This window comes from Suricata suricatta, chromosome 1 (assembly GCF_006229205.1).
Source record: "Suricata suricatta isolate VVHF042 chromosome 1, meerkat_22Aug2017_6uvM2_HiC, whole genome shotgun sequence".
Taxonomy (NCBI): domain Eukaryota; kingdom Metazoa; phylum Chordata; class Mammalia; order Carnivora; family Herpestidae; genus Suricata; species Suricata suricatta.
Window position 1 is genome coordinate 23,564,263 of NC_043700.1, and position 130,536 is coordinate 23,694,798.

At 41.6% G+C, this 130,536-nt stretch overlaps 1 protein-coding gene and 1 long non-coding RNA gene across 3 annotated transcripts; one reads left to right on the forward strand and one right to left on the reverse strand.

The window, feature by feature from the left end:
• The first annotated feature begins 68,976 nt into the window (after positions 1–68,976).
• DLC1 (DLC1 Rho GTPase activating protein) lies at positions 68,977–115,012 on the forward strand. Of its 2 annotated transcripts, none has more exons than XM_029935256.1 (14): positions 68,977–69,507; positions 84,735–84,806; positions 90,445–90,526; positions 97,996–98,059; positions 100,125–101,548; positions 102,068–102,244; positions 104,968–105,127; positions 105,249–105,447; positions 106,997–107,210; positions 108,750–108,864; positions 109,376–109,594; positions 110,385–110,602; positions 111,307–111,480; positions 112,430–115,012. In XM_029935256.1, the coding sequence occupies exons 1-14, from the start codon at positions 69,294–69,296 to the stop codon at positions 112,548–112,550; spliced, it is 3,453 nt and encodes a 1,150-aa protein (XP_029791116.1). In that variant the 5' UTR covers positions 68,977–69,293; the 3' UTR covers positions 112,551–115,012. The 2 variants fall into 2 exon arrangements, with proteins under 2 accessions (XP_029791116.1, XP_029791117.1); XM_029935257.1 differs by having other exon boundaries at positions 68,977–69,330.
• On the reverse strand, positions 112,127–121,543 carry LOC115288214. The gene is made up of 2 exons (XR_003906882.1): positions 121,508–121,543; positions 112,127–112,639 (listed from the first exon to the last, which is right to left on the reverse strand). It is a non-coding gene; the product is annotated as an uncharacterized LOC115288214 (long non-coding RNA).
• Between the last annotated feature and the right edge of the window lie 8,993 nt (positions 121,544–130,536).

Genomic DNA, 130,536 nt, shown 5'->3' on the forward strand with positions numbered 1-130,536 from the left:
ACGGCAGGGAGTACTTCCCGGTGTAGGGCTGCAAGGCCATCAGACAAAAAAATGGAACCGCTATCCTGCAAGGTCACCAACATAGTTCCGCAAATGTAAAAACTGGCTTTCCCAAGGAACTGTTAAAGCAACACAGGAACACTAAATAGGTCAGTTACAGGTGCCTCCATAGTTAGGGGGTTCCTTATTTGCATATTTTCCATTCTGAGGATTTCAAATATTTCCTAGTCACGAAAAACATTTTCCCACTTTCCGTATCAGCATGAAAAGTGGTCGTAATGATGCCGGAAATCTTCATTTGTTAGGAGCGAAGCCCAAGGCTATTTTATTCAGATAGATCTTCTTATAAGGGAAAGCAAGCAAACAAACAAAATATTCTTATTCTGAAATGCATTGAATTATCAAATTCTCACTAAACGTTTGTCTGAGATTCTGTTGCACAGTTGGAATCTTACCGCAGGCGTAGTAAGGATCCTAAAAAATGAGATTTTCTTGAAGAAGAGTTCAGAAGGGGAAGGAATCTGCCATGGGGTTTCTCCTCACTGGAACAGAATCCTCTCTAGTTTCAGAATTGATTCGTGGGGAAAGCCAGCTTTATTAGATTTCTTTTTCAATGCCATGTCCTTTAAAATAGTGTATTCTTGGGGCACCTGGGTGGCTCAGTCGGTTAAGCATCCAGCTTCGGCTCAGGTCATGATCTCACGGTTCGTGGGTTCAAGCCCCACACCGGGCTCTGTGCTGACAGCTAGTTCAAAGCCTGGAGCCTGTTTTAGATTCTGTATCTCCCTCTCTCTCTGACACTCCCCTGCTCACACTGTTTCTCTCTGTCTCTCAAAAATAAATAAAAAACATTAAAAAATAAAATAATGTATTCTTGGGTTTAAAATCCAGTAGTTTTCCAACAAAACTTAAACTTCCCGAGTTGAAACTTAAACTCACTGAAAATCTGAAGAGTCCTGATAAATTCAGTGACTCCTTCTTTTTCTATCTTTATATAGATGGGCGCCTGAGTGGCTCAATCAGTAAGCATCCAACTTCAGCTCAGGTCATGATCTCGCAGGTCCTGAGTGCAGGCTCCATCCACATTGGTCTCTGTGGTGACAGTTTAGAGCCTGGAACCTGCTTCGGGTTCTGTGTTGTCTGTCTCTCTCTCTGCCCCTTTCCCATTCTCATTCTGTTCTCTCAAAAAACTAAACATTAAGAAGAATTTTTAATTCAGTCATTATATAGAAATATAGAAGTATATGTTAGGTGTATAAAGTATATCAGAGGTTGGAGTAGTGTTCTGGAAGCCGTGTAGTGCACCGCTGTGAGGCTGTGTGTGGTGGACATGGGTGTACATATGTATAGTCACTTGGCGTTCCTAAGCTACCTACAGCCAATAATAATTCCTGAGGAAAATTGTGTTTTTAAGTCCATTATTAGGGGCATTTGTAATGTTGACACTATCATGCAGAGTTTTTTTATTAAATGCCTTTTACCTGGGCACCTGAGTGGCTTAGTCTGTTGAGTGTCTGGCTTCAGCTTGGGTCATGATTTCGTGGTTCTTGGGTTCAAGCCCCACATCAGGCTCTGTGCTGACAGCTGGGAGCCTAGAGTCTGCTTCGGATTCTGTGTCTCCCTCTCTTTCTCTGCCCCTCCCCTGCTCATGCTCTGTCTTTTTCTGTCTCAAAAAAATAAATAAATAATTTTTTTAAAGTTTTAAACCAAAAACAAACCAAAGAAATGCCTTTTACCTTGTCTTGGAGACTAACAAGAAGGGCAATAAATTAATGAAATTAATGTAAATAAATAAATTTCATTTGTAACTATGAAGTTACAAATAAACCATAGCTATTAAGCTTCCACTATGTTAAACATCTCTTCTTGAAACTCTAAGATTTAAAAGGAAAGTAGAAGCTTTTTTTTTTAATCTCTACTATAGCAAATAGAAAGCTACACAAATAAAAATTAAAACAGTGCCCTAGAGTAAAGTGAATGTTGATCAGGTTAAATGAAAATGAGCCAAGTTCAGAACTAGGAAAAAAAACATTTGGTCAAATGGAAAACATTTCTGGACTTCTGTCTTTCAGACCTGCCTGCCTCCCAAGCTGTTATATGGTGATATTGAAAATATTTCACGTACCACACAGATAACAAGAGGATGAAAGGCATGTTTGAAGTTCTTGAAACTATTCTGAGAAAGCTACTTGAGAAAACACAAGCACTGTCGATAATGCCATGTAGTCCATTATTAAAACCAGGCCATCGCTTTTCATCCATTTCCTCTTTCTCTCATAATATTTTTTCAAATTTTTTAATGTTTATTTGTTTTTGAGAGAGAGACAGAATGCTAGTGGGGAGGGACAGACAGAGAGGGAGACACAATCTGAAGCAGGCTCTGGGCTCCGAGCTGTCAGCACAGAGCCTGATACGGGGCTGGAACTCCGGAATGGTGAGACCATGGCCTGAGCCTAAGTCAGACGCTTAACCAACTGAGCCACCCAGGCGCCCCTCTCATAATATTTTTTGACATTAAAATACCATGTTATAATGAATGGTTTCTAAATCAGTCTTCTTTTGTAAAATGAGAGCCAAAAGCAATACCAATACCCAATCCAGTACAAGCAGGAACTATGGTCTTAGGAAGACAACAGACATGGATTCATTCATTCGTTCATTCATTCATTCACTCACATCAAGCAATGGTGGGCACTGGAGACATAACAATAACCAGTGTAGGTCTAGGGCAGGATCAGGAATACAGACGGGAATAAAGGCAACTCTGAAAGCTTGGAAGGTCCACATGGCTGCTCATCGTGTATGAATAAAATAAAAAGAATGCTGTTTATTCAGTTATTCAGCAGAGATTCAGGTCTTTATAATATTAATTTAAATTCTCCATAGAGAGTTTACATATTTATATTGCGGTTTGTTTAAACTGGAGTCACTGGTTATTTCTTGTGCATTAGTCATGGTACCAGCTATTTGTAGGAGTTACTTTTCTGTAATGTATTAAGACAGTCATGGTGATGATTTATGTAACCTCACTGTCCATTAGTTTTAATTTGCCAACATACAGTGTATCTGTGTTTTTTTAAGTTTCCATTCTAGAATGTTGACACACCCAATATATACTATCATTTTACCTGCCAAGACTTCCTGTAGATTTAGGGGTGAAAAACTCCTCGGTTTAGGGGTTTCTTTTGTTTTCTTTTCCTTTCTTTTCTTTCTAACACCAGCCTATTTTGTATTTCTATTTTATAGCAATCATGCAAATAATTTCAATTGCAAGGAATGAGAAAACAGAAATTGACATTTCCTATACCAGTCATGATGTAGTATTACTACATTACTTCTCTAACAGGCAGAAGAAACATGACTAGTATTTATTGATAATTAATATAGTAGCTTACAATGAGTTTTAGAAAAAAGATAATTAAATATCTCAAAAGTGCCCTGAAGAAGATATAGCAATCCTCTTACATTTTATCCCCTTCACGATTATTTGCTTGGTAGTTAGAAATCTGTAAGAATGAGAAAACTAAGACTCCCTTTATTTCAAATCACTGTTCTATTCCTATGGATGAAATGACCTAGAGCAAATAGAGTACTTAAGGCTTACATGCAGAACTTCAGGAGAGAGATTTAAAAGCAGTAAGAATGACAAATGTTTGATGTAGTTATCACTCTAAAGGTAATGATGGCATGAAGCATTTATTCAAGAGATACCAAAATACATGTTTAACTACCAACCCACTATAAGACAGAAAACTTGATGTGGCTCTCCTGAACCACCAGGTACCAAATAACAAATGAGGACCATCTGCCCTGCAATGCCAAAATATCGATTTCCTTCTTTCTGAAAGTCAGAGAAAGAGCATTTCCAAAACTGATTTAATGTGGCAAATGAATTTGCAGAAATGGTTTTGAAGTATGGATCTCTATTAGAGATCAAATCCTGTTGTTTCTGCTCACTTTATGTCCCAATTTGATAACTTTTTAGCAGGTGTAGTGTATTTTGATTTATTTATTCTTCTGAAGTTACGCCTCGATTAAATGTTATTATAATCCTTGTTGATAGATTTCAGTGCTGTAAACTTTGATCTTCTCCTTCAGTGAATATTTTTGTATTACTAAAAGAGTATGTAAAAACATCCAGAATTGGAGAAAGAAACCACATTGGCTTGGCACAAAGGAGCAGGAGGAACTGTGGGAATACGCTGTGTTTTGTTAACTGTTTTTAAAAAGAAAATCAAGAAGTTAGCAAGCAATCAGTAGCGACAGATGGGCAACAAGTTCGCTGTTCCTTCCTTACTCAAGCTGTAGCATTTAACTATAGAAACTTGAAGAAAACAAAATATTTCCTCCCTACCCTCAGCCCCCAAAACACACTAAAATTTATCAACTATAATCTTTGCATTTGAAACCCCCAAATTGGTTTTAGTTCATTGCCTTAGACTTTCCATTCCCATATTTAATATTTATAGGATTTTGTAATTTTTTTCTGTCTTCTATAGTATTACTGTGAGCAGTACCATACTCTATAATCTCAAACAACCTTTAATTTTGTTTTCAGAGAGACTACCAGGCAGAAGCCGTCTAGGTCTCAAGCAAGTTTAGCCAAATCCTCACATCTGCATTTCACCATGACTTTATTGTGCTCTACTTACAGTTGCAAATTCAGTAAGTCTCCAGAAGGACTATGCTTTTTAGGGGGAAAATTATATACAATTGCAGACATTAAGACTGCATGCACTCATAAAAAGCTCTAGATTCTCTTTATAGATATATTTACATATATACCTAGAAGGAAAAATTGACCATTCACAGATGTACACACATCCATGTGTACAGGTAGTTTACCCCACCAAGATCTCCTAAAATATTTCTTTCAAGGGAGTATTTTTTTTAACTTACAGGCCTTAAAAAAAATAATTAGAAAAACAGAAGTCCTCAGTGACCCTTAATATTCTTTTTATTTTTCATTTCTTTAACATTCTTCATATTCTTTAATAATAAAATAAAATATTATGTGAAATAAAATTAATACAGACAATATAAGTGACATTTTCACAACTTAAGCTCCAAATAATACTGGCCAATTAATTATTCTCTTTTATAGCTTTTTATGATCTTTCTCCCATCATCAACTCCTCCAGGTTTGAAGGAAATACTTGTAAAACTGTCTTACTTCTTTGCATTTATTAGGCATACTAAAACAAATGTGTGTGTGTGTGTGTGTGTGTGTGTGTGTGTGTGTGTGTGTGTGGTCTATATTCAAATGTCCATTACTGTTTTAATTTTGTAACTCAGTCCTTAAATCTCTCTTCCAAAGTCATGACTCATGATTGATCTGAATCTCTGGACACTGCAGAAAGGAAACAAAAGCTTGATAGAATATCAGATAAGAAGAATTTAAAGTTGGAGAGTGATCATTGTACCTCTGGGCAATTTTTAACTCCAAAACTGTGCACCAAAACCATGCACCAAAATGGAAACTGTTAATCTGATATTTTTTTGTAAGATTCAGTACTCTTTTACTGAAAAAAAGTGGTTGATACATACTAAAATTTGTATTGATCTTCACAATGTTCTTTTGAAGACAGACCAAAAGAGAGACTAGGAAGAGCCTGATAGCAAAAACCATTAGCTGTGTTTCTAAATTCAGTCCTTCTCTGCCTAGAAACTCATAGGTGATAAGATATTAATAAGTTTTATGAAATTCATTTTAGTGTCCATACTTGGAGATTACATATCTTGAAGTCTGCATACAAATGTGTATATAACTGGGGCGCCTGGGTGGCTCAGTCAGTTGAGCATTCGGCTTCGGCTCAGGTCATGATCTCACGGTTTGTGGGTTTGAGCCCCGTGTTGGGCTCTGTGCTGACAACTAGCTCAGAGCCTGGAACCTGCTTCACATTCTGTGTCTCCCTCTCTCTCTGCCATCCCTCACTCATGCTCTGTCTCTGTCTTGAAAATAAATAAACTATATTTTAAAAAATTTGTTAATGTGTATATAACCTTATGAAAATCTAACTCTGTTTTAAACATGTTGGTACTTTAGAAAAACAACAACAAAATGGCGCAAAAGATCTAGTATAAATGTGGCCTTGTTTCCTGAGTACTTCTCTTGTTAACACATGATTTATAATTCACGTGGATAAAAATGAGGTGAATGTTAAATAAAAATACTGTAGTGAATTAGAAAAAAATACCAGATATTTGGCACTTTGACCCAAATAGCATAGCAAGTGGTAATTTAACTTCTCAGAAGTCATAAGGTACAATGGTCTCCAAACTTCTTAAACTGATACACACAAATCAGGTATTTTCAGACACACACTCTATATTACATGTGTTAGCATTTGTGTATCTCTGATATAGGGTTTCTCAGCCTCCTCACTACTGTCATTTGGGGCCAGATCATTTGTCATGAGGCCTGTCCTGTGCATTGTAGGAGGTTGAAGAGCATCCTTGGCCTCTGTCGGCTACAGTCAGCCATGTCTTTCCCAGTTGCCAGCAGCCTGTAAACATCTCCAGACCCTGCCAAATGTCCCCCAGAGACAAAACTGTCCCGGTTAAGAGCCACTTCTCTAAATCATTTCATATACTGAAAAAAGTCTGTTTTTAAGGTAAAGTTAACTATACTTTTTTAGTAGTGCCCCCCTAAAAACATTTTGCTTTCCTATAAATGTTTTTAATAATTCTCAGAGAAAGAACAGTGACAGAATATGCTTTAAATTGTCTTTTACATCTTTGTGTAACAAGAGGTGGCATCCGGATTCAAACTTCAGTTTGTCTCAACACTTAATTTTAAAGGCCATCAGGGTAGAAAATGATGTGTAACTCAATATGGACAAAATACAAGTTTTTTAATTAGTCATGATAAAAAATTTCCCATCCAATCTAACAAATATCCAAAGGCTTTTGGAATTTTGAAAATCTGTAATTTCATAATTTGAAAATTATGAAATTTTACTCATAAATCTCTCCTTTGCTGTCTTGGAAACAAATAAGAAACCATATTTTTATATTTTTAACATGCATGTTTGAAATGACTGCAGCTCTTCATTTAGAGAAAAATTGGGGCTCCTGGGTGGCTCAGTTGGTTAAGCGGCCTACTTCATTCAGCTCAGCTCATGATCACGCAGTTCATGAGTTCAAGCCCTGTCTTGGGCTCTATGCTGACAGCTCAGAGCCTGGAACCTGCTTCCGATTCTGTGTCTCTCTCCCTCCCTTTCTCTCTCTCTCTCTCTCTCTCTCTCTCTCTCTCTCTGTCCCTCCCTTGCTCACTCACTGCCTCTCAAAAATAAAAAAAAATGTTTAAAAATTAAAAAAAAACTTAGCTGGTGAAAAAACTGTATTCAGATTTTTAAATTTTACTTATGGGAATTTTAACAGGTGATACATGCACATGATTTTCAGAAATAAACTCACATAACAATGCACACATTTCCAAAATATTTTAAGAATGCTTTGTACATTACAAGTTATTTGTTTTATAAAGCAGTTACTTATTCATTCACTGTTTTTGAAAAATGCATGCTCATAGACTTTTGAAAAATGCATGCTCAGTTAACATAATAGCGACAGCTATTTGTCATTACAGAAATGTCAGCAAATTTGAAATATTTGCTACTTTGTTAACAAAAAATGAGTAACTCATCTTTGGTTCAAGTTCTTTGCTGTGAGGATAACCAATGAGTATGGTAAATGATTTTTCTGCTCACTCTCTACCTCACTTCATATACTGTAAAGAGATCATTGTATTTTACTAATTTTTAATTTACAACATTAGAATATCAGTGTCACCCTGTAGTGTTTTCTGCACTTTTGGCTTTGGCTTCTTTGCTAAAATAGCTCATCTACAATTTTCCAATGTTGTCTCTATAAACTTAGCCTAGAACTCTTTCTATGGTTAAATTAATAGTTTTTCTGCAAAATATTATTTTTATTAAACGAGTCATTTACTGAGAATATCACCTCATTGCTTTTTCTTTCCTTTAGTGACTCATAGTAAAAGTGGGAAGGTAATCATTTATATTCCATCATTGAGACAAAATTTAGCAAATCTTATGGTTTGAAATCTATTAGAAACATCAGTACTTTCATTTAACTATATCTGCCAAACCTCTTACACTACAAAATTTGCTATGAAACACATTTCTTCAATTTTTAACAGTGTTTACTGTGCATTTCCTACTAGAGTTTACTATCAAAGGAATGTATTTTAGTTTGACATCATATTGTTTTCAAAGGATTCTTTTAGCCATTTTTGTCTTGGCATGAAAAACAAGTGTTTCTTTAATGTACCTTTAAGTCATAAGGGAAATTTTTCCAATGTGGCTTCTAAACGTTTATCATTAAACATTAGATTGAGTATCACATAGCCGTGCATCATGGAAGAAGTCAAGAGACTGTGTTTTGGATGTGTAGACTTAAAATTTCTTACTGATCATGATGACCTTGTTCTATCCTTATCTGATCCCTCAAGGCGCATTCCTCCCCTTGGTCAGGTGTCACTCTGAAAAATAGTGAATGCATATTAACATTTTCATAGTCCTTTTGATAATTTCCTGGTGGAGAGGGATGAAGGCAGGCATTTTGCCAACTCTAATTAGACTGTCAACACATCAAGAGTTTGTATTAGGAGGAGAAGAAACACCAGCTTCTTGCTCTTCACTTTGTATCAACTCATCAGCGTCATTTTCAGTCAAATTTCTTTTCAAATGCAGTAATATATCCTTACCTGTGTTTATCCATATGTAAATTGAAACATATACATATATGCTGAAAGCAAATGAGTACCAGAGACTGCCAACCCACCCAAGCCATGAAATTTCCAGTCTCCCCTCAGTAGATTTAGGGTATTGTGAACAGAGGGTATGTGGAATGAAGATGGGAATCAATGTCAGTCTACATATCAAATATTAGCATCGCCTGATTTCATTCTCTGTTAATAAAAAAAAAAATAAACTATGAATAGAAGTGAATCTTATTTTCTTCCCAGACCCCAAAAGATCCTCTTCCCTACTCTCTGGGATGCAAGACCCCACTTTCAGCGCCTCTGCCTTAGAATGAGTCCTAGCCACTCTTAGAGGTGCAAATGATGTATATTAGACCACATTGTAGTCAAAATGATCTCTTTTCCTATCTATCGTTAAAACTTGCAGTGCAGTTTGTTTTTTTCTAGTGCGACCACCCAATAATGTGATCTGGTCCATAATAGTTTTATTTTTACATGTGAAAACTGTACAAATGAACAGTTTTCATTTTTACTTGCTCCATTGCAAGACTGGCCAAATTCAGGCAGTCTGATCAAGAAAACGCTAAGAAGCAAGCAAAATAGTGTCATAGTTACAGTGCAAAATACAAGACAGGTGCTTACACCATTAACCAATTGAAAAGCATTCTCTTTATTTAGTCAAATGTAAAGGCAATGAAGGAATTTGACCACAAACATTCTCATAAAATTTTAAAAACAGTTCCCTGGCTGAGTTAATATAGGAATGGAATGGTTCAGAATTTCCAGCCAAAGTGTGACAAGTAATTGGTGAAATCAGCAAAATATCTTGTGACCATTTTAAAAGATGTTATGTTTTTAGATGATTAAAGTGCAGCATTTTTTTGCCAGTGATTTATTTCTTTTGTAAAGTATCCTGCTCATGATGAAATGAAATAGCCATGACTTTGGCTTAATAAAATATTATATTGCTTTTAAAACCTATGAAATTATATATGTGTGTGTGTATATATAGAAATGGGTAAAAGAGCTGAACTTAGCCTGAGACTGTCTACATCTACAGTAATTTATTTCTATGTAGGTTTTTGTGAAATCTGGAATTTGAGCTTTACCCTATCAATACTGATCAACAGAATACTAAAGCTATCTTTAAAGTCTGAGGGAAATAGTGTGTTTAACCTTAACCTATGCTTAGGGTTCTTGTTACCTTGACCTTCAAATAACTGAAAGTAAGGGGGCTTTGTAAAGACATTCGCTCATGTCAGAGGTTAGCACTGCCCACAGGATTTCTGTTTTCCAACCCTCCAGCCCACACAGACCCTGTATGTTAACACACCTAGAAGAATTCATTAGTCCATGGGTCCATTTTTCCTAATCCTTGAAGTTTACTACACTGAATGAAGACATTGGAAGTATTTCTGGCCTTATAGCAGTATTTTCCTTAACAAGAATCTCTCCCCCCTGAGACTTTCTGCCCTCAAGCCTCAAGACTCTCTTTAAAGCCATTCCCATGATAGGCGTACTACAATGATTCTGTTGACCGAAAACACATCAAAGACCCAAGAAGTTAATAATGCTTATGAGTTTGTGCAAGACTTGTAATGGAGTCTCGCTTTAGGGTAATAGCGCAGTCAGGGAAATGAGTCAGCACAAACCATTAACAACTCCCTGAGTGCAGAAATTGGACTTAAAATTCACGCAAAACTACAGAGTTGTTTTCTTCTCATGTTATTTCCCATCCATTCTGTTTTGTTTCCCAAAAGGTTTGTTTCATGTAAGGGACAAGAATCCTATCGCAAAGCTATTTTACAAGGAATTTCCTCTTCTGCCTATAACCCTGAGGAGCCCTCGCCTTAAAAAGCAAGAGCCTGTGTTTACAACTCGCACAGATGGAGGAGAAAGATATCCTTAGAGTAACTCTGGCAAGAAGAGAGGACAGGACCCCAGTCCACTCTGTCAAGTCACTTGTGTTCACATAAATAGTTGACTCATCATTTAGGCAGGACTGTACACAACCTCCAGCTTTGTTCAACTTCTTCCTTTTCAGAGAAAACTCAGTCTTCATCTCACTTTCGGGAAGTATCTAACGTTAGAACTACAAATCCCCAACGCAGTTCCAAAACCAGTAGAAGGAGTCTAGACACTTCTGGTCACCTTTATTTCCCTCCCATTTCTAATTTCCTAGTGAATTCTGTATTCATCATCTTGACTGGGGAGAGTCCAGGTACTATTTGGGGGGGAAAAATCCAAATAAAAATTTAAAAAGAAGTAAGATGATTATTGACACTTGATGCTAAGTTACCTGTAGTATCTTGTAACCTAAAATTGAAAAAAAAAAAAAGTAGAAACTAGTAACTGAATAATAGGTAAGTGAACACAGCCTGAATACTATGATGTCAACACTATCTTTGGTTTAAAAAAGGGTAAAGAGGGATAAAGTGTGTGAGGTGAGTGTTCAGGAGATGAATAAAAGTATATCCCACTTTCCTACTATTAATTTTTCATGAAAGACTGACTCTAAAACTAGAATCTCAAGCTCTCCTTGAAAAAGAGAGGAAATGTAATGTGTTAGAAGAGAGACGTCTCTGTTTTGATAAGTGTAAAGTCATGATGTGAGGAGGGAAATAAATGTTGAATCAATGAATAAGTGGATGGATGGATGGATGGACGGACGGACGGACAGACAGATGGGTGGATGGATGGACAGATGGATGACGGATAGATAGATGAATAGATGAATGAATGGATGGGTTAAAGGAGTAAAAAAGATGAAGAAACCCAAAGAGAAACAAAGTGACAAACAGGTTAGGAAATAAGTAGGGATAAAAGACGGAGGGTAATTTAAAGTCTGGAGAATGAAGAATACAGGTCATTTGGCCTGTGTTCAGGAATACTTTTTATACAACATTCAAGATGTATTTTAAGGACACTATTGGAAATGTGTGGGTTAGCACTACAGAAGTATAGACAAGAATGTTCAGAATATATTCTAGAGATTGTTGGGACCCCCAAAATCTCAGTGGAATAAATTGTTTTTCTTTTTAAATGCTAGACCATAAGAGTATTTGGGTAACTGTAATAGTGACTGAATTTTATCCTACTATGTTAGGAATTAGAAGTTTCTCTTCTTAGATACATTCTTGGGTATATTTTAGGATTCTTGTAGTTGTTAAATATCACCTTCTTAAATTTACTTTCTTAATGAAATAAGTTCTTGATTGATTATTATCACAAGGCATAAAATATTTATGAAATACCTATTCTTATGCATGATTTTATTTTGTTTTTATTTGGGTTTTATACTCAGCTGTCTTTACAGTGTAAACTGTAATGGATATTTTTGTTTCAGTTTTTATTCTGCCTGTGGACGGTTCTTAACATAGTAACTTGACATTACATATTTTACAATTTTGTTTTTTCATATAGAAGTAATTTCAAAAGAGAACGGCTGCTTTGAACGCTCTCAAATGCAGTTCTGAATGCTTCCTACAACCTTGAATGAAGTCCCAAACAAATCGGAAGCCAGTTTTTTGGATTTTTTCTTTTTTTCCCTCTAATTGTCAGTTTGCTTTATTATTTAAAGGCTAGGAGGGGTAAATCTAAAAATTAAAGCCCTGCTGTTTCAGAATAGCCATCCACATGAAACTCAGTGTGTTCAATCCTCTGAATCAGCCCCATGTGTCTTCTGTGCTCTGTAATCACAGTGGAGGCTATAAACGGAGAACAGCAGCCAAACCTTGGCCCCATGGTCTGCCTGGTGTCAGCATGGAAGCCACTCTTACAGACAGTGTGCATGCCCGAAGTTCCACCGGGGAAAGAAAACATCAGTGTGTCAGTCTACTTCATTGTGAATATAGGTTCCAAAACCAGACTACCTGGGTATGATTCACAGTTCTACCACTCTTTTTTTTTTTTTTTTTTTTTTGAGAGAGAGAGAGACAGACAGACAGCGTGCTTAGGGGAGGGGCAGAAAGAGAAGGAGACACAAAATCTAAAGCAGGCTCCAGGCTCTGAGCTGTCAGCAAAGAGCCTAACACAGGGCTCGGCCTCAAAGACCAGGAGACCATGACCTGAGCTGAAGTCGGCCACTTAACCAGCCGAGCCACCCAGGCGTGCCACACTTCTGCCACTCCTTAGTGTGGTGACTTCAAGCAAATCATAGAACCATTCAGCACTTCAATTTCCTTATCTGTAAAATAAAGATAACAATTTGCAATTATTAACAATCTGGTAGGATTGTTATGAGAATGAAATGAGTTGATACTTCTAAATCTCTTAGAGCATCGCCTGAGATGTTGTAACCTGTAAGTGCAGGCTGTTAGTGTCAGTGCTGCTTTTCTGGAAATGTTTATTTACCACAATTTTCATAAACAAAACATGGTAATACTTAAAATAGCCAAACTGAGCACATAGTGTGCTATGAAAAGTGCTGTGCAGAAAAGAAGAAGCAGGAGCCAGAGACCGGAGACCCAGTTTCACACTCAGCCTCGAAAACCCATCGGCTCCGTGGTGTGTTCTTTTCATCCATTGCCCTAACCCCTGCCAACACATAGGAATGACATCCACCCCTCACTATCTTGTGTGGAAGACATATATAAAAATAATTTTAATGTAAAACAAGAATAATTTTAATATAAAGTAAGAGCTATTTAATAGAAGCATATACACAATGCAGTGAGAACAAAGAGAAGACACTGAAAAGTCTGGACTAGTGGAGGGTGAAGAAATGATCCCTAAGGGAAGTAATGTTTCAATGGTTGTTATAAGGAATGAAGAGAAATTTTCCAATCAGTGTACTCAATGGCATTAAAAAGTCGTGTTTGGAGATCAGTGATTAAGATGAGTTTATAGGAGAACATCCATTCTAAGCTATAAATCGCTATTAGTTGTAAAATTCTGTCGAAATTCATGATCTAAATGCCAGACCAAGGAGTTGCACCTTCATCTGAGTTCTTGACATATTGGGAGAGGTAACCTCTAGAACCAGAGCAACATCTCCACTTTGCCTTTCTAAACAGTGCACTTCAAGGGGCTCAATCGGTTAAGCTTCTGACTTCTGCTCAGGTCATGATCTCACAGTCCGTGAGTTTGGCCCCACCTTGGGGTCTGTGCTGACAGCTCAGAGCCTGGAGCCTGCTTCACATTCCATGTTTTCGTCTCTCTGTCTTCCCCTCCCCCATTTGAATTCTGTCTCTCTCTCTCAAAACTAAATAAACATTAAAAAAAAATTTTTAAACCAAATGGCTGAGCTATGAATGCCAGAATTACTGGTGTCAATTTGGAGACTGAACATTTTTTCCCTTTGTCCCCTGGCCAACTTTACTTTAAAAATTAATTATTACCTCAGATCATGCTCCTGATTGTAAATCTCTTCTAGGACTAACATTATCTTCCAGAAGACCCTTTTTTATTTTCTTAAAATCTTTTTTTTCTTCAATCTCCTTCCCTTTTAAAAAATTAATCAAGGGCTGAAATAGCTAACAATTAGGGACTCTCATCACCTTGGGACAGCTACTATTAGCACACTGTGTTGAGATAATTGCATCCAAAAGCAAAAGGTGAACACTTTCAGTCACATTTATTGAAGCTTTCTGAAATGTTGAAAATGGCTGTGGCACATACTCTCTTTACTCCACTAGATGCCCTTGGACCTTAGGTTGGAAAGTATTCCCAGATTTCAATTAAAAAGTATGAAAAAGCTAAGAGGAACTAAAATATTTTATAGATACTCATCCATCCATCAGAAAAATGACCACCTACAGTATTTCGTAGGCCAGGTACTTCTCCAGGAGATGTAAAGAAAGACCAAGTAGAGAAGAAATAAACTGGAGAGAATTCTGGGATGGCTTTTAATTTCTCTGAAGTAGTGAGACCAAATTAAATCCCTCTCTGTGCCTCCTGTCCCAAACATCACCACCACTGGAAATATTGCCAGCACATTTCAAGCCATGATTGTAGGTGACTTCACATAAAGAGGTATGAAAGGATATTTTGATATTAGCTATGTGACATCACACTGTAGTGTACCATGGCTGTGAAATGGGGAGTGGATAATCACAGAATATCAAAGGTTCACTGGAGAAGAGTTTCTTTCTGTTTTCAAAAAAATGTAAAATCTGAAAGAAACTATGAAAAGACTATGCTGAGAATTATGAATCACAGAACCACAGAAAGACAGGATGGGAGGAAGCACAGACATGGTACACAGCCCATTGTCAGCATATAGGATACTGTTGATAAAATAATTGTCATCTGTCCTCCAACTAGTCGCCAAATAATGGGGAACAACACTCATAAACAATATAGTTTACATTGGTGGCTGGTAAAATAAAGACAATGTAGTGAAGTGTGGTGTTTTGTTTTGAGAGGAAAGAATGGTTATTTTAATATAGAAAAATACAAAAGAATAATATAACAAGCATCCTTGCATCCTGCATCACAAGTTGACAAATGTGGACTTCCCATATTTGTGCTATCATTTTGTTACATAAATAAAATATTGTGGATAAAGTTGAAGTTCTTTTCAACACCACTACAGTCCCTTACCCTTCTCCCCATCCAGACGCAGCCCGCTCATGAGTTGGCATTTCTTCTTCCCATCAGTGTGTGTGTGTGTGTGTGTGCGTGCGTGTGTGTATCAGTTGTGTTTTAATTTACATAAATGTCATATCTTTCATAGAGCTGAATTTATTTGCTATTCAAGAACTATATATTCTTATAATATTTCATTTCTATTCTTCTTAGCCTAAAACATCTTTTATTTTGTAAATGGTGGGAATTAAAATATCCTTCACTGGAAAAATTAAAAGCTGCAGCCTATCTTTCTACAATGATCCTTTGCTTACTTTGTTTTTTTACTGAACCCTGACACCTACAAGTAGGGGAACTCAATCACAGTGCATCTGCTGTACAGTACGCCAGCATCCGCTTGGACCCCTCCAGGGAAGGGCATGCTACTTGGTACTGTGGTGTCATCGCTAAGGAGCTATTAGAAAATAGTCCCCTGAGTTGGTCTGAAATCTGTTTCTATGTGGCTTTCTCTGTTCTATACTTTGTATTCTATACTTAGGGGTCACACAAGTAAAAGCAAATTTAATTCTTCACAGAGGTCTTACTACTTGAGAGAGAAAGTATGAGAGTTTTCTCCGAATCTTCTTTCCTACAAATTTGAGCATCCTTATTTATTAGCAACTATTCTTTGTGGAACTTGGTTCTAGTAACAAGCCGTAGTCATGGTCTCTTCAGCTTATTGTTCACCATTGCCAGGAGCTATTTATTTACATATGAAGACTCAAGAATGCCATTGCAGCTGTTGCTACTTGTAAGAATATGCTCCATAAGATGACTCATCTGCTTTTGATCTTTCAAAACAATGACTACTACGGACTCCAGTCACTAGTCGACCTCAGTGGGTGTCCCAGGATGTCCACGTGACTCCAAAGCTACTTGGCAAACTGGTGATAAGCTTGGGATTAGAAGCTAAAGATTTGAGGTTCTGGTTATTCCTTGCATGTTCCATGAAGAATAGTTGCTGGCAACACGATGCTCACATTTGTAGGAAAGAAGATTCAGAGAAAATTCCATACTTTCTCTCTCTAGTAGAGATACGATTATGAGCACTGGTCAAACAAATAAGAAATAGCTATATCAAAGGGGGAAACCGTGCTCAGTATTTCAGTGAATACGCTCATTTTTTTTTTAAGGAAACCTTGATTTTCCAAGGTTTATTTTTCTGTCCGTAACAAAACAGGATAATTCAAGTTTACAGTTCTCTTCAAGTGACTATCAAAGGGATAAAATTCATTGTTTCTTCTTAATCCCCCAAAAGGAGTCCTTGTCCTTTTGCCAGCACTGCCGGCCTCTGCATGTGACATCCTTCCACATCAGGTGTGTTGACTCAGACGCAAAGCAGCATTTGCAGACGTTTTTGGAACGTAGCCAATCCCAGCATACACAGCCCAAGGGCCTGCTTTTACTCCAGTCCTGGTGTCTGATGCCATCAGGGAAAGCATTCTTCACAAAAATGCAAGGTATTATTTCCACATAATATTCCAAGGAGATCAGTAACAATATGTGCAGAGGGTGAGCAATGATTCATGACTGCCCACTCCGCTCCCAAGGAAGTTTCTGAAGCTGATGAATCATTCCGCACGGCAACTGGCACGAGGGCCTGGGAAGCTGTCTTGATGGCAAAAGCAGTGCTCTCACTTTCCTGAGGATGGTGATGGATGTTCCCCCCACCACAGCCCCCAAGGACCTGGGTTCCTTGGAAAAATATGGCATTCGATAAATATTTTGAACCCAGGTATGTTTTCTTACTAAGAGAGTAAGTGTACACTTCCCTGTGGGTAGCTCTTTGTGAGCTGGAAAGTTTGCTCAGAGTCTGAGACCAAGTGTTGGCCGCTCTCTGTCACCCACTCTCCTATATTATATCTAGTGCACATTTAAGTCCATATAAAAAATGCCGATAAGAAGCTTGGTTTTATCAAGCATGTTTGTGGACTTTTTAGGGGCCACAAATATTCCCTATAGATGACCAAAATAGATGCTCATTTCCTTCGATGACTTACTTAAAATGGATTGTTGGTTGAACTCCAATGAGTCCTGGCAGATTGCCACCTCCCAGGGTGCACCATGGTAATTACAACTTGTTGGCATTCTTTGCAGCAATTTCAGGAGGGATACCAAGAATTAAGCATGCAGAGGTTGAATCACCCTTTCATCCTGTGAATGCACTCACTTCCTTTGGTTCTGGCCAAAGCTTTTTGGAAGATACTCTTGTGAACTTCCGTTGCTGGTGTAAGCAATAGAAAAACAGAAGGCAATGACCAGGATTGGGTGGCTACATCAGAAACAAAGATAAATGCCTCTGACCTAGGAGCCGGAGGGAGGAAGGGACTTCTCCATCACTGCTGTGGTGCTCCCTCTGCCTGTTTAGTGCAGTAGGTAGATTATCTTTTAACTTTAGAGGTGTCTTTCTTAAAGCTTTTTTGTTTTTACCATCCTACAGCTCTGAAAGGGAACTCTCTTCTCTTAATTCAAAAAAGATTATTCATGAAATGTTTGTAATGTTCAAATTTGATAAAAGACATTGTGCTATTAGTCTTCAAAGGACTCCCATAGTGAGGGAGAGAAGGTATCATCTGTTGAAAAGTAATACTACAGGATAATATTATAAGAGCAGTCACACAGAAACTCATATTCACTTTCCAAATGAATGCCAGTCAGTAAGAGTTAGCATGTGCTGACCCGCACGGATCTCTCCACCAGGGAGACCTGAAGAAGGAGGGAAGGCTGGAGTCGGGTTGGATTGAAGCAGACAGAGAGGAAGAGGGTGCTATTGAGCAAGGACACGAGACAGGAAAGAACAGAGTCCATCAGCAGAGGAAATTTTATCGAGAAGCTAACTGTGCCTGGGTGGCTCAGTCCGTTGAGCATCCGACTCTTAGTATCAGCTCAGATCATGACCTCATGGTTCATGAATTCGAACCCCACATTAGGCTCTCTGCTGTCAGCACAAAGCTCACTTTGGATCCACTGTTCCCCCTCTCTCTGTCCATCCCCTGCTCAGTCTCTGTCTCTGTCTCTCTGTCTGTCTCTCTCTCTCTCTCAAATAAATAAATAAACACTTAAAAAAAAATAAGAACTTAATTGTAGTAGTTGCTCTGGCTATCATAACGTAACTGGGTGGCTTGAAAAGTTTATTTTCTCATGTTTCTGGAGCTGGAGATCCAACATCAGGGTCGGCAGTGTCAGTTTCTTCTGATGTCTCTGTCCTTGACTTGCAGCCTCCTTCTTATTGCTTTGTCCTCTGCGTACATGTGCCTCTAGAATCTTTTCCTCTTCTCACGAGGACACCAATCGATGGATTAGGACCTACCCCGATAACCTGGTTTTAACTCACCTTTTTAAAGACCTCATCTCCAAATATGGTACCAGTCTAATGTAGTAGGGGTTAGGACTTCAAAATATGAATTTGGGGAGACAAAGTTCACCCTGAGCCCTAATGAAACTCACACTTCAGAAACTCTAACTTAGATGGACCTCTTTGAGTGTCACGAGTTGCAGTGTTCAAGGCAGGAAGGAGAAACTACACTGGAATCACTTCTATATAAGTGTGTCTGGTAAATTGCCAAAAGCTATCAAAAGAGAAAGACCTGAATCTTTAAATCTTCAGTAATTCCTTGTGATGTCTTTTCTTACTCTGAATTGATATTCACTTTAATACCTTACTTTGTATTTGTAGCTGGTGGCTTTTTCTTAAAGAGGACATCATCCAAGATTGCATACCATTAGGTGTCACAAAACCTGGGTCCACTCTTTGGGTATAAAATACGCATCAAATTTCAGAGAGTCTCAGTGACATAAACAACGTAAAATCTCTCATGAATGATCTTTTTTTTCTTTTCTCTCAAGTTCATCCATCTTCTCAGCATATTCACATTTAACATCCCTAGATGTGTACTCAGATTAGGTGCCACACTGGACCTCTTATTAATGATCTTTCTAGCAATTACCTATTGAGGTGATAATATTTGGGATATGTTGGGTGAATTAAGCTACACTATTAAAATGAATTTCACCTGTTTCTTTTTTAAAGTGGCTACTAGAAAATTTAAAATAAAAAAGTAGCCTACATCATATTTTTATTGGAGAGCCATGGCTCCAAACTCTCATAACATACCTATTCCCAGCCAGATGCTTCTCTCCTGCCCTGCTGAAGCCCAGAGCTTGTAGAAAAGCAAAGGCCAAGAGTCCTGTCTTCTCTCTCTCTCTTGCTCTCTCGCTCTCTCTCTCTCTCTCTCTCTCTCTCTCTCTCAATAGAAGTATAGTTGACAGCATTAACATTAGTTTCCGGTGTACAACACAGTGATTCTGCAAGCTTATATTTCACGCTGTGCTCACCAGAGTCCTGTCTTCTTTTGCCTCTATGCTAATTGCCTTCTTAATTTGGATCTGAAATGTATTTTTACCTAATTATAGTCACATTTAGTGGGGGAGGGCCTGAGTATCATCCCTAGAGCTCCTTGTGTTAAAGAGGCCTTTCCTATCTTCGCTGTCATTCCAGTGAGGCTGGTGCTGAGGGAAGAGTATTTGGAGTTTAAAACAAATGACTGAAAAACAGATAAGCAAAATGAATCTGTATATAACTTCCAGGAAGAGGCTATCCTAACCTCTGTTGTTGAATAGCCCTTACGTAAGAGGCATTCACAGAGAGCTGAAATGCCCACAGTTGTTTTATCATGGAAAAGTTGTTTGCTACCAAAGTGACTTTGGTGAGATGAAGTCTGATGTACATTTAATATCTTCAAATAATTCTTTGAGAAGAGTCTTGGTCCAGAGGAGCAGCTTAGTTTAATATTTCATAAAATACACATTTCACAGAAATCTGTAAAAAGTAACAAAATGAATATCCTTGTACTCACCGTCCAGCCTAAGGAATTAAGCATTTCCATTATCTTAGGAAGTCCCTCCCATCTTCCAGAGTAAGCACTGGTCAAAATTTTATGCTTATCATTATTTTCCTTTTAGTAAGAATTTTACTACCAGGGGAGCCGCTTTAAAAGCTGGGTTAGCCATTTAAAACTGCCTCTGTTGTACGGGCCCGCTTAAAATACTTACTCAAGATTTTATATAGCAACTTAAACTCCCAAAGCAACTGTTCTACTTTTAAGAATATTTTTCCATTAAGGAGAGAGAGGTGGAGGGAAAGGGCAAGAATAAAAAATATTACTAACTTGTATGATTGTGCTTTTATATAAGAAAGTGCCACCACAGAGAGAAATGCAATTATTCAGGCTGGAATTCAGGGTTGCAGGGCCAAGAAAACACCAGTGAGCCGCCACTGGAAATTGCATCAAAAAGTCTGGCACATAATAAATATTCCACAAATGTTAGTGGCTCTCCTGAAGAGGTAGCCATGGTGAAGGCCTCAGATATTCCCAGGTGGTTATGATTAATTTCCTCACTCCTACTCTCTTGATAGTACAAGTCCAGAATGTCTCTAGCCTCAATTTATTTCCTAAATTCTACCTACATTTTTATATAATGTGAAGTGTTATATTTATGTAAGCGTTAGTTAACTGACTTTCTCTGTCTCTCCTCTGTATCATCTCTATGGTCCTCTACCATCCTTCTGTGCATCTTGGAATGCATAGTCAAAGAATCTGAGTGTGTTTTTCTTCAACATTTCACCTCAACGGATATTAATGACCACCTACTCTTTGCCAGATGCCATATTAAACTTGCAAGACAGAATGATGAATATGACATGATCCCGGCCCCAAAGGAACTTATAGTCTAGTGAGAAAAGCAGAGAGGTTAAAAAGACTTTTTCACCCAATGGATATTTATTGAGTACCTAGAATGTGCCAAATGCTCTTGGGCTCCAGAGACACATCAGTGACTGAAACAGACAAACTTTCTGCTGTGTTTGAGCTTACATACTACTGGTGAGAGGTAAACAACAGAGAAAATAAATAAGTAAATTATATATTATGTGTACATGATTCTGTCAGATTGCAGTGAGTGCTGTGGGGAAGAAAAATAGAGTAGAAAAGGGGAACAGTGTACAAGTGTTGAGGGGAAGAGTAATGTGAGTGACATTTGGGATCAGGTGGTCAAGGAAGGACTCTCTGAGAAGGTGACATTTAAGTAAAGACCTGAGGGGCGAGGCACCAGCCATACAGCTCTCTAGGGGAAGAGCTTTAGAAGCAGAGAATACAGCAAGTACAAAGGCCCAGACGTGAAAGCAAACCACAGGTCTCTTTTCTCCTCCAGATTTCTTTGAAAGAAACATCAAAGAGGCCAATACAGGAACAGGAGAGTGTAAGGAAAAGGTAGGAGAAGAAAAAGTCAGAGAGGTGACAGAAAGAAGGACCCAATAGACTGTTGAATGGACTTTGATTTTTCCTCTAAGCAGGAAAGAAAGCCAGTGGAGGGTAATGAGAGGAATGTTGGTAGTTGACTTATGTTTTAATAGGATCAATCCGACTGTTCGCTGATAAGAGACTCCAAAGGGACAAGATTGGAGGCAAGGAAACTAGGAAGCTGTTGGAATAACCCATCCAAGAGCTGACATTGGCTTAAACCAGGTCGATAGCAATGGAGATGATGAGAACGGGTCCAGTTATGAACCATATCCATATATCCATGATGTACTTTGAAGGTTGAGACAAGATTTGCTAATGTGAGTCCGAGGCCTGAGAGAAAGAGAGGAGGCAGGAATAACTAGAAGATATTTTGAAAACATGGAGTTGTCAGTAACCAAGATGGACACCGACTGAGGGAGAAATAGATTTTCAGGGGAAGATCTGGGGTTCATTATCAGTTCAGTCATTAGGTTGTAAATGCCTGTTTGATAGTTGGGTAGAATTCAGGGCAGAAGTTTGAACTAGAAATATAAATTTGGGACAAATTAGTATATGGAGGGTATAAGGCCATGGCTGGAAGAGCTCACCAAAGAGAGAGTTTAGTTAGAAAACATATCACAGGTGTCTGAGCCCTTGGGCACTCCAATATTAAGAGTCTGGGGGATAGTAAAACCCAGCAAGAGACTGGACAGTCATGGCCAATGAGATAAGAAGAAAATCAGGACAGCATACAGTTGACCCTGAACAGCACCAACCCCTGCACAGTGGAAAATCCAACTATAACTTTGGACTTTACAAAGACTTGACTACTAATAACTTGCTGTTAACCAGCACTGCACTGACAATGTGGATCCTGTTTGGGATTCTTTCTCTCTCCCTCTCTCTCTCTGCCCCTGTCTGCTTGCTTTTTCTCCCCTCCCCACCTTAAATAAATAAACTTAAAAAAAGAAGAAGGAGGAGAAGAAGAAGATGCTGATGAAGCCTTGAGAACTCACCATTGGATTTGAGTGACTGCAGATGAGCAGCTCTGGGGGGTGGTAGAGGGTAGAGCCTAACTGGAGTGGACAAAAGAGAGAAAGGAAGAAATGGAATTGAAGACAGTAGAGTGCAGAAGACTCTCGCAGAATTTAACAGTAAAAGGAAACAGTAAAAATAGAGGAATTGAAATATTTGGAGAGGGAAGGGAGTTCAAGAGAGAGTTTTTATCTAGTGGAAAAGACTTAGAAGAAAGAAAATTTGGTGATTCAAGACAAAAGGGGAGAATTTCTGGAGTCCTTGAATGGGCAAGGGAAGGTGGGATCTAGTCTGTACTTACCTTGGATGAATGCAGAAATGAGATTAAGGACAACCTGGCAAATAATCATATAATGAGAGAGATGAAGACAGTAGGAAATTATCAGGCAGAAGTGTTTCCCTCTCTCTGCTCTACTCCAAAAATTAATATTTACTTACATCTTCCTTTTTCACACTTCCTATTGTTCCCATTAGTTATTTGTGCCACTATTAAGTCCCATACCAAACATTAATAGATACATTATTTTAGTTAAATTGGACCTTACTGCTGATAAACTTAAAAAATATATATGTATCTTCAATAGAAAAATAAAAGGGAGCTATCAATGTGTAATAAGCAGAGGATCTGAATGAGAATATAAAAAATCTTATCTTTATTTTGTCTGATAGTAAAGGTGTGGACTTTTCCATGTGCAGTAACTCACCATTTCCAGTGTTTAAATGCAACATATGTTGCGTTTTCAGAAAATTAATTTCATGTGATTGGGTTTTAATAGGATTCTTAATGGGATCTCAGTCAATGTAAGGCAATATCATCTGTGAAGAACTGAGATGCATTGTATATAAATATGCTATAGCAGGTGCTTATATATGACTGAGCTGATTCGGTGACCAGTCCTACAGCATTCACTTTAGGAGCCTCTTAAATTCAACTTGATACTTCTCAGTGAATGCTCTTGCCAAGATTTTGTTCTTTCTACTCATGGCCTTTTGGACAGTGGCTCCCAAAAGTGTTAGTTTGGGGCTCATAATTATCATGGGTAACATTTACTGAGGCACTTAGCCTCATGGGATGTCTGCAGGAGGAAGATTGTTTTTAACATTTCAAAATGAAACTCGCTGAGTTTACATAATACACCTAAGATTACACCCTTGTGGAAATTCCTGGGACCCTCTACCACAGAACATATCTGATGGCCACAAAAAGGAAAGCTTTGAAAATCAAAGGTGACCTTCAATTTAAATTCTGAAGGCCACATAAAACATTTAAAAGGCAGGCTTACTATTATACTTTTGGAAAACAGCAAAGCACTTAATCTCTAGTGGTCGTTGGAGAATTTTCACACTTACTTTAAATTGTGTCCTCTGTAAAATGAAGCAAAGTGTATAAAGGTTATTTTGCTTTAGATGTTATAGTTTAGACTCTTGCATCTAACAGTAATTTATTGTTAAAGAATTCTGTAAGGAAAGATGGTGCAAAAGAGATAGGAAAAAGATAAGAATTATCAAAATTCCCGTTTTGGTCCTTTTTATCCAAAATAGTTAAATGAACCTTCTTGGTAACAAGGTCATTATTTAGGAATAAAGCTGGGTACAAGGTGCCTGGCTGACTCCTGGCTCAGTCAGTAGAGCATATGACTCGTGATTTCAGGGTCATGAGTTCAAGCCTCTTGATGGGCATGGAGCCTACTCAAAAAAAAAAAAAAAAAAAAAAAAAAAGAGGAATAAAGCTGGGTAGCTGGATGATGGGTGGTGGATGATTAATAGATATTTATATAAATATTTCTTAATGCCATTTGAAGAGTGAGTGAAAAGGTTCAAGAAAGTGTTCAGTTTTTGTGTGTTTTGCTACAACTGTATTCAGGCCAATTCCTTATCTTGAACTTACAATTCATCTTTTCTGCCGTAAAGCTGTGTAAAACTCCAGACTCTTGCCATATGAAAGCATGATCTTTCATGCAAGATAATAAGGAACTTAAAAAAAAAACAGTTAAGAAGGATTTTCTGTGAAAAAGTAAATGAATTTGTGTCCCGAGTCCTGTTTCTACAGATTTGTTGATCCACTGCCTCCCCTCCCTCCATGGATTCTGACATTCACGAATAAGTAGTAAATTCTCAAGATGATTGTGTCGACATGGTTATGCCTAAAGCAAATGTCAATTTTGGCAGAGGTCCTTTATTTGAATTATTTATTGATTCATGACATTGGTCTGTGCATTTCCTTTGTATATCAAAGTTAAAAACTTCTTTATATTTGTACTTTAATATTTATTTATTTTTAAGAGAGAGGAAGAGAGACCATGTGTGTGCGTGCACACACGTGAGAGAGGGGCAGAGAGACAGGGAGAGAGAATCCCAAGCAGGCTCCATGTTGTCTGGGCAGCACTCCACTTGGGGCTGGAACTCACAAACCCTGAGATCATGACTTGTGACATCATGACCTGAGCTGAAATCAAGAGTCAGATACTTACCCAACTGAACCACCTAGGTCTAGCCCCTGGTCTGTGTATTTCTTAAAGCGGAGCACCAGGAACACAATGCAAACCAAATTCTCCTCCTTTCTGTCCCTCAAGCACAAAATCAGCAGTACCTTATTTGTTTATATGATATATATTTTGCTAGAGTTTCCTTATAAATCTTCTTTAAAAATACAGAGCAACAAACCTGAAAGTTACGATTAGGTTTGATTTTTAACGATGTCTGGCTTTAAAAGGCCACACATCTGGAGTACTAAAGGCAGTCTCACATTTATTTCCTATCTCATATGTATAAGCCAGGGCGCTCTGTGACACAGAAAAAGTGCTTTCTCTTACAGAGCTAACAGTCCAGTGGATAAGAGAGGTACATAAACAACTAATTAAAACTTCAGAAGTAATGGAATCAGTGCTGTAACAGGTTACAAACAAAGCAACATGAAAGTGCACGGTGAGACAATGAGCTTGACTGGACTTAAAGACAATAGGTGGCCTTCAGGAAAGCGATATCCTTTAGTGGGAACCTTGATATACGACTTAAGGAAGTAAATCTGCAAACACAATCTGCATTTGATAAGTACCTGGATTAGCAATAATCTATAAGAGTGTACCTCTAGGTTTACCTCTAGGCCTGCCACTGATATGCAGTAACTGATAGCAAATCCAGTATCACAAAGCAATGACGTGTTCATGTTTTAAAGGGAATCAGACCATAACAGGCTCACCAAGCATGCATGCTGAGTAATTACCTTGTTAACTGTTTACTAAAGAATATACATGCAGAAAAGTGCACAGACAGCTGTAAAGCTTGGTGAATTTTAAAAACTGAACACACCTTTTTAAGCAAGAACCCCCATCAAGAAGCAGAATACTGCCAGTTTGGGAGAAGACCCCTTCTACCCCCTTGCCATCACCTCCCCTGCCCACCCCCAAAGTTCTGGATTTTTTCCCCCAAAACTCCTGATTTAGAACCGTAGAGATCCCTTCTGATTTGACATAAATACAGTCGTACAATGGACACTATTTCGTGTCTGTCTTCCCTCACTCAGAATTATGCTCATGAGATTCATCCATCATTGCTGCGTGTGGTGGCCCGTGTTCGTTCTCACTGCTCTGTAGCATTCTGTTGTAAGGATAAACTACAATTTATTTATCCACTCTACTGTCGGTTTGTGTTTGGATTGTTTCCAGTTGGGGCTATTACAGACAGTGCTGCTATGAGCATCCCAATGCTTGTGTTTGGGTAAACAGATATATAGACTTCTATCTGATGAATTTTTATTTCGTATATATTTGGTATAATTGTTGTATTCTACCAAACCATTTTCCACCTGCACCAGTCTACTCTCCTCCGGCAGATTGTGATAATTGCATTTGCTCCACTACCAACGCTTGATATTTCCCGTTGGTTTCATTTTAGCTATTCTGTGGATGTGTAGAGAATTATCTGTTTTTTTCTTACTGATTTTAAAGGTTCCTTATATATTCTAGAAAAAAAAGTGTTGTTGGATATATGTGATATGAAAAACCTTCTCCCACTCACTTAATGGTATCTTCTGGTATGGTTTTAATTTTAATGAAGAGCATCTGTCATTTTTCTTTTATTATTAGTGCTTTCTTGGGTTGTCTACAAAGTCTTTGTCTACTTTTAGGACAGAATTTCTACTTTTTCTCAAAAAGCTGTGTTTGTTTGCTTTTTAAATCTAGAGCTTTAAGTCGTGGGATTGATTTTTTTTAATCTGATATCAGGTCAGGGTTGAGATAAGTATTTTTCCTTTATGGATATTCAAGTGACTCAGAACCATTTTAATTTATTTTAATTCATTTAAGACATATTATACCCACTGAAATAAGTAAGAACCGAATATATCCTATCTTCTTAAATATTTCCTATCATCTGAAATTTTAGTTTAAGTATCAGGGGCATTGTGTCTATGTGTGCTGGGGTGGGGGTGTAGAGGGGTGACTAACTCAAATTTCCAGCAAATAGTAGGGAGGAAATTAGGGAAGGAATAAATTAATTTCACTACCATAAATCTATTCTACAGATATTAAATTGGAGTAGTTTTACTGTGATTCTGCATTTTCCATTCTGTCCAGAAAGAGCGCTGGTTTTTACATGATCCCCAGTCCAACAACCAAAATTTCTCCTGGTTACACTAATGATTCGAACAGTATCTGAAATATAAAATAGCAAAATGGATAGGAATGTTGGCACTTCTGCCCTAGGTGACCATAATTTCATTTGCAGCCCTTGCTTTCATAGTGTGTTGTGTCCTTCAAATTCCATTTGAAAGAGGGATTGCTCAGTGATGTTTATATCAATACTCCCCCAGGCCTCGGGTGTGTTACCAAATTTCTCTTGCAGAAATTTGAGGGAAGTGTGGCTGGAGATTATTGCACTTATAAAATTTCTACCGACAATACACTCCGTTTGCTGAGAGCTGCAATAACTTAAATGTGCTTTTCAGTTCTTTGTAGTGCTTGTAATTATTAAAACAAGGGAACTTTTTATTTCTCAAATTAAATAGATGACATTCAGAAGACTAATGCTATATCATCCGATATCTACTTCTAGTTAAAAAACACTTTTCAGGGGCACCTGGTTGGATCAGTCGGTTAGGCATCTGACACTCGATTTCAGCTCAGGTCATGATCTCACTGTTCCTGAGACTGAGCCCAGTGTTGGGCTACACGCTGACAGTGTGGAGCCTGCTTGGGACTCTCTCCCTCCCTCTCTGTCCCTTCCCTACTCATGCATGCATGCATGCACGCTTGTTCAAACTCGGCTCTCTCTCAAAATAAATAAACTTTTTTAAAAAACACAGAAAATGATGGAAAATGTGGGATGTAGATAGCAAATTTTCATATAATCCAATAAAAAATTTGTCGATAAAACAAAATTTAACTCAAATTCCTCAGAGTGAGTAGACTCACTAATATATTATAGTCACATAAAAATACTTTGTTTCACTCTGACACTCAACATGAAAAAAAACACAAAAATTTAAAACCTAATGGGACAGTTAAGAAATTTGAGCACTTGGGGTGACTGGGTGGCTCAGTTAAGCATCTGGTTTCAGCTCAGGTCATGATTTTGGGGTGCACAGTTACGGGCCTCCCCTCAGGCCCTCTGCTGACAGCTCAGAGCCTGGAGCCTGCTTCGGATTTTGTGACTCCCTCTCTCTTTCACTGCCCCCCCCATCCCCCGCTTATGCTTGAAATCTCTCTCTTTCTCTCTGTCTCTCTCTCAAAAATAAACATTTAGAAAAAAAAAGAAATTTGAGCACTTAGTAGATTTATAAGAAACTATCATTAATTTGTTCAAGTGTGATTATTATTAGGTTTTTTAAAAAAATTTAAATTCAGCTTTTGGAGATACATTCTGAAACATTTGTGGACAAAATAATATGATGTCTGGGGTTTACTTCACCAGAAGCACTGGAGTTGGAAGGGAGCAGATGGGATATGGACAAAGTGCGATTCACAATGAGTTGATCATTGTTGGAGCTGAGTAACTGGTATATAGAAATTGATTATATTATCTTTCTCTGTGTTTGCTTAGGTTTGAAATTTTCTGCAATAAGTGTTTCAAAAATATTTTTACTTCAGATATTCATTAACATGCTGAAGCAGGAGCTAGTCCTCATTTTCTGTATTTTTCTTGAACCACAATTTAATGCTTTTCCTGAGTTCTATCAGTATGTCTCATACATGTACTGTTTTCCTAAAATTGCCTGAGCTGTTTCATTTTGGAAATTTGTTCTTCTATCAAGTTTAAAAGTAAAAATAACAACACATAGATATATGAATGCATATATTACATATACAAACACATACTCATTATATATGCACGTACACCCACAACAAAGGTGTGCAGACACAACAGAAATGGTAATGATATTCATGGTTCAAATAGGAATTCATTAAAAAAATTTTTTTTAATGTTTATTCTTGAAAGAGAGACAGAGCACAAGTATGAGCAGGGAAGAGGCAGAGAGAGAGGGAGACACAGAATCTGAAGCAGGCTCCAGGCTCTGAGCTGTCAGCCCAGAGCCCAACACAGGGCTTGAACTCATGAGCTGTGAGATCATGACCTGAGCCAACGTTGGAAACTTAACCAACTGAGCCCCTGGGGTGCCCCTATTTTTTAAATTTTGAGGGCATTTTTCATAAATCCTTTGGTGTATAGATTCACTAAGCAAATAAATACCTACTACAAATAGTCTTATCTTGACATACTTATGTTAAACCTACTTCTATTCTAAGGAAAAAACAAAGCCCAAAAATGCCTTATTCAGTAACGTTTCAGGGTTGCTCCCCATTTGCTTGCCGCCCTGCTGTCTTCCTTGCTGGTACACAACTGGTCTGCTTTTGTCAAAGACACTCATCCTTCTAATTGTAAATAGTGGTTCAGAAAAAGGCTAATTCACTTATTCAAAGGGAATTCTTTCCAGTTTGAAGGTGCAGTTTCAGTTAAACTATGTCTTTAATGAGGAGTAATCCAAGTAACAAGGTGAGTGTGTCTCATGAATACTACATAAGCACAGTCTGTGCACATACATAATTACACCCCACAGAGAAACATCTTACTCACTCACTAATTGTAAATACCATTTTTAAAAGCTAGCGGGCCCAAACCAAGGCCAGTTGTTACTGGACACATTTTGGATTTCATCACCCTTCCAAGGCTTTCCTCTCCCCATGACCAATGACCAGTTCAGGTATGACCAGGTACAATATTTTTGTTCCCAGGGATCACCAGCTTTAACCCCTGAATGCAGTTCATACTTATTGATACGGATAGGTCTCCTGCCCAAGTAGGCTTTCATCTTACTTTCTTTCCTTCTTGTTGCAAGCTAGCTGATCTCTACTTGTTTAATGAAAGCAAAAAAAGTCTTTGCTTCTTCTACACACATTTTTTTACCTTAAAGAATTGTATTTCCACTCAGGAGTCGCTTGTGTTTCCCTTTGCAAATGAATCTTGGTTGCCACTTGGGTGTATTTCCTGGCAGCTGTTAGACAAGACTTAGGGGACCCTGTGAGGACATAGCAAACACACAAAGAGACCATGCCAGTCGGAAAACAAAGGGTCCTCAGTTGAAACCATCTCAATGTCCTATAAAACCTGATAACTTCCTCAGTACCAGTTCCTTTTAACTGTCTTTCAACTCGGCCCCTGGGCCTCTGTCCCTCGGCTGTAAAATGGAAATCATACTAATACCTACCTGAGGGGGTCATATGAGGACTAAATAATCTAATTATGTAGATGACTTAGAACAGTGCCTGGTGTAAACACTCAGCAGTATCACTGAGGCAGCTGCTGCTGCTTCATACACGCCCTCTGCATCTATGCGAGTTCTGCCCGTCCTTCCTGGCCCAGCACATGTCCTTTTCCTCCCGGAAGTCGTCGTGAGCTCCCTGCCTTCACAGGTCACCGTCATCCATGGCTGCTGCGGAGTTTAGGTCTAACATAAATTAGAACCCTTATCTGTCTTCTGGTGGAATTGTTAATTAGGGCTTCTCTTGCGTGTGAATCTTATCTTTGGAGACAGAATTCTAAACTCCATGGGAAGTTTGTCTCTGTTTCTCAGGTAATTCATCCAGGAAGTATCAGGTACTGAGCAAAAATTTGCTAATGGATGATAGGCCAGAACTAAGTTTATAATTTAATTCTTAATAAAAATAGCATGGCATGTATTTGATACTATCATTTTACATTTAGTAGAGACTATTTAAAGCTGAGTTTCCAATTGCTTTCTCATCATTATCTGTTTACAGGAAGGATAATTATGGAAATACTTTAAATTTTGAAAATGTCATTTGTAATGAAACCCCTGTTGAGAGTAAGCCCCTTCTTCTGATCTGATCATTTAATTTTAAAATAATAGGTCCACCTCCTATCAGATCTTCCTGCTAACTCACCATCACTCTGGACAAGCAGCGTTTTATTCTGTTCTTAAAGGTCACAGAGAAATATTTGTACAACACACCTCCTCTAATCCTTTTGGGGTTACCCATCATGTGAGTTTTCTGACTTCATGTGACTTTCCATGTCTATGGCTTAAAACACCCGTGAATTTTTTATGTCTGTAAACTATTTCCACAAACTTTTAAGAACACAAATTGATCATCTTTCAGTTCTGGAGGTCAGAAGTCCAAAATGGGTCCCTTTGGGCCCAATTCACGGCCTCAGCAGGGCCTCATTCCTTTCCGCAGGCCGTAGGGGGCAATGGTTCCCTCCTGCTTCTCACCTTCTAGAGGCCTGGTGCCTGCCTCAGCTCAGGACCCTTCCTCCATCTTCAAAGCCAGTAACAGCCGATGAATACTTTCCATACTGCATCGACTCCAACCTCCCCTTCTATGCCCTCAGCTCCACATAAGAACCCTTGTAATCACGTTGGCCCACCTGGATAGTCCAAGACAATCTCCCTGTTTGAAGGCCAGCAGGTTAGCAAACACTTCTGCTAGTTTAATTCTCTGTCGCCACGTCACGTAACGTATGCACAGGCTCCTGGGATTAGGACACGGACATAGGGGTGGAGGGAGCAATAATCTGCCTACCACAGCCATCTTTTCTGGTAGGTGAGACGTTCTTATTTATAAGCAATTTTCATCCCTCGTTTCTTTTTCCCTAGAGGAAACAGAGCACAAAGGAAAAGCGTATTAAAATGTTCTTCAGAAGCCATAAAACCAAAGCAGGGCCCGAGCTGATTCTAATATTTTTATGAGATAAAATAAGTGCACATGCAAATGAGCAAAGCAGGAAGGTGGAAATATAATTTAACAAAATAAGATTCTATGAAGTGTGAATTTTATTTATTTTTTACTGTTTTATTTTTGAGAGAGACAGAGTATTAGTGTGGTCTTGGAGGGGGGAGGTGGATCAGAGAGAGAGGGAGACAGAATCTGAAGCAGGCTCCAGGCTCTGAGTTGTCATCACAGAGCCCGACACAGGTCTCGAGCCCACAAACTGCAAGATCATGACCTGAGCTGAAGTCAGACGCTTAACTGACTGAGCCACCCAGGCACTGCATGAAGTTTGACTTTTAGAGATTCACATCCATAAGTAGATAAGTTTGTCCTTTGTTCATAATAAATAAGTTGTACATACTGTAAGACTCCATTTATGGAACATTCTGTGAAAGATAAACATAGAAATGGAGAACAGATAAGTGATTTCAGGGGCAAGGAAAGAGGAGAGAGGGTGTGACTTCAAAGGAGCAGCAGGAGAGAGCTCCCTTGGAGTGAGAGAACACTTCTGTGTGTTGCCTTTGGTGATGGTTACGTGTGATGGGGGTCATGGAATCATCCACAAAGACATTGTTGAACAATGAGGGCATGCAAGAACTATGAAATCGGACTAAAGCCTACAGTCTGTTGCATTATGCCCATCAATTTCCTGCTTTAGGGGGAAAAGCTGAGTGGTGGGTGTAACTAATTTTGCAACTTTTTCTGAGCCTATAGTTATTTTAAAAATATATTGATCTTTTTAAAATGTGTGTTTAAAAAACAAGAGGGAAGTGAGAGTGTGGGCATATGGTTAAAAGTGAAGATGAACACATAAACATCTGTCTGCTAGAAAAAGTAGGCTTTATTTATGGCTTAACATTTGGGAGAGACATGGACCCGCTCAATTAATGTAAGCTCCAAAAAGGCATTGTAATTGTCAAATTATTCCAAATCTCTAGTTTTATAGGTACTTTAAATTCAATAAACTAAACAGCTTTACCCTTAATCCAGTAGCTGAGGAAAGAAGCAGAACAAAGAAAGAATGGTAAACATCCTTTGGTTTCTTGAGAAGCCTTAGAAGTTGAGAAATCAGATTGGTCTGAAAAAGGAGAATATGTGGAGAGCTTAAATTTCCACCCTAAACCAAACCTCTGATGGGGAACTTTAAAATCAGGGCTCTGGGGCGCCTGCATGGCTCAGTCAGTTGAGCATCTGACTCTTGATTTCAGCTCAGGTCGTGACCGCAGGGTCATGGGATTGAGCTCCAAACAGGGCTCTATGCTGGGTGTGGAGCCTGCTTCAGATTCTCTCCCTCCCTCTGCCCCTCCTCTGTTCACTTGCACACATGCGTGCACAGGGGCATTCTCACATGCACTCTCTCTCTCTTTCTCTCTCTCTTAAAAACAACAGTAACAACAACAAGGTTGAAATGTTTATTCACTTCAAGATATTCAAGACAGTTTCAAACAGCACCTTTCAAAAATATATTGATTTTTTAAAATGTATTTAGCCAAAGCTCAAGACAACTTTGAAACAGTCCTGTAAATGTGCTAGAAAGAAATGCAATATCAATTACCATCAAACAAATATTGTATATAGATTAATGACTTTTTTGTTACTTAGTAGGCGTCTGAAATCAGCGAAGCAGCAACAAGAGACCAGGAACCCAAGATAAGAGCTTGTTAAATTGAATCTTGAAGCCTAGGAACCATTCAGGGAACTGATTTCCTGTTTCTTTGTGATCTGAAACCTAGTAAATTCCTGTTACATTAATTAAGCTACTGAGGAATAGAATTTCTATTTTTGATATTCAAACAACTGTACAAATCTGTATGGGAAGTTCTCTCAGAGTAATACATATTCTTGACAAATGGATGTCTGGCAAGTTCAAATCCCTATTTTGTCACTTACTGACTGTGTGAGTTAGGAAGTATCTAAAGCAGAGTCTAATTTGCATTATTTATAAAGGGGGATTGAACTAATGGCTGACATTTATTGGCTGACATTCATCTATTTTCCAAGCCTGATCTAAATTCTTTCTAGGCATGGCCTCATTTAATCTTACTGTAACAGTAACACTTGCTGAAATACTACCATTTATCTTACAGGAAGTGATTAGATGTGAGGAATAAATGAGCAACAAAGTGTAAAAACCCCAGGTCTCACGTGTTTGGAACATACTAGGTGCTAAGTAATTGTTGATTTCCTTCCGTTGGTTTTCCTTATTCAGATACTTTCCTAGCAGTGACTTTGGTTTGAGGATCCGCTGGCCACACTCCATCAGGGGTCTCTGTTAGTGGAGTTGAACGTATGTTACTGAAGTATTTGCACAAACACCTTACAAGGCTTAACTCTTAACTCTTAAAATAAATAATTGCCTCTTTAACTCCCCAGACTCTATAAATTAGTTATAAAAATAGCACCCCCAAATGATGTCTATTAAAAGAACATTTTTCTCAAAAGAATGGCGCCATATATATGAAGTATAATTATTGTTCCTGTTGGGTTGGTGTTATTATGATCAACTTTTTATGGGGATGATCACGTGTAGACTTACGGATCTTCGTAGACTCAGTTCTGAGCCTATACACTAATCCTGAACTCTCCTCTACCGTAGATGCAAGCCTGCGCCCTGGGACAGGCATTCTTCTGTCTACAGCAGTAAGATACTTCAAGCCCAAGCTTCTTCCTCCCTTCCCTCCCCAACAGAGCCTGACCTAGAGCATCACCTCCACTAGAAACACTGACTTTCCCCCAAGGGATTTGAGCCTCATTGTAATCTTTAGCAGTACCCTTTTCAAGTCTTAATTAGATGTTACGGGTTAGACCTTCCATGGAAACCTGTTTTCTCTTGCCTATAAACTAAGTTTGAAAAGGAAGTGGAGCACCTGTGGAAGGAAGCTGAGTGAACTCTTTCAGTCCCTACTGAGTCCACAACTATCCACAATTTCTAAAAATCGTATGAATTGAGGATAAAAAAAATTGGAGTGAGTTCAGCCTAAACATCCTAAATTGTATCGTTCCTGAAAGTCTCCCCCAGTCCTCTGTAAAAACCTTGACACGTTGTTGGGAGGAGATGATAATGTAGTAGCCGCTCTATTTCTTTCTTTCCTGTGTTCATAGTTATACCTAGTGAGGGAGGGAAAACCACTTGTTTTTCCTTCACCATTGAAGGATTTCTAAATCTTCAATAAGCTAAGCAGTTCACTTTCTCTTCCTCTTCAGCAATGTTGGAGATGACCACCCCTCACGTGCTCTAAAACCCAGTAAACAGAAAAGTGAAATCAACCTTCACAGTACATGTGAAGTGAGTTATATTTCGTAAGTCACAGGAATTTCAGAGTGGAAGGAGGCCTCAGCCACAAAGTGGTCCCCAGGGCACCTTCATGCTTCTGAGCAGTGTGTTAAAGGTGAGATCCTTAGGCTAAAACCCCAGGTTGAAAGCCCATGATTGAGTCCACCTCTCTCATTTTTCTCACCAGATACCCTCTGGGACTCAGCCCCTCTGGTATCAGACATCTGCAAAATAGTGTCAACTCCTGCTTTCTGTAGTGTATAGAAACTTATTTTCAAAGTGGTCTTCTAGAATCTATAACACATGTCCATTACATCTTACTAACTTGCAGCTCATAAGACATATCTATTTCTCTCGTTTTAAGGTTATTTATTTATATTTTGAGAGAGACAGAGACAATGTGGGGCAGTGGGGGGGGTGCAGAGAAAGAGTGAAAGAGAGAGAATCCCAAGCAAGCTCTGCACTGCCAGCACAGAGCCTAATGCGGGGCTCGAACTCAGGAACCTTGAGATCAGGATCTGAGTTGAGATGAAGAGTTGGTTGCATAACCAACTGAGCTACCCTGGTGCCCCCAGGACATATTCATTGCTAATTCCTCTGAAAGACTGTTGAATGAATTTTCTTCTTGTGACTGACAGCCTTTCCTTGTTTGTTTGTTTTAATGTTTTGTTTATTTATTTTGAGAGAAAGAGAGAGCACATGTGCTGGCCTGTGTCCGCTAGTGGGGGAGAGGCAGAGAGAGAGAGAGAAAGAGAGGGAGAGAATCCCAAGCAGGCTCCTTGCTATCAGCTTAGAGCCTGATGTGGGTCTCAGTCCTATGCCCGGTGAGATCATGACCTGACCAGAAATAGAGTCAGACACTTAACAGACTGAGCCACCCAGGGGCCCCTATGACTGTATTTTATGGGCCCAGCACGCTTCCGCTGCGCCCTATGACTGTATTTTAAATACGACATTCCTCTGTGCTTCCTCATACAAGAGCCAGATATTAATACATAGAACTGTGAGCATCGTATCTTTTATCCGTAAAAACTTTTAGTATGTCAGTAGCCTTCTCTAGCATAGCATGTCCAATAGCAATTAGCAAAAAATAAAATTTGTATCCTAGATAAGCTTGAAATCAGTTGTATTTCATAAATCACAGAATTTCAGAGCTTATGGGACTTAAATCGTGAAATGTTTTTTCACATTTAAACCCTTAGAGAATTTGACGAAAACCAATAATACCAACAGGTTTTTTAAAATTCCAATTTAAACCCCCTCTTGAATTTTTCAGGAAAAAAGCAACTGATATTCCACACGTTAAGACTCAGTCAAAGCCGTATAGCGGGTTCAAGGCCTGAGTGTGGACTGAAACTCAGAAACCCTGATACCTGACTGGTGGTGGTTTTTAGTAGTAAGAAAAGCTGTTCTCTCCTAAGTTTGTACTAAAAGCCAGGTGATATTCCAAGATATTTACACCTATTAGTTATAAATTTAAAAAAATTCAAACCCTGCAAGGTAGATATTTTTTCCTATTTAACAAAAACACTCATGTTTGGGGATTAAGGACCTTGCCCAAGTTCTCATAGATAATTCAACAACAGAGCCTGGGTTTAAATTCCTCTGTATCCCAACTCCATAGGCGGGGACAGGACTACTACATTCCACAGCTTCTTTCTGGTTCTAGTTCTTAGATAATAAAGTATAAACATTCTGAAAATAGCATTTCATTGGATATAGATAATCTATGCGAGACAAACAAACAAATCAAAACTTAAAAATGCATAGTGTTGAATTCGTTCTAACCTTGAGCTATCTACTAGTAAAGCCCAGATTTCCAAGTACTGCGCATCACATTTCCTTCTGACATACCGTAGCGAAGATAAAGACATATGCAGGTGTACTCTTCCTGGACCGATAATAAACTTCACGGAGAACTCTGAGTCTCATTTCCTACACTCATGACCTTCTCTGTAATGCGCAGAGGAGTATGTGCTCCCCCAACATTATGATAATAAAGTAAACTCTTCTATCCAGTGGTCCTAACCACGGGGTCACCATCAGGAAAAACAGAGCTCTAATCGGCGAGGTCATTTCCTGACTGCTGTGGGGGATTTGGGGCCTCCTTAGGCAAGCAGATGGAGGTAATAAGGAGAAGGCCACTGCTATGGCTTGCTGACCGAAATAATGCCCATCGGTAGTTGGTTTGGTGTGGACTTCGCATAGAATTTTGAAAGCAAATGTAAAACAACTGGCAGTTTATTTCTCCTTTCGGCAAGAGGAAGATCACAAGGAGGCTTATCGGGACTGGAGACGGTTCATTTCCATCTCAGAACAAAAGACAAAAGATTTTGTATCTTTTTCTTTCCTTTGAGGTTCCTGTGCCTGTTCCTTTCCACGCCCTTTCCTCATGCGCAATAATATCCTGACCATTAATCTATGTATTTTAAGCATAAAAATCAATTTCTGGGACTTGTCTCATTTATTTTTATGACAGGAACAATAGAAATAGCCTCAAGTGGCTGGTGGAGGGTCAAAGAGACCTAACATGCCCTGTTAGATGTTCCTGTCTGACACCTAATGTCATTATGATGGCCTGAAATGCATCTAGGACAAGGTCTGGATACAGACCAGAGATCTGGACAGAAGTTCATCTAGGAAATGCCACTGGCTCGTCCAAACATTAAAACTATTAAAACCCTCTAATATTTAAATTAATAATTAAAAAAAAATTTTTTTTGAGAGAGACTGTGAGCAGGGGAGGGTCAGAGAGAAAGGAAGACACAGAATCTGAAGACAGGCTGCTCCAGACTCTGAGCTAGCTGTCAGCACAGAGCCCAACCCAAGGCTCAAACCCACCAACCATGAAATCATTACCTGAGTCGAAGTTGGACACTTAATCTACTGAGCCACCTAGTTGCCCCAAATTAATAACTTCTTTAAAGGCTTTCACAAAAGGCCTTAAAGACACATTTTATTTCTTTTGTCTTAGGCGTAACCTCATGAGAATGATAAGGGAATAAGCAGGGCAGGGTGAGTACGGTGTGGCAGCGTTTTTTAGAAATGCTGTCACTGATGTAGAGAGACCCTCTCTGAGACAGCTTCTAGCCCCATCCTCATTTTCAAAACTTCATTTTCCTTAGAACACAGTGAAAAGAGAATGTGGAATTGCTTTTTTTTTTTTTTTAACGAGACAAAATAACATTCTCCACAGACTAAGGATGTATAATGTCAGTCAGAGAGCAAATTTCTTTGATTGAGTGGTCCAAAAATAAGAAGTTTAATTCTTGCTTTTGTCTCAAATCATGATGTCGTGAAATAACGCATGGAAGGTAGACTGCCCAGTTGGAGATTTTATGGCTAAACTAATCCATGCAAATGATGCCGTTTGCAAGACTGTATGAATCAAATAAACACAGTTGGGGGGAGGGGCTCCTCCTGGAGTTATGTCACTAATCCAATGGCAGTTGTTATGAGAAATTCATTTTCATGGCTGCCGTGGTGACTTCTCACATAGTGAGTCTTACATGAAAAGTTGTGCTGTCTTCAGGAGCTGGACTCTTGATTTCAGGCATCATCAATCAGGGAACAAATAACAGCATCAAGACCCAGTCTTCCCACTGAGAAGCCATTCAGGTTTAATCCGTAATCCTCAGGAAAATGCCTGTAAGAACCTCAGGTAAATCCAAGGGGAGCTATGGTCCAGGTCACACACATAATATATATAATTCTGTGTAATCAGAGTCGCTTACTAAAGAGTCCCCAAATCCCTAATGTACAGATTAAATTCCCTTACAGCCTTTCAGGAAAAGTCTCAACCAATTAGACTTAAGAACATAGGAAATGTTAAGACAAAGGGAGGCTTAGCAAAGTCTGCCTCAGTTAGATTTTGTACCTTTTACCCCCTTAACTCCCTTTTGTAACCATTTGCCGAATTATCGTCTTGCCAAGTGTTTACCCTAGAATGTACACAGATTCCTTCCAATAGAAAAAGTCCTTTGTTCGGTTCCTCTAGTTGTGTGGTGCAACTCACTTGGAGTCTTTTTATTGTTCACTCAGAGTTCAATCCATTTTTAGGGATTTGTTTCCTTTGAATAGAAATGAACTGGGCAAAATTTCTCCACTTTGTTCTTCATTTTCATTATATGGAAGCGGCTTCGTGGCTCAGGACGCCCGCCTGCGTCCCTGCCGGCTCTGACAAATAAGGAATTTGCTCAATGGCAACAGGACGGCAAATGCTCAGCGGCCTCTGGACTCACCTGTCAGCTGCCACCTGGCTTTCCACTTCTGTAGCTTCCCTCTCCCACAGCCACACTTGGTATGAGGTGTGGAGTCTTTGGGGGATTTTTAAATAGCCAAGTACATCATCCGTGGTGTATATGAGAAAAAATTGATCTAAGTGAGTTGGTTTATTTAATCAGTGTAAATAAGATGGCTTAAAGAGCAGAGAAATCAGATAGAAGATTTGTTAATGCTGCATAGGCTTGATGAAAAGTGGTGATGGGTTGAATGAGGGTAATAAGGGCAATGGGAGACGCACTGCAGGTGTAGAAGGTGTTGGGCTTAATAACCCATCAGCTCTAGGGGAAGAGAATAACATTAAGGAGTAGGTAGTCAAAAAAGATGCCGGGGTTCTGAGCCTGTGTGACTTAGATGATATCATGCCACTAAGGAAATACTAAAAAGAAAGATGGGGAGAGTTTAGTTGGGAAAATGTTATTTGGCTATATGCTGTAAGGTGCAGAGACCTAGCCTCTGCCCACGATGGCCCCATTCCCACCTCTAAGGAAATTGGCCCTGTCTCAGGGGCATAATTAGTGACGTAGTATCAGGATGCACCACTAGGCAATATAATATCAGTGGACCTGGATTAAACACGTTTTCTTCCATTTACTTTCTAGACTCATCTAGCCATCTGAGTTAAAGTAATAGACCTAAGGAAACCATTCGCCCTACTTCTAGCCAAGGCCACATGACTGAGTGGAAAGTGAATCACTGACACTCCTGTGGTCAACCCATTGCACCAGAGTAGAGGAATACCCGAAGGAGGCTAATGTTTTCATTGGAGTGTCCGCTGCTTTTGCCATACTCTTCAGGAGAATGCAGCTGAAGTAGCAGCTGTTTAAGTTTCAGGGATCCTGTCCAAATCTTTGTTTCCAAAAGAGCCTTGGCAAATGGAAATCCTGGCCACGTGTCCATCTTCACACTGGACTGTGAACAGTACGGTGTCAGAGGTGCTAACAGAACATTCAAGCAGAGACCACTAGCTGGCCGTGGAAACTAAGTGTCAGGACTGTGGCACTTTGTGACAACGTTAGAGTTTCTCTGGAAATAAAGAAACACTACTTCTCAATCCATGTACCAGCCCCCTGACAGTACATCATGTCCAGACTACTTCACATTCTTTGCCTACTTATTCCCTTTATGAATGAAGCCACTTATCTTTCTTTCATCTATTTTTTTTCAAAAATGTAAGACTGATAAGCCATTCAGACCAAGGTATAAAGCAGGCTTGCTAGATTTAGCAGTAAAAGTTGGATTTCAGATGAACAATGATTTTTTTAGTCTAAGTATGTCCCAAATATCACATGGGACATACTTAGACTAAAAATATCATTAGCTATTTATCTGAAATTCACATGTCATCAGGCATCCTGCATTTTGTCTGGCAACCCCAGTACAAAGAGAAATCAACAGAACCAATCACAGACCCAAATCTGTATCCATTGTGCAACTCACTTATTCTGATAGTGCTCGCCTTTACCGATTTGCAGGATTATCACATGCACAAGCACCTGCACCCACAAAATACACAAAACCTACCAGAAAGTGAAAAATCTAGACTCACAGCCTCTGCTGATTTGGATTTAACTTTATAACTATTGTAGCTCCCTTTTCACTGATACAGTTTTGCAGGTTATTCCACTGAATTATCCGAGCCAACAAACAGCTTTAATTCACACGAATCAATAGTTTTTGTGTAGAACATTTGCAAAAGCTCTGAAGGAGAAGTCCCTGAATTAAAACACAATTACGAAAAGAGTTTTCTCCTGATATTTAAGTATCAGTGTCTACACTGACTATGCCTTGCTAGCTCCATAGGGGTGAAATCCAAATTAAGTCTCACACTGTGTCGCATATCAATGGTTTCCAATTACTATTTTCATATAGAGAAGATCTGTTTAAAGTCAATGCCACAGGAAGCCTTCAAAAGGAACACCGGGAGGTGAGATGTCACAGAAAGATGCCAGGAAACCAAGGGAAGAGACTGGGCCATATTCCCCAAGGACCAGCCCAACTGGTTTGATTGGATGAATATTGGACAACCACACTGGACCATGAGTACTATCTTGATCTTGCTAGCTCCTTCTTCCCACACTGGAAAGTTTTAGCCACTTTGTTCTAGAAGCAGATAGAGCCTTTCCTCCTGCTTCCTGCTATTTCAGTCTACCACAGTGCACCATTATCTATGACCTCCAACCCCACTCCACGCACATAGGGGGCACCACCCTCGTAACTAGCATTGCCACAGGCATCGGGCTGAATTAATCCCTCAATGAGACTTGGAGAAAGCACTCCTCCACCACCTTAATGTCTGCTAACCCTAGAATAAGGAGCTTCCCATCCATTTTCAAAATCATTTCCTGGTCCTGGATACTTTCTCAGTTATCTTGCAGGCAGTGCTGAGCACTAAATGAATTGTTCCTCTGTCCCGACTTTGATCAGCTAATCATGCAACTCACTAGTCAATCTAGTACTAGCTAAATGCAAGTAAAATGTGCTGTGAAGGTATGAATGAATATTTATTTTATTTGCAGTTTTAACTTATATTATGAGAAGATGGTCTCCAGCTGACTATTGGCCAGGTAATACAAATTTAGGGTTGAGGCTAAAATCACGGGCTACCTGGCAATCCTTGAGATGGTCATGTGAGCATGTTGGGAGTATGCCTGTAGTAATAAGATCTAGTTATTACTTAGGGAGGCTCAAAGTCATACTTGAGGAGACTACCTGGTATCAACCTCATACACAAATGCAGACAATGACTTTGGGAGAGATCTGCCAATTTGATAAGTATCCATGAATCCCCAAACTGAGTTGGTTAAACGTATAGCTTACCACCATTTAGTTGCCAAGACAATAATTGCTTTTACTTTGATATATTTCAGTCTCCAAAATTGTTTTCAGTTCCTCTGCCAGGGCCATACGCTTATTTATCTTTTCCTGAACTCCTTCTTATGATGTTTTTATTAAGTAGGAAAGCTGTTGCAATAATAGTAACTATGGTATTTGTTTTACCAGAAGTCCCTGTGTTTAGGTGGGCACTCTTCAGCAGTGGTTCTCAGCCTCCTAGATATCAGTTCTTTATTAAAGGAAGAGAAGAACTTTTGTAATTTCCCTCAGAATTTATCTGTACTTTTATTCCCTGTTTGTTGAAATATAGTACTTGCTATGAATTTGGTATGCTTCAAAATAAATTTGCATTTTACTTATCACCACATTACCTACCTGCGTTTTGGTAGCAGTGTGTGTATCTGAGTGAAATAGTTTGTGCCTTCGGTGTACAAACATGAATTTATGAACACCTTCCAAGAAGTGCGAGGCTCCCGCAGGGGACCCACATTCCACAGGCTCAGACGTGCTGTGTTGTTCAGTATGTCCTATACGTTCTGTATCTCAGAAGGTACACCGGCCAGAGAGTGTTCTCTCTAAGGGAGGTGGTACATTTCCGGAAGCAGCAGAGCCACACATGCCAATCACCCTCATGCCAGGGGTGGGGTGGGGAGGTGCGGGAGGGCTGTCATTTAGGATCAGAATCAGGGGCAGGAATTTTTTTGGAAAAAGTGCTCACGTGGTTATGCTGAGAGGTCACCGCCACTGGAGAACTCTGCTGAAGCACTGAACACCGCTCCTAGCACTTTTAGCTTTGTTACTCTTCCAACTATTATGCCAGAGTTGTTAATACCTGCATTCATCTGGGTTTCAGTTCTGCTTCATGTACATATAGGTGGTATCTCTGGAGTGAAGACAGAAAAATAGATTAGATTGGGTCGAATATAGAATAATCTTTCATAGGCACATCTCCGCCACTGCCAATACTCCCAGTCCATCCTGATCAACACCTTCTACACGTAGTATTTTCCCAAAACTAATATTAAAGGACATTGACCATCATTACCCACTCCTCCCTCCTTTCTGATAAAAGCCCTCTCTTTCAAAGAGAGCTAGCATGCATTAGGCTTTCTGTGGTTCCAAAGCCAAATCTTTCTGGACGTTTAACCTATGCCAAGTAAGAGAGAGAGAGAAAAAGGAGAAAGTAGGGAGACATTTCCAAGGCCTTCACACTTTAAGTGAGGTAGAATCGAGATGGTCTGCCTAGCCGCCAAATTCAGGAGGGCAGTACCGCCGAAAACCATGTCAAGGTTTTAAGTCAGGCTGGGACAGGTACTAGAATATTCTCTGAGTCAAAAAGCACTCAGTCCACTCATCAGAGTCATTCTTTATGACTCAAAGGCTTATGGCTTAAGGCTGATGCTACATTGCTTGTGGTCCTCCTCCTTCCCTTTTCTTGCTAGGGTTCCACCCCTGCCCTCCACCCCTCCTGTCTTTTTCTTTGCCATTTGCCCCTTCGGCTTCACACGCCACTTGGAAGAACATTCCAAGGACCATGCATCAGTCAGCCCACCAGGGGCTCCAGGATGGAGGTAAACATTGCCCTTGCTGCCGCCTGGAGAGTCGGTGGACATGTGTGGGATCTGTTCCACAGGACCGGTGCCAGCTCACCCAAGGAAAGTTATTAGACGATGGGAATGGGGGTGTAGGGAAGGGAAAGCCCCTGTCTGGGTTTATAATTGAGGTGATACACCGATAGGTTGCACAATAAATAAACAAAAGAAGGGATGTTGAATGAGATGGTGCCTGAAGCAAGGGAGAGGGTTCTAAAGCTTCATGTCAGGGCACAGAGCAAAGAGAGCCAACTAAGTCCCTTCTCCACCCATAGAGAGACCTCAAAGCAAGAATGTGCAGCTGTCTCCCAATTCCATGATAAAGACAGAGCCCCAGGGTCATTCTGAGTGACCCAGTCCTGGGCTTCTGAGGGGCGGCACCACTACCTGACAAGGGGAATAGTATGGCATGCCCCCTGGTTGAATTTCACTTAGAATTGTGACCCATAGCTTTGGGGAGTTGGACACGTGAGAATTTTTCTGCCTCCATCTCATAGTTTCTTGGCTCCTGCCACAGTCCTGGGATTTGATTTAGAGGCCTAAGAGGGAAATCAGTCCCACGTGGGTAGATAACAAAACACTCTCCACCTTGGAGTCATGAAGTGGAATTTGAATCCGAGGCCAAAAATCCTATCTCTGCCTGCTTCGCTAATTACATAAATGTCCTTGCTAGATTCTGCAGCTGTTTATATGAATACAGCTCTGGTTCCCAGAAATGGCCCCTCTCCACAAGGGGGTTCAGAGCACTGATGCCTGGTCTGGAGCTCAGACTCCTCAATTCTAGTCCTATTTCTGTTAACTGTGTTGGGTAACCCTGGGTTTAGTTTAGTGTTTGGTAAAAAGAAGTTCAGCAATCACGCTATGATACAGAGACGTCAAAGCACAATGAGAGAGAAAGAGAGAGGTGGGGAGAGGGAGAAAGAGGGTGTGAACAGTAACTAGGAATGAACAATCAGTGCAGAAACTTCCAGATGTCACTACAGAAAGGATCATCAGGCTTGACAGATATCCGCTATTAGATACCGTTTTACCAGAGGAAGAACAACCAGGCATTTGGGGTGCATTTTCCCCCTCTCTTATCTGTCCCAGCACCTCATCACCCACGTCTGACAACTTTCACCTTTGTTCTAAGGGAGAATAAATGAGTTATGGGGAAGGTACAGTTGAATAACCATGAATTTCCCCCCAAATGCACAAATGATTTCAATACAGCTGTTTCTAAATTAAAATGTAGCCTGGTTCTTTTAGGAAGAGCAAGTGCACTGTAAAATCTTGCTACTTTTGTGCATTACATGCCTTTTAATAGAGAGATGGACCAGTTTGACTAAATGTGACTCCCATAAAAAGTACGGTACTTAACAAAATTTAGACTCACAATTAACCCCTCTTGATAATATGAGGTGATTAGGCGGAGAATCTAGAGATCTACTATGGTTAAAAATATTAAGGACTTTTTATATGACACACAGATGGACCAATAAAAATGTGACCTCTTGGCATCTATAAAAAAAGATATCTTGGGTTTCTTTCAGTGAAATATTTGAAGGATTTAAAATTTTAAACAAAGTCCAGCTGGTTTGTATGCACAAGTTCCAAACCCTGGAATATTCTCATGGTATCTAGTTTCAAAGAATTCAACTACTGTAAACTAGTGAGTAAATTAAACTGGTGAGAGATGTTTTCTCTTTTAAAAATTTATTTTTGTTATCAAGTATTACATATGATAAGTAAAAACTGAGAGGAAAAATGTAAATTGATCTGGTGGCAAAGGAAAAGGAATATAATTGTAATCCAGATGTAATAAATATTATAAACGCCAAGTTCCCGCTCAGAGTGTGAAAAGTACACCCGAGAATCTCCGAGGATTTACATTTGGGTAAAATTTAAATAGAGTCACATTGTTACCCATTTAAATTCTAGAGATTGGGGCTCCTGGGTGGCTCAATTAGTTGAGTGGCCAACTCCGGCCCAGGTCATGATCTCACGATTTGTGAGTTGGAGCCCCGCATTGGGCTCTGTCCTGGCAGCTCAGAGCCTGGAGCCTGCTTCAGATTCTGTGTCTCCCTCTCTATCTCTGCCCTTCTCCTACCCCCTCTCCCTGTCTCTTAAAACTGAATAACATTTTTTTAAAAGTTTAAAAATAAATAAATTCTAGAGCTCAGAGCAGCATCTTTGAAGAATTCTTCCTTTACCTCACTGTCCCAGTAATATATTCATTATTTTTGTGACTTCTGACCCCTCAGACAGCCTAGATTAAGCTCAGTTAACCTTTGATTTGGAAGCCAACAAACAGCTATGTGGTGATTGCCAATGCTTAGTTATGTTTCAAATGCTACATTACCTTGAATCACTGCCCCCTCTTTTTTTTTTTAATTGCCTTATTTCTTCCTATCATTCCCGCCACCACTAACTGTTAGCAGTGTCTCTCTTGCCAAAACACACATTCTTCCTCTCTGTGGTGAATGCTCTTCCCCGGCTCTTCCAGGCTCAGTGTCACTTCCCACTTCTGCTCCTTCTCCAATCTCACCTCCTCAAATGGCATGTCTACTGTTGTTGTTATTTTAATTTTACCACTGAAGATTTTTAATGTCTCTGTGTTCTTACTGTCCCAGAGTGTTGCAGAGTCCCTTGATCATGTCTACCAAAGAGAGGAAAAGGTAGTTGCGAAGGGTGATGGAATTTGACTTGTAAGCAGTGGTGTGGAGAAGTATCCTGCCTCTTCTGACTTAGGCGGTTGAGTTTGCAGGGTCAGTGTGACGCGCATGACAACTCCAAAGAACTCCCTGCGAAGCAGTCTGAAGGCTGTGTGAGCACCACTCACTCAGTTGTTTACCCTTCCTGTGTCGGAATCAGGTTCCGGTCACTGTGGTTAAGCCTGGCTTTTTTAGTCTAACCTTGGTACCTGAAAAAAATTAGTCCCTCACAAGAGCAATTCTTAGAAGGCCACTCTTCTTTCTATCCCTAATGTATTCTCTTAAAATATGCACTGACTTCAGGGAGGTTTTCACTTTCAAAGGGGCAGAGGTGTCATCGGGTTGCTTATGAATACGTCTTGGAAGAGTTCCTACCTGCTGGCCACTTCCTTCCTAGGAATGCTCCCAGCCAGCCTCTCACCTAAATTTGTGAGCTGCAAACATTGCCTTTAGCCAGATCAGATACGGGACCATTTGGACTTTTCATAACCTTTCATTCTAGAATTTATAAATGTAGGAACCCACCCTTTCCCTCCTCCTAACTAACAATGATGATTAAGCCCTGAAAGGAAAGGATGGGAAGTTTGTCAATACTTAGCCTGCCAATGAGTAAAGAGTTAGAATTTCCGAGAAAGAAAATACTCTTGAGAGATGGGTTTCTCTAGGCTTCGACGGGAAGCAAGAGAAGAGTTTTCCTGAGGGCGTCTCACACAGCAGAACAATGTAAGGCAAAGTCTGAGCTAATATATAAAAAGTATCTGGGGCATCCAGCACACTCGAGCCTCGTAACCATGTAATCGTTTGGCACAGCGGGAAGAAATCCAGAACAAAACAAAACTATGTACTCAGTATCCTTTGTGTGACTATAACTTAGATCCTCTGAGATGGCCTTTTGGGCGTCCTACTGATGGTAGGAAGTTGCTCTTGGACACAGCTTGAGCTGAGGTTGGAACAATTGGTTAGCAACGAGCGTAATAATATATTACTTCAAACTAACTTCCCGGTGGACAAGAATACTGCTGTATTTTAGAGATTATTCACCTGGAATACTGTAGCCGCATCTTTGCCCAAATGCTGCATTGATTCTCCTTGCTGACTCGTCAAGCAACCAGAAAATAGATGATCACATTTCCTCAAATATTAGAAGTCAGGAAAGAAGGGATACCATATTCAGAATAAATCCAGAGAGCACATTACTTTTAAAAACATCTTAAAAATTAGGAATCAGAATGAAAAATTAAGCCAGATTAGTTTCCATTTCATCTATTTAAAAATATTTCAATGTTATAAAGCAAAAAAGCTAGTTAGGAATTTCTCATTTCCATTATTCCATTCTACTTTTAGGCTTTTGGCTTATAGTTAATATATTCAGATAAAGTTGATACTGACTTGTAGCTTTGGGTTCCTTTATTTCTCAGGTGAACTAGTAAATAATATTTTTACTGCACTTTCATCAAGAAATATTTATTAGGAGAAATCAAATTTGGGGTTAATCCTAAATTAACAAGATACTTTACGTGACGAGGGCCCTCAGATTACAAACCAATACAGTAAGCAATAGAATTTAAAATGAATGGGAACTTACAAAATGAATCTTAGAACACTGAAGTTTTATTTAACTAAAAGCATTTATCTCTATATTTTATTAGTGAACCTCCTGAGGCATTGATAATGTCTGATTTTGGTGAACATGCTTTTGCTATATAAGTAGGTTAAAAATTTACACTTAAAAATTATTAACTAGGACTTTCATTATAATTATCATACTTAAGATTCTAAGATGAAAAATGCTGGCGTTCAACCATATGTAGTCACTTTTTCCTTTTGCTGGATTTTTGGAGGAGGTAGTTGTGCCCATGAGGCAAAACTTACCCATACCAGAGAGTCACTGAGGCAGCTGTAGCAGTAAAAACAGGACACGTTATAGATGTTCATCAGCAGCGGGCTTGTTACATCATTAGGGGATGCCGTATAACAGAGTTACACATGGATTTTAAAAGCAATTAGGTACAGCTATGTATATTGACTTGAAGATATGTATATTATGCTTTTTTTTACTAAAAAGGAAAGCTGTCACACAGTTTAAATAGAAATTTGTGAACAAAAAAGCATGTGTGTTTATATATATACATAGAGAAAATATACTAGTAATTGCATAGAAAACGATTTGCATAATCAGACTAGCTACCACAATTGATGTGAGGGTTTTACTTTTGAATTCACTCAATTCTATAATATCTCGTCTTATAAATGTGAGCAGTGTATTATATGTACCACTTTTTTTAATTGGCAAAAAACAGTGATCAGTATAATAGGAGTTTCTTATAAATACGACAAAATATTAGTAGTACATATTTCTTGATGGAAGATCAAGTGGTTTCTCTTTTTTCCTTCCTTGATCCATCTGTATTATCTATTTTTCTACACTAAATATGTGTAAGTATGTAATAAAGAATAAAATTGAAACATTTTTAAAGCAGAGACTGGGAGGTGCTCAGGAGAGAGGAAAATGCACAGAGACAACATACTGGGAAGCAGTATGCCTGAAAGTGTGTAAAGGTCAAGATAGTTACCAAAGGTTTATTAAGTTGTAAGCTTAAAATGAATCTTCTTGGGGCGCCTGGATGGCTCAGTTGGTTAAGTGTCCCATTTTGGCCTAGGTCATGATCTCTCTATTCCTGAGATTGAGCCCCTCATCGAGCTCTGTGCTGACAGTTCAGAGCCTGGAGCCTGTTTCATGTTCTATGTCTCCCTCTCTCTCTCTCTGCCCCTCCCACACTCATGCTCTGTCTCTTTCTGTCTCTCTCTGTCTCTCTCTCTCCCTCTCAAAACTAAATAAACTTAAAAAAAAATGAATCATCTCACAAGCTAATTTCCCCTAGGCACAAATGGCGGCAGCTTTTCAGATATTTGATGGAGTCCCAGGTGGTGGCATGTGACCATTTCTTAAACAGCAAAAATATGGCATTCATTTCATGATAAAGCTTACAATCAGTCAGATTTCTAAAAGTGGATATTTGACTGGGAAAAGTTCAACTTATTTCTAACGGTTGCCCCAGTATTCCATGAAATTAAAATCAGTACTTCATTTACTGAGAATAATCTGTCACTCCACTAAATAAAGATGCTTTACACTTACTTGAGATACAGTTGAAACTGATCAAACATATTACCGTTCCTTTTGTATATATATATATATATATATATATATATATATATTTATTTATTTATAAACTCGGAATTATTGGGTTCTATTTGAAAACTTCCAGTGAAGCCAAAAGAATGGTTTGTACTTGTCAAGAAAAGGACACAAATCCATCAACCATTGGTAGCAGTGACTGACTACTGTCTTCTGGGCCATTTCACAATTCTTATGGACCCAGGATATGTGAACTGCAGAAAATGTGGCATGATGGCCACTTTTTGGAGGCACTGAACTCCAACAAATGATCATCCTCTGCCCTACGAAGAATGCCCCAGGTTTTACCACAGTCTCTCACTCAAGTAAATCAGACACTATATTTAGTAACCTGAAGAGGAAGGAAGTGCATACTGTTCAATGAATAAGAAACTGCACAAAGCGAACCACCTATAATATCACATAGAAATAAGCACAGGACAGCCACATATTTCTGGGGTAGAGTAAACCCTCCCAGAGATCTATTCCTTCAGGGATAGATCTGAATGCCACTAGAATTTATCCATAACACACACCCACACCCACCCACCTACACACACACACACACACACACACAGTAGGCAGCCCTACCACATCATTTTCTTTCTCTCTTAAAATAATTAAGTGTAACAGACAATAAATGGAAATAGTATAAAATTCAAGTGTCTTTCCCCCAACATGTGGCATTCAGTCACCCAGATTTTCTTTAGATGGCTTTTGTTTCCTTTTAAAAATTTTTGATACATTTGAAAAATACTTTGATGTGAAGAGTGGACGATGGTCCAACTTTGTTTCCATGTGTCTCCCTAGGTGTCTTACCCTCAGATATCAAATAATCATTCAATGGTGTACAGTGCTACATCTAATAAATCTAAATTTCTGTATCTGTGTCAATTTCTAGACTCAAAAGTCAGTTCTGTTGATTTGAAAGTACAGATAATGCTGAAGCTCTAGAGTTTTAATCCTCGAGTTGGAATCTCTCTTCTGTGGTTTGCCAGCTTTTTGACCTTAGGCAAGTTGCTTAAATTCTTAAATGGGGAAATAACTAATCATAAGATTATTTGGGGGATTAAACTATTTAGGAGACGGAAGCAGTCAGAGAGTGTGTGACATAGATAGCTCTCGATATATATTAGTAATCGTTACTCTTAGAATATACTGTTGTTTTTATTGATGCTTCACTAAATTGATGGAATAATTTAGGGAGAACTGAATAATATAAATATTGAGTCTTCCCAAGTATATATCACATGCTTTTGCATCTATGTGCATCTTCTTTTGCTTTTACTGTCTTCAGACATCTGCTACACATCTTTATCCATGTTTTATAAAGATTCACATTCCCTTTTCTATAATTCATCTTCCCCAGATATTTCTTCATCATATGGTTCCAATCCCTGTAATTCCTACTTCTTGCCTCCCAACTGCCCTGCTCCATTCTTAGACATCTCTTGTTCAAGACACTTAACTGAGGACCTAGACCTGCCCTAATGGGCTGTAGCAGGTTGCATTTCTTTAAAGCAATTAAGATTCAATAGTACAAATAAAGGCTCATGCATTTTTAAGGCTGGTATTTTCCCTGATGAACAAGTTTTCTGTTGAAATGTTTTCTGTACATGAAATCTGGATTTGTAGAAAGCATCTTGAGAAACCAGACCCTTCAGTAAGATTTTATGCTTGAACCCTTTATCTGAGTTTTTGTTTCATGCACATTAAACTGTTGCTAAAAAGCCTGGGTCCTTTAAAGTTCAGGGGGAAAGTGTTTAGAAAGATCTAAGACTGAGCTGAAGACAAAGCTGTAGCCAGAGGCCTGGTTTCCTGAGAAGGAAGGAGTCCCCCACTAATCTGTCATGCTTCTGTCTAACAGGATATTAAAGCCATCCAGGCTGCTTTCTTTTACAGCCCTGTGTCTGCACCACGAGCCACATGATCGGGGTTCCACCCCGGAGCTCCTCCAGAGCTCCTTGTAAAGTGCACTCTAGGAGGAATTAGAGTATTGGTGACTAAGAAAAAAAAGGGAGACAATGAAACCCTTATTATTAGTTACCGTCCTCCCAATCACTGCCTCATGTAATTAGACGGAAAAAATAGACCTTTAAGGGAATAATTGAGCCTGCTGGGCAAGCCATTACCATGCTTACTGTCTGTCAGTTCTCCTTGATTATGATTCCTTTATTGCATTAAAGGTGAGATGAATTTTAAAAGAAAAGACTCATAAATTTTTTTCTAATTAAAGAAAAAGGTTGTTAAAAATAGATGCCTGCGATAAAAGAGGTCATGGAGCCTCCCCCAACTCAACCCACATCGTGTTGTCTTAACTACACATTCCTCTTAAGCTGCCTGAGAGGGTCAGGAGGCATGTATATTAACACACACACACACACACACACACGTATACATCCCAGACCACAAATGACATTCAGGTGGTGCTGGTTTTATGGGCAATACTACCCCCTTCAGACATGATTGGCTGATTTAATACTGGCCCAAAGCTGACAGATCTTGAGAAATGCCTATTACATCCTTTGGAAGAGTTCTATAAACAAATGTTGTGGTTACCAGCAGAATGAAACCTCAGTCTGAAACTGAGACTTTGAGAGTAATTCACTTGGGCAAGTCTTCCCCAACTAAGTGCAAACAAGAGTTCCAATGACCCTAGGGACTATTAATGGAGTCTTTTTTCCCTCACAGTCTCCTGTTTTATTGAAGCCCCAGTCAGCGAGGACGTAAGTTTGTTTCTGTGTCATTGCTTCCCATGTACAGATGTTTTTCCAACTGATGGTCAGGCAGGCCAAGTATATAGGATCTTTTAGCCTTTCTGAGGATGGAATAAAAAGTATTAACTCTCAAAGAGAACTTGATAAATAGTACTGGCATTGCTTGTCTGGCAAGCGTGAAGGAACAGGTCAGCTTCTATAGAGCGGAGAAGAACCCAGATCAGACCGAGTGAATGAGGTGAGGCGGAGGTGAAAAAAGGAGAACGATTACGGTCTGATAACAGACTACATGCAGGGCACGCCTCAGTGAAGGGCTAGGGACAAGAGAAGACCTTCAGTCAGTTTGTCCCTGGAGAAGAAAAAGACTGTTTCAGGGAGAGTTCTGGGAGTAGGAAATGAGGAGATCATTAAAGCCCAGAGTATAATGGGGCATCTTACTTGTGCTGTTTTCAAATTTGAGGAAAATTAAAGGAGAATAGGCTTCATATATGAACAAAAAGCTAAAAAAAAAAAAAGCTTCATCCTGGGGTGGTATTAGAACTAGAAACTGCAAATGGAAAGGCTTTGAAAGTCTGCTTCAAGGTAAGCTTTTCAGCAATGAGGCTGGGCCCTCTGTGTATTGTTTCTGTTGAGATTTCCGATCAGTGACAAATATTTTACGGCCGTTACTGACAACTGGGTGTTTGCTGTCTCGGAAGTGCCTGGAAGAGTGAGGAGCCAGAGGGGCGCCTGGGTGGCTCAGTCGGTTAAGTGTCCAGCTTTGGTTCAGGTCATGATCTCACGGTTCGTGGATTTGAGCCCCGTTTCAGATTCTGTATCTCCCTCTCTCTCTAACCCTCCCCTGCTCACACTGTCTCTCTCCGTCTCTCAAAAATAAATTTAAAACATTTTAAAAAAAGGTGAGCAGCGAGAGCATCAAGCCTGAAAACTTAAGGTTAGGTCTTTAGGAAAATGCCCTGTTTGTGTATCTCAGCGGAGTGCATGTGTACACACACACACACACACACACACACACACACACACGCATGGGATTTAGCTGTTGGAGTTGCTCCCTGTAGGCCTTGCTTAGCTGTTAGTGGCCCAGACACCAAATCGGGATGTGCTGTATGCCTAGCAGCCCACTGTTCACAGTCACAGAAGATACTGGTGAGCACTATTCAAACCTTAGCCTCGTCGCAATAGCCCTGCTCCACCATGAGTGTCAGTTTCAGGCAGGGACTCCTGCCTCTCCATGAGTGTGGAATATCCAGATTCTCTTCTCTGATTTCAAGATTTGTGATTGGTAATAGAGGGAATAAAAGACCATTGGGTTCACAAAGCCGTTAGTGCAGACAAGTGCTAAATTCAATTTGGAAAGAGGAATGAGAAATCCACACATAGTGATTTAGGGAAGCTGCTGGTCCTACATTTGCCGTTCTTCATCTTGCCCTGGAGATTTGGTTAGGCCAGAGTATCACTTAGATCTGTCATTCCTCTGGGAGCCTGAGACTATTGTTTGGAAGCTCAGTTCTGAGGAAGAGTTCAAATGATAAAACTTATATGTCCAGTTTCTGTTACAGCCTCATGAGGAAAAAAATATTTTTGACTACACAGATGTGCAATTTTGTACACAGATGTGCAAATTTACCCTATCAGGCAAATGAAGAAAAAGTATATAACTTACAAGCTGATTAATTCATATTTAACACTTTTTGGAGGATGCCGTGGATACTTGCCTTCAACTTGCCTAAAATTAGATAGATCATTGTAGAGAGACTTAAAATTTGTACCATATTAATCAGTGTTCCCTTCATTGTTGGCAAATTTCGTACAGATTTCAAGGGATTGTTTCGGAGCAGACCTACATCAGGGCCAGATCAAGTCCAAACGAACCAGGAATGTCCTGTGACTTCTAGATTAAATTACCTGGTCTGCTTTCCCCCTATGTGCTGGGTTATGATCTTGGATTTTATCTCCCCAACTTTAGACATTCTAGTAGCATGAGTAGCATTATACAGTTTTTTAAAGCATAGAATTGAAATAAACACAAAAGGCCCATGTCTTAGATGCAATGTGATAGGAATGAACTTTAGCATTGGAAACATAGATGTTTCTTTAAAGAGTCAAATTACCATTACTATTAACATTATTGTTATTATTAATATTATTTGGCTTTGATAATGTAACTTAATGCAAATAAGGGAAATAAGAGAGATACAGAGAATTGGTTTTTAATAACTTATAAATTTATATTTAATTATTTTCGGTATCAGTGATTCACTAATTCAGTTTTAACAACAGAGGATAGCTAGTACAATAATCAAATGAAAAAGAGTCCTTTTAAGACACAGCTAAAATAGCAGTGCAATGAAATTACAACTACAAATATTACAATATATTTAAGAGCCTAAACAAATGGAAACACACACATCAAAAATAGATTTAAGGTTTCCGTTACTATTGCTTATTAAGTGCATAAATATGTTTTGAGTCCTTTATGAACAATCAGTTTTAATCCTCACAACTACCCAGGGGGGTATTACTATTTCCATATGATAAATGAGGAAAATAAGATTTGAAGCTCACGCAACTTTTCCAAGATAATGTAGCAAATAGGTAGAAGTTGCAGGATTCAAATTTGGGTCTAACCCTACAGTTGACATTTTTTTTTTTTTTTTACCAATGGAATTAAATTTCTTCAGTGTTACTTCTTTTTAAAAAAAATTCTTAATACCAACAAGAAAAAAAGTGAATATCAGTTATAAAACGTAATAATAGAACAGCTGTTAATCCAAAACCCAGCTGCAGAACTGGAATATTCCCCTTCTTGTTCACGCTACCCCGCTGGCTTCTCCCCCAGCAGCCTCCCTGCCTTGCTCCGGAGGCAGTGAATGTCGACTCTATCATCCCTTCCCATCTTGCGAATTATTTTTACCACATAAGCATTTTATTTTCAGTGCTGATATTCCATTCACCATTGTCGCAAAGATTTATCCATGTTGTCACACAGAGCTATAGCTCACTTCTTTTCACTGCTGTGTATCATTCCACTGTAAACATAAAGCCAATTTAAAAGATCTGTTCTCAGGGTGCCTGGGTGGCTCAGTCCGTTAAGCATCTGGCTGCTTGGCTGCTGACTTCTGCTCAGGTCATGTGGTCTCAAGGCCCACATTGGGCTCTGTTCTGACAGTGCAGGGCCTGCTTGGGATTCTCTCTTTCTCTCCCCTCCCCCACCCCCATCTCTGCCCCTCCTGCACTCACCCATCCCATCTCTCTGTCCCTCTCAAAATAAACAAATAAACTTTAAATAACTTTTTAAATAAATAAAAGATCTATTCTCCACTTGATAAACATTGGGATTATTTCCAATCTTTCCTAATATAATGTTACTGCTAACATTTTTGAGTTAGCAAGAGTTTCTCTAGGATACATACCTCAGAGCAGAATTGCTGGATCATAGCATAGTTAATATTCACTTCTTAAATAAATGTAAAATTGCTTTTATAAGCAGCTGTGCCCGTATATGCTCCCACCAGCACCATTCCACATCCTGGGCAACAGTTGATACTGCCAGACCTTTTGATTGTAAATCCAGTATATGTAAAACGTTAGCTAATTATGGTATCAGTTTGCATATTAATCAGTAATTATTTAAACATTTTGCAGTTTGCTTATTGACTGTTGTTTTCCATGCTTACTCATCCCTTCTAGTTTTATTAATTTCCACTCTTTTATTTATTAATTCCCTTGTTATGTTGTCTTTGAGTTTATTCTTTTGTTCTTTTTTAAGCTGGTGCTTTCATTTTCAGCCTTCCTTCTTTGCTTGTATGAACAATTAAGCTTCCGCATATCATCAGATACTGGTGGCCACTACATCCCACAAGTTTCAATATGCAGTACCCTAACTATCATTCAGGATTTTAATTTTTTTTAATGTTCTTTTTAGTTTTGATACAGAGAGACAGAGCATGAGTGGGGGAGGGGCATAGAGAGAGGGAGACACAGCATCAGAAGCAGGCTCCAGGCTCTGAGCTGTCAGCACAGAGGCCGACACAGGGGTCAAACCCACAAACATGAGATCATGACCTGAGCCAAAGTCAGAGGTTTAATCGACTGAGCCACCCAGGCGCCCATCATTCAGGATTTTAAATTTTTCAGTATGATTTCTTCTTGAATCATGTTATACTTAGTACCTTTATAAATTATGAGTTAAAGCATTTAAAATGCATACTTCCATTATTTAATTACATTTCAGTGAGAGAATGCAAGTGTTCTCTGCATAGCAAACCAACACAAGACCCAAGACCCATGGCAGTTACTGTGCTCATAGATCTAGAAGTTGACGGACTCAACAAGAGTTGTTCTTTTTCAGGGTGTCGTGGGCAGTTGTGGTCAGATGGGAATGAGGATTGGGGTCTCTCAAAGGGTTCTCCGTTCACATGTTTGGTGCCTCGGTTGGGAAAACTCAAAACAGCCATGGGCTAAAATGGAGTTCCTCTGATGTCCTCCTCTCCATTGCCCTTCCAGTGCTTTCTGCCCATCAGGGACTCAGGATAGCTAAGCATCTCTCAAGATAAACTGGCTGAAGCCATATGACCTTTTCTAACCTGTCTTGGAAGTAAATCAAAATCACTTGTACCACACTTTCGCCATTGAAGGTCTCAGGACCACCTGGGTTCAAGTAGAAGGAACATCAACTCTACTTTTTGAGGAGAAGATTGCAAAAGATTTTCTACACAATTTTTAAAACCACCACAATGGTCAATATGATAGCACTTTGAAATTTGTTAAGATTTCCTCATTGCCTTAGTTTTGGTCAATGGTTTTGTTTTATTTGTGTGGTCTTAATATTGCAGTGTAGAGAATATAAGTGTTCTAATCGATGGGTTCAGAAATCTACACATGATTATTAAATTTTTTCTATTTTTTTCTTTTGTCTGCTCATCCTATCCAAAATTATGAGAAGTCTCTTGAAATCACCCACCATGATATTTGTCAATTTCTCCCTCTAATTCTACCAATTTTTGCTTTGTAAGTTTTGAGGTTATTTTATTAAGGGCACACAGCTTCAGAATCATTTCTAGCCACTAAATGAACTATTTTAGTGTTGGGTAGCAACCCTCTTCACCACTACAGTTATTTTTGAGCTACAGACTTTTATTTCTATGTAGGTACCCTAATTTTCTTTGCTTAATATTTTCCCTGTGTGTCTGTCCATATCCTAATGTTTTTGATGTAGCTCAAGTTAATATATAGCTGGATTTTTATTTTTATTTTTATAAAATAAACATACACCAACATGATCTATCAGGTTTGGCTTTTAAGTGGCAACTTGAGACCATTTGTATTTATTATTACAATAAATACTAATCTATTTGGACATATATGTGTATTTTTTTATTTGACCTACTCTCTCCTATATCTTTATCTTCTGCCTTTCTTACTTCAAATATTTTTAAATCTCTTTGTTTTCTTATTGCAGATTTTACCTCTACTATTTCAGTTCTTTTAAAGATGATTCTCGAGAGGCACCTCTGTGGCTCTGTCAGTTGAGCATCCAACTTTGGCTCAGGTCATGATCTCCTAATTCATGAGTTCAAGCCCCACATCAGGTTCTGTGCTGACAACTCGGAGCCTGGGGCCTGCTTCAGATTCTCAGTCTCCCTCTCTCTCTGCCCCTTCCCTACTCACACTCTGTCTCTCTCTCTCTCTCTCTCTCTCTCTCTCTCTCAAAAATAAACCAAAAAAAGATGATTCTTGAAATTTTGCTATCAAGAAAGCTATGTGACCTCTCTGAGTTGAATCCCTTATATGTAATAATAATACTTACCTTCAAATTATATTGTATCTACAATATAATTACAATTAAAATCCTAAGTTAAATGACCCAACATCCTTGTTCTGTCATGTAAATTATATCTATTTTTATTTATATATAGTTAATATATAGTATATTGTATATCATATATTTTGATGTATTTTAAAAATAAACTAAGAAGCAAAAGATATTATTATATGAACAATTCAAGGCCATGGATAGTGCCTATGACCAGATTAGGAACCTGATTTATATCAGATCTCTTTCCTCTACACATGCATGGACCTTAGGATCCTCGCAGATTCATTTTTAAAATTTAGATCTGGAGATCTCGGTCATGAAATTAAGTGGGATTTTCTAATTCTTTTTTTTTTTTTTTTTGCCTTTTACATAGGTCTATTTTGTCAGCTTACTCAAAAAATGGCAATAATCAGTACAGAAATAGTTTGTTCAACAGTGGGATATTTGTATTGGAGAGAGCCAATCTAGTCTATTCTCTCCCAACAAGTCTTCAAACCTCAGTCTTCCCCAGTTCATGTGTCTGACTGCCAGGTCTACTTTTAAAAATGTATAATATGTTGCCTTGCAATTCCCCCAAAATGCATCTTGACTTAACTGAATCCATATTAGATAATGGACTGAATTGGTTCTGCATGAAAAGCCAAGCTTGACGACAACCTGCAGCCCCATTCTCCTGTTTGCTATTAAAGTAAGTTAATGATCTGGAGCTGTGTAGGGGTTTCCAGAAATCACAGTGTAATGGCCAACATGCAGGACTTAGCAGCCAAGAAAAAGAATGTTTTATTTTTTTCAGGCATTGCTCAAACCCATGCCATAGTATCACTATTTTAGGACCCAATCTACTGTGAAGAAACATCAACACGTGCAACTCAGATGAACACAAAACATCTCCTTAGTGAAAACAAACTCATCAGTGATTTCACTCAATTTTTCAAAACTATGGTCAAGAATTTTCTTAGAGCACATGCTTTAGAATGACATCTGGTTATGGATTTAAAAGTCAAAGTAGGAAGAACCACATAAATGGCTTTCTTACTATTTCAAATTTTAATTTTTGAGTACAGTTGATACACAATGTTACATTAGTTTTAGGTGCACAACGTAATGATTCAACTTCTCCCTGTCTTATGCTGTGCTCACCACAAGTGTAGCTGCCAAGTGTCACCATACAGTACTAGTAAAATATCATATTGTCTCTATTCCCTATGGTTTGCCTTTTCTTCCCATGACTTATCCATTCTGTAACTAGAAGCCTGTATCTCCCTTTCCCCTTCACCCATCTTACCCATGCCCCACCCTGCCCTCTGACACCCATCAGTTTGTTCTCTCTATTTATAGGTCTGATTCTGCTTTTTTGTTTGTTTATTCATTTGTTTTGTTTTTTTATATTCCACATGTGAGTGCAGTCGTATGGTATTTACTTTCTATGACATATTTTGCTTAGCATAATGCCTTTTAGGTTCATTCATGGCAAGATCTCATCCTTTCTTAGGGCTGCACAATATACTATTATATATTTTATGCACACACATACACACACACATCTCATACCTTCTTTATCCATTCATCTATTGATGGACACTTAGGTTGCTTCCATATATTGGCTATTAAAATAATGTTGCAATAAACATTGAGGTACATATGTTTTTTTAAGTTGGTGTTTTGTTCTCTCTGGGTAAATACCCAGTAATGATATTACTGAATCATATGGTATTTCTGGGGTTTTTTCAAGGACCTTCCATACTGTTTTCCACAGTGGCTGTGCCAATTTGCATTCCCACTAACAATTAGTGAGAGTTCTTTTTTCTTCACATCCTCATCAACACTTGTTATTTCTTGTCTTTTTGACAAGAAATAGCACTTTTAACCTGTTCTGACAGGTCTGAGGTGATATCTGATTGTGGTTTTGATTTGCATTTTCCTGATGATTAGTGATGCTTGAGTATCTTTTCATGTGTCTTTTGGCCATCTGTATGTCTTCTTTGGAAAAGTGTCTATTCAGGTCCTCTGTCTATGTTTTAATCAGATTGTTTGGGGGTGTTTTGGCATTGAATTGTATAAGTTCTTTATATATTTTGGATATTAACCCCTTATTAGATATATCATTGGCAAATACCTTCTTCCATTCAGTACATTGTCTTTCTGTTTCATTGATGGTTTCCTTCATTGTGCAAAAACGTTTTATTTTGATGTAGTCCCACTCATTTATTTTTGCTTTTGTGTCCCTTGCCTTGGTAGACTCATGTAGAAAAATGTTGCCACCACTGATGTCAGAAATTACTGCCTGAGTTCTCTTCTAGGATCATGTGTTCAGGTTTCACATTAGGTCTTTGGTCTATTTTGGGCTTATTTTTGTATGTGGTGTTAGAAAGGGGTCCAGTTTCATTTCCTTGCATATAGTTGTCCAGTTTTCCCACCACCATTTCTTGAAAAGACTGTCTTCTCTTCATTATATATTCTTGCTCCTTTGTCGTAGATTAATTGACCATGGGCTTAGTTCTGGGCTCTCCCTTCTGTTCCTTTGGTCTCTGTTTATTTTTGTGCTAGTCCCACACTGTTTTGATCACTAACTACATATTTGTAGTTTATCTTAAAATCTGGGGTTGTGATACTTTGAGCTTTGTTTTTCTTTCTCAAGATTGCTTTGGTTTTTCAGGGTCTTTTATGTTTCCATACAAATTTTATAGTATTATTTGTTCTAGTTTTGTGAAAAGCACTGTTGGTGGTTTGATAGGGATTTCATGAAATCTATAGAGTGCTTTAGGTAGTATGGACATTTTAACCATATTAATTCTTCCAGTCCACAACCTGGAATATCTTTCCAATAAAAGATTCCTTTGAACAAGATGGTAGAGATGAATACTAAAAATGGGTTTTTCACACAAAGTGAAAAGCTAAAATGACCATACTGGTGTTGTACTTAGTTCCAAAAAAGTTCTTAGATGTCCCAAGATTTATTTACTAGTAGATATGTATGTGTACACACACACACACACACACACACACACACACACACACACTGCACTTAGGGAGAAGTTGAAAGTCAAAAAGTTTCTCAAAAATTCATTGCCCCTAGGTCTCCATCTGGTACCCTGACCGTGACCCTGCTACGTTTTTTGCAGAAGCCTTGATGGAGTCTCATTCTATGCAAGGCATTTCTATGTGACATGAGGGCAGGTAGAAAAATCAAATAAGACAGCCAGAATATTTATTTGAGTAAACAGTGAAATCTATAATTAAAAGCAAAATATCTCATGCAATAAATGACCTTGATTTGCAAATTGATTTTGTGTCAGCATTTCTGGCTTCAAATTGTATAGAGGAAATTACTTAAGTAAACTCCTAGTTAATCATTGAAAAAAACCAAATAAATAAATCCTTTGAATTTTGTTTGAATCTTGTTAATTTTTCTAAGTATCATAAATAAACAAGCTTAAAAGGCAGATGACAAACTACTAAAAATATTATTATAGTAAATTATAAATGGTTAATGTACCTAATATATAAATAATATTTTTAAAACAGTAACAAAAGACAAAATGCTTCATTGAATAAGAAAGAACTATAAGACTACATAGGCAATTTTTGAAAATAGGCAATTTTTTTAATGTTTTCATATTAATAAATATGAAAATATTCAACCAGTGTAACAAAAGGACCAGAAACAAAAGAACAGATGCTGTATGATTTCACTTATGGTTTTTTCATTTGTTCGGTTTTTGTTTTTTTGTTTGATTTTGTTTTTTTGAGAGACAGAGAGAGTGAGCAGGGAAGGGGCAGAGAGAGAGGGAGAGAGACTCCCAAGCAAGCTCCATATCAAGCCCAATGTGGGGCTCAAGCTCACCAACTGTGATATCATGACCTGAGCTGAAACCAAGAGTTAGAGGCTTAACCTACTGAGCCACCCAGGTGCCCTTGTGTGACTTCATTTACGTAAGGTACTTAGAATAGTCCAGTTACTAGAGACAGCACATAGAACCCTGTCCCAAAGAGTTAGGGGTGGGGGAGCAGATTAGGGAGTTATTATTAAAGAGACACAGAGTTTCAGTTGGGGAAGATGAAAAACTTGTGGAGATGGATAGTGGTGATAGTTACACAACAACATTAGTGGATGTAATGCTGCTAAACTGTACAGTGAACAGTGGCTAAAATGGTACATTTTACTACAGTAAAACAAATTCAGCCAGTTTAGTATGCAAACAAACATAGACTTAAACATTAATGAGATAATACCTTTTTGCTCATTAAATTACCAGTAGGAATGGAAACTATAATTCTGGCATTACTTAAGTGGAGAGAAATGGGAACGTTCAAACACTGGTAAAATGTAAGATAGGCACAGAGTTTCTGGATGGCAGTTTAGAAATATGTATCCAATGTCCCAATACCCTGTGGCCTCTTAGTTCAAAGTACATAAGTGAATTTGCTTAAGGAAACTATCATACTTGCTCTTTAAAATTATTATACAAGAATGCTCAACAAATAAAATGCTGAAAAATTAGAAGTTCAGCATTGGGGCTTTTTTTTTTTTTTAATTTGAGAGAGAGAGAGCAAGCGAGGGGAGAGGGGCAGAGGGGGAAAGAGAAAGAATCTTAAAGCAGGCTCCATGTTCACTGTGGAGCCCGACACGGGCTCTGTCCCACAACCCTGGGACGGTGACCTCATAAGTCAGACACTCAACCAACTGAGCCACCCAGGTGCCCCAACATGGATTAATTGATTCATGGGAAAATCCGTAAGATAGAATGTGAAGCAACTATAAAAAGTCATATTCTTCAGGTGTAGCAAATGAAATATGATATTACAAAACAATATAAACTGTGATCCCAATTTTGTACAACAAAATATCTGTACTTAAAAACCTGACTGGGACAGTAGACATAAAAATGGAACACAGAGTCTGCACTTACCCCTGGTAGTGCACTTAGGAGAAGGCTAATTTTTTCTTTATACTTTTCCGTGCTTTCTAACCTTTCTAGCAATGAATATTTTATAATCATGAAATTTAAATAATAAGAAAGCAAAGGATTAAATATTATTAGTACTTACAAAATAATGTTGTCCATCCTCAGCTGTCAATGAATTGCTTGCTACAAGCCCGCCCAAAAACTATTAAATGTCTGAATAGACAGAGAATCAAAGGATGCCATTAAAATTGGCTAATTCAGGAGCGCCTGGGTGGCTCCGTCTGTTAAATGTCTGACTCCCGATTTCGGCTCAGGTCTTGCTCTCAGGGTTTCCTGAGTTCTAGCCCCTCTCTGTCTCTCTCAAAATAAATAAATAAACTTTAAAATAAAATAAATAATAAAATAAAATATAATAGACTAATTCAGTGGGAAAATAGCCCAGTTTCTTTCGTGGAGGCAAGTACTACTTTTTATCGGCCTGATTTTTGTGTCTTCAGAGCGCACATAAGAGAATCAGAGCGGTCATTGGTGAAGATCAAATGGAAGCTGGGAGCAGCAAGAGCTCTGACTTGGTGCCAGTGCCCGGGGCTCCCTCCTTCCGGATGCTGAGCCCTGAGCCCTTGGGCTAATTGGGTACCCAGGCTGCTAGATGAAATTATCTTTTTTAAAGGAAACTCTACTGTAAATATTGTAATTATCTCAGGAAAGAGTGTTCATGGATTTATCAAATCAGAATTGAGAATTCAGTATATTCAAATCCTCCACTGAACTGTTCCAGAATTCTATCTGCACCTACTTTGCACCTAAGAGTTTTCTCCTCCAAGCCCTCTCCTCATGTTGTTTTGTTGTTATTTACTGAAGTATTTTTATTAGATAAAATCAATATATAATATTACTTTCACAGTTGAAATATTATATATACGTGCACATATATATATATTTATATAAATGATCACCAAAGTAGGTCTGGTTATCATTGGTCATCACGCATAGTTACAAAACGTTTTTTCTTGTGATGAGAACTTTTCAGATCTACTCTCTTAGCAACGTACAACTCTCTAGCATAGTGGCATGAGCTGTAGTCACCACGCTGTACTCTCCATCCCCAGGAGGTGTTGATTCATGTCCATTGTTGCTTCACCAGCACACTGCCTTTTCCAAGGTCTAATAAATAATAGCACTATGCTGGTTCATAGGGGGTTTAAGTGATTATCTCCAAAGTAGATTGATGTTACATTTATGCATGAACAAGGGACTCTCTCCCCTCTCCTAACTAAAAATATCACTGGTAGACTAAGTCACCTTCCCCATATTTTAAACTTTTAAGTTGTTCAGAAGACGTAGTCAAAAAAAGTCTGACTGAACAAGAAAAGTGAATTAAATTAAAAGGGAATGACTCTATTCCACTGCCTACCCCTCTTTTTTTCTCTTCTTTTCCCATCTGATATCTCCAGCATTGGGGTTTTAAACATTTCTTTTTTATTATTATTTAAAAAAATTTTTTTAATGTTTATTTATCTTTGAGAGAGAAGGAGAGACCAAGCACGAGCAGGAGAGGGGCAGAAAGACAGGCAGACACCCAAGAAAGAGAGAGGGAGACACTGAATCTGAAGCAGGCTCCAGGCTCTGAGCTGTCAGCACGGAGCCTGACCCAGGGCTCAAACTCATGAACTGTGAGATCATGACCTGAGCCGAAGTTGGACACTTAACTGACTAAGCCCCCCAGTCTCCTCTTCTATACTTATGAAAAGGTTAAATACCAGGCTGGACAGTGGGGGAAGAACTCAGAGTTGGGTCATGGAAACTTAAACATAAGTGAATATTTTAAGGACAACCATTAAATTGTAAATTTAATTATTTCTCTTAATCGAATACTATTTAAAAATTATTTCCAAAACTTTCTATTATTTGTCATATTTCTTTTGACCATTACAGATCATTTTTTTTCACACCGATTTCACAATGCCCCATTGAATACAAATTATATTACAACATTCTCCAAACTCAGGCAGCTTTTTGTTCCTGTGGGAGAGAAATACATTTCCAAAGACCTTGTTTGGCTCCTATCACTAGAGCAGAGGTTTAAACTAGCTACCCTGGAGCTAAATGAACCTCAGCGTTGAAATTACTTGGAATGAGTGTAGATTTTTTTTAAATTAGTGCCAGCATCTAAAAATTGGGAAGTTTGGAATAAAATAATAGGCTCTTGAAAAATCTTTAAACCCAGAAGCCTGGGGTAGCTGTGTTAACACAGGCCGACAAACAAGTGCACCTGAGTGACCCTGCCCCCTTGGAGAGAGCTGGGCTCCCCAAGTCTTCCCACCCCAGTGTGGCTTGCTTTCCTCACCAGTATTATCTGATTGAGTGTCGACACTTGAGTTTTACTCTACAAAAATAATACGTTATAGTGAAAGAAAATGCTAGAGGATGTCCTTGGGCAATATCAATGATACCTCATCTTAATCATTACTATGTAGGAACCAGAGTCGCTTAGCTTTCTGTCATTTAGGAATTACATATGTGATTTTTCTTGCCCTGATAACACACAGTTGAATGTGAAAACATCCAGATAGGGCAGGATATCTCAGTGAACAGCTTCCATGAACCTGATGACCAAACTCAGAGGAACATGGCAGCAAATAAGCAGTCCAGGCCCTTGTGTTGAATTGTGGCAACAAAACTGGTGCATTTGTGATGTTTTTTTTCTTGTCGTGTGTTGAAGGGGTTTGGGAGGACCATAGACTGCTGGTCGGGAAATGGGCCACTTGATCCCTTCCTCTCAGAGTCCAATGTTCCAATACCCAATGTCACTTAACACAATTCAGCCAACAAGCCTCGTCTACTGTCCTCTGCCTACAACAGAAGAAATGAATCGTGGGGTGATGAGTTGAGGGCTAAATGCAGAGGAAGGAATGTGGACCCAGCCATCCCTGGGACCCTCTTTCATCTGGCAAAGCACCACTGTTTGTTGATACTCTTAATGACTTTTCCACTCCTTCCTTCCCCCAGTTTGTAAGGTGCCTCGGATTCATCAAGGTTAACGTCAAGGTCTCATTTTGTTTTGTTTTAATCTTCTCGTGGATGACTAAATAGAAATCTCACACTTTTGTTTGATGTACCCACTTGGTACTAGTAATAATAATAATGGCTAACATCACCAAGTGCTTATTATGTGCTTAGCACTTAACTGCATTATCCTATTCAATCCTGATTTAAAACCTCAGAAGATAGGCACTAGTTCAACCTCCTTCTTTTAAAGATGAAGATACTGAAGTTTGAAAGGCAAAATAATGTGTTCATCAGTGGGCTAGGAAGTGGCCTGACCAAAAAAGTCCTGCTTTCAACCACTCTTCTAGAGGTGCAGCAGCCTTCAAAATGTAGCACATCCATTTCTATCGGGAGTTTAAAACAATGAAAATTGGGATTTGGCTCAGGACGTAGGCTGTGGATAAACCAAAGAATGGAAGAAGGTGAGGAGACTCAGTGGAGACCACATGCAAAACAATACCTCACCAAGGACGTTTTTGGAGTTATTAGTATTACTAGGTGATGAGCAATCCATGTAACAGGGACCTCTAGAGAAATGTGATGAAATTAGAGAAGATCCAGAGAAGACGTCATCAATAATCAAGGAGAAAGGAAAGGAGTCTGAACAAGAAGAGATGAAAAGATTAGCATGTTTTATTCCCAAATACTTAATGAGGGATGGTTGTATAGAGAAGGCACAAATTCCTAGAAACCTAATCAAACTGAATGTAACTTCACTCAACTAATAATAAGCATTAAGTAATTATTCTGAGAGTTAATATGCTTTTGGGGAGATGCTTAGGATATACTAACTTTGGATTTTTAATAAATAAGGGAAATTAGGATGTTTAGGAGGGATGTTCCTATTCTCTAAGTTTAAAGTACACACTACTATCTGAGAGGTCTTTTCAAAATTGCAGATCTGGCCAGGGCATGCCTTCATCCATGAAAATGGCTTCTCACGCTTATAACTGGAAAGGATAAAACAATCCTAACACAGTCATGCAGGGAATTGAACACTTCTTGCCCGTACTCTTCCGGCCTCCCCTGGAATCACGCTCCACCTTGCTGGCAACTGTGGGCATTTGGACAGTTCCTGCAGCATCCAAACTTCACAGGGCGGCTCTTCCTGCCTTCTCGGGCTCTACTTTCTGGACATTCACAGCACCTCTTTTTCACATGTCCCTTTGTTGCTTCCCCACCAGATGTAAACTGAGCAGGCAGAGGTGGGGGGACCCTTGGTTGCCTTGATGTCCCCAGCAATTGTAAGCAGGTAAAAGCCCTAGAAATATCTGTTGAATAGAGACTCAAACCTGAAAGTCCATTCTCCAGAGCCAGAATTCTGATTTGGGTACATTAGAGAGCCAGTGGTCGAGTTAGCCTTTTTATTGTTTTTAAAAAACTGGGGTAAAAAAGACGCTTCTGTATGTAAACTAAGGAATGACTATGGAATCAATACATTTTAAACCATAATTAAGTGTCCCAATTTGCATTTAACCCTATTTTTTTTTTTTTTTTTTTGGGAGACAGAGAGAGGCAACGTGAACAGGGTAGGGTCAGAGAGAGAGGGAGATACAGTTCATTTAACCCTATTTAAAGACACCTTCCCACAACTCCCCTCTGTCCTCCCCTCCTTTATGTATCTCCATCCAAGACACTTAAATATTTCATTTATTTGTTTCATTTATTGTGCATCTTCCCCACTAGGAAGTAGATTTTAGGAGGGAAGGCAAGTTTCTCTTTCTTGCTCACTGCTGTAGTTCCAGAGCCTGTAACAGTGTTTGGCACATAATAAATGCTCTTGATGTATTTGTTGAATGAATGGGTTTAGTAGTTTTCTTTGACCAGAGGTAATAGGCAGAAAGCACCAATTAGCCCCAAAGTAAATTTTCATGCAACCCCAGTCTGAATTCTTAAAAATCTTTGAGGTTGTATTCACTTGTGATCTTTAAAAATGAGGCTTCCTATTGTATCAGGGGCCCTCAAATTACAGTGTATCAGAATCACCCAAGGTTTGTAAACGTGCAGATTATCAGCATCAGAAATTATTGTCTGGCATATTCAACTGGTCCTACCAGTTAGTTGCATGAGCTGCATTGGGTTGAGGTCCAAGGTCCATAGTTTGAAAAACACTGTGAAAGTGCACACAGTAGATTCAACACGGGCTGAGTAAAAACCTAGCCCCTCTGTAGAGCCATGTTAATTACTTACATTTGCCCTGTCCCCCTGCAAGCTTTCGCAATGAATGATGACTTTCCAAGGGACAGGTATTCTTTTCCCCATTCTACAGATGAGGAAACACTGATTCATCCCTACCTCCTCTATTCCCCTCCGTTATGCAAATTTATGCGGTTCCGACCAAGATGTAAGGCAGAATCATAAACATAATTTTAAGTGTACAAATCAAGAAGAAGAGGGAAAGTGCGCGATATCCCAGAGTCCAGCTCACACTTCCCCTCCCGCAAGTAAATGCCTGGAGGCTACAGCCTTTGCCTTCTACCCCGAGGCCAACAATTGGACAGTTTAGGAAGCTTCCCCCTGCAGACTTGGAGGCCAAAGAGAAACATTCCAGCCCCGGGCCGTAGAGGCGCGGGGCGGGGCCAAGGGGGCAGGGTCAGAGGACGGCGAAGGCTGTGGCTGGATCCTCCGCCGCCGGGAGGAGGTGACGGGCGGAGCAACAAGGGGCGGGGTCTGGGGCGGGGCCTCAACCGGAGGACAGCCTGAAGCTGCGGCTCACTACTTAGGCGGCGCCGAGGAGGCGAGCAGCCCAGCCTAGTCCCTCCCCTCGGGGGCGGGCCCTTCGGGAGGGCGCGGCCGGAGAGGCGCGCGGGAGCCAGAGCGCTCCTGCCGCTCGAGCGAGGGCGCTGAGCTCCTGATCTGGCCATGGCCGAACTTCTCCGCTGCAGGAGCAACCGCTCCCGTGCTTCTCACCCCTCTCCCTGAGCTCTCTCTCCCTTTGACCTCTGGAAAACGCCGACTTCTTTCTGAGCTGTGGCAAGGGGCGCGGAGAGGCAAGCAAGGATGCGCTGAGGACCGTCAGCGCGCGCGTCTCAAGTGCCGCGGTGGGTGCAGGCTTGGGAGCTGAGCTGCCTCGACTTCCCCACTGCGCTCCCGCCACCCGCCGCCGCAGTTGATGTGCAGGGAGAAGCCGGACATCATGATCCTAACACGTAAGCTAGACTTGTGCCTTGCCGTCGGGCCAGCTGCGGGAGCCAGCTGCGGAGGGGACTCGCCGCGGAGGAAATGTCACCCCGCCTTGTCAAGTCGATGCCTGTCGTTCTGTGCTTTTAAACGGCTTTCCGAGGAGGCTCGGGACCGAGTCGCCCAACTTTCTCGGAGTGGAGGAGGTGGAGTGTGGGGAAAACGAGGGTCATAGTATGGGGAGGGAGGTCTTAATTTCGGGTAATGACCCCTGGCTACCCACTGCTTGGGAGTCACGGGCCGGCGCGCCCGGTGAGCTTCGGGAAGGGCTGCGGGCGGGGGCGACGGCGATTAAGGACCTGAAGCCCACGCTAACTTCCAGCTCGGGTTGGGGACGGAGGGCCGGGCTGGGCGTGCACCCTCACCGGGGCCACACGGAGGGCCGGCTGCCATCCCAGCTGCGCCGGCGGCCCTCCTATTCTTACTCCAAGTCCCAGGCGAGGGGCTCTGGTTCCTACTGGCGCTGCGCGACCGCCTTTCCGGGGTCGTTCGGGGCTCCGTGCCCGCAGCCCTTCTCTGTACAAGTCCGAAATCGGTGTGAACTCCCTGCGAGATTTTTAGGGATGTTTAGCCCGCAGTGGCACTTGGAAATGGTTTTTTAAAACTGATTGAAACTAATTTCAGAAAAAAAAAACTGTCTTAATTTCAAACCGTTTTTTGCTCAAATAGTTTAGACACTGGAAGGTAGTTCAGACTCAGAAAAGTTTTTGGTGGCTGCTGGCCCCTGGAGAGTGTCGCAGGCCCCCTGGCTTACATGCGAGGGGTGCCTGCTGGGAGGGTTGCGGTGTGCCTTCACGTGCTGGGGCGTTGAATCGCGTTTCCTAAAATGCGGGGTGGAGATGCCCACGCCCTTGTCTCCGGAGGAGGCGCCAGCGCCGGGCGAGTACCCGGGCCGGCGAAAGGAAGGAAGGAAGCACGCCCGACTTTTTGCGTAGCTAAGTCATGGCCTTTGGGAATGCCGCCCCACTCTGCCTCTGTGTCCCTTTCTCCATCTCCGACGTCACCGGCTGAGACTTTGATCCTTCCGAAGGAGTTTCTCCCCTGGCCACAGCAAATTGGCCCGGCCACGTGTAATTTGCAGATTATCTTTATTATTAAATCCGCTCATTTTTCCAGCGTACATCCCCTGTTGCGTGCGAGGGGAGTTAGACAGACCGGGGTGAGTAGCGGAGTAGGAACCCTAGGTCCGCAGCAGCCAGGTCGCTGGGCGCTCCTGGGAAGTGTTGAGACCTCTCTGCTCCTCCTTCATCTGCAACATGGGGATAATAATTGTATTTACCTCGCGAGAAGGTTGTGAGGATCAAGTGAGCTAATACAGCGTTTAGCACCGTGTCTGGTATTGATGGTTCACAAATACCCAATTTATGCTAATTCCTGTGGAAGGAAACTCCTGCATATAATTATTAATCTGCACCTCGGAGAAGAAAACCTTGGTTCACACTTTTGAGAGCTTTTTACACATAGCAAACGGGTTCATGCTGGGGATTCAGAATCTCTTTCAGCCCTTGTCGGTGAGGTGGAGCAAAGCAGCCTCGGCACAGCCATGCACTACAGAAAGATTCCCGACGGTGGCATGTATGACGCATTTGGATAGAAAAAAAAAATCACAGCGATGGTGAAGGTAGAATACAGAGTCTCAAATTACATTTTTCTCCCAAACTCTGTTTGCTGAAGGGATGAGGGAAAGTAATAGCCTAGCAGAATTCTGAATGTAAATCTATCAGCAGCTCCAAGAGGTTGACTAATTCAGCATCCATCTGGACTGCGGGCTGGTCCTCCACAGAGATAATTCGCAGAGCAGAAGTGTGGAATTAATGGAGGCACCCAGTGCCATCTTGGCTTGCAGACTGTAGCAGATGGCCAGAGGGGTGCCCTGTAAGTCAACAGCCCCCCTAATGTAAGAACTAAAGTCCTGGGGAATGAGTGTCAAATAGTTAGCAGATGTGCATTCAAAAGTTATTTCAAGACATTTTCTGAGAAAATGTTGGCAATTGCATGTATTCACTTTTATTGTGGCACACCAGATTTACAGCGTGGCCTGAGCCTGGCTGCATATTTTTTTCATTAGCACTACTGTTCAGAGTTTAAAATGAAGCACAGCAGACTAACTTTCTCTCCTAGCTGCTCTAAAAGTTTGCTTTTGACCGCCCCCCCCCAAAAAAAAAAGATTTTCTTTTAATTCAAGCTGAGTGACACCTTACACCAAACTGGCCCGAAGCTCAAGAACAGGGACTGACTTTGTTTCCCGACTCCACAGGATCAAAATAAGTAGCTTCCCGTTTAAATCTTTCCCTGGAGTAGATGAGAAATATGGTTTCAGTGACTTAACCCATGACTTTAACTTACGAATTTTAGATCTTATGAGAAACACCACTTACTCCTTCAGAGTGAAAAGGTCGAACAGTTAAGCAATTGACTATGACTAACTGAAGGCAGTGTTCCAAGATTTCATACATTAGGCCAGACTGAGGGTTTTCCTATAGTCATGGAGGGAAGGTGAGAGGCCAGATGCCCTTTAACCCAAAGCCTTTTTTTTGTTGTTTCTTGTTTTGTTATTGTTCAATACTATAGTTCAAAGAGCAAAGACTCGGCAAAATTTAAGGATGTTTTTTCAGTTAAAAAGGGATATTTGGTTGCTTCTGGAAAATATACCAGATTAATAGGAAAACATATTATGATTAAGCAAGTTATGACTGTATGAGTGAAAAATGTATGTAGTACTTAAACTCTCACCAGCATGGGGCTCAGAGGGGATATGGGAGGTCCCTGGAAGATGCCCTCGAGTCAGAGTCTTGGTGGGGTTCCAAGAGGTGGTTGGAAATACAAAAATAAGTACTTGACTCTCCCTTGGTGTCCTAGTGGAGATTTTAAGCCATGATGCAGGGTTAAAACGAGAGTGGTATTTTTATGACCGAGGCAGGTAAATATGCTGTTTGAAAATATTCAGGAAAGGGCGATTTGGTCCAGAAGAATGGGGGCATCCAGAGTACAGTGGGCGAAGTGAATTGTACATTTTTGAAGAGAGCCTTGTGCTGGACAGGATGGTCCAGTATTGTAAACACGAGTTTCTCATGCTTAACTCTCCTTCCTAGCAACAGGAAGACGGAAATGAGGCCATGCAAAAAGAAAAAAAAAAAAAAAAGCCCCTGAAGGGCTCCAGACAATACTTGACCCACCCTAGCATTTTCCCTGTACAGCCAGAAGACTTGCAAAATAAAAATAACTTCAGATGTTTCCTCTTCCTCTCAGGATATTGCCAGGTCACTAAAGACCAAATTCTTAGAGCTTTAGAACACTACAGTCAAACCTGGCCCCAAAGTGTAATGGACATCAGGGCTCACGTCATGCCAAGCCTGTTCCCAAAATTATAAAGCAGACCTGGGAAGAAAGGTGATCTTGATTTTTGGTTTGCATCGTTCGGTGATTAGAATTCTAAGAGTTGGGATCCAGTAGAGGAGAGAATTTAATTTCTAAACATGGTTATTCCCCTGAGTTTTGCTGAGTGCTCATTTTAACAGGATTTGCCCTTAAACTCTGGAGCGGTGGGCCTGCCATGCACAGGAATGATGTGCACAGCATTCAGGACCTAAAAAGTGCTCCTTGCTGTGGTGATCAAGGTGAACTAATGCCCAACTATAATCCAAACACTGTGTCCCCGAAAAGCACAGTCCCCCAGGTCCTCTTGTGGAATTAAGAGGAAAATGCTTTTCTGTAGAAGTTTTCACAATTGTCCTTTTATCAGGAATTCTGAGACTTGAGGGTCACTCCTCTTTTAAGAAAGACAGTGCTGTAAGATTAAAATTTGCTTTCTAGGAGTGGGCTGCTGGGAGGAGTACAATCAAGTGTTTTCTTTCTACCTCAAATTAGTCAGAAATCTAATTAATGGAAAAGGGGGAAGATTCCCAGGTGAGAAGGGCCCTCTTCCTGTCTGTCTGCCCTTTTCCTTGTGCCATCCTGTGTTGTTGTTAAGGATTATCATGATCAATGATAAGGAGTACGGAGTGGTCCTGCTGAGGATTCTTTAATTAGGTCTACTCTGTCTTAACTTTTTTTCACTATACCTTCCTTGCTGGAGCGCACAGGAAGAAAGCCTTGCACATGTATTAGTGTGGATAGCCTTACAGTCTCAAAAGGAATAGTCAACCAACCTTCTCTAGTATGAACGCTCCTTTTTAATTTTTATAAAAATAATACACAGACTCTAGACAGGATGGTAATAGTATTATAGAAGCTAAAACTTCTCACGTACTTTGCTCTTACTGAACATTTATTTAACCTTCAACTCAGCAGCTCCAGAAAGACACATGTGATCATTCCCCTTTGACAGATGAGGAATCCAAGGCTCTGGAGAGTTCCAGGCCTTGCCAAAGGTCGCTCGCTGTACGTGGCAGAGCTAGGATTCCAGCCAGGTGTGCGTGGCTGGAGTCGATTCCATTTAGGAAACCATATTTGGTCGCCGTGTAGAGCCTTGCAGTTACTTCGCGGTTTCCTAAGGGGCTCTCATAGGGCTGTAATTTTAGGGTCCAAAATTGACAAATTAGTGGTTTCTATGTCCCCCCTCTGGGCGCAGTGAATGGACACCTGAGCCTTTGTCTTTCACATTTAGGGAAAGAATTTGGGATTCCATTTCGCTTCCATGGACTATATTGAATAACGCTTTCTTCAGGGAAAGTATTCTAAAATAGTATTTCTAAGGGAAATTTTTCTGCCAGATGTCAGTGAAAACATTTGAATAGCATCTTGAAAATGACTGCCTAATAAGAGGTACTGTTCTTGGTAATGTCCTTGCTGACATTAAAGTGGGAATTGATTTCTCTTAATCATTCATCTTTGTTTTATTGTTGTTTGTTATTTTGCTGCTGAACTGAGTTTCATAGTGGAAAGTACACTCCTTTTCCATTCACACAAACCTCTGCTTGGTGGCCTTTTCATGTCTTACCCCCTCCTGTCCTCCAGGAGGAAAATCAAAAACTAACTGAAGGCTGAGGCCAGTGAAGCTGGCGTCCTCAGATGCCTTTGACGCCTCCCATCCACATTTTGTTCTCTTCCCGCCCCACCTTGGAGTGTCCCGCAGAGAGGACTGCAGGCTGCTTCCTGAAGCTTGTCAGAACGGCGCCTTCCTTCTCCTTGCGGGTCTCCAGAGGATGTCTGAGGGACAGAAGTTTTCCACACCCCGAGGTTGTAGCGTTTCCCAGGCTGCAGTGCTGAGGAAGCCATAGCGGAAGGGACCTTGGAGGTGAGATGGCCTGTGGCCCGTGACTGTGCTGCACCACAGCCTTGCCCCTTGTCACACACAGGTGGCAAAGTAGGTAGAAGACGCTAACATTCTGAAATCATCTTCACTCCTAAGTCTAGAGAAACTATAAACTCAGCAAGGGGACAGTCTCCATTCAACTCCCATTTTCAAAGATAGCACAAAAAAGGGATCTTCCGTGATGCATGTGCATATCTAAAAGTCATTTCATGGGAAATTACAGAGATTTGCAAAGGCAGTCTCTCTAGGAAGGGGCAGTCCCCTGGTAAGGGGCAGCTGAGATGCCTGGAAATTCTGTGACTAGTCCAAGGTCATATGTGCTTCAAGCCTCTAACTGCCCACATGTGTAAACAAAAGGTGGATAGCAACAAAATGAGGATCTTAATGTGTTTGTAGGAAAAATGTATCCATATAAAACCAGAAGCCTTCCTAAACTAGATGGATCCGAACCAATTTTGACCGTTAGACTGTGTGTGTCCAGGGGGGTTGATTATCACCAGCATTTTTAATGAAAATAATTCTTTAAAAAAAAATTTTTTTTTTAATTTTTGAGAGACAGAGAGAGTTTGAGCAGGGGAGGGTCAGAGAGAGAGGGAGACACAGAATCTGAAGCAGGCTCCAGGTTCTGAGCTTAGCTGTCAGCACAGAGCCCAACATGGGGCTCGAACCCACAATCGTGAGATCATGACCTGAGCCGAAGCTGGACGCTTAACCAACTGAGCCACCCAGGCGCTCCAATGAAAATAATTCATTAGCTGACTTAGAAGACAGTAGTCCTAGTTTTTTCTTATACCTTGTAGCACACAACTAAGAAAATCAAATCAAATAGTATTTCCTGTTTGAGGTTAGATGTAGGAATGCCTAGTGGCAGCTCTGGTTACTAGTCGCTGCCATGTTTTTTTTTATTTTCATTGGTCTTTGGTTGGGGGTTACTTAGTAAAATAAGCTTTGCTAACAGGTAAATGAAAGAATCAGTGTACCTGCATAGCTTTCATCATGGAGATGGGGGGTTGGCTACTTTAGGTTTGTAACTAGGTATTTTGCCTTGAATTGTAAATTACAAAGGAAGTGGATTATATAATCTTAAAACATCTGCTTCATTTTATGAAAAAATGAGACTCAGAAAAATAAGAGCCCTTAAAAGTATGTTATTTAGATTATTTTTTTTTCTTGAAATTGTTTTCTTCATCTATGCAGTTATTCTCTTTAAAGGGCCTTGTATTTTAAGAGCTATTTCAAATTATTTTTCTTAACACTGCATGGTTGGAAACGCATAAGTATTGGATACAGAATACTAGAAATGTGTGTGCGTGTTTGTATGTAAGCCGAAGAGTTTTTAACCCCACCCCGCATAGAAATGCAATAGACAAATGTGATGATGCTGTATCCATTTCTTTAATAGCTTATTTTCATTTCAGTGTCACTTCTTTGTGCTGGGTAGTAAGTGCCAGTTTTTGATTAGCTGAGAGATATTTTCTGTTCCTGGAAATAACTGGATCTTTACGCCAGGATACCTGAGCAAGCCATGTCAACCATGGGCTCAGATTAATACTGAGCTGTTTGCCTTTGGGAGGGATGAGCGCGTATTTTTTGATGTGATAAAACAGTCTTTTGCAAACACTTGAACTAAATGATCCCCAAGGGGACTGTCCATTGATTTCATTTGGACACTGCCGGAGTGTCTCTTCTTGCGCACAATACCACGTAGGGGCTTGCAGGCAGTTTCTCTCAGGGTTTCCTTTTCTTAAGGCAAAGCCTTATATTAAGTTGTCATCACATCACCGGGAAAAGAAGGGTCCTTCCCCACACCCCTTTATATTATTTCTAGGAATGTTCTTTATTAGAAAGCAACAGATCTGCCACCAAACCTCAAGCAGGAGAGGAAAGAAAGGAAGGGAGGGAGGGAGGAAGGAAGGAAAGAGGGAAGAAAGGAAGGAAGGAAGGAAGGAAGGAAGGAAGGAAGCTTAAAACTTTCCCAAACTTACAGTTTTTACTTGTACTGAAAAACAGTCTGATGACTTAAAAGTGAGAGTGATCTTTGCAGGGAGGCCAAGTACGCAGCAGTGCGCTAGCCCCAGAGAGCAGGGCCATTCTGGAACCTTCAGCAAATCACCTAACCTCTGAATCAGCTTCCTCCTTGATGAAGAGAAAAGATGAGAGAAGGTCCAAGAAGCATTTCAGCACCTAACTTACTGATTCTGTAGAAGTTAGGATGCTGGGGGATGGGGACGGGGCGAAGCACGAACATAAATGCTCAGTAAGCAGAGTAAGCGTGTTCCTCCTATATGGATGAGTATTTTATTTTGAGAGCTGTAGACAAACACATAAGCAAAAATATCTAGGGTTTTGAGTTCCCTGTAATATGAACATAGGCTTCACAAGACAAATCAAGGAACTGACCCACTAAAAACCAAATTACAAATTTTAACAATACACTTCAGTAAATCTGCAAAATTGGGTAACTCACAGCAGTTACTATTGATCCAGTTTTGTGGGGAAGAAAAATGCCTCCGTGGAATTGGTGATAAATCTGGAAGCTTAACACTAGCAATGGAACCTTTTGGAAAGGTTGTCTTAGAGAGAAGGGGAAATTGGCATAAAAAAATCTCAGAGTCAGAAACCTGGGGAATTTGAAAAGCGTATGGCGGTCTCAGCTTTTACAGATGAAGAAACCGGTCCAGAGAGAGAATTTTTTCAAGGCTACCTAACAAAGCAATCCATTCTTTCCTAGACCTGCTTTCCTGACCTGTTGCAGGTAACACTTTGCCTTCTTTGTGTAATGGATTATTAGAAAGCATCTGAGACAGTCAGATGCAAAACTGTTTTACATTTGAAAAAATCATGTTGGCTGCTCTTTGTGTCACCAGACTACGGACGTGCTTATGTGTGCGCTGTGGGAGGACCTGCTTCCCCTTCATGCCCCCCTCCTCCGTCAGTGCTACAGTACATCGGCCCGCTCAGCATCCGTTCACAAGCTCTGTGCTTCCCCACCACTTCCGCCTGGCTCATTCTGTCTCCACTCAGAATCTTCTCTCCCCCACCCAGTCTTACATAGGAGATTATAAGCCCTCTTAAAGGCTGAGTCCAGACCACGTGCTCAAGCAGCCCCCTCCCACCTCTGAATTCATGTGTGTCTTTCCTGAGCGTCATCACATTCTCCTCTGTACTACATGTACGTCCTTAGTTTACTCTTCCTTCTTTCCTTCCTTCTTTTCTTTTCTCCTCTCTTTTTTTTCTTTTCCTTTCTCTCCTCCTTTTCCTTTTTCTTTCTCTTTCTTCCATTCATCCTTCTTTCCTTCCTTCCTGTATTTCTTTGTAAGAAAAAGCTGTGGTATAAGAATAATACATTTCAAACTGGTTGCTTTGGTGAATAACAAATAACTACCTTTTTAAATGGGATAGAAAAATGTTAAGACTGCGTAACTTACTTTAGGTTATTGACGAAACTTGTTTCAGTTTTGCATATGTTTGTGTTTATATACATGAATGTATGTGTGTGTATACACATGCAGACATACATTGGCGTACCAGGTCATAATGTAAAATATATTTCTTTTTTTTTTTTTTTTTTGGTAAAATATATTTCTTACCATGGATCCTGGTCAGGAAAAATAGGAAAGGAAAAGCACTTCACCAGAACAAAAGTCATACTGGAGCTGTGTAATATCTACTGATTGAACAGCCACCTTATGCCCCACACTGCAGTCGGTGCTTATAGAGAATAATGTAGACAAACATGTCCTTTTGGAGCTTACAGAGAGGAGAGACAGAAAGTAAACATAATATATATTTTGGAAGGAGAAAAAACAAAGCAGGAAATGGAGTATGGGGTGGATGAGAAGAGGCCAGTGTGGCTGGGTCAGTTAGCCCGAGGGAGATGGGGTGACAGACGGGGTGTGGGAAGGAGTGAGGCACGTGGGCCGTAGGAAGTTTCACCTGTGAAATGAGGACTCGTGAGTGCGCTGGAGCAGGTCACTTGGGACCTGACAAACACAAAGACCTTAGAATAGCCCTTAGGACACCAGCTCTTTTCTTAGGAGAGGATCTTCGGACACCATGTACTCAACTGTGAATTACCTTTCCATCTGGCTTCCTGCTTCTGGGCGGGAACCTGTGTGTGATTGTCCCTGAGCGCAGGGGCAGCGTACTTAGATGTTCCCCTCCCGAGTGGTGGGGACAGTGAACAAGGATTGGCTTCACTTAAATGTATGACTAGACCAGAATATTCCTGAAGGTGGATTTGGGTCTGCCCCAGTAAGGCCAAACAGCCTTAGAAACTAAATTAGTATCGACTGCCCTTCCAGAAGCTTCCTAACTGGTTTCTTTCAGAATATGCACAACAGATGTTTAGAATGCTTTAAGGCACCTGAGGGTAGGAATGCAGTTAGCTGCTAGTCAGAATCTTGGCTGTGATTAGATAACATTAGTGTGTAATAAATATTAGTTTATACGTTCTGCTATCTGACTTAGCCCATCTAGAAATTCATTTTACATAGGTGAATCCTGATAACCAGTCTTTGGCAGTTGTGTGTGTTTAACGTTTATTTTTATTAATTGCAAAGAGAAGCAGGTTTGCATTATAGTTCTTAGTCTGCTTATGAAAGGAGGAAAATATTAATGGATTTTTTCCTTCAAACAAATCTATTTGTGCTTCTAATATGAAAAAGTACTCTTTCAGGACATATACATGAATTAAGAGGCTTTTGCTAGGTGTACCTCACCCAACCTGGGGAGGGTGGCAGAGAAAAGTTAACAGGGTAGAGAAGGGAGAATTTGGGGGTGTGGGGGAGAACAGATTAGGAGCTTGCAGTGTGAGAGAGCAGGATGCATCCTGGGAACACCAGGTAATTCAGTAAGATGAGCAAAGCTTACACTTAAGGCCTTCTAGGAGACAAATGAGGAAGGCAGAGGCCAAATTAAGAAGGTTGTGGGTCTGCTGAGGAGGAGTTTAAACTGCATCTGAAAGGTGATGGAGAGTCAGTTTAGAATTATAAGCAGGAGAGGAACATCATGAATTTATGTGTCTCATAAAAGCGAATCCAGCGGCTCAGGGACTCTTGCACTAGGAGAGATTTGTTGTGGGCAGAAAGGGGCAAAGCTCATCACAGAATTCAGTTGGGAGGCTCTCAGGATAATCCAGAGAGAGAGTCCCAGACCCCAGAACACAGAGAAATGTTCGGTGGCTCAGTGGTTCTCAATCCCGGCTGTCCTTAAATTTACCTAAAGAACTTTTTAAAAAAGGTACTCCCTCGACTGAGAAGATCCGAATACCTGGGAGTGGGTGGTGCTGGTGGTTTTAGAAAGTTCCCCAAGGTGCTGGTAGCCTACTGCATCCTGGGCTAACAGCCACTGAGATCAAGTTTTTGAGGCCAGGGTCTGTTTCTCCAGTGGGCTGCCCCACAAAATCTGCACGACAGTCCTGTAAAATTGGCCACATCAGTGGTAGCTAGAAAATGGGTAAGAAGAATCTTCTTCCATTGGAAGAATCTGTGAGACCAGGGTGGGGAAATGAATTTTATTTTGGATCAGAAAATACCACCTGCCATCACACAGCTAATGTGCCTCTCTGTGGCGGCAAAAGCATCAACATTTCCACTGATCTTTGCCCACAGGTCTGTCATATTTGGGGGAATCCAAGGGGTCTGGAAAGTGCTTGAATTTTCTTGCATTCTTCCAATTCCTTAGACTTTTATTTAAGAGATACATTCCATGTAGCTGTGGCATTTGCCTCGAGCCCTGATTTTGGTAGCCTGTTGTCAAAGAAGGCAGGGAGGCTGACAGCTCCCCCTGTGAAGATAGGGCTCACAGAACATGGAAGTAATCACATCCCGACCCAATTACTGTTGCTCAGCTGGTCAAGATCAGTGAGTTAGTTCAACAGAATGATGACAGGGTTGGGGAATTTCTGTTTAACTCATTGTTGAGCGGTAAGGGGAAGGTAGGGTCATCTCATCATGCCAGGAAATGTGCAAATATGGACTAATGGTTCCCAGCCTTACACAAAAGGTCTCCCGGACCTCATTCATCTTAAACAACTAACCACTAGAGCTGTTTCCAATAAATATTTCCTGTTTCCTCAACACATTTGTCTGTTGTTTGCTCAGAGAAAACCCGGGCATTAAAGCGCCATTATATTTCCATTGTGCTTTGGTTTCTGATGGCATTTTCGCCCGGCAGACAATGTATTTAAAAGATCTTCTTCAGGGCGCCTGGGTGGTTTAATTGGTTAAGCATTCGAGTCTTGATTTTTAGCTTAGGTCATGACCTCACAGTTCATGGGATCGAGCCCTACATCAGGCTCCACTCTGAGCATGGAGCCTGTTTGGGATTCTCTCTCTCCCTCTCTCTATGCCCTTGTCCTGCTCCCTCTCTCTGTCTCGCTCTTGCTCTCTCTCTCTCTCTCTCTCTCCCTCCTCACATCCCAAAATACATAAAAAACATTAAAAAAATCATCTTCATAGTTGCATATATTAAAGGAAAAGTCATACCTTGAGAGCCAGTTAGAGACCTCCAAAAATGGGCATGAGAATTTAGTGACTGAAGTAATGCAATGTGTATATGGTTTTGATATTTTAAATGTTGCTCAGTGTTACATATATTTTTAAGGGAAGAAGCTGTCTTGCTCATTTCTGTGAGTCCTGGTTCTGTCACCACTATGGCATTTGAATGTAAAGTAAACTCATTTTAAGAAGTCATTTCTCTGCTTGTTTCCTCATCTGTATATCTTAGGGATTTTAGTAATCCACGTTTTAGGATCAATGGAAAAGTGAATTAATATGCCTTAAGTGCTTAGATAGAGCCATGCACATATTAAGCACTCAATTAAAGTTAGCCATTGATAGAATTGTTGAGAGACATCTGGGAGGCAGCATTTGGGGTAGGCCTTGAAGGATGAGTGAAATCTGACACGGAGAACATGGGAGAGCATTTCATGCCAGGAAGTCACAGTGGCGTGGCGTGTATGGAGGTGAGTTTGCTTTGGCGGGGAGATAGAGTGAGTGGAGGGAGCTGGAAAATTAGGTTGCATGCCTCACGGAGAGCCTGGAACCGTGCAGAGGGGTTCAGGCTTGATTTTCCAAGCAGTGGGGCTCTAGTAAAGCTAGAGAGAGAGAGACAAGATCAAGACTGTAGATTGGGAAGTGCGAGGACCCAGGATCAGTGGATGGCCTCTCTGAGAGAGGAGAGAATTGGAGACATGACGCTTTAGTTGGGAGACCAGAGGGAAAGAAGGTAATGGGCCGGGTCAGGGGCGAAACCAGAAGGGGTATTCTCTGGTCAGCTTGGATGTAGATATGTGTTCATTTCATGTTAAGTAAAATGAAAATACTGATTTTTTAAAAAAATAAATCAGCACTTCCATCAGATTATTACCATTTTCTCTCAATAATTGGGAAGGGATAGGAATGAGGTTGATAACTGTTCCATTTATTTAAAAACCAGTGAAACTTTTTACAGTTTTTACAGTGTTCTAATTCTGATGTCTGTAGGAGCAGTGTGTCAAGTTTTCAGTTGTTATGCAGCCCAAGTGTTCATGAGTGGACATTTGGACATTCTATTTTTTTTTAATGTTTATTTATTTTCGAGAGAGAGGGAGAGAAACAGAGTGCAAGCGGGGGGGAGGGCACAGAGAGAGACACACACACAGAATCTGAAGCAGGCTTCAGGCTCGGAGCGGTCAGCATAGTGCCTGACACAGGGCTCGAACTCTCACGAGTTCGAGCCCTGAGATCATTACCTGAGCCAAAGGTGGACACTTAACTGACTGAGCCACCAGGCACCCCTGGACATTCTTAACTGTAAACTAGATATAGGCTTTCCTATTTCCCATGGTTTCACATCTGAAAGAAAGACACATTTTTGTCTGTTTTAGGGCAAGGAAAGGGAAGGTAAAATTTCTGGATCTCTGCAGATCTTGAAAATACTGCTTTTTAGCCACTGTAACTAAAGGCTTTTTAGTTAGCCCTTAGTTAGATTATCTGCTGAGGAAGCAAACCTTGGCCTGTCCACATCATTTCTTTCTAACCAAGTGGTCCTGAGAAGAGTGGCTATTTGGACACAGCTTTTTAGATAAATCTGTGGTCATGTGGGGGCTTTTTGTTTCCTTAGCGGTGGAAGTGAGTTAAGAGAAAGACAAGACAGCAGTAGGCCTTTGGGGTTCCTGAAATCACTGGGGGCCTTAAATGAGCAGTATGTGTGAGAACACCTGGTAATTTGTAAAGTATTACATAAATAAATGTGAAGGCTATTTAGAAAAATGCCTTGTATCTTACATGCCTCTTGGCAGGAAGCCATTGTAATAAGAAAATCAGGAACATGCTCTAAATAGGTGGCAATATTGGCTGGTAAAGTGTGTCTAATTCAGGCTTTTGTGCATGTGCTGACCCGGTGTCCTGTCTGAATATAGTCAGAAAAGCATACACGTTGAGAATTTCTGATTACTCACCACTTGATGAGTAAAATATTAAGGAAGCAAGCGCATTTACTTTTTAACAATCTGTTCAATGGAAATAACCTCCAAATAGTCAGGAAAAGCGAGTTACTTTAAAAAAAATTTTTTTTTAAACAAACACAGCTTTTTTTCTTTCCTTGTCTGTCTTTGAACAGGAGCCACAGAGAAAAAAAAGTTTCCCACTTCTTTAAAATAAAATGTTGAGCTTTTATGTTTTTCCAGCAATACAGCTTTCTAGAAAATGTTTGTTTTATGATTTTAAGTAAAGCTTCGTTAATCCTTTTCTGAGACAAGGTGTGGATATGAATACATGAAAAAATGTTAAATACAGGTAATCCACACTGGACAATTCTGTCTGTATATTCTTGTATTCAGTGCAAGCATTGAGGTTCTTATATATATATATGTATGTCACTTTCTCCTCCAGCCCCAAATTCACTCCTGCTCTCATCACTGTGCTGAAAAGATTCGTGAAAGTAAACTTGGCCATGCCAATTCTTTCCACTCGAGTGCCTTAATTATTTTTAGTTTGGGCGTTAACTAACTAACTAACTCATAGGAGACAGGTTGTTTTTCTCTTTGGCTTGCTCTATAAGGACATCCCTACTTGCTTTAATGAATGTTAGTGTTATAAATTACCTTTATTTAAAGGCCATGGAACTAGTGAAATAATAGGTGAAAAAAGTGCTGTGAAACTGTTAAGTTACTAGACAAAAGTAAGACGTGTCTGCTTCTAATATGGATTATCTGCCTTCCTCTGGCTCTGAGGAGAGATGCTTCATAAAGATTTGAATCTGGAATAAATTTAGCAATGTTGAGGCATTTATAAATGAGTGAATCACCTTACATAACTGAGTACTCTAATGGCCTGTGGAAGATGGGAAGAAAAGTTGAAAGATTATTCTTTGTGCAAGCAGAGAAACTAATGAGTGTGCCCCAGACCTCCTCTGTGCATCAGTTTTAACAGGACTGTAAATACGTGCTTGAGTGAGTTCGAACACGGTGTCAGTTGCTCTTGGGCTTTCTGTTTATCAATACTATCTACAAGATGTTAACCACAGGAAAGCAGGGCTTTATTAGGCGTTTTGGCCTGCCAAGATTGTGGGATTTATGGACGGAATGCCCTCTGGGTCACCTGACCGCCTGGGTCTCTATTGCTGGATGCGCCTGAAGGCACGTGGCCTCAGCACCTGGCCTGCGCTGCGCATCCCATTGTGAGGCAGAAGGTCCGGTCTGCTGGGCAGGTTAGTCCTCTTCCAGGGTGTCACGTGTATTTGGTGGCCTTTTGTTGATGCGAAGAGTAAAACCAGGTCAGACCCTCTAGACTTAAAATTATTTAATCCCTCCTCAGCCTGATCATTATGCCCTGTTTGCATACTCATTTGTAACCCGAACCCAGCAGCACAGAGTAGTCATCTACTGTTAAGACCCCATTTGTATTTTTTAAGGGAAGACAGGTAGTTATGTGCATTTTCTAGAGTCTGAAGAGATGCACAATAATTTAAGCCATTTGAATTAAGTGGTTTTATGTATGTGTGTATGTATTTCTATCTTTCGCTTATCCATGGGCAACAGACCTATTTTGCTTCTATAACAAAATCAGAGTTTGTTAAGGAAGAAAGTGTGTCGACATCCGCATGACTGGCATTGCTGTCTTTCCTCTGTTACAGAAATTGAAGCCAAGGAAGCTTGTGATTGGCTGCGGGCAACGGGTTTCCCCCAGTACGCACAGCTTTATGAAGGTGAGTGGGAATGCCGTTTTGTTTTTTAATTGGCATAATCGTGTCCTTGGTTCATGATATTATTGATCTATGATTTATTTTCGGACATTTTAGTATTCGTTTAAATATTTCATTAAGAAAATAATGTAGCACATGCTAAGACCCCCATCATTCAAAAGCTAGGACCGTGATTATAATGCATCTAACATTTCCTCCCATCAGGTCCCTCCACCCCCCCCCACCCAAAATAATGCTCATCCTGAAACTTCTGTTTATCATTTTCCCTTTACAGTTTCCCATTAAAGTTGCTTTTCCCCTTATAAAAAAGGGTACTATGCTCTGTGCAATCTTGTAGGATTTAATTTTTTTCATTCATTAGTATATTGTTAAGATTCTTCTCTACTGTGTGCTTGCTTTGACTGCTGTGTAATAGCCCATGTAGGGGTAGACTGCAGTTTATTCACATTCGCTCTCCATTGGTGGGCATTTGGGCTTTTTCTGTTTTACTTATATAAACTGTAGTCTTAGGAACATTCTTGTACATTGTTGTACTCTTGTGGTACATTCGCAGTAACTTGTCTGTAATACGCAGGAGCAGAATTATTGGGTAATGGAGAACATGTATGTGCAGTTTTACAATGCAGGCTTTTCAAAAGTGCCTATACTGATTTTCACCCCTACCAGTAATTTATAGATTCTGTCTGTTCACATGCTCTCAACACTTGATTTTGTCAGACTTTAATTTTTGCGAGTCACGTGGATGTATTTTGACTTCAGTTTCCCTGATCGTGAATGTTAATGCTCGTTTTTTCACATTATCTGGTCATTTGTATCTGTTCTTATGTGAAATGTCTGTTGCCCATTTTTCTTGTGGGTGGATAGCACTTTTTCATAATGATTTGTAAGAGCTCTTCATTCTATATCATAAGCCTTTATTGGTCACGTGTTGCAGATGTATTTCCCCAGGTTGTAATTAGGCTTTTTACTATTGTTTAGATTGTCAGTTGATGAATATTATTTTTCCTGTGTCATTCACATTTTTAATTAAGAAAAATGGACCTTTTTTATTTTTATTTTTATTTTTTAACATTTATTTTTTCTTGAGAGACAGAGTATGAGCAGGGGAGGGGCAGACGGAGAGAGACACAGAATCCAAAGCAGGCTGCAGGCTGTGAGCTGTCAGCAGAGCCTGATGCAGGGCTTGAACTCATGAACTGTGAGATCATGACATGAGCAACCCAGGAGCCCAGGAACTTTAAAAAACAAAGAGAAAGATCTAGGCTGAATGTTTACTCCTTCGTTGTGTCATCAGTGCCCTTAGCGGTTACTGGGATACTGCAGCCGAGGGAGAAGAGGTCCTCGGGTGTGGCTCATCCCAAGCTTCCAGCTGCCAGGAGGAGGGCCGGGGTTGGGGGGTTGGACGTGCACATGGCAAGGTGAACAGGCTATTCATTTACCTGGGATTTGTATCATACTGTACATGTTATCATTTAATAAGAATTGCAGGGGCGCCTGGGGGGCTCAGTTGGCTAAGCTTCTGACTCTTGATTTCAGCTCAGGTCATGATCTCACAGTCGTGAGGCCGAGCCCCATATTGGACTTCATGCTGGGCATAGAACCTTCTTAAGATTCTCTCTCTCCCTCTCCCTCTGCCCCTCCCTTACTCATGCATGCTCACGCACTCTCTCACTTTCTCTCAAAAAATAAAAAATAAAAGGGATGCCTGGGTGGCTCGGTTGGCAAAGTGTCCCACTTTGGCTCAGGGTATGATCTTCTGGTTCGTGAGTTCGAGCCCTGCATCGGGCTCTGTGCTGACAGCTCAGAGCCAGAAGCCTGCTTCAGATTCTGTATCTCCCTCGCTGTCTGCTCCTCCCCTGCTCTCTCTCTCAATCTCTCTCTCAAAAATAACATTTAAAATAAATAATAAAAAAATTAGTTGTGAACCAGTAAACTCCATTTACATGGGCAATTTGCAAGCAAATGTTGGGTGGATAGTAAGGTGATTCCTAAAGTGAGAGCAAGTTAAATGGCTTCCAGGGCTGCTTCCACCATGAACATTCTGTTACCTTAACTCTGCTGAGATGATGACACTAAATGTCTCTCGTGCATTCGTCCGTCATCCATTAAACTACTCAACAAACCGCTACCAGTTCCACACCAACAGGGATGCCCAGCACTGTGCCAAGTGCTACATATTTTATAAAAATAAAAACATAATTCGTATATGTTCCCTTTAAGGGATTGCCAGAATCTCAAAAATCAAACATCATTTTGGTTGATATAATTTAGAAGATACATCTTTTTCATCACCTAAGAAGTAAGGGGATGCTAGGAGAGAGCCTAGCCATCAGGTGATTTCTAAAATTTCTAAAAGGTTCAATTGAAATGAAATATTTTCACCAAAGCTGTTTGGCTCTTCTCACAATATATAGTGATTCTAAAACATGTCTTTTCTTCTAGGAAAAGAGCAATTAGACTTCTTAGTATAGTGATGGCATTGGGCTCTTGAGTGGAGCTAGTGATCACTGGCAACCTTCTTTAACGCATGAGCAAAAGTCCACAAGCCCATACTAAGAGTAGGTATGGTGTGTGTGAGCTCAGAAGTGCGAGACACGATCAGCAGGTTGCCTTGAAGAGGGATATGGAGTGGGTGGGTGAGTCCTTCCCAGAGGGAAGTCAGGCAGAGACCACAGAGATCATTTTTTTTAATGCTTATTTATTTTTGAGAGAGAGAAAGAGAGACAGACAGTCTGAGCAGACAAGGGTCAGAGAGAGAGAGGGAGACACAGAATCCAAAGCAGGCTCCAGGCTCTGAGCTGTCAGCACAAAGCTTGACGGAGGGCTCGAACTCACAAACCATGAAATCGTGACCTGAGCTGAAGTTGTACACTTAACTGACCTAGCTACCCAGGTGCCCCTCACAGAGATCGTTTTTATTTCCCTAGCTCCTTCAGCTAAAATAATTCATTGCCTAATTTACACTACCTAGTCTTCATTGTAGCCCAGACTGAATGTGCGATATTTCTTCCATGACGTTGAACTCAGAATTATTTTATTGCTATACCATGTAAAATACCCTATTATTCCTCCATTTATAGAGAAGATCTCTACTTCCTTTTCCTTTTTTTTTCTTTTCTTTTTTTTTTCTTTTAAGTACTTGGCTAACCTGCATGCTTGTTATGGTGGAGTTGCTTATCTGTCCTTTAGAGAGAATTTCTGACTTATTAACATTTAGAGTATCTCTGTCTTTCACAAGCGCTTGGAGGTGGGGAGGGTTAGGGAGGGGCCACCCTTCTTCTACCACATTCAATTCACAGCTCCACTGGAGACAGGGGAAGATAATTGCATTAGCAGTGGCAGTAAGGTGGCTGTCCTTTTGTTCTCCTGTTTAGAAATTAAATTTCCTCCAATTATGTTCATTTTTGGTGTTGATTTGCTGCCAAGCAGCACTTTCTTGTGAAGTGTGTGTTTGTGAAGACTCACTTCCAGTCTCTGTCTTCCTTCTTAATGAATCCTGAAATTCAGACTGCATTTTCATGGGGTATGTTTGGGGTCTCTTCACATGTACAAGTCTTTTGAAGCATAAGCCTGCTTTTGAGATACACTGTGTATTGTTCTGGGCTGTAACTTCTGCGCTGCATCCTGCCGCTCTGCGCGGAGTATCACACACTTTACAGCAACCCACACATTCCTTGTCTTCCTGTTTTGCTTTATTTTGGTCTTTGGCAATTTATATTTCCTGCCCTTAAACCCAAGTTGGAAGATTAAACCCTAACGTAAAGAACTGAGAGCTGCTTCTACACATCAGTAAATCCCATCCTTTAAAAACCGGTCCTTTCGAAGGGTCTAGGCCAATAGGAGAAAATCATTTACTTAATTATCCCACTTCTCTCTTAACACCTAGTCCCAACACACGCGAGATTTTTTTTAACAGAAAGTTTTTTTGAATCAGAAAGAAAGGAATCTAAAGTACAGTTCTGGGTACACTAAGTCAGAATTGCTAAAAACAACACAGTTGTGGTCTCCTATGCACTTAACAGACATGTGAGCTTTTAATTTACATTATAGATCTGATGTAATGCTATGGAAATACTAAAAACATATTCTTTAATGTAACCCCTGTTATTTAATACTTGAAGCTCTGGATGTCTGTTCAAAGTGGTATAAAATGTCATAACTTCCAAATAGCTTTATCGTCTACTGTGCTTGTATTTACAATAGTTTACATTCACTATAAGCCTATAATGTTGGTCTAGAAATTAATGAAGAGATAAATTCCTGCAGTACTCAATTCCAGATATTTCTTCATCAATTTTGGGCTGCTTCATTGGTCTGCCTACATTATTCAGGGAATACTATCAATAATCTAACTCTCACTTTCAGAAAAATGAATGGACCGTAACACTGATTATGTTAGTTTCCATCTTTAAAAAAAAAAGATAAGTTTGAATCATTATCTCTAGCAAATAGATTGTTAAGAGTATGGAGCTCCATTCTGTAAAACCAGTGACTGGAAATTGGAAACCATAAAAACCCAGCAGTCAGCTGAAGAACTAGAACATTCATTACTAATCACCTGGGTCCCCAGAACTCCTTAGAACCCAGTCTATCCCAGTATTGCAGCATTAACCATTTTAGAGGCTGGGGGGTTGGCTTTTGTTTTTTGTGGTTTCTCTCTCTCTTTCTCTCTTGGTTATGGTCACCGTTTCCTGCCCTGCTGACTTATTTCACCCATTCATGACCCACCAAAGTACACACAAGAACTCTACCTTAGCATATTATATAAGCATTCTACTAGGGGAAGACCCAATATACCCTAATAGCTGCAACTCCACAAAGAGGATAATTTGTTTTTATCTCATTGCGATTCCAGAGCTGCTGTAAATTTCCACGGTGGTGCTGCCAGTCATCCCCCCCTCTCCTTGAATGTATTTATCAACAAGGGATAAAAAAGGGAATGCTACTGAGTTGACTTTTTCCCCCTTTTACCTTTTCAGTTCTGCTGTAACTCCCAGTAGTGTAAGAGTATTGAACTCTCCTACAGATTAAGGGATTTGGGATTCTATTGTTCTGCAGCAGCTTGTAGCTGGCCTTTTGTTTTAGGTGGAGTTATATAAACTCCTGGAAAGCCATATGGAAGTGCTAATATTTGTTTAAAAATAGCATATCCTGAATTCTCTTTAGCTTTTGATGTCATGCAAATGGTTAGATTCCACTTGCCATTGTTCTCTAGACCTTTCCTTGGCCCAGTTTTCCATGACCTCTTCCCGTGATCAAATGTGAGCAGACACACGTGGAGGGGGCGGGGGAACCACATTAAAAAGGAGCATCCTTCTGATGTTGATTCTGGCTTACATAATAATTTATAGCAGGGGTCTGTTGCCTGCTGATTTATTTAAAGGTGGAACAGTGTTTTGAACCACTTAGCTTTTGACAAGCACGGAGCTTTGAGTTCACAGACCTCATTACATCTAAGCTCCTTTCAGACACTGATGGAATCGTCTTCAGATGCTTTCTTCTGCCATAGCACTTGATAGGAAATGAGGTGCCTTGCACACAGTAGGTATTCAAAAAATTGCTTTTTTTTCTCTGCTCAACTAAGCTAGATTGGCAAGGAGTTAGGTGTCAATAAATGTATTTGTTTTTCTTTTCCTTACAGATCTTCTGTTCCCCATTGATATTTCCTTGGTCAAGAGAGAGCATGATTTCTTGGACAGAGACGCCATTGAGGCTTTATGCAGGTGAATGGAAATGCTTTGAGTGTTTTTCTTTTTTTCTTTTTTTTGGTCTGTTTTAAGAATGCAGTATTATCTATCATTAAGATGGTTTTGCTCACCTTTGATGTACTAGTTATATCAGGTGTTTGATTAGTGAATGGTTATAGTAATTTACTTCACTATAAATTATAGGCCTTTCAATTTAAAAAAGTCAAGTCTGTTGTTCAATATTGCCATGAAATGGCACTCTCCTAGGAGGTACTCAAACAGACCGTTCTGTATTTGATACTATATGATTGCTGAAACAGATAACATTCAGATGGTTTGGAAACTTGGAACTGTGTTTGTAAAAGGCACTGTAATTGATTCTAAGGCCCCAACCAGATACCCCAACAGTCAAAGCTGCAGTTATAATGAATACAAATAACACACTCAGAGGAATAAATTGGGGGAGGGGGTTATAGCAATGCTAGAGTTAAGAGAACCATTGTTTGAATTCCAGAGAAGCTTTTCTGAATGTCTTCAGCTTCCCCAGGTACAAAATAGTAACAATAGGATTAAGTAAGGTTGTAAAATAACTCAGCACAGCCTTTCACCTACAGTAAATGAGCACTGATGAGAAATGAAAATAAACCTGTCAGAAATCCTTGTTCGTTGTGCTGGTGGCTCTTTAGGCTGAGCCGGTGGCTGGTAGGTTTTAGAGAAGTAGAAGTAATAAAACATGTAGCTGGACAGTGATCGGGCTCTGATAATCCTTTCAAACTCGTCCTGACTTTCTATTACTCATTTTTAAGTTAATTCACCCTTTGCAGTTTTCTTCAAAACCTACAAGCTATAAATAAGCTGCATTCTGGAGGCAAATTATACATAGAAAAAGTTCACATATTTTGTTGATTTTATGTTTAAAATTGAAATAAATTTTCTTTTACTCAGTATTTATTTTAACTTGTAAAAAGCATCTTTAAGGTAGAATGCCACTCAGTATCTAATTTCCCCTTTGTAGGGAAAGAAAGCAGTAGCTTCGTGAAAGGACTGTTTTTTGCCTTCCTTATGTAATACAGGGTTTCTTTTTTTTTTTTTTTAAGTTGAGTTGTTTTGAGAGAGAGAGAGCATGAAAGAGGCAGAGGGAGAAAATCCCAAAGCGGTCTTCACACTGTCAGTTCAGAGGCAGACAAGGGGCTCCAACTCACAAATGCTGAGATCATGACCTGAGCTGAAGCCAAGAGGCGGACACTCAACTGACTGAGCCTCCCAGGTGCCCCTGTTGTAATGCAGTGTTTTCTGAATTAGCTAACTTAAGCAGCGGTTTTAGGGAAAGACAGGGAGGATATTTAGAATGGTGTATGAAATAGACTAGCACTCATGGCTTAAGAAAAAGAAATGCTCTGTCAACCACGGAAACACTGTCGCTTCTCAAATCCAATTAAATGGCTGCTTAGAAATGTCCAGGGTGGGGGAGGGGGGAAAAGAGGTGGTGGTGATGGTGGAGGGCACTTAAGGGGAAGAGCACTGGGTGTTGTATGGAAAACAATTTGACAATAAAATATTATGGAGGAAAAAAAAAAAAAAGAAATGTCCAGGGTATGCACACATTTTCTGAAAAGAGCCAAATCCCAAGTCCTACACTGTAGGATGTAACACCATAGCTATGTCATTGGCAATGAAAAAAATGTCACTAGTGCAGTTTGGGATGGAAGAAGTCAACATCTGGAATATAAACTACTCCAGACATTTTTTAAATGTTTTAATGCTTAGCTATGGGGTAGAATTGATTTATTTTTCAATTCATCATTGGTGATAACGCATATAGATGAGGTCACTCATAAGATGAATCCTAGGAAATATTTACGCGCTGAGTCAGATTACACATTTTACACCACTTAGTAAGCAGGCCCTCTAAGCAGCACCAACAGCTTAGGAATTTCTGGGTCATAAAAATTTCACTGCAACATTGCAGCCCCAAGGGGTCATGATTATATTCTTGAATATATATATATATTTTAATATCAGTTTGAAATTTAATTACCCTGCTCTGAGGGGAAAGTCGTCCTTTGAAGGGAATAAATCTGTGCTTCTGGAGCTTTTGTGAAAAAAGCCTAAAAAACAGCTAGACCTGGATCTGTATTTGGACTCTGCAGTGTATCCTGATTGGTTTCTATTTTCTTGGATACAGAGAATGAGATCTCTGAGGTTAAGTGTGAGGACACAGTGAGGTAGTAAGTGCTTTGAGTGCTTTGAAAAATATGAGGTCCAAATTAGAGGCCCCCATTTGAGTATGTGGAAAAAGTCTTGAGGTTGAGTTTTCTTTTCAAAACAAATGCTTCAGAACTCATGTAACAGTCGTCACCTTGTTTTAATGGAAAAGCCAAGGGCCTTGTCCAGATGTTCACATAGACTTCTCAAGGCAAAGGATTCCCCTTTCAGGAGGCGTAAACACATATTCTGAAGAAAGTGATGGGGGGGCGTCTTCTTGTGAAGCGTGTGGCGGGTTCTGAGTTGTCGACAGAGTAGTTGAGGGCACTGGCTGTACCGTTCGTGACATTTGTCTCATTCACTAGACTGGTCTCTTCCACATAGTTTCTCAGCCCATGGAATTCAAGGCCCAGTGAGTCATGAAGCTGTAGCTACAGCATAGTTTGAAAATTTGCCTTCTGATTTGTCAACTTCTCTCCAGACAGACAGACTTCTTATTGTAGACTTCCTTTTTTTGCCTTGTTGAAATAGTTTGAGAAGTTGATGTTCAGGCTCTGTGCTGACAGCTCAGAGCCTGGAGCCCGCTTCCGATTCTGTGCCTCCCTCTCTCTCTGCCCCTCCCCCACTCATGCTTTCTCTCTCTCTCTCTCTCTCTCTCTCTTTCTCTCTCAAAAATAAAAAAAACATTAAAAGGATACATATATATGGCAATAGGGTTATAGAAACTCAGTTGAAAAGTTTTACTTCATAAAATAGTATTAATTTAACATTTTAACATTTTTTTTCTTTGATAAAACCTTTTTTATAATGTTTATTTTGAGAGAAAGAGGGAGAGAGAGCATGTATGAAGAGGGGGAAGGGCAGGGAGAGAGAAAGAGAATCTCTCTGCTGATAGCACAGAGCCCCAGTGGGGCTCCATCTCATGAACCTCAAGATCATGACGTGAGCCGAAATCAAGAGTCACATGCTCAACTGACTGAGCCACCCAGATGCCTCTTAAATAAAAGTTTTTAATGTTTTTTTTAAATCTTTATTTGTTTTTGAGAGAGAGAGAGAGCGAGAACGTGAACAGGGGAGGGGCAGAGAGAGAGGGAGACACAGAATCTGAAGCAGGCTCCAGGCTCTGAGCTGTCAGCACAGAGCCTGATGCCAGGCTTGAACTCAAGGACCCCGAGATCATGACCTGAGCTGAAGTCAGACACTTAACTGACTGAGCTACCGAGGCTCCCCTTAACTAAAACTTTTTAAAATTTGTTTAAATAAAATAATCCTTATATGGTTTCTCTGGCCTACCACCTCCCCAAACACACCCACACACACACACACACACACACACACACACACACACAGGGATGTTACAACTGCTCTCATGTACACCCTGGTGTTCTTCTTTAAGGTTTATTATAAACATTCTTATACCTATAACATTGCTGATCTCTTAACAGAGTCTCCTTAGAGCAGAAGACTTGGGGATTTAATGTTTTCCTGAAAATCGTGTTAATACTACCTTAATATAAAGTCTGGTAGTGACCAAAGTTACAGTTAAGGAACTACCATGATTTGGGGTTTGGGTTGCTCGCCAACAGTCTTGCACTTACATTTGCAAGGGGTTTTCGTTACTCATTTCCCTGGAGAGACTGGCTTTTGTCCCAGTCTTGCTGTATAATCCAGCCTCAATGGTAAGGCCAAGATCATGGGAGAGTCACATTCAATATTAATACTGGGGGAGTGGTTTGTTTGCCTTGAAACATACACAGGTAGGGGCGCCTGGGTGACTCAGTCAGTTGAGCGTCTGACTTCGGCTCAGGTCATGATCTCATGGTTCGTGGGTTCCGGCCCTGCGTCAGGCTCTGTGCTGACAGCACAGAACCTGGAGCCTCCTTCCGATTCTGTCTCTCTCTCTCTCTCTCTTTCTCTCTCTGCCCTTCTCCCATTCTCGATCTCTCGCTCTCAAAAATAAATTAAAAAAAAAAAAAGTTTTAAAAAACATATGCAGATAATATAACACAAACTATAGCTTACCATTAGGATACCTCTTCTGCCAGGAGTTTTGTCTCTCTAGCATCTGAAAAATATACTGTACCACTGTTTTCCTTTGGAGTGAACAACTGACTCCTCCTATAAACATACCAAAGAATTATGTAAATAAGGCGATGATCGTATAATGATAAGTACATACCCGAACCATCATCTTCAGTCTGCGCTTTGTTGTGAAACAGCCCTCGAAATGCCTGAACTGTGTAAAGCAGCCTGCCGCATAATAGATTTCAACTCTGTTATTCTTTCTGTTCTATTAAAAGGGAAGCAAGTAAATTTATAAAGCAGTTGCACTGATTCCCAGAAAGTGTCTTTAAGAATCGGAACAGTTTTTGTCAGGTCTTACTGGAAAATGGTTCCTTTTTCTTTTCTCACATGTCTCTTGTGCTCTTCCCTGTTTTCATTTTGAATACAAGGTCCAAATGCCCACTTGCTACATTTTTATCAGGTGGCCCACCTTTCCCCCCTCCCCCTTCAGAGCAGGGAACAAGTTGCCCAGCAGATAAGGCTGACAGGTTCCAGTGGAGCTGCCCCCCCCTTAAGGGCCCTGGGGGCTTCGGCAGCCACGCCCTCTGGACAGATGGTGTGTGATACCAGCACCTGCCCTTCGTTGCAGGAATCATGCTTAGGGCAGAAGCTGCTCCTGGGTATCAGCATCATTAAGATTAATGCTAGCAAAGAATGCAGGAAATACTGTTTTCCACCTTGAGAGCCACCACGTTTTTATTCTTGTGGCCTTGAACAAGATCTGTGACCCCTCCAAACCCCCTTTCCTCATCTGTAAAAGAAAGGAAAATAGTAATATATATATGCCATAAGGTAGTTGTAGGGACCAAGGTGAAATAACACATCTGAGGTGCCTGGCCCAGAGCGAGCCCCAATTCATGTCGCTACAACTGTTTCACGTCAGTATTGTGTCTCTCAGTAGCTAAGGTCTCACCAGTGGGCATTCCTTGGAGGTCCTGGGAACAGAGGAATTTTACAGAAACCTCAAGGAATTAACTTCCAGGCTTCACAACTGAAATGCCATTAGCTGGGTGCTGTCAACATAGAAAAGATCATGTTGACCTTTATAAATCTTGCCTCCTGGGTCTTTTTTGCTTGACTCAAATCTAGAGTTTGTGAAGCAGGCCCCTCCCCACTGCCATGGGCTTCCATACCCAGTAAACCTGGTTATAAACACCACTCAACCATTAAAGCCCAAATGAACTCAAGTGGGTATTTGATTACAGGTTTGATTAATGAAACCCAGACCTAAGACTAAGTGTAACTATGCCCGATTCCTTCAACCTTGAAAACATTTGAGAACGAAAGCACTGTGGGTATCAGTCATGTAAGTAAGGCACGCCTCTTAGGGAGGGACCTTACAGCTACTCATTTTAAAGTTTGGGCTTTTTCTGAGTTATTTGTTTTCTTTCTCTCCCCATCAACCGGGAGAATTTTTCTGGACATAGGTGACATGGACGTCCTGAGTTATCTTTGTTTATTCTATAAACAGGCTACCCCGCAATCTATGAAATCAAAGGCAAAAGGTCTTATCAGCAGGCAAAACTCCTTTCTATCCTCCTGCATCAAGTTGTTAGACAAGTTGCAAGAACAGAATCAGAGAGATAAAGCCTTGAAGCAGTCTTATGGTCAGTTTGAATTTGTGTGAATTAAATGCTCTTTTCCTATGCAAACGGAAGAATTGCAGTTGCAGGAAAAACCAGATAGCTAGCCATGGAGGACAGCAGATTGTAGGCTTATTTGAGAAGACCAAGTGATGGTCCTCTGGAAGCCCTGGGAGAGGGCGGGCATTCATACTTTTACATACCATGTATTCCTGCATATGTAAAGGGTTTCTTTTCTCAGCTATTTCATTATTTTCCTGATGTAGAGCTTTGTTTTGAGAGGTTGGGGGCGGGGGGAGGGCGGTTGTTCAGTTGTTTGGTTTTCGGTATTTGCTTTTCAGCAAACCTAACTTATTTCCCTAATTATAAATGGACACATTACTCCTTGGCAGTGGTAAAAAAGACCCTTTTTCCAAAAAAGAACTTGATTCAAGTTCTTATTGTCACTTGAACTCTAAAGACTTCAACCCTAGAAGCTTCTGTATAAAAATTTTTTCAGTAATAATTTTGACCTATTATAACCTATAATAATATTTGCACTTTTGCTATTACTGTACCAAACATTATCCTGTCCTGTATGGGATGTTCTAAAAAGAATTGGGTGTTAAAGAGGCACTAATTTCCTTTCTATGAACTCATTAACCTTTTGAACAGAGTGTCTAAGATTATTATTTATTACAGATTACTAAAAATTGGTTTATTTCTGTCTTTGAATTTTTATTTGAGATAGAATATACCGTTTATTTTACCAAGAACTCTGCTCGGTTCCTTGTTGCTGTTCCCATTTCTATGAAAGGAGGCTTCAGTGGCTCTTATTTCTTGGCACTGTGTGGAGCTACATAATGGCCCAACCTAGGTGCTCTCGGAAGAATAAAATCCCTCACTGAGAGGTGTTGGTTCTGTGAAGAATAAGAAGCAGCTGACAGTACCATAGCAATGTGTTGTTTTACTGTAAAATAGTAACAGTTTGGGGCGCCCGGGTGGCTCAGTCGGTTGAGAGTCTGGCTTCGGCTCAGGGCATGATCTCGCGGTTCGTGGGTTCGAGCCCCATGTCAGGCTCTGTGCCGACGGCTCAGAGCCTAGAGCCTGTCTTCAGATTCTGCTTCTCCCTCTCTCTCTGACCCTCTCCTGCTCACAATGTCTCTCTCTCTCTCTCTCTCTCTCTCTCTCTCTCTCTCTCAAAAATAAATAAAACATTAAAAAATAATAAATAAAATTGTTAACAGTCAATTTAAATGAAGAAAGGTAGGGGCAGGGGCGCCTGGGTGGCTCAGTCAGTTAAGCATCTAATTTCAGTTCAGGTCATGATCTCACGGTTTGTGAGTTCGAGCCCGTATTGGGCTCTGTGCTGACAGCTCAGAGATTCTTTGCCCCCATCCCCCTTGGCCCCTCCCCAGCTTGCTCTCTGTCTCTCTCTCTCTCTCAAAAAATAAATAAACATATAAAAAAAAGTTTAAAAAAGATAAATGAAGAGAAGTATAAAGGTATTTTTAAACTGTTCACTTCTTAAAGAAGTTTCTAATACTCTTCTAAATTATAATTTTTGTATAGAATAAGGAAACTCATTGAGCATGTCAGCTATTTGGAAAAAAAATATTTATCTACCCATCATTAGTTTCCTATCTTTGCTAATATTATTTCTTTGCTCTGTAGGCGTCTAAATACTTTAAACAAATGTGCAGTGATGAAGCTGGAAATTAGTCCTCATCGGAAGAGAGTGAGTATATAAGATATATATAATAGGATGGGAGGAAAGGGGGCAGACCACAAACTATGTGTTTTGTAAGAGGTTTTGTCTCTCAAATTCTTTTGGCTTCCTTATTCCAAAAACATCTACATCTTTAATATTATAATCCAGTCAGGTTGACCAAAGACCAAGCAGCCTTATGTAATTAAAACCAATACTTGCAGATAGCCAATAAATTGCAGTTTTCCTACTGCTTTTTTTTATTGAGATAAAATTGACATATAACATAATACTAGTCTCAGGTGTACAACACAGTGGTTCAGTATTTGCATATGTTACAAAGTGATCACCACAAGAAGCCTAGTACACATCCATCACCACACGTACTTACATTTTTTTTCTTGTGATGAAAATCTTTCAGATCTATTTTCTTAGCAATTTTAAAATATACTATCCAGTATGATTAACTGTAGTCACCATGCTGTACATCACACCCCCAAAATGTATTTATTTTATAAGTGGGTGTTTATACCTTTTAACCCATGCCTCTGGCAACCACCAGTCTGTTCTCTGTATCTACTTTTGTTTTTCTTTAACAGTTTATGTATGATCAGAACAAATCATCTATTATTTTGCCTTGTTAACTCAGTGCCTACTCCAGATTAAAGGAACGAGGCTTAGGAAATCCCAGTGAATCCTCCATTATTCCCTCCAGAAATGAAAGCTAAAGTTCTTTGGGAAATCTCTCTCTCTCTTCCCGTAATAGTAACAGTGTTTTGGAGCTGCAGGGAAGGGGAAGGCTGGCTTGTGGGGTGCTGAAGAATAACCAGAGAGTGGAGGGAAGAGGAGTTGGGGAGGCCCGAGGGAAGGGCAGGAAATCCCACACATTCTAGTCGAATGGTGGCACATAACTTCTGTGGATGAAATGTGAGGACCTTTTATGAGATCTTCGGAGAAGGAGTGGGTGTAGTCCTGGGAGTGAGTGTCACAAATTAGAGTAAACAGGAATAAGGTTGGTCAAAGAACGTATTTCGGACTGTTCAGAGTACAAATTTTAATTATCCTTGAGGCCCTGTCTTGCAACAAGCTGCCTTCTCGGGGGATTAAACCTTTTAAACAAATGAACTGGAACCTCACCACCCACTGGGCTGTGGCCAGGAGTCCACAAGTCAGCGTTTAATGCTCTCTACTCATTATCCTGTGAAACGTGGGCCATGTGATACTTTCCACACCAGTGGGAAGGACATGCATCATACTGAACTGTGCCTTTTGATATCCCGCCCAAAAGGCTCAGATGCAGTAGTTTGTGACACAGCGTAACCATGAGTCCTGCCCATAAATCAGGCATAATCAGCAAAGATGTTACATCGTGTTTGTGAATGTTCCGTCCTGTCAGGCCTGGGTATTTGTGAGGCCTTGTTAAATTGCTGGAGCATGTCTGAGGTTGAAACTTCACAGGACATGTGTGGCATTAGCTCTAGACCCCGTGTCTAGGTGGGGGAGGGGATGAAAAAGAACAGGTAAGAAGCTGAAAAGGATCAGACTGAAGAGATGCGGTGACTTACCTCCATGGGTCTGGTAGGAGATCTGGCACACTTTTAGGGTGGCTACAGATACCAGTGTCCATTCTTCTTAGTGTTTGAAAACTACCTTTTTAATTGCAAAAGAGAATATAAACACATGCTATCAACAGAGCAAAACTGGAGGCAGACCAGAGGGAGTCCTACCCTCTGCTGACTCCAGTTCAAAATATTTTGCATGCCTGAAATTTTCACAGATCCTAGAGGTTTCCTCTGTGAGCAATTAAAGGACAGCCTATAGATCCAGCAGTTTCTACAAAATGATTCTTATTTAGTTTGAAACATGTGGTTTTCCTGTTTTTTTCCTGTTAGAAGCCCTGACATACAATGTACATCTTTGTCATTTAAAAAAGAATAATAAAATAATCATAATGATAATAAAATAAAGCTATAAAGGGGGAATTGACACTGATGGCATATCATGAGCCATGCCTTGGCCTCCGGCCCCCAGCACGCGTCCCGCTCCCTGCTGTCTGCGGGTCCCAGCGATGAATGCCTCCATTCTGTCTTTGCAGAGTGAGGATTCCGACGAGGACGAGCCCTGTGCAATCAGTGGCAAATGGACTTTCCAGAGGGACAGCAAGAGGTGGTCCCGGCTGGAAGAGTTCGACGTCTTTTCTTCAAAGCAGGACGCAGTGCCCGGGGCCCCCGGCGATGCCCACCTGAAGAACGCGGCGAGCCACGAAAGCATGCTGACGGACCTCAGCGAGCGCCAGGAGGTGGCCTCCGTCCGCAGCCTCAGCAGCACCGGCAGCCTCCCGGTGCACGCGCCCCACGCTGGGGACGTGGCGACACCCCGCACGAACTCGGTCATCAGCGTGTGCTCCTCTGGCAACTTCGTGGGCAACGACGACTCTTTCTGCAGCCTGCCCTCCCCCAAGGAGCTGTCCGGCTTCAGCTTCGGCACGAAAGGCCCCGAGAAGAACGCCAAGTCCAAGACGCGCAGCCTGCTGAAACGCATGGAGAGCCTGAAGCTCAAGGGCTCGCACCACGGCAAGCACAAGGCACCTTCCAAGCTGGGGCTCATCATCAGCGGGCCCATTCTGCAGGAGGGGATGGACGAGGAGAAGCTGAAGCAGCTGAACTGCGTGGAGATCTCCTCGCTCAACGGCAACCGCATCAACGTGCCCGCGGTGCGCAAGCGGAGCGTTTCCAACTCCACGCAGACCAGCAGCAGCAGCAGTCAGTCGGAGACCAGCAGCGCCGTGAGCACGCCCAGCCCGGTCACCAGGACCCGCAGCCTCAGCGCCTGCAACAAGCGCGTGGGCATGTACTTGGAGGGCTTTGACCCGTTCAACCAGTCCACGTTTCCCAACGTCCTGGAACAGAACTTCAGGAACCGCGAGACCTACCCGGAGGACACGGTGTTCTACATCCCGGAAGATCACAAGCCCGGCACCTTCCCCAAGGCACTCTCCAACGGCAGTTTCTCTCCCTCAGGGAAGAACAGCTCTGTGAACTGGAGGACTGGAAGCTTCCACGGCCCCGGCCACATCAGCCTGCGGAGGGACACCGGCAGCGACAGCCCCAAGGAGCTTAAGCGGCGCAACTCGTCCAGCTCTGTGAGCAGCCGCCTGAGTATCTATGACAACGTGCCGGGCTCCATCCTCTACTCCAGTTCCGGTGACCTGGCCGACCTGGAGAATGAGGACATCTTCCCTGAGCTGGACGACATCCTCTACCACGTGAAGGGGATGCAGAGGATAGTCAACCAGTGGTCAGAGAAGTTTTCAGATGAGGGAGACTCGGACTCAGCCCTGGACTCCGTCTCTCCATGCCCGTCATCTCCCAAACAGATACACCTGGATGTGGACAATGACCGAGCCACGCCCAGTGACCTGGACAGTACCGGCAACTCCCTGAATGAGCCGGAAGAGCCCTCCGACATCCCGGAAAGGAGGGATTCTGGGGTCGGGGCCTCTCTGACAAGGTCCAATAGGTGAGAGCTTGGCTTCCCCCCCCCCACCCCCCGGAGACAGGGAGGGAGGTCAGAAAGGGACTGCTTCTATTCTCGTGTGAGGGACATGGGGTCAGAGCATTCCTAGCCCCGTGAGCTCCTGAGAAAACTGATAGGCCAGGAAACCCTAACATGCAAAAAGGGTGTATACTGTTTCATGGGTGCGGAGTTTCAGTTTGGGAAGAGGAAGTAAGTCTCGTGGCTTCGTGGTGGTGATGATGTACAACAGTGTGAAGAGGCTTTATGCCCCGGAGCTGTCACTTAACAGTGGTTAAGATGGCCATTTCTGTAATGTGTATTTTATCATGGCGGGGGTGGGGTGGGGAGGAGGAAAAGAGTGGAACAGAAGTCAGTCCTCCCGGTTCCAAAGACACCACTGAGCCACCCACCACCGATTTTGTGTGTGCCTGTTAAAAGCCCTGGTGCTCACCCCTCCCCGGCCCCTCTCCCTGGTGCTCACCCCTCCCTGGTTCTCACCCCACCCCTGCTCCTCTCCCGCAGGCACAGGCTGCGATGGCACAGTTTCCAGAGCTCCCATCGGCCGAGCTTGAACTCTGTATCCCTGCAGATTAACTGCCAGTCTGTGGCCCAGATGAACCTGCTGCAGAAGTACGCGCTCCTGAAGCTGACCGCCCTGCTGGAGAAACACACACCTTCCAATAAGCACGGATTTAGCTGGTAAGAGTTCTCTGTGCTCAGTCAGCTAATTGAAAATGGTTTTGGCCAGCTCCTCAAAGCCATCCCAGCACCGAGTATATGACAGCCATCCCCTGTGAATACTTCTCGACTATTCTCCGAATATAATCCCTGCATTCTTGAGGCCACATCGCATACCGCTCAAGCCGGTGTAACTTTGGGGACTAAGCAGCAGGATTGGTGGAGTGAGATTCAGCAGCCACAGTGACAAATGGCCAGTTGATGGGGTGAGAATGCATGGCTGTTCCATCAGCCTGTACAGGCACCTCCTTCCCAGTGTTAGAAAGAGCCCCCATGGATAAATAGATGTACCAATCAGATGTTACAGAAGGAAGGGGAAAAAATGTCATTCTGATCATAGGATGCTGAGACCAACTGTGAAATGCTTGCTGTACAGTACCAGGCCTTCTAACCTTCTCCGGGTATGTTTCTAGAAATCATTTTTGATGTAAATACTTGAAGCATCACTCAAAAATCTACCTGTGCTAAAAAAATTTAGATCATGTTCCTTTCCAACAAAGTCACTTAAACAGTGAATAATAAACGTAAGGAATTCACTGCTCTAAGATACTATAGACTAAATACACACGAAGGTAAACTCCCTCAGATGAACAGTTCAATATTACTTTCAAAACTATGGCCCTCGGTGTATATCATGTGAGATGGACACCGTTAGGCTGGACAGGCCCCAAATGTGACCCAGTGTTTGTGTATCTTAACTTTTCCGCTAGCGGGGCAAAGCAGAGAAGTACCTCTAGATTGACATCCAAGTGCATTTCACAGTGTCATCTGGGTAACCTTAAGCCTTTTCCCTAATCTGAGTGTTTGTCATCCAGACCCACTGGTTTTTATAAAAACAGAGAAGCAGCCCATGTCGTCAGTGGTGCTCTGGAGCAAACCAGAGGTGCCCGGGCGCACCGCGCAAGCAGCAGAACTGTTGTTTCTCTCTCCAGCTCCCCATCTCCTCAGGACTCGGAGTGAGTTTAGCTTCAGCATCAAAGCACCTCCCGTTCAAAGGCTGTTATTATGTGAGCCTTGCTAAATACAGAAGTTGTTTGTTCTGAATGACAGAAATAAGTATTGACCGGTTTATCCCCGCATGCTTCAGATTCTCAGTGGAGATCGTAATGTGTTCTTTGCACATTCCGCCGCTAGCTTTTCTCCCCCGACAAAGCGAGCATTATGCACACTTACAGCCATGATGCCATAAACTTACTGTATGGAAATACAAATTTGCCTCTGTGCTTCAGCTTTCCCCTTCATAGGGCTATAAACAGTACCCTGCCGTGGCTGCTGGTGAGCACTCAGAAGTCAAAGCAGTCTGTCTTCTGCAGTGCTCCTCTGTGCGTAGAGTCATGTTTTCCTGGCTGGCTATTTAAAAGTACATACTTTACATTCTCGGTTCTGAGTTGCCCACCCCCTTCCCACCAAACCCTCAAGAATCTGAAAGTCCGTAATACTTCTTGAGTTCTGGTCAGTTTTTCCAGTGAGTCAAAACCAAATGTAAAAGCCTCACATTGTGGGATCCATGGAATAGAGAGAAATTCTACACAAAGTTCTTTTCCTGTTCAGCCTTGCCCTTTCTTGTCCTGTTTAGAGAGGTCACTTGTAGAGCTGAAATTTCTGCTTGACAGCATTAAATGCATAACATCGGTTTCCTGCTGCTCCATATACTGCTGGGGCTGGACCTGGTTTCAGGACTCCAGGGAGCCTGGGGTAGGCTCACAAACCCTTCATTGTTCTTTTCCACCTTCCTTTAGAAACCCAAAGATGTTATATTCTCCAGGGTCATCAGCAGGAGAATTTATTTTGACTTCGGATCATTAGCTCGGTCCCCGCTGTTGAGCTCTGGAATTGGTTCTCATTATGTTGAACCAACATCATGTATTTGCTATTTTCTCATCTGGTGCTACATGATCCTTTTTATACCCTAAATACTTTGCATCTCATTAAGAACTTAGAAGTGATTCATGTCCATTTACAGGACAAATGGGAACATGTTTTTTCAAATTCTGTCGTGAAGTTCCTAAATTATGGCCCTGAATGTTGTTTTCTGTTTCTGTTCCTTCCTGTGCTGCCATTTTGTAAGGAAGCCCATCAGCTCCCTTAAGGATATAAACCCAGTTCTCAGAGTTAATAGTGGGAGGAGAATCCCCAGTGGAGAAAATGTTACTGGGCCTGAGAGCCCCAACTCTTAGAAGATCCAGAATAGCACTGTCCCATGAAACGGTCTGTGATGGTGGAAATGTGCTATATTCACTCAGAAGACAGCTACTGGTCTCAGGTGGCTAGTGAGCACTTGAACTGTGGCTAATACAACTGGAGGAACTAAAATTGTAATTTTATGGGGCGCCTGGGTGGCTCAGTCAGTTAAGCCTCCAACTTCGGCTCAGGTCAGAGCTCACGTTCATGGGTTCGAGCCCTGCATCAGGCTCTGTGCTGACAGCTAGCTCAGAGCCTGGAGCCTGCTTCCGGTTCTGTGTCTCCTTCTCTCTCTGCCCCTCCCCCTCTCATGCTCTGTCTCTCTCTCTCTATCAAAAATAAAACATTAAAAAAAATTTTTTAAATAAAATAAAATTGTAATTTTATTTAATTTAAATGGCCACCCTAGGAGCAGATATAAAGCTCACAGGGTTTACCTGCAAAGATGGGTAAGGGTCTACAGACGAATAAACATACCTCTCCTCCGTCTGTTCTTTAAATAGGGCTGTGCCCAAGTTCATGAAAAGGATCAAGGTTCCAGACTATAAGGACCGGAATGTGTTTGGGGTCCCTCTGACCGTCAATGTGCAGCGCACAGGACAGCCCCTACCCCAGAGCATTCAGCAGGCCATGCGCTACCTCCGCAACCATTGTTTGGATCAGGTGAGAACCGCTTTGCGCAGGTCCGACTGAATGCTGACACCTCAGATGCACGCTACTTGTTTATAGTTTTGTAGTGAAAATGCTGCTTCTGCCTTGACACCTGATGTTTTCCTTCCACCAGGTTGGGCTCTTCAGAAAATCGGGCGTCAAGTCCCGGATTCAGGCTCTGCGCCAGATGAATGAGAGTGCCATAGATTGTGTCAACTATGAGGGACAGTCTGCTTATGACGTGGCAGACATGTTGAAGCAGTATTTCCGAGACCTTCCTGAGCCACTAATGACCAATAAACTCTCAGAAACCTTTCTACAGATCTATCAGTGTAAGTGTTCTTTGATCTTAACGTTGGCCTTGGAGAAGAGTGGGACCACCTGAAACCTTGGCTTCCTTTGATGCCATTCTTTGAGAGCCACATGATGACCTTTTGGAAACACATGTCATCTATTTCTTTCTTCCTTTTTCTCCTTGTTTATGGAATAGGTTTCTGTCTACCTGTTGAATAATGCAAAAATAAATTTCCCTTATCATCATTCTCTAATTATTGAAGCAAGTACACATTTTACATTGTGATCCAGGAGCTCATTCTTTCATTCGTTTCTCGAACAGTCTTCTCTAAGATGCTTAAAAGAGCAGGTACCAAGATCCTCCAGTTGATTCGCATCTCTCTAGCAGGACCTGTTGTGTTTAAAACGTCACAGGTGTCTGTGTGGTTTATCTTGCTGGAAAATGAATAAATAATCTTTTTCTGTTATTCATCTCCGCTTCTGCCAGATATACTTGGGAAAACAATACCCATGCCCTTCTCACTTTTAAGTAAAGCTTAAAGCAAACAGTTGTCTAAATTAATGATCAAGATCAGGATTATAGCTTTTACAGCCCCGTGTTTTTCTTGGCTCAGTGTGGTGCTACAGCAATGTAATATAAAAGCAGCTTCTCTCCGTGCTCAAATTGTCTTCAGCCCGGTGCACTGGACCTTATTTTATGAGAAATGGAGCTGGTCTGGATTATTTCATTATTTGTTTCATCCTTTCAGATTTTCTGAAAACACCGGTCACATTTTCCCCACCAAGGTATTTGTTATGTATTGTAACCATGGAGCTGTTAATCAGTTTGTCCTATGGAGCTGCACTCAAGTGACTTGATTTTTCCACCACATGCCTCTTAAAAGGCAGATTTGCCTCTTAAAGGAGACCTGAAGGTTGGGCCCAGCATTTTCTATATGAATGTTATTTTACTGGTTTAGTTCTCAAGCATATATTTTTATAATGGCCTCTCAGCACGCTTTCTAAAACGTAAAGAAATTACTCGTAAAAATATCTGTTGTTTCAACAGACTATTTTAGCAGCTCGCTTCCTCCATTTTACGAATGAGCAGGTCAGTTCTGGTTGTGGAAGGTCCCCAGAGATACTAGACATTTTGTATAAAAGCTGAGAAAGTTTTTATCCCCTTGTACATATCTTCAATAAGATTTTCCACCAAAACTAAACAAAAGTGTAACTGTACAATGTTTTCAGTAATTGAGAATGGTAAACTGGGGAGTTCTAAAAAAAAAAAAAAATACTTAGAAAAGAAAAGCTATTCCAAAACCCAAAAGAACAGGCATCGTATCTGGACTTGAACTCTGAGGTGGATTTAGGATATTGGCATTGTGGGTGTTGAAAATTTAACTCCTCCACAGGCAGGAAATACTTGAGGGTAGTGACGCTGGTGGCAGTCCCTAATTTCTTCCATATTAACCTCAAGTACACTTTCTGCAAGCGCTCGTTCAGGACTGGGCAGAGGTGGTTGGTGCTGATCTTTGCTTTGGGACGTTTCCTTGCAATACGCGCGGAGAAGCACTGAGCTGACGGGGAAATGCCGCTGTCACACAGGTGTGCCCAAGGACCAGCGCCTCCAGGCCATCAAGGCCGCCATTATGCTCCTGCCTGATGAGAACCGGGAGGTGCTACAGACGCTCCTTTATTTCTTGAGCGATGTCACAGCCGCCGTAAAAGAAAACCAGATGACTCCCACCAACCTGGCCGTGTGCCTAGCGCCTTCCCTCTTCCACCTCAACACCCTGAAGAGAGAGAATTCTTCTCCAAGGTACGTTCAGATGAGATGTGCGCACGCATGCTCTCTTCTCCAGACGGAGGCAGCCTGCGTTTCCTTCTCGGTTGTCCCTGTGTTTTCTTTGGTTTCACACCCAAGTCAAGCACAAAGGAGTTTAGCTTCCATCCTTCACAGCCCCCTTCCTTCCTTCCTTTCTTCTCAGCCCTGGAAGTGGGGAGTGTGTAACTTTCCAGACAGTCTAGTGACAACTAGGTTTTGAGAGAGATTTGAATGTGTGCTTCTCTCTGGCAAGCGTTTGTCCTGCTCCCCCCCCCCCCCCCGGTGCCCTCCGTGACATTGCCACCACGCTTTCTGCCAGCAAAGGATCATGCAGATTTACTGACCTCCGGAACTGCATGGGGATAGAGCTGCCTTGGCTTCTTCGAGGCCAGCAGAGCCAGGCCCCAGTCGTGCTGCGGGTTGGAAGGCCATCAGCCGGGTCTCACAGAACTGAGGAGAGCGTTGAGCCTCAAAGCCAAACCCGGCCCAGCCCATTGTGTGCAAGGTTTCTCAGGTGTATACAAGCTGGGAGTGGTGGTGGCCGGAGCAGAAGTCCAGAATCTGGACAATAACAAAGGCTGTTATTTACTCAGCACTTACTCTGACCCAATCACAGGACTACACCCTTGACATTCATTCTTTCATTTAATCCTCAAAAGGATCCTAGGCGGTGAAGATGCTGGCAGGGCCTATTTATAACCGAGAACATGAGGACAGTGAGACGGCAGGGAGGCTCGGTTTAATAGGTGACTTGCCCATATTTGAAGGGGAGATGGCAAGGCTGGTTGGAGCTTCGTACTGATGTGAATATTTCATGTAAGGGCCTCACAGCGGAGCCGGTGAGAAAGGAGTCAGTGACTGGACTTCACCCTAACGTGAAGCCACGTCCAGCTGATCCTTCTCCCCAGCTCTGAAGGCGCTTGACACATATTCCTTAGCCACAGGCACAGCCCGGTTCTGCTAGTCAGAGTGAGCTTTGCTTCTGAAAGCTATACAATACATAAATATCTTTTTATCTGGTTCTCACATGGACTGATGCCTTCCATCTTCAATAGGCTAGGGACTTAGAGATGAGCAGGAGAGAGAGATTAGATAAGAGAAAACCTCTAGGAAACAATAGATTGCCCCCTCACCTTCAGGAGAGGATTGTATTTATTTAAACTATAAAGCATAGTGACACCATTTCCCGCAACACCCAGTGCCTCCCACCACGCACCCCTGGAGACTGCCCTTCTTTCTCCCCACCACCACCTAGAGACCTTCCGGGCTGTCCTATTTAAACAGGAACCTGTTTAACGTGATGGCTTTAAATAGCCTGGATCTCACCCAAAACCGCCCCTTTCATGGGTTTTTCTGCTTTGCTGATAAAACTGAGGAATTTTTGTGACCAAAGTGAGGCTCTTCTGAACCTTTAAGAACAAATAGGCTCCAGTAAAATAGTTTTTTCCTCTTCTCTGGGTTCCCTAGAATAACACATGAATTAAAAGCATACAGGTATTTGAATCCGCCCCTGCCCTTCTTTCTTCTGTCTAGGGTGATGCAAAGAAAACAAAGTTTGGGTAAACCGGACCAGAAAGACCTGAATGAAAACCTTGCCGCCACGCAGGGGCTGGCCCACATGATTGCGGAGTGCAAGAAGCTCTTCCAGGTGAGGCGCAGGGAGTCTGGTTCCTGGTCCAGGATAACGCGGTAGTCAGGACCGGGTCGTGGGCGCCAGGCTTGTTCACATCTTTCCACAGCTGGAAATCCTCCACATGGCTCGAGATTATCTTTTTTTTTTCTTTTATAAGAACATCTTATTTTATAATGTCTCCATACCCTTTTACTTAAGAAGCAAAAGCCACACACTGAAGTTCTGTATCTGAGAAGCAAGCCCTGGTTTAGTTTTTACCCCCTACTGTGACTTTCCAAAGCAGAAGAATACCTTACATGAGAATAGGCTTTGGGACACCTTTATGAAGGTGATCTGTTTGTATCCTCAGGACAGCAGGTGAGGGGGCAGGGGCCACCCTCAGTCTGAGTCTGCGGGAAGACTGAGTAGTGGGGGAGCCCGCACTTCCCGAGAACCTGGCCTCGGCTCCCACACTGCCACTTCTGCCGCTGGGCATCGAACAGCATAGGCAGACTCACCCCCTTTTCGTCTCTTGCTTCCCCCACAGGTTCCTGAGGAAATGAGTCGATGTCGGAATTCCTACACAGAACAGGAGCTGAAGCCCCTCACGCTGGAAGCATTGGGACGCCTGCGAAACGACGAGGCAGCCGACTACCAGCACTTCCTCCAGGACTGTGTGGATAGCCTGTTTAAAGAGGTCAAGGAGAAGTTTAAAGGCTGGGTCAGCTACTCTACGTCTGAGCAGGCTGAACTGTCCTATAAGAAGGTAAGCCTTGTCCCCGCTGTCAGCCATGGTCAGGATTCAGGTTCATCGGAGGGGAGGCCGTGTGGCCAACACAGCTCTTTGTGGGAATCCGTCACGCATTCCTTCCCTGCAGTTCTGGCAGCCAGGTGATTCAGCTCTCCAGGCAAGAGTGGAAGGCACTCCAGCAAGGAACACTACTCCTCTAACACTCGTCGGAGGAGTCCGACCATCTAATGAAATCTTTTGGTGCCACCGAACCACACCAGAGTCCCCTGGAATGTTTTACTAGTGGTACTGGGCTTTTTGGCGTTTTACGACATGATCTGATTTTTCCATAATTTGCTTAGAATCCCCTTGCACTGTCCTCTGTTCTCAGCCACTCTTCTCTTGGCCCCTAAACGAGTGGAGAGGATTTGGGGGAGAAAGTAACTTGTTAGGACTAAAAGCCCCAGGAAGGCCTCCAGCATGAGAAGCTCGTGATAGTTTCTCTTGATCCTGTCTCTGCCACTTGGAAAAGAAGGAAACAGTGGGAGCATCTGGATGGCCACGCAGGCTTTAGCATGCATGTATACGTTATCTTATTTTATTGTATTGACTCTAATATAGGTCCCAAGAAAACAGATGTTAATAATTTTGACTGGAAAATTAGTCTAAGGCCAGGCTTTCTGGCCTGCTCTTCAATATACCTGGGGACACCAGTGTATAGATGATAATTAGCCCCTAAACACATGACCATAATACAGCCGACAGTCTGCCTTCAGAGTGTAGGTGTGTGTGAATTATCGTAGCGAAAAATACATCCTCTTTCCAGGTGAGCGAAGGACCCCCTCTACGGCTCTGGAGGTCAACCATCGAAATCCCTGCTATGCCTGAGGAAATCTTAAAGCGCCTACTTAAAGAGCAGCACCTCTGGGATGTAGACCTTTTGGATTCCAAAGTGATTGAAATCCTAGACAGCCAAACCGAAATTTACCAGTATGTCCAAAACAGTATGGCGCCCCACCCTGCCCGAGACTACGTCGTTTTGAGGTGAGAGTTTCCAGAATGCTTACTGTGGCAAGGATGAGCCTGGTATCACGGGGATGAGAAGATGGTAACATTATATAAAACAGAATGTGTGGAACCCTTCCAAATGTGGGAAATATATCTGCATGTATTTCAACACTGTGTTCATCGCTGAAAATGATTTGACACTTTTGGAACTGAACTCAGAAATAGAGGCACATTCAGTTGAACATGCTCATTGGTAGCAGATTCTTGGCCCTTTTAGGATAGATTTTCTCACTAGAAACAACAAGCAAATCCATAAGCCAGGAAATAACATCTAAGTCTCAAGTGTGCTGTGGTTAAAGCTGAACTGTATATAATTCACAAATTCTCTGGAGGGGAATTCCAAAAATCTTTGAGAAGACATTTCATTAGTGCAGAGCTTTCCAACAGAGCAACGCTCATCTGGATGTCCATGTGCAGTTATATTTGTGAAATGTAAAAATGGCTTTCAGCCACACTTAAAATTGGTTCTCTTTCAAAGAACTGATGTGTGACTATATACTCCCTGTAATGACTCTGCCCAGAGTTACTCATTCAAGAGCCCTTGCATAATAGTTCAAAGGGACTGGGCCACACAGCATAGCCACTGATCCTGCCCCTTAGCTGTGTCTTCTGAGAGTGGGGCCCCATTTTAAACTGGGCTTCAAGAAAATCCCATCTTTTTCCTGATTTTGTTTCTGCAGAACATGGAGGACTAATTTACCAAAGGGGGCATGTGCCCTTTTACTCACCTCTGTGGATCACGACCGGGCACCAGTGGTGGGGGTGAGAGTCAATGTGCTCTTGTCCAGGTATCTCATTGAACCCTGCGGGTCAGGGAAGTCCAAACTCACCTACATGTGCAGAGCTGACCTAAGGTATGTTCCGATTCTAATTTTTTTTTTTTTTTAATTTTTGAGAGAAAGAGAGAGCATGAGCAGGGGAGGGTCAGAGAGAGAGGGAGAGACACAGAATCTGAAGAGAGGCTCCAGGCTCTGAGCTAGCTGTTAGCACAGAGCCCAACGTGGGGCTCAAACCCACTAACCATGAGATCATGACCTGAGCCGAAGTTGGATGCTTAACTGAGCCACCCAGGCGCCGCCCCCGCAATTCTAATTTTTGACATGGTGAGGGTCATGAAGGAGATGAGACTTCTTGTCTGATACAGAAAATGGCTTAAATGAACACATCATTATGTCTTGTGTTCCCCAAAGAGCAGTTTATGTGAAGTAACACCTTCATGTTTCTTGGTGTTTGGGGGATTGCTTCCTGATTTTAGTCCCTTAGAGAAGGTGGTACAAAAGCAATGTGGATACTGTGGTTCTGCCATGGATTTAAAGCCACAGGAAATGAGAGTTTGAAGTAGCATGCAGATGAGTCTCATTTTATATTCAAAGATAGGTGAATATATGACATACCGTTTTAGTAATTAATTAGGACTGTCCTCTGTGCCATCGATGAATGTGTGTTCATATTAGAAAACTTGTGAAATTCAGCATCACAGACAAGAAAAGGAACCTCTAAAAAGCTTTCCAAAGTGGTTAAATTCCCATTTTAAATCCATATATCTCAGTCCTTTTGTAATTGTAGTCAGTTTTTGTTCTATCTGCTAAACCTTTTCCCGAACAATGTCACTCAGTGTCTGTACTAAGTATGTTGTTCCTTGAGAAACTTGGGGTTCCAGAGGTGTGGCAGCTGTGCCAGGAGATAAGCTCTTTACTCAGAAGGGTTCTGGATCAAGAAATGGAAATCTATTCTGCATTCCCTCCAGCTTATTTCAGTGCTTTCCAATCTGAAGACTCCATGTGCTTTTCCTTCCTATTACAGGGGCCACATGCCAGAGTGGTACACCAAATCTTTTGGACATTTGTGTGCAGCTGAAGTTGTGAAGATCCGAGACTCTTTCAATAATCAGAATACTGAAACCAAAGACCCCAAATCTAGGTGATTACTGAAGCCAAGCGACTGCGTCCACTGTCTGGATGTTTGTTTCTAGAATTCTTGCCAGTCCTTGGAAGAATGCGTTCTGAGTCTAACCTGAAACAAAGGAAACGACAAGTTGGAGTATGGGACCTGACTATAGCGATTTAAGACATTTCAAAGCTGCTTCCTGTTTGTTTAAGGTCTAGACTATAGACCTTGACTGGAATATAGAAGACTGTGCAAAAGAAAAAAAAGTATTCTTATTCAAATTGCTTCTGAGAAGCAAAACTATACATACGTTATGGAAAATGATGAAGATACTTCATTCTCTTGCGATCCTGGCACATGTGTACCTATGTCATTTTATTTGCAGCGTGTCGAGGGACTGGTGTATCCACTGGAATAGTTGGTACTCTGACGTGTTTCTCACTGAGATGAGCAAAGAAAGGTTTGCACAGAGTGTGTGGATGTGTGTGTGTTGCTGGTTGAATGGCACGGATGTGTGCGGTAGAACACAGTGTCTGGCACACTGAGGCGCCTCCAGGGGGGATAGTGATGCATCAGGTTCAGTTTAACCTGGAGTGTCTGATGACTGCCCGTGGATCCATCCAGGAAGGGAACCCAACACCTTTGCCCACTTACTGTTTTTTCCAGTTATTAAGCACATTCCTTTGTTGTTGTTTTTTTAAACTAACATCCTCTTTCCCTAAAGTAATTGTAGTAGATGGATTCTGGTGTCCCATCTCAAACACAGTATGCCTTTAGATCTGATTGCATGGGGATATAGTTTTTATCCAGTATAGATCAGTTCAGGGAAGAAACTCCACCGCCCCTCCCACCCCACCCCTTACTAGCTCCAAAGCAGTTTTATTTTGGGTTTTTGTGTTTGTTTTTTAAGTCAAGATGTAACAACCAAACACTCTAACATCTGCTCCTCAGTGGAGCCCCAGAACTTTTACCTGCTGGAATTCTTTGCATTTTCCTGTTTATAACTGAAACTCTTGAAGACACCCTGAAAACATAGGAGACTGTATCTGTCCCAAGGAAATCCCTGTAAATTTAAACCAAGGTATTAAAATTTAACAGCAGGCGTGGATTGTTGTTATTCACAGCGTTTCTGAAAGCTGCACATACTTAGTAATTGGATTTGTCCTTTTAAGCAAATAGGCTTTCTGGTTTTATGACTTTTTCCCTTGGCTTTGTTTTCCTTACATTTCTTTTTTTTTTTCTCCTTTATATCGATGCCCCTGGAATGTATGTTAGTGGTAAAAGAAAAGAACTATGATTGGAACAAAACTCAAAGAAGCGCCAGCACAGGTTTTGGAAGGGTGGTCTTTATACAGGTTTTACTGTAACCATAAAGATTGACTCCTGAGACAGTATTAGTGACTTTATTTTGTATGGATCAATAGTGAATAATGTATGAATGAGAGTTGTAAGAAGGAGTTTTATTTTGTTATAACATATTATAGTTACCATTGTCAGTGTTATTTCAAAGATTCTTTGGAGAATTAGCGGAGGGAAATTTAGAGTTTTAAAATTTGAGTATTTTGGATATCAGTGTTCCTCATGAAGATATACTTGTATATTCAATTTTAATAGCTTTCAGATTTGTAAGATTGTATGTTGTATATAGCATTCTATTAAGATAAAGAAACATGTCCACATGTCCACTGTGCTTTCAAACCTAGATAAAGCATGATAAAAATTATTATTTAAAATATACTTGTATTTATACCTCAGATATTCTTTTGGGTTTTGTACCTCAAGGCTTTTTTTTCTAATGTAAATACACTTTACATGAATACAGTCTACGTGAAAAAAATAAAAGAAGAGGTTTATAACTTGCTCTATATCTGTACAGAATATGTCCCGTAAGTGCACTATTAAATGTTTAAAGTAAGGGAAAGGTCTGGCCTGCTTTCCTTTGTATTGATCTCACGCCTCCCCTCAGAGCCACAGGTTGCAAGGCATAGCATCCTGGCATCCGCCAAAATGAAAATCAGATTTGCTGAAGGAAAAATTGGACTGCAAATAATTCCAAGGCCGAACTGCAACTGAGCCACTCACTAACAAACAGGAAACCCTGGTGAAGGTTCAGGAAGCATGGAGATTCTCTCCTAACAAAGGTCGTTAGGAAACGATGCTGAGAAAGTTACGAGAATAAGGAACTGGCAAGAGAAGGATGCTCAGAAGCAAAGCCAAGGTCACTGTTTAATTCCACAAAAGGTCTCTTTCCCACTGTTCAGCTTTCCTGTGGAAAGGATTCCTTACATATTTGACCACAGGAGACTTCAGAGGGTGTGAATGTTCCAGGAACTCCGTATAAGTCGCCTAATGTGGTATTGCCACAACGTGCTAATCCATCACCTAGATTGTAAGCTCTTTGAGGGCAGGGCTCTCCTACACATCTTTATAACCCCTATAGCAGCTTTCAGCATTTTGTACTTGTAGGCACCGAATAAATTTATTATTTGCTAAATGGAACTGGTCGAATTAACTTCTGTCATTTGAAAAGGAAGGGAATCTAGGATGCCGTCTATTGCAAGCCCTCACTTTGGGTCATCACTGCCCGTGGTTACAGCCACTGGGATCTTACAGTTTAAACTGGCGAAGATGCACGGAGACTCTATAGAGGGTGTGGACACTGATGGTAAATAGAAGAGTTCTTTGTGATGGAGTTTTAATCTTATCTCTAGGAAACTGGCATCCATTTTAGAAGAGGTTTTATTTTGACACTCACTCTGGGCACAGTAAAGGGGAAAAAAACCAAATCTCACTGTTTTTAGAAAGACAGACCAAAGACTTTTTTTTTTTTTGTCCCTGCCTCCAGACCTGGTTTCCTCAGAACTAAATAAAAGAAAGATCAAAACATAACATCCTGAGCCTGACATACCTGCTACTTTAGTGGTTTGACAGGCTGCGGAGGGTTACTGGGATGGAGGAGACATCCTTACAGACCCCACTGTAGATTCAGTTGAGTCCATTATTCAACACCTACTGTTTACCTCACACTGTGTTTAGTACTGCAGCTACAGCAGTGAGCAGGATGTCCTCGCCCTGCCTTCCCAGAGCTCGGGTCTCACAGACGCTCACGGAGAGATGATGTGCCCGGGACTGACTGAGGACAGGCTCCTGTCACCCAGCAGGGACGGCTTGACCAAAACCTGAGGTAACTGTGCTCACAGCATCATGCTTACCAATGTAGAGATAGAATAACTTGGAAATTCTAACAAAATTAAATGGTTTTTAAGACATTCTAAGAGCTGATGGACACAAGTGAGATTTTTGAAAAGTAAGTAAAATCCAAAGAAAACTTAAAAATGGTCCAAATCTGTACTTTCTAACATCTAACTAGCTAGGGGGTGTGTGTGCGCACACGCGCATACAGGCAGGGACAAAGGCTGTAATGGTGTGCAGAATTTTATAGCCCCATTCATGGGTCTTTATTCTACTTCTGTGCCCTTTGCACACTTACTTTAAGCTTTACACATACCATGAAGCATAAGTATTCTAAAATAAGGATGTACCTTAGAGAGGTAGTGACAAATTAAGGTCCCCAGAGCAGGAGGAAGGAGCCAAGACTCCAGCCCAGGTCCACTACCTTGTCCATCTCCCATTTGTTGACCTTTTCCCTAAGTAGGAGATACATGCCTCCCCGTAACAGCCAATCCACATGGCCACAGCGTCAAAATTAAGAAGAACTCTAGGGAAAAAGGAGGTTCACAGCAAAATAATCACATTAATCCAAGTCTCAAATTCAATTATCCCTATTCCTGAGATGCCTAAGGTGAAATTACATAGGTAAAAATAAATACAAGGCAAGGTTTTGTTTCAAGTTAAGGCTCAAAAGAACTTACAGTTGTGTTTGCAAATTGAATATATGATTTGAAATGTACAGAGACTCCATGTACGCCTCCCTGTACAGAAGGACAGACTCTCCCCCACCCACCAGCACAGAGCAGAGGTTTGCTCTGACTGCAACCTGCCCAACCCCTCTGATCTTGCATTGCTTCAGGTTTCAAAGGGAACGTCTCCCTACAGGCTTCTTAACTTGTGGCCAGGACCAGACCCTGGGTCCTGTGACTTTCTGCAGTACCTCCTTATGCCCTTCCCACCGCACAAGCATACCATGAAATACAACTGAGATCCTTGTAAACGTGCTTTGAAAAGCAAGGACTATTGAAAGGTAAAGGAGCTTTCATGAAAGCAAAGTGGAATTTGGCCCAAATGCTTTCCCTCACCTGCCTGTTGAAGCACACATTAATGATTATAAAGCAGAAATCCTGAACAGTGAGATCATGGCATGCATGTCATCTTGGTGTTCCATCAGGATGAAATCTGCCCAAGGAATTTAAATTCCATTTGCCTAAGGAATGCTAATTACAAAAGACCTCAAAGAGCCTGTGGCAGGGGGAACTCAGGTAGGTCTGTGCAGTTGCAATGAATTTGGGCCCATTCTCCAGGGGACGATCAGTCCTTTGCAGGCAGGGAGTTTGCTAAATCACGTTGGCAGCCGCAGCCCAAAGTAATTACCCTCGCTGTGTCTGCAGCGCCCATCAGAGCCGCGGCTTGGCTGTCTGGGCCCAACGCTGTGCCGACACCCGTGCCATAAACACCTCCTTGCAGAGATTTTTCATCTCCTTGCACTTAAAAAAAACTAGTTCAGGGCTAGAAACATGGCTCCTCATGGGGAATTTTCATTTCTTTCTCTCTCTCCTATCAAGATGCAAAGCATCCTGGAAAGCAAAAGCCTCCCTCTCCTTGTGACTCTGAGAATGGCTCTGATCAGCCATGGTGAGAGACTTAATCCTCTAGAAATGGTCTAATTCCCAAGGAAATTGTTTCAAAACGCTTTGTAGGTTACAGGTGCTTTTCGAGGACAAGTGCATTTGGCTCAAGCCTGAATGGCCTTGTTGAGCTACTGTGTGTAATAATGTGTGAGGACCTGGGATGTGTGCATTACATACAGTTAATGGCACATGTAAATTTCATAGCAGTGAAGACCTCTTTAGACTCCTTTTGTAAACGAAAAAGCTCAAAGAGAGGGAGGCTTAAAGAAATAAAGTAGCTATATAATATTTGCTGTGATGGAAATGTTCCTTTCTGCGCTACTAGAGTAGGCACATGTGGCTGTGGAGCACCTGAAATGTGGCTAATGTAACCAAGATCCTGAACGCTTAGTTTCATTTGTACTTTTTTTTAGTGTTGGGGCGCCAGGGCGGCTCAGTCAGTTCAGCTTCCCACTTTAGCTCTCAGGTCATGATCTCATGGTCAGTGAGCTCGAGCCATGTGGTGGGCTGTGTGCTGACAGCTCAGAGCCTGGAGCCTACTTCAGCTTCTAGGTCTCCCGCTCTCTGTGCCCCTCCCCCACTCATGCTCTGTCTCTCTCAAAAATAAATATTTTTTTAATTGTTAACTTTTTTATTCGTTTAAATTTAAATAGCTACATGTAGCTAGTGGCTACTGTGTTAGCGCAAGTTCTATTCCAAAGATTAAAGAATATTTCCAAGGTATCCAATTCCTGTCTCTCTTCCACCTATAACAAAACTCTTGAAAGAAAGAAAGAAAAGGAAAGAAGGAAAGAAGGAAGGAAGGAAGGAAGGAAGGAAGGAAGGAAGGAAGGAAGGAAGGAAGGAAGGAAGGAAAGGAAAGAAAGAAAGAAAGAAAGAAAGAAAGAAAGAAAGAAAGAAAGAAAGAAAGAAAGAAAGAAAGAAAGAAAGAAAAAAGAAAGAGAAAAAAGAAAAAAAAGAAGGAGAAGGAAGAAAAGAGTGGAAGAGAAGGGAGGAAAGAGAGGAAAGAAAAAAGGAAAGAAAGAAAGAAAGAAAGGAATGTGATAAATATTGATTAAACTCTCCCTGGCCACATTTCAGCTCAGGTAACTCACTCAACATTCCACCAGTCATGAGCCTAAGACTGTGTCTCCTCTAACCTCTGACCAACTTCTGCGTTTCCCAAGCTTGACCTGGATGACCTCTTTCCTTCGCTGCTAGAGCATTTGTATGTTTCCAAACCAGAGATAAAGATGTAGCTGATCTGAAAGAATGTTTAATAATTCAGAATATTCTGCTCTGCAGCCTGCAAGCAGAGGGAGCCTCACAGATGCTGCTCTAGGCAAAAATAGTTGTCCCTTCATGGGCTGAGCCTGTCCCCACGCTTTTCCTCATCACTAGTGTCCAAGCTTCCTTTCATGTTGGTGACACTGGCCACTAGGCCTCAGCTGTCAGCACCCAAGGCATCCTCCAATGGTAGGGGCCCCCGATCCAGGTCTGATTACAAGGCCATGTCTCATCACAGAAGTCAGTGGGAGCAACTCCAAGACAAGAATGTATGTTCAACAAGGGTTCCTAGCTTGCTGCCTCAAATGGGATATTTCTTAACATGCTTCATCATTTTTCCAAAGTTGTTGAAGATCTATTAAACAGAATAATTTACTAAAGTAACCTATTTCTTTTATTTTCAGTACTAATGCATATTATTCATAACAGCTAATCAAAGCTAGAAAGAAGTGTGAAAAAACTTGGATGACACATGATCTGAGCGTGTTCTCAGTGAAAAGCAGCTTGTGAAGGTTTTTTAAAGCTAGAAACCATCCAAGCTTAGTAAAGTTTCCTCGCCCTGCTCAAGCAAGCACTTAGCACAGAAGACAATTAATCAAAGAAATGAGGGATTTAATGTCACGCTCCAGAGATGTTAGTTTTCCTGACTTGTAGGCCTGGCTGATAGGATGTATTTTTCCAATAACAAAGGTAAGCCAAGCTCTATTTTGCAGTTCACACAGTCTGTAAAGATTATTAAAGCAAAAAGAAATTTGAGCCCTCAGGACCACGCACAAGGTTGCAATATCTCAAAGAGATAGAGAATGTTTTATTCCAAGACCTAAAACGTTGAAAATGGAATATATTTTCCTGCAGCTTTGTGGAAAGAAAAGAAGATGCTAAATTTCCAGAAGCAAAGCACCCTGCCTGGAAAGGCAGGATCGAGGTGAAGCTGTTGGTTTGTTGGCTTGTTGGTTTTTAGCCAACCTAATGCCACCGACACTCTCCCATCAGATTGAACCTGGCCTCCCGTGCCACCAGTGGGCATCTCCAGGGGGGCCTTCTCCCCTGGACTATTCACAAACTCCCCTTTTGAATGACGTCAGCGTGTGGTTCAGCCTAACATCAAAGGGCCAGTGGCCATTTAAAATATTCAATTGCATTTTCTGTGATTGTTGCTTTTTCATGACACAGCAGGCCTTACAGAGTAAGAAGACTCACTCCCGTTTATTTGCTTTCATCCACGTCCTAGTTTTCTCTGATCCTAACCTCACTGAATCCCAAGAAAAGTACAAATGGAGATAGCATCAAGGAATATAAGGGACAGTGCCTCCAAATAAGACAAAACCCTCATATAAGCCACAAGAGAAGGAAGTAGACGAAAGAAAGACCAATGCAGTGTCTCTGGTTACTAGGGTACACTTGCTAAAATCCTGACATCAGGGTCACCCCTCCTGCGTGTGCATCTGGGTTTTGGAGATGCCCAAAGAGCCAAACTCTTGTGTTGCTCATGAAATGCCATTTCTTATTTCACTTTTCACCCTAACTTCTTGGCCTCTTCTTTTTCTCGTCTTCTTGACATGTGGATCTGCTCCCCTCTGGCCATATCTCTTCCTTGTCTCTCCTGTGACTTTTCTGTCTCAATCCTACAAACCAGCCTTACTCCAGGCCCTCCCCTGGCTCTTCCCTCATTCCTTTCCTTCTTCAGTTTGTCACCTCTCACACCTGCAAGCACCTCCCCTCCCCACCCCACATCCCTCAAAAAAAAAAAAAAGCTTTAAAAACAAAAAATTTAATTAATTTCTTAGGGTCCCTTTAATTTTACAAAATGGAAAGATCACTGTGTGTTTCTCTTGCTTCTATTAGCGTACAGATATTCAGCCTATCTCTGCTAGACAGGCTTCAGGATCTTTATCACTTGCCAGCCTTGGGCAAGAAGAGCTATCTAAGGTCATAGAGGGAATATAAAAGGAGGTGGTAAGGCACTGAGGACAGAGATAATAGTCACTCAGTAAATTGGGCAGGTGAAGGAGACAGCCAGGCCGCGTAGGGTGGTGGTCAGAGAAAGTAGATTTGGGGAAATGTTTCCTTTTTTTTTGTTTTTTTTTTGTTTTTTTATTTTTGAGAGAGACAAGAGACCACGAGATTGAAAGGGCAGACAGGGAGGAGAGAGAGAGAATCCCAAGCTTGACCTTGGAACGTGGGGCTCAAACTCACAAACAATGAGCTGAGGACTAGAGCTGAAATCAAGAGTGGGTTGCTTAACCAACTGAGTCACCCGGGTGCCCCGGGGGGAAATGTTCCTAAGTTCAGGGGCAGGTAGCATGGGTGTCAAGTAACTAAGGGGCATGAATTTACAGGTTTGAAGACAAAGGAAGTCCACCCATGGAGAGGGGAGGAATCCAGAGGGCATCCAAGCCTTTCAGAAACGAAGGAACACGCCTTCCTCTGGGAGGGCAAGGAAGGACGGGCTAATAAAGTATCCTGGTGAGTCAGCCTCAGGGGCCGTGGAGTCAGAGAATGTTGACCTGGACGGGACTTCTGAGATGGTCGAACCCAAGTATCTAGTTTTCCTGAAGCAAAAGCAGAGATAGAGAGGCTGTGACTGCCCAGAGGCTTTCCACCACAGCAACGAACGGGCTAGGGCTCACGTCCAGGGAAGAGTCACCCCCGAGGAGTCAAGTTTTCCTCCCCAGGAAAACAGCAGATGCCCAAATTTCAGCATCAGCCCTTTCTCTGCCTTCAGCTCCAGCAAGGTGCCCTGGTGTGACTCTCGCTCCCATCTCTGTCTCTCCTGGGACCGGGCCCTCCGCGCAACCATCCAGGCTGTTCTTTCTGCGCTCCCGTCATGACTCCCGAAGGCTGTGAGGCACCCTTGGCTGGCGTGGATAACGGTTCATTTCAGGGGCAGGTCTGCCCGCTGGTGTTTCCACGTATTACCTACCCTATTTAATCCTTACTGCACACCTGTGAGGTTGGGAGGCGCTAGTATCCCATTTCACAGATGAGGAAAACAAAACACTGCTGGTTAAGTGATCCGGGTTCCCGCAGAGAATCATAAAAAGCATTTAGAACAGAACCTGCCTGTGGCACACAGTCAGTGCTCAGGGTCCATTAGCTGCTGTTCTGTGTATTATTCTAGAACTCCTGTTATGTCATAGGTACAAGCACAGACTCTGGACAGATTCTCAGAGGTCAAACCACAATTTAAACTGTCTGTATGATCTCAGGGAAATGGTAACTTAGCCTCAGTTTTCATATCTGTTAAGTGGAGATAATCATAATAAAGACCTTAGAACCGTGCCCAACATATCAGAACCACTATGTAAATATTATTACTTCGGAAAGTCTGTTTCTTATTTCCTAGTTTAAACACATGCTGAAATAAATTATACCTATTTGTAAGATTAATATTATTTAAGATTGATACTTAATTGATTGATTAATATTAATTAAGATTGATACTGTCCAAGTTTGGGTGGCCAGGCCCCCTGGAGAGGGCCTGATAGCATCATTTCCTCATGGAGTCTCTAGATTCCAGCACCTCTCTCCTGGATTTTTACTTAGTTAATCAGTCACAAACATGTGTTGAGAACAGAGGAAAGACAGAAGTGTGTCACCCCCCTTGACTTGGAGATGCGTGTCATTTTTTTCAAGGACACAGACAAGTAATCTCAATAAAACCTGCACCCAGAGGCCCAGAGCAGGAGATGACAGGTGAGCTGGGTGTTGAGGGATGACAGAGGGGACTGGGAAGGCATTCTGGGTGGGCAGCCTGGAGGGGTGGTGCTTGGTGAGGAAATGGGGAGGGCTCTGTGCGGCTGGGGGAGGTTTGGCCAGAGAAGGCCCTGGAGAATCAGGACCCCGTGGGATTGAGAAGGGGCTTGCATACCATTCTAAGGAATTTGTAGGTCACCCTAAGGGCAATCAGGAAGTTTGGAAAGCCTTGGAGGAGGAGGGCAATGCAATTAGATCTCACTATTTAAAAGAGAAGTGTGCAGGTGCCGTGGAGGGTAGGTTCGGAGGGAAGGCAGCAGAACAGCGACAGAGTCCTTTGCAGTAATACCCACAGAAGGCTGAGCGACAGGGCCACCAGGGTACCTTGGGGAAGGAGCAGGGGGAGCCATTGAACGCAGTGAATCAGGAGGCAGCATGGGCAGGATTTGGGGACGGTCTTTTTAGAATGAGAGAGAGATTGGCCAAAAGGCCCACACTCCAAAGCTTAGCCCCGCAGCCAGGGCAGAAGGTTACGCCCCTTCTGAGCCCAGCGGTTCCGGCAGGAGCAGAAACAGATCTGATACTAGAATGGGAAAGTCTGGCGCGTTAAGTTGTGGGTGGGTTGCAGCTTCTGCAGGGCACCTAAGTGCCGCGGTCCCGTAGGCAATGGAAATCTGGGAGGAGAGTTCCAGAGAGAAGCCGGTCTAAGGCATGCATTTGGAAGGGTAAAGGGGGCAGCTGGCGCCTTGGGTGACAGCAGGTGGCCCGGCTTCAGGAGGCACAGAGTGGCCCTGCCCAGGCCCTGGAGTGCTGAGCACGTGCCTACAGGTCACCTTATAAAAGATTCCAGGGTGGGATCAGGAGATGTGCTCCTTGATAATTATCAGGAACTTATAGATTTGTTTTGGTTTTTTTCTTAACTTGATGTTTTAGATTCCCAAATACCCTAGCTTGTTGGAGACAATGAATTTTGTTCATGAATGCCTTCTGTAATGAGCTAGAGGCTTCACAGTGAAGTAAAATGGAAAAAAGAGTGACTTATGTCAACCAAAAAACCTAATGAAATAACATAAGTGAGCACGTTAGTAAAACAAAAACAAAAACGAAAACAGACCAAAAAACACATCAGAAATTGCCCTGGACTCTGATTGTCAAACATAGTCTCTGATTCACAAAGCTAGTGTTGACCAGAATAAAGAACTGGTTATTACTTTAATGTATTCAAAAAGCAAAAAACAAGGGCACCTGGGTGGCTCCGTCAGTTGGGCATCTGACTCTCGATTTTAGCTCAGGTCGTGATCTCTTGGTTCGTGGTTTTGAGCCCGCATCAGGCCCCGTGCTGACAGTACAGAGCCTGCCTGGGATTCTCCGTCTCTATCTCTCTCTCTCCCAACCTCTCCCTCCTCACGCTGTCTCTCAAAATAAATAAGCTTTTTAAAAAAAGACCAAAAAAAAAAAAAAAGTCTGATGCAAGTCACATCTTAGCACAATAAATCTGTACAAATTGATTAAAACACTGCTGATTTATAGGGAATTTCATCCTCCCCAAATGGTGTCCCTTGCTATCCTGTGATAATCAGAAGTTTTAATTGGCGGTAATATGATAATATGTGGTTTTGATAAATTATAATTAGAAAACTAATTAGGTTGGCTTAAGGCACTTTCATTGCCAGACGTCAGTTTTCAAAATGTGAAGTCCCTGACGATTAAAAAAACAAAAGAAAACCTATATCCTGGCCGCCGAAGAGGTTGGAAACCCACAGCAAGTCCTCCTCCCACCTCAGGTCCAGGTTATTCAGCTGGGCGCCCATCAGCCAAGCCCCAGGCGGCCCTCCAGGTGACCCACAGTCCTGCCTGCTCCCATTTCCAAACACTTCTGTGAAACAGCTGAGTGGAAACTTTTAACCCTGCCTCGCTCATTCTAATCCATGCTGCGAGAGACTCTAATAAGGGCCCCCGGGGCGGGTCAAGTGTCCTTTCTCTGGCCTCTGGGCTCATCCTCTGGATTTGCGCTGTTTTGATTTGTTTGGGTTTGGGTCTGGCGCTGCCACTACCAGTCACCCTCTTCATGGGCAAACATCGCTTTACTTCCTTCTCTGTCCGCAACACCTAACCCAGTACCTGTCCTGTGCCCAGCGCTCCAAAAAATATAAAGCAGATCAGAGACAATCTGCTTTACCGCAAGAGTTGGCTTTGAAGACAGAGGATGAAGAATATGTATTTTCTACCAGGAAAAGCTCTGGCTCCACCCCCAGACTCAGAAAAGTGGAGGGGAAGCAGGGCTGCCTCCTGGCCCCCGTCTGCTGGAGAAGGAACCGCTGCCTCCAGACCACGCCTACAGCATCCCAGCGAACATTTCCAAACACCTGCTATAAGCAAGGGTCCAAGGGACACAGTCTATAGCAGATAGGGTTTTTGCTGGCTTGGAGCCTCCATCTACCTGGGGAAACCAAAATCTAACGATTTTTAAGAGAGTATCTTGAGGGCTCTGGGCTCAATGCCCCCTGTGAATGAGAAATGCAAAGAGAACGGGATTATGGGTACGTTTCTCTCTTGTCCCCCTTATCAGTCTGGAATCTGCAACATAATCAATCTAGATAAGCATTTATCCTCAGAGTTAGGGCTAATGGAGCCTGGAGGAAATCTTAATTAGGGTGAGGATAGACAATCATATTTACATTGGACGCTGAGTCTTTTTTTTTTTTTCTTTCCAGAAAATGGCAAGAGACTCCACTCCAAATGCTCACAAGGTACGTTTCCCTCCTTTGTATTAAACGCTCGGTGAGCTAAGGCTGTAGCACAGCTGTTCGTGATTGCATTCCATCTCTCGGCTTCAAATGACACTGATGATTTTCCTTGCGATTCTGTTTTACGTGCAGCCTGGCAGGTGTGATTGTATCTTAGCTAACTTTTCGACTCGCTTACCCACTCACCTACCCTTTAAGAAAAAGCACCTCTCCTTTAAAAAATAACAAGCAATGAAATCTGAACATATTTATTTCACTCAGCACGAATAGCTCACAAATAGAAATCTAAGCTTAAAAAAGCAAAATCTTTGAACTGTCAGGCATCAGTCTGTAATGGACAGGAAACGTATTATGTGTAATTTAATCACCACTCTGTTTTCAATCCTGTATTTCTCTTCCCCGATAAAGGGCCTCTTCTCACACTCACTTCCCCTTGCCTAAAGCCTCACCTCTGGGGTTTGCTAGTAGGAGCCACGGAGAGAGATAATTTGGTTGCAACAACCTGGGAAGAAACCTAAAAAGACATAAATGAGGGTGAAGGGCTGAGGTTTTATGTTCAGACTCCGAGTTGAGACTCATAACTTTTTAACACTTCCAGAAGAACCTGCATCTTGGTTCAAAGATGCGCTTTCGGAAGGGGATTCTCCACCTCCATCCACAAGGAGAGTCCGGACTCCCCTCATGCCGCGAGAAGACCTCTGCTCTTGACAAATCCCTTCAAATTAATCCTCCACATGAAAGGGCTTACGGTCTCCTCGTCTGATCATATTTTCCCCATTATCTTCAGCACCTGCTTGGTCTCAGGTGTACAGAGCGGCTCAGAAACCTACAGAGACTTCTGACAGAGGGTAGGGGCTGGGGAGGGAGAGGGAGGAGTGGATTTCAGTACAGAGACGCCCAGTTCCATGACTCGCTGTGTGATCCCACTCTAGTGACTCCGTGAGATCGAATGCTCAGGTCGATGGTTAGCTCTTCGGGCAGCCAGGACTGGGGAGGACTTGCCAGCCTGCCGGCTGGGGAATGACGTAGGTTTGTGTCCAGGCTGAGCTGACTGTGTTGTGGAGTGTGTGCCTCGGGGGTAGAGGTGAGCAGACTTCTGCCGCCACCCAGCACACAGCCTGTTACTCAATATTCCACACAGGGCTCCACTGTGACATCACTAAGCACTGGGAGCCGGGAGGACTGGCAGGTGACCGATGGAAAATTTCAATGGGATCAGAATTCTGGGACTACAGTCCTGAATCTGTGTCCACGTCAAGAAAGACGAAGAAGAAATATGTCACCTAGACTAAGGGTCAGGGGATGCTGCATAAAGGGACCTCAGGTGTCCCGGGCTCCATGAGGGGCTTAGGAGAAACATGCTTTTTTTTTTTTTTTTTTTTTGGTCCATGCAAATGTGAGCATTGCTGGGATTTTTTCACGGGGTGGTGGCCTTTGAAAATCTTCCAGGATGAAATCACCTCTGGCCCTCCCTGCAGAATAAAGCTGTGGCTTGTTCAAGGCTAGGGTGGACCCCGAAGTGTTTCCTGAGGAACGTTCCTGGCTTTGCCTGCTGGCCTTTTACACCCCGCAGCAGTCTAAAACTTCTAGTCTACGGACTGCCCCTCAATAAACAACAAACTGTGGTCTCTCTCAGCGCTGACCTGATGCCTTCCGACGTTTAGCCAGAGGCTGGCGAGAATGTCCCCCGTGAAGGGCTATTTCAAAATTATTCAGTGTATCACTCTTCTCAGTACTTTGGGTGTTTTCTCTGGGTTCAGCGAGACATGGGAAAAGTAAATACTCAGACATTTAATGTTTAGGTTCCAAAGAAAATACTGAGTTGCATTTTCATGGGGGTAGGAAGCCGTTAAGCATTTGGTTTGGATCTGCTTGGGTTGGTTTGTGGAGCTGGGGCCCCTGCCCCTCCCGGTCTCCCTCTGAGAAACCTCACATCAGGAAACCGTTCTACTCCTGAGGACTAGCAGAAAGCCTTTGTCCCCTGGGTTTGCTCTCAGAACTCACTTTATCTCCCCCAACCAGCTTTTTGAGCTGGGAACCTCAGAACCGAACTTGAAACTCACCGTTAATCCCTGGCCCCTAGGGACTGCCTGCTTGCGCAGCACCACTTCTGAGACCCCCCCCACCTCTTCCCTCTCCTACTGAGAACCGCCCGTGCCTTGGTTGTGAGCTGTCTCAGACCTTTTCTGCAACCAGAAAGCCAAACAAGCAAACAAAGGGCTTCAAATACTCTGTTGCAGAGGCTGATTATCCAAGTATATAAGCCAAGTATACTATGAAGTGGCCAGGCTCTGGGTCAAGTCCTCTCTCCTGTCCCCACCCTGCACTGCTTCTGTTCTCAACACACTGACCAAGAAAGGGGGTACTGTAACTCTCAGTACAGACCCATGCAAATGAGAAGGTTCTGGAAAAATGTTTGTTGAATGAAAACCCAAGGATCTGAGGCGAGAAGAAACTGAAGCTTTGCCCTACGGTTTGGAAATTCTTTCCACCTTCAATCACGTGACCTGCCGGTTTCCTGACCTCATAAATGACTTCATTTTGCTCCTCCTTATAAGCACTCTCTCGTTTGGACGTCACCATGGGGTCCCTTTGTTATCCTGTTTCCCTCTCTTTGGGGGGAAGGCTCAGAAAACACTGTAGAGCAGGGGCTGGCAAACTTTTCCATAAAGGGCCACCAGTGTGGATTTTACAGTCCACTTGGTTCCCCGCTGTACGGTGGATTTTCATTATAATTGGGTTCCATAGTTATGAATGTGCCCCCTCACTAAAATTTATTTATTTACTTAAAGCTACTTTCTTTCTTACTTTTTTCAGTTTATTTACTTATTGAGAGAGAGTGTGTGTGTGCACTCAAGGGAGGGGCAGAGAGAGAGAGAATCTGAAGCAGGCTCTGCACTGTCAGCACAGAGTCCGACATGGGGCTCGAACTCACTAACCATGAGATCATGATCTGAGCTCAAACCAAGAGTCGGTTGCTTAACTGAATGAGCCACCGGGTGCCCCGCTAAGATTTGTTTATAACCAGAAAGCGATACTTGGGGTGCCTTTGTAGTTCTTCACGGGCACGGGTAGAGCAGTGCAAAACGCGAGTCACCAGGCACCTACGTGCCCAGCTATGCAGGTGAGCAAGGCGACATTCTGTCTTCTCATTTCAGCTCTCTTGCAGTACACAAATGTCCTTCGAGTGGTCTATTCCGTGTCATGGGTTTTTCGTGGGCTTGGGGAGTGGTCCTCGTGTTTAAGACGGCGCCCAGGCTGAAGTGCTGAAGGGCTATCGATGCCGCAGTGCGCAAGACGGCTGGGGTGTGACTTAAAAGGGGAAAGCCGTGTGTGCTGGAGAAGTTTTGTCCCAGCACAGGTTGGCCGTGGGTGCAATGTTCGTGAACAAATAAACTATGAAAGCAAAATGTCTTTAAATGTAAACACACACAAAATAAGGTTACATATTCGTCTGTTGACAAAAATGTTGTGACCGGAGGCTTGCAGACACGGTACCCCGTATCTCCCTCAGGAGCAATGGCTCAGTATTTGCTAATGCAGTATTCTTGGCAACTTTATAGAACTAATTATGCTGAGTAATGATAATCGGTTTTATTCAACTCAGAGTTAGTACTGAGAAAGCAGTCATACACACTAGGAGCCTGTGTATGTTCTAACAAAACTTTATGGCTATGGAAACTTGAATTTCATAACTTATTTTTATTTTTTTTTTTACATTTTTAAAATTAATTTTGAGAGACAGAGCATGAACAGGGGAGGGACAGAGAGAGAGGGAGACACAGAATCTGAGGCAGGCTCCAGGCTCTGAGCTAGCTCTCAGCACAGAGCCCGATGCTGGGCTCGAACCCATGAACCGTGAGATCAGGACCTGATCTGAAGTCAGACGCTCAACCGACTGAGCCACTCTGGTGCCCCGAATTTCATAAATTTTTATGTCACAAAATATGCTTTAAAAAATATTTTCCCCAAACCACTAAAAAACATAGAACCTGGTCTTAACTTGCTGGCCCTTCATGGGCTAGATTTGGGCCAGAGGCCACAATTTGCCAATTCTTACTTTGCTTTCAATGAATCCCGCTGCTTTTTTTTTTTTTAATGATTTATTTGTTTTATTGTAGAGAGAGAGTGGGGGAGAGGAGCGGAGAGAGAGAATCGAAAGCAGGCACCACACTCAGGTTGGACCCAGAACCAGGGCTCGATCCCACAATCCTGGGATAAAGGCCTGAACTGAAATCAAGAATCAGATGCTCAACTGACTAAGGGACCCAGGCGCCCCAATCCCACTGCTTTGGAGCCAGATCACAGTAGGTCAGAGAGACCCACACCCACGTTCCCCTGGAAGTCGCTGCCACCCTAGGACTCACTCTGATGGGGCCTGAGAACATTTGTGTTCTTTGAAATAGGAGACAAAGCTGAAGCTGGAGTTCAGATAGCTGGGTTTGAGAGCCAGTCTATGATTTCCTAGGTGTTCCACACCAATTTTTCTGAGCTTGATACTAAAAGACAGAGTCATCTCCTCAGACTATATAGCACAGGTTAAAATGCAGTCAGAAGGGGCTCTGCAGACCGGCTTCATCATGCACCCTCGCTACCCCCACCCCTGATCAGTTCCGCAGCTGGACCTCTACTCTCGGGGTTCTGTGCACGTTCCCCAAGCCTCACCAAGGAAGCATGCAGATGCAGACCAATCTTATTCCTTTCTACCATCCTCACCATTTTCAGGGGCCAGGGAGATCATAAAATGAGCAAGAAGATATTTCCCTAAGAAACTGTAGCCCCCATTTCTGTGGTCTCACAGCATACTATTTAAAGCACAAGGGAGGTCCCCCGAGATTGCCCCCTGCCTCTTGTTTAGGTTAATGTCAGTCAGATAATTTTCAGGCATAAGCGAAAACCTGCTGGTGAGAAACCTCTCAAATGTCACTGCTTACAAAAGAGGGAAGAAAACAGAAAACTGTTTATTTTCCTGACCTGAAAGATAACATCGCTTTGCCCTTTCCTTTTGTTTAAGGTCAGAATCAGGAGCATTCTTTGAAAGTGACTCCAGAAGAAGGGGGTTTCATATATGTAAATTCTTTAGCAATTTACCTTTTTAGTGATCATGATTGTTATAAGAAACAATGTTCATTTCCTCATCTGCAAAATGTGATGATTTGTATGCCAGCCTACATAGGGACGATGTTCTAGTTACTACACCAAAATCAGCATTGATTCTAAAGTGGCATTTTAGCGGATTTTATAAGCAATGGGTGGCAAAAGTAAATCACCACTGTAATCCCAAGGAACTCACGGCGCTTTGCACCCAGGGGCATAGAAAAGCTACGTGCACGACAGGACAGCCTCAGACCTGAGAGCCAGAAGGGCTTCAGGGTCTCCCCAGCCCCTAGTGGAAAAACGAGGAAGCAGGGCTCAGGGCGCGGCGGTGACCTACCGCGCCCAGGATGGAGAGAGGAGAAGGAATTCCGCACCTGGCTGCGCGCGCGGCTGCACGGCTGCACGCGGAGCT

Excerpts from the sequence above, each read along its gene's own strand:
- DLC1 (XM_029935256.1), top strand. The coding sequence starts at position 69,294 with ATGTGCAGGGAGAAGCCGGACATCATGATCCTAACACGTAAGCTAGAC. Across the intron at positions 102,245-104,967 it reads AATAAGCACGGATTTAGCTG|GGCTGTGCCCAAGTTCATGA; the intron begins GTAAGAGTTCTC and ends TTCTTTAAATAG. Across the intron at positions 108,865-109,375 it reads AGTGCAAGAAGCTCTTCCAG|GTTCCTGAGGAAATGAGTCG; the intron begins GTGAGGCGCAGG and ends CTTCCCCCACAG.